The 143295-nt window shown below is 38.3% G+C and overlaps 8 protein-coding genes, 1 long non-coding RNA gene and 1 other non-coding gene across 16 annotated transcripts; 6 read left to right on the top strand and 4 right to left on the bottom strand.

The window, feature by feature from the left end:
• The first annotated feature begins 3922 nt into the window (after positions 1-3922).
• Positions 3923-21139, top strand: LOC122669438 (protein DEHYDRATION-INDUCED 19 homolog 3-like). 4 transcript variants are annotated; one of them, XM_043866199.1, is made up of 6 exons: positions 3923-4163; positions 4283-4425; positions 4975-5052; positions 9885-10147; positions 16913-16915; positions 20742-21139. In XM_043866199.1, exons 1-6 carry the CDS (start codon positions 4088-4090, stop codon positions 20848-20850), a joined length of 672 nt encoding a protein of 223 aa, XP_043722134.1. In that variant the 5' UTR covers positions 3923-4087; the 3' UTR covers positions 20851-21139. The 4 variants fall into 4 exon arrangements, with proteins under 4 accessions (XP_043722134.1, XP_043722135.1, XP_043722136.1 ...); XM_043866198.1 differs by lacking the exon at positions 16913-16915 and adding an exon at positions 16996-16998 and having other exon boundaries at positions 3925-4163; XM_043866200.1 differs by lacking the exon at positions 16913-16915 and having other exon boundaries at positions 20739-21139.
• Positions 21140-23185: 2046 nt separating this feature from the next.
• On the bottom strand, positions 23186-25188 carry LOC122668673 (L10-interacting MYB domain-containing protein-like). Its single transcript, XM_043865210.1, has 3 exons — positions 24853-25188; positions 24020-24772; positions 23186-23940 (listed from the first exon to the last, which is right to left on the bottom strand). The coding sequence occupies exons 1-3, from the start codon at positions 25186-25188 to the stop codon at positions 23359-23361; spliced, it is 1671 nt and encodes a 556-aa protein (XP_043721145.1). The 3' UTR covers positions 23186-23358.
• A 2978-nt stretch (positions 25189-28166) lies between these two features.
• Positions 28167-32065, bottom strand: LOC122667442. Of its 2 annotated transcripts, none has more exons than XM_043863711.1 (3): positions 30684-32065; positions 29516-30518; positions 28167-28613 (listed from the first exon to the last, which is right to left on the bottom strand). In XM_043863711.1, exons 1-3 carry the CDS (start codon positions 31974-31976, stop codon positions 28366-28368), a joined length of 2544 nt encoding a protein of 847 aa, XP_043719646.1. In that variant the 5' UTR covers positions 31977-32065; the 3' UTR covers positions 28167-28365. The 2 variants fall into 2 exon arrangements, with proteins under 2 accessions (XP_043719646.1, XP_043719647.1); XM_043863712.1 differs by having other exon boundaries at positions 28167-28617; positions 29520-30518.
• Positions 32066-43666: 11601 nt separating this feature from the next.
• On the bottom strand, positions 43667-63317 carry LOC122667444. Its single transcript, XR_006333798.1, has 4 exons — positions 63066-63317; positions 53684-53690; positions 44637-44648; positions 43667-43677 (listed from the first exon to the last, which is right to left on the bottom strand). It is a non-coding gene; the product is annotated as an uncharacterized LOC122667444 (long non-coding RNA).
• Positions 46005-71752, top strand: LOC122667443 (nicotinamide adenine dinucleotide transporter 1, chloroplastic-like). 2 transcript variants are annotated; one of them, XM_043863714.1, is made up of 9 exons: positions 46005-46430; positions 46561-46656; positions 47155-47261; positions 48249-48297; positions 48434-48540; positions 67289-67383; positions 67470-67558; positions 67639-67733; positions 71101-71752. In XM_043863714.1, exons 1-9 carry the CDS (start codon positions 46361-46363, stop codon positions 71335-71337), a joined length of 945 nt encoding a protein of 314 aa, XP_043719649.1. In that variant the 5' UTR covers positions 46005-46360; the 3' UTR covers positions 71338-71752. The 2 variants fall into 2 exon arrangements, with proteins under 2 accessions (XP_043719649.1, XP_043719648.1); XM_043863713.1 differs by having other exon boundaries at positions 48431-48540.
• Positions 71753-80956: 9204 nt separating this feature from the next.
• LOC122666753 (kinesin-like protein KIN-14I) lies at positions 80957-87820 on the top strand. Of its 2 annotated transcripts, XM_043862816.1 has the most exons (20): positions 80957-81012; positions 81317-81441; positions 81969-82135; positions 82229-82372; positions 82598-82846; positions 82946-83017; positions 83442-83510; positions 83797-83874; positions 84014-84151; positions 84303-84384; positions 84476-84571; positions 84670-84846; positions 84944-85050; positions 85205-85383; positions 85519-85680; positions 85763-86016; positions 86106-86269; positions 86425-86625; positions 87061-87584; positions 87703-87820. In XM_043862816.1, exons 2-20 carry the CDS (start codon positions 81324-81326, stop codon positions 87812-87814), a joined length of 3093 nt encoding a protein of 1030 aa, XP_043718751.1. In that variant the 5' UTR covers positions 80957-81012; positions 81317-81323; the 3' UTR covers positions 87815-87820. The 2 variants fall into 2 exon arrangements, with proteins under 2 accessions (XP_043718751.1, XP_043718750.1); XM_043862815.1 differs by lacking the exon at positions 80957-81012 and having other exon boundaries at positions 81169-81441.
• A 10599-nt stretch (positions 87821-98419) lies between these two features.
• On the top strand, positions 98420-104322 carry LOC122666754 (probable protein phosphatase 2C 5). Its single transcript, XM_043862818.1, has 8 exons — positions 98420-98737; positions 98844-99208; positions 99299-99470; positions 99561-99778; positions 99898-100005; positions 100126-100251; positions 100349-100581; positions 103771-104322. Exons 2-8 carry the CDS (start codon positions 98999-99001, stop codon positions 103985-103987), a joined length of 1284 nt encoding a protein of 427 aa, XP_043718753.1. The 5' UTR covers positions 98420-98737; positions 98844-98998; the 3' UTR covers positions 103988-104322.
• A 912-nt stretch (positions 104323-105234) lies between these two features.
• Positions 105235-112737, bottom strand: LOC122668672 (Werner Syndrome-like exonuclease). Its single transcript, XM_043865209.1, has 2 exons — positions 111846-112737; positions 105235-105263 (listed from the first exon to the last, which is right to left on the bottom strand). Exons 1-2 carry the CDS (start codon positions 112735-112737, stop codon positions 105235-105237), a joined length of 921 nt encoding a protein of 306 aa, XP_043721144.1.
• On the top strand, positions 111438-111510 carry TRNAV-UAC. The gene has a single exon. It is a non-coding gene; the product is annotated as a tRNA-Val (tRNA).
• Positions 112738-116782: 4045 nt separating the features above from the next.
• LOC122666755 (phosphoserine phosphatase, chloroplastic-like) lies at positions 116783-138105 on the top strand. Its single transcript, XM_043862819.1, has 8 exons — positions 116783-116811; positions 126596-126826; positions 127127-127367; positions 134016-134109; positions 136326-136475; positions 136556-136609; positions 137740-137868; positions 137924-138105. The coding sequence occupies exons 2-7, from the start codon at positions 126604-126606 to the stop codon at positions 137863-137865; spliced, it is 888 nt and encodes a 295-aa protein (XP_043718754.1). The 5' UTR covers positions 116783-116811; positions 126596-126603; the 3' UTR covers positions 137866-137868; positions 137924-138105.
• The last annotated feature ends 5190 nt before the right edge of the window (positions 138106-143295 follow it).

Genomic DNA, 143295 nt, shown 5'->3' with positions numbered 1-143295 from the left:
CTGCTCTCTAGGATGGCCTGGAGGTTATGGAGTGAGCCGGACTCGCTGTGGGGGAGGTTCTTGAAGGCAATTTATTACCCCCATGGTGATTTTCTGACGACAAAGTTGGGGTCCAGCCCGTCGTGGGCGTGGAGAAGTCTGCTCAAAGGCCGCAAAGTTCTCTTAGATGGGCTGCTCTGGAGAGTTGGGGATGGAGAGTCCATCCGAATTTGGGCTGATAGTTGGGTTCCAACCCTTCCAAATTTTTGCCTGCAATTTCCTCCCTCTGTTAATGATCCTCCTCAGATTGTTGCAGATCTAATTGACCAGGGCAATAGAAAGTGGAATGAGGAGATGCTTGTAAAGTATTTCCATCCGAGTGATAGGAGGCCATCAAAAGAATTCAGCTAAGTCTGTCCCTAGAGGTGATTGTCGGTGTGGGGGCGCGAAGAACGGTCGCTTCTCGGTCAAGAGTGCATACCATCTTCTTTCCAATCGGTGGGCAGCGAGTGAGGCTGCTTAAGCCTTCCACGACTAAGTCCCATTCTTGGTAACAGACTCCTTCTTCTGTTTGGAAAGCGATTTGGTTGAGCAACACACTTCCTAATATTAGAACCCTGATCTGGAGAGCTTGCGCAGGGGGCTTGGCATCGGCTGCAGCTTTATATCAACGCCAAATTCCTGTTGACATCCAATGCCGCAGGTGTGGGTTTCAGGAGGAATCCATTGATCATACTTTCTTCATTGTTCGTTTGCGCGGGCGGTCTGGTTTGGTTGTAGCTTGCACTCCTTGTTTCCAAATGGTCACAACCTTAAGCTTTATCAAGTCATTCAAAACTGGAGTAGCCTCTCAGTGTGTGGGAAGATTGTTTACAAGGAGGTTACGGCCTTGTTCTGTTTTGTGCTTTGGTACCTCTGGCCTTCTAGGAATGATTTTCTCTTTAATGGAAGGTCTTGGTCGGGTGAGGAGGTGGTCCAAGCAGCCCACAAAGCTTGCTCTGAGTTCTTAATTGCCTGTTCCAAATCTGAGTCACAACAAAGCTGTGTTAGGGTGGATCAGATCCCTGCCTGGTCTCCTCCGCCTGAGGGGGCTTACAAGCTTAACTGCGATGCATCTTTGGATTAGGACTTGAAGAGAAGTGGAGTGGGTTTTGTCATTCGTGCTCATCTTAGCAGGAGTTGCATTGCGGTTTCTAGCCCGGTGGTCTTTGAGGATATCCTTGTTGGGGAGGCTTTGGCGATCTGGGAGGGGCTATTGGAGGCTGTTTCTGAGGGGACTCTTTCCATTGTTGTTGAGAGTGATAATCAGACTGTTATCTCCTACCTTCTTGATCCTTCAAAATCGCCTGATCTTAGAATACTGCCTATTTTGGAGGATATTAGGCATATTTCTTCTTATTTGGATGATTGTATCTTTTCTTTTGTTCCAAGGTCTGCTAATTCAATAGCAGATAGCCTTGCCAGGAGGGCCCTATCCGTTTCGGGAAGGATGGTTTGGCCCAATTCCGATCCCTATTTTTCTGAGTGTGTCACCTCAGGTAGTAGGAGTGTTTCCTGGCTTGCTGAATAAATTCATTTCCAACAAAAAAAAAAAACATAATCTTCTAGCCTTACAAGAATTTATGGATAGCTTTGTTTGTCGAGAACTACAGACCCATGGCCAGTGCCTAGAATCGACTCGCAATAGTTCAACGGTAAGAATAGGGAAGAAGATGAAATGAGAGTTTTCTATTTAAATAACTAATAGGGTTAAAATGGGCATTTCAACTTTGAGTGCTAACTTTGCTTAACATCAGGGGGAAGGTTGATATTTTTACAAGGTTTGAAGTGTCCGTGATATATTGTATACTTAGAAGGGGTGTTCGTGAAAATTTTCCTTTGTTTTTTTTTTTTTTTGGTAATAGATACCAATGGCTATGATGAAGGGATTTCTCTTTCACCATAGGATGATTTGAAACCCAATCTATATAGTGATATAATAAAGAATAAATAAAAGAAACGAGAGATATCTACACGGGTGTCAAATTGGAACAGGAGCTGATAATTGAAACCAAAATCGAACAGAATAAGCTGAACTGAATTGAATAAAATCGATTTTAATTCGAATTTGAAATGCAGTATTTCAATTCATGTACACATTGCTACATCTCTACAAACAATCTCAGCAACTAATTCCCTCATCCCTTGTCTTGATTCATGGGAAACTTTCTTCACTACAACTTCAGTTTTGGAGGTTTGATTTTAGGGTTCATCTTCCCCAAATGGTTTAGGGTTTGTTTTTCAGTTTCAAGCCCTAAACCATTTGGGGAACATGAGGGCAATTTGGTCATTTTATTCTTTAATTTTGGTGAGTTTTTAACAAAAGAGTATTTTGGTCATTAGATTCTCTAAAACTAACGTCTAACATCCCATATTAACGGACTGGACCACAATGCTACATTATTTTGAAAGTAAGGGGAATTTACAATTAGAAAAGTTGTAGGGGGCATTTGTAAAATTTGTAAAAAACCCTAGATTTTATAATACTAATGTATTATACTATATATATAATATTTTGTAGTATCATTATATTATAATATATGAACCGAGTACAAGAAATGAATCAAAGCGAACTGTGTAGAAAGGAATAAGAACAAAAACCAAACCAATAGGTTTGATTTTAGTATGAATTGTATGAACCGATCGATTTGTGGTTTAGTTTCAATTCACACCAACATTCTCTGGAACCGAACCAATTTACATCCTTATCTACACCGGCTTATATTGACATCTTACGCACTAAATCAATGGTGACAATGAATGTGTGTGTGTGTGGAGAGGGTTGGGTATGTCGCCAGTTTTCGATAAGCTAGCGACATACACCAATCACAGGGTTGGACATAAGAGGGTGAAAGGTTCTTTTCCAAAAGAGGAGAGAGGATGACACATGTTGGGCATCCTAGAAGTGTGGCAGCTTTTTCCCATATATTTAATTAAAAGTTGGGCACACCTCATATATATCACAAGTTAACAACATTGCGTCTTTCTCTCCCTTCTAAAATGAACTCTACTCCTCGTATATGATGCCCCATTCTGCACCCCCATTTGTGCCACTCACATATCACAAGTTAACAACCATTGTGTCTCTCTCTCTTTTTTCCCTCTAAAATGAGCTCTGCTCTCCTATGAGTTGGGCTCACGTTCACGTACGAGAATGACTGAGCCGTTCAAATGGAATCCACCTTGTGGGGCCCACATGGGGTAGATTCCATTTGAACGGATCAGACCCGTTCTCATACATTCACGTATGTGAACGTAAACCTAGCTCCTCTCGTATATGATGCCCCCATCTTGCACCTCCATTGGTGTAACCCGCTAGCTCATTGGATGCCGACGGTGTGTTTATCTTTAATGTTTACTGTTTTTATAAGAAAAAGGTTACAAGAGGCTAAATCCCACAACGAAACAAAAGGGGCTAAAATCCCACAAACGCACGTGCTTACTATTCATCGAGCATGTGAGGTAGACCGAGAACCTACAAAACAAGTAACCAGGTGACTAGTAAAGTAGTTAGCTTTTAATTAATTACACCGAAAAGTTGGGGAAATTTCGGTAATTATTAAACACTTAACTTTTAATTGTAATTACACCAAAAAGTTGGGGAGATTTCGGTAATTGTAAAATCCAAGAAATAGCTGTCTGGTCGTTAGGGGCGTTTCCGATATTTCTTGGCAGTCCATGCCTCCATGGTCAATTTTAATTGGGAGCAGAATTCTCACAGAGACAGAGAGAGAGAGAGAGAGAGAGAGAGAGTGTCTGTGAGGGATAAGATAGGACAGGACAACGAAGGTCAGGTAGACTCAAACTGGGAACTCGTCTCTCAGTAATTTCTCCGCTCTTTCGCTTCCTTTCTTCCATTTTCCAAGAAGAAAAAGGACAAACCGGCTTTTCTTCGGACTTGTATCTCCTTTTTTATCTGTTTTCCCCTCTATATTTTTAGGGTTTCTGATCTCTCATTCACTCCCAAACGGCAGATTAGGGTGCGAAGGATTCTCTGCAACTCACAGTAATAAACTCAAAGACCAGGTTTCGAAGAAATATTCTGAATTCTTTTCAGCAGTCGAGAATCATGGAGGCTGATTCTTGGAGTGGTCGTCTTTCTGCCGCCTCAAAACGTTATCAAGCAGCTCTCCAATCGCGTTCCGGTTAGTAATTTTCTACCTCGTCATGAGGCCTTTAGCCTCCTTTCCCCCCCCCTCCCGCTTTGTGAAAGAAGGCTTGATTGTCCATTTTTTTTATGGGGAATTGGATTATATGAATGCAGATCTTTACATGGGGTTTGAAGAGATCGATGGAGATGAAGATTCACGAGCAGAGTTTCCCTGTCCGTTCTGTTCGGAGGACTTTGATATTGTTGGATTGTGCTGTCATATTGATGACGAGCATCCACTCGAGGCGAAGAATGGGGTATTGCTTCATTGCTTTGTGATAATTAGTCGGAACTGACGCACTTTATTTATTTTCCGTATGTCGTTCAAAAAATGCTATGAACTTTAGGATTGTTGCCTTCAGTTTCCCCCTTGCCCCTTCCTATTCAGTCAAAATTGAATTTTTACACACTATCAGGATTCCTTTTTAGGTGAACATGAGGGGAGGCATATTTTCAGATGAATGGATTTGTTTTACAAGAAACTAAATTAAAACCTAGATGAATTTAGTCCGTCCCCCCCCCCCCCCCCCCAAAAAAAAAAAAAAAAAAAAAAAAAATAAAAAAATAAAAGGATGAGTTGATTATCACCATGGACAAAGATAAAAGGAATTACTAAAGTAGTTGTTCTGACCTTTGGATGGGCTAAGATTGGATGATAGGTGAATGCTTTCTTGATTAGAGAAAGTGCATATTGGTGGCCAATGATTTTAACTGAATTTGTTATGGATTACAGGAGTTTATTAGGAAGTAGTTATGCATTTTTTATTGTGCTTCTTTTCACTGTTGGAAATTGTTTGTATTTGTAGGTATGCCCAGTTTGTGCAATGAGGGTAGGAATGGACATGGTTGGACACATAACTACGCAACATGGACACTTTTTTAAGATATCCTTTTTTACTTTTAGTTTGTAAAGCTGCAGTAAATTCTTTCTCCCCCCCAACCCCAAACTTTTTTTGGGGTTAACTGATATTCATCTTGGTTTTGACTTTTGAACTTATGTTTCACATTTCTTTATTCTGGTTTTCCCTGGAAGTTATATGAGGTGTCCATCCACATGTTATTTCTGCCTAAAAGTGATAGTTTAAAAAGCAATGCAACATTTGAGGTGTTGAATAGAGCTTATTATACCATGATAGGAAGATAAATGAAACTACCCTTTCTCTGTGGTTGGGCTGGACAGTTTAGGCTGTTTCTGATGGTTTTGCAAATATCAGCAGAATATTGCTTTGGCATTGAGCCCAAGTTAAGATATTCCATCTTAGTTTAGCTTCTTTTCTTCAGACAGGCTTTATTTAACTAACAAGATATGCTGTTACCAAAATTGTTAGAAATCAAACTCAGTTGTTAACTTGTGATTATCGACATATCATGGTGCCTTATGCAATCTCATTGTTACTCTTTTTATGTGTTAAATAGTTTTATATTATGCATAATGTACAATGGTAGCAAAATGAAGAGTGATTACCTTTTGTTAAGGTAGGGAGTGGGGAATGGAAGCAGTTTCAGTTGGTTTGTGGAGATCAACGAAACATGGAATGTGGTTCAACCTTAAGGATCTGGTTTATATGTCTCCCCTCAACCCCACCCAATCCCCCCCCCCCCAAAAAAAAAAAAAAAAAAAAAAAGGGGAAAATGTCATCCCCCTCCCCTCTAAGTTTGCCTAATATCAATCCAGTACCCAAGTTTTGAAAAATATCTTCCCCCTCCCCTGCTTTTCAAACTTGCTATCAACCGTACCCTATTGTTAGAAAACTCCATTATTTGATGATGTGGACACGTCCAAATTTTCAAAAACCCCATTTTACCCTTATTAAATTGTAATACCCAAACTATCCTCTTTCCTAGCAACAAAACCCTTCTCTTCGTTTCTTCTCTTCTTCTTCTTCTTCTTCTTCTGCCTCCAGCACCACCGCGACCTCCATTGCCCCTCCACGAGCAGATAATAAAAGAACTACAAATCTTAAAAATTATTGGACAAAAAGTAGAAACTGAAGGAGGATAGGAGGAGGCTGAGATTCGCCGGCCGAAGACTGTACCAACAGAGGATTCAATTTGGGACTGGGTTGTAGTGTATAGGAAATTAAAAAAAAAAAAAAAAAAAGGAGGATTGAAGGAGGACATATGAATTTCTACTGGGTTGAAGAAGATTGGAGATGAAGATGATATGAATTTTTACTGGGTTGAAGAAGATTGGAGATGAAGATAAGGGCTTAGAGGATTCAATTTGGGACTGGGTTGTAGTGTAAAGAAAAAAAAAAAAAAGAGGATCGAAGGAGGAGATATGAATTTCTACTGGGCTGAAGAAGATTGGAGATGAAGATGAGGGCTTCGGTTTTCGTTTCATATGGAGAAGGTGATGGTCTTACAAGATTGGGACTTTTTAAAAAAAAAATAAATTCTCTGTAACGGTTTGTAAATTGAATGAAAAGGGTTTATATTAATGTTGGTCAAAACCTCTGTTTTTTTGGTCACGCTTCAATGTGCTTGAACTATTTATCTTCTTCATCCTAGTTATGTTTCTTTCCAGATATGATACTAAATATTCCATTAATGATCTTTCTGAAATTTTAAGATTGATTTCAATTTTTTCAAATCTGAAAATACAGAACTATTTTCCCTGTTTCTGAGTTTTTCCTACAACCAACCCATCCCATTGCACCATTTTCAGCTCTATTAAAATATTATTTTCTGGCCTGAAAATCATCAAGAGAGCCAGGGGATTCTGTTGTTGAAATTTCAGCCTTGTTTGATAATGCTTTGAGAAGCTACAATGCTGATTTACCACCGTTCACCGCCCTATCTCTTCTTTTTATTTCTGAGATCTCTGAAATATTTGACCATACTTATATAGCCAGGGGAAGATGGGAACCCACTAAGATTTCCCCTTTATTTGCCATAAAAGATTTTGATAAGGGGAAAGAGTGGAACGAAAGTGAGAGGAACTCCATGAATGAATTCCCCATCTTATAGAAGAAAAGGGGAAAGCAGGAACGAGAAAGAAACAAAAAAAAAAAAAAAAAAAAAGAAATTTGAAAATCCGTTCGAACGGTGGTGGTGGTGCTGCCGGAAGAATAAGAACGCAGAGGGGTTTCGGCGGTGGTGGTGGTGCTGGCGGAAGAATAAGAACGCAGAGGGGTTGCGGTGCTGGAGGTGGAAGAGAATAGTAGGTGGCAATGGTGGCGGTGATGGTGGTGCTGGCGGAAGAAGAAGAAGAAGAAGAAGAAGAAAGGCAGGGGAAGAAGCGGAGAGGAAATAGGAGAAGAATCTTGGGATATAAGGGTATTTTGGGGTTTTATAAATTTTGTATATGCCACGTCATCACATAACTGTGTTTTTTAATGGTTAGGGTACGGTTGATAGCAAGTTTGAAAAGTGGGGGAGGGGGAAGATATTTTTCAAAACTTGGGTACTGGATTGATATTAGGCAAACTTAGAGGGGAGGGGGATGATATTTTCCCAAAAAAAAAAGGTCTGCTTTATGTAGATGATTGAAATCTGTCAACTTTTGAATTATTTATTAGAACACAAAGCTGATCTACTTCTGCATTTCTATCTCTCGCTTGTTTCATTGAAATCATTTTCTTCATATTTTACACACCTTTCGGCCTTTTATTCTCTCTCCCTCCTGATGCGGGTCAGAAAATACCCTATTGCATTCGCTTTGGCCCACCTAATCAGTTAATTGCTCAATTCAAGAATTGAGTGGCAGAACTGTAGTAATGGGGAACAATTTAGGGTCTTTTGGAAGTGGTAACAGACTTAGGACAGGATTGTAACTAATCTAAAAGAAAAAGACAATCTTGAAAAGTTATAAAGGTTGGGGTTAAGCTGGAATAATTTAATAAGGAAAGGGTATTAAAGACAAATCAGCACTAGGGGCATATTTGTAATAATACAGAACAGTGCCATCTTCAACCTCTCGATAAGAAATTCCAGCAGAGGTCTGAAGATTTGTGGTTGAGAGAACTCTCTCAGTTTGACCTCAATCAAACCAGGGTTTTGGGAGAAATCTGCCAACCCTCTGATGCAGATAAGTCACCTAGAGGGCTTATTTTATTGGAAATAATCTTTGGGTTGGGTTATGTAGGAGTTGGGCCTTTAATACAATGGGTCCACTTTAATGGGTCTAAAATATGGGTAGAAAGTAACTGGATTTACTTCATTTGTTTAGTTAGTGTCCAGTTTTGAGTGAATTTCTTTCATTCTTTTAGTTTTCTAGTCATTTTATGTCACCTTATTAGTTAAAGATCAGGTTAGGCCTTTCCTTTTAAGTGTTTGAGCCTGTTTTTGAGTTTTCTATATAAGGTTATATGGGGGCAAGCATTGTACACGAATTTGATTAATGAGATTAAGAGAAAAAACGTAGCTTTGTGCTTTGCTCTGTGAGAGAGTATGGTGAGATGCCATTGGTGAGAGGCCATGGGTGAGAGACCCAAGTCTCAGAGAGACTACCCTATCTTCTTCCTTTCTTCGATTTCTTGTTTTTTTATTTTATAGTTCTGAAATTTCCTGAAAATCTGAGAACCAATTGAACTATTTACTGCTGCTGGACCTGAAGTTTGCGATCCTTATGTGGACTGGTTATTACCTGTGACTTGTGTACATTTCCCTCAGCCCTATTGAATCCTCCCAAAAATAAGTTCAATAAACAAAAAACAAGCTGGGAAGAATTACTGCAACCAGAGCCTGGTTTAGAAGGAAAAACTAAGTCTGAAATTCGCTCTAGAACTCGCAAGCCTCGCTGGCTCTCGGATTCAGATTCAACTTTCTGAATCACCCAGTGATTTAAGACTTCCCTACTCAATTTTAGGTCAAGAAGGGAAGGGATGAAGGAGATGAGCCCACCCTTTGAAGTTGCAACTATTCCCAGGATAGAATAGAATAGAATAGAATAGGGATAGCGAAGTCAATATAGCAAGAAAAAAGAAGGGTGAAGAAGAGGAAAGGAAGGAGAAGGCGAAGAAAAAGGTTAGACAAGAAAGGGGTGTTTGCACCACAAAGTCACGCAGGCTTCAACCAAAACTCACAACTTCATTCTTTCAATCTTGCTATCTAATGATGGTTACATGGTAAAATAAAGGAAAATCAAAGACTCCTATTCTAACTCTAAAACTGAAACATAATGGAACTCTACCACTACCTAGCCTATTCAAAGTAAAACAAAAGACTGTTGATGTATAGATTGACGTTGCCATTCCCTAACCATTCGAGCTTTTAGGTGAAATGGTAGCGAACATGGTATCAAAGCAGGGAGGTCAAGTGTTCGACTCCCGAGAAGTGCATCGGAAGAGTTTTCCGGACATTTCTTCTCCTTCGGTGCTGCGTGAGCTCCACATGCCTGCACGTGTGGGGGAGTGTTGATGTATACATTGACGCTGTCCTTCCCTAACAGTTCGAGCTTTTAGGTGAAATGGTAGCGAACAGACTACAATATAAATTTAAATAAATATATTGACTACTAATATCCTACTAGACTCCAAAAATCAATTGGACCTGGTTCATCTCCATCTGGATTCCCAAATGGGTTCGGGTCGATACATGGAAGTGCTCCTGCATCACCTCTCTCTCTCTCTCCTTGTTGCAGTTGCCCACTACTTTATTTTATGCCCAATTTTCTGCTTGTATCACCTGTGTTGCTAGTATATATATATTCCTTCATCTTATTCAAATAGTCATCTTGTTCTTTAGTGCTCTGAATTCCTTAACTAGTGGCTACATGCAGCGTAAGAGGAGATATCGTAAAGGGGGATCTCATTCAACCCTTTCGTTGTTAAGAAAAGAGCTGCGAGAAGGGAATTTACAATCCCTTCTTGGGGGTTCTTCTTTTGCAGTTTCTTCCTCCAATACAGCACCCGACCCATTGCTCTCCTCGTTTATCTACAATATGCAAATTAGTGATGAATCGGAAAGTGTACAGCCTCATTCTTCAGCTAAAGCAAGCTCTGCCAAGAAAAGCTCAGAGGAGACATTGGTAGAAAGGTATTAAACACGCTGTTACTTTTAATGAAATTGGTTTTCCTATATTTTCTATTTTGATGTTTCTTATTAATTGAATGGTCTGATATGCAGTTATTGGGTGAAATGTGTTTCTGTCTTGATATATGTGTCACATATGTCAATCTATGCTGCTTTTAGTTCTATCTGATTCTCAGAATTCTATGATATGGTGGTGCTGCTTTAAAAGCACGAGATTTTATCTACTCATATGAGATGAATGAAAACTTCTCCATTACCAACTGAAGAGTAGCTTTTCAGGCAAGCAATTAAAGGGAAAAACTTCCCCATAATGCCAGAGTGCAGTTTCTCTCTCACATTCTCTGACAATGTGGGTCTCATGTGGATGATGCCTTTTTCAGGACAACCATTTGTGTGGCATTGAGATTCCTCTGGCAGTGTGGGGAACCCTCTCCTGCATTTAAAACATTGTGTGGCTTAAAAAGCCAAATATTAAGGTCAACTTCATTTTTCCTTTGTGAAAGATGGTCAATTTGTTTTTTTCTTGATTAACAATAGGATTTTAATAGTTGAAGAGGAAATTTAGAAGAGATGCTTTCCTGGATGGTGTGGAGCAATCAAAGCAACAGGTACAAGATAGAAATACATTAGTGGCTACTATCACCTCATATAAGGAGTCTGCAGTATAACCAAGGCTTTGTTACTCTTTTAGGGAATAGCAATAGTTGGTTGCCTTGGAGCAAATCTTTACAGTGATGTTCAAGAAACTCCCATCAATCTGAAGTTTAAGCTAACTGTCAAATTTAGATTCCCAGAGCTCTATAACATGCTCATTTTTACTAGTCACCTAGTGGCCTGACCCCTCTCTCTCTACCTGTTATAATTTGCAAATTGAAGATAGGAGATTTTCACTCTTTAACCTACTTGTAGACGTGTTATAAGGTTGTAGCTTTCCACCCAATGATTCAGTGAGGAGTCTACTCAATGTACACTACTCAAACTAACTTGTTTCTTTCTCTCTCCTCCCCTCCCTCCCCTGCCTCCCTCCCTCTTTTGAAATAGTCTTTAGGGGGAAAAATGAACCATGTCATACGCTTCTTTTAGTCACCTCCTCTACTTAAAAAAGTCCTTTACTCTCCTCTGATCGGTCAATAATGACACTCTAGTTCACTTTATGGTGCGTCCTCTAGATCCATCCTAGGAGTGCATATGGTTTCTATCATCATTTGAAGTCAATAGCTGATAAATAATGATGGCCCTTGTCTTTGATGCAAGTCCACTGTGAGAGAGTGTTACCAGATTGTTGAACCTCATACTTTACCTTTACCTTTAGGATGTGTGTTTGATTTAATCTTGTAAACATTAAATTCTTATAAAACGGATGGCTTTGTGTTGAGTTATGTAACCCGATAAGGGTATTTTGGGTTTTTTTCTTTGTTTATTCCTTGTTATATGCATAGTCGGCTATACATGGACAGTATTGTAATTCTGCCTTATAAGTGAATGTTATAAATGAAGGGGCTGAGTGTGAAGATGAACTCACTCAAGCCATTTCATATTTTCTCCTCTTATAACACTTTGTATTTTTAATTGGTCAAAAAAGTGATACTATTCTTCTTGGGTTAGGGGTAAATTTACTACTAAGGATGTCTCTTTCCTTAATTTCAGTTGACATATTAATCAAATAAATTTGTTCAATCTCCCTGCAATGGTGGAGAATTGTATGGAGACCTCATGGGAAAGCCTTGTCTTTGTTTTACATCCTGTATCTACTACCATACAAATTTCCTTGGTAACTAATCTGCTCGATTCTATGATAGCCAATCCCATCTAGGCCTTAAAACCTTTTGAAGGATCCTTGTTTCTTTTTTGTAGAGTTTTGCAGTGTCTTCCTCCATACAGGCTTTCCCCTTGAATTTTGAACTGTTTTAACAGTTCCTACCTTGACTTTTTTTATAATTTTCCATGTGTAGAATTTTGGGGCTAAAATTTTACTTGTGGACAAGGGTTGGTGGGTCTTAACTAAGGACGAAATTTGGGTGCCAATGTGATGCCACATGGCAGATTTGCACCTCCTGCTGTAATGGGCTTGGTGAAACACCTGTAGGACTACCACCTTACCTAGTTTTATTTGTTGGCCTTTTATTTTGTTGAAGTGTTTTTTTATCCCGATAGAAGTGTGGAAAACCCTAGGTAGCTGTGGGGTTTATTGGTGAACCAATCCGTTTAACAAGATTATGAGCATAGGGAAGATGCCAGATGAATGGAAGAGAAGCATCGTAGTCCCGATCTACAAAAATAAAGGTGATATCCAAAGCTGTAATAACTGTAGGAGCATAAAGCTAATGAGCCACACTCGGTAACTTTGGGAGAAGGTTATTGAAGCCCGTTTGAAAAGAGAGATCCTCATCTAGATGAACCAATTTAGCTTTATGTCAGGTAGATCCACGATCGAAGCTATCTACTTATTGAGGAGGCTTATGGAAAGATATAGAGATAGCAAGAAGGATCTCCATATGGTATTTATTGACCTAGAAAAAGCCTACGACCGAGTCCCTAGAGATCTAATCTGGCATATCCTACTAAGAAGAGGGGTGTCGAGTAAATATGTGGATGTCATTAAAGATATGTATGGGGGCGTGATGACTAGTGTGAGATCTATGGGAGGTTAGGGCAAGGAATTCCCAATTACGATTGGGTTACATTAGGGATCAACCTTAAGTCCTTGTCTATTTGTGTTCATCATGGACGACCTAACTAAGAGCATTCAGGACGAGGTCTCATGGTGTATGCTCTTTGCCAATGATATCGTTTTGGTGGATGAGACAAAAGGACGGATTAGCGCTAAACTTGAGCTTTGGAGATCAACCTTGGAAACAAAAAGCTTTAAGATTAGTAGAACGAAGATAACGAAGATAGAGTATGTGATGTTTAATTTTAGTCATGCTATGATGGATACTGACAAGGTGCGAATTGAGGAAGGAGAGATACCGCGCAAAGTGGCTATTTTAGGTGTTTGGGGTCAATAATAAATAAAGAAGGTGACATAGAGAATGATGTTTCTCAGAGAATTAAAGTGGGATGGTTGAAGTGGAGAGGTATGTTCAACGTATTCCTTAAAAGCTTAAAGGAAAGTTCTATAAGACTGTTGTAAGACCGGCTAGGATGTATGGGGCAGAATGTTGGGCAGTCAAGAAGTGTCATATTGAGAAGCTATGTGTTGCAGAGAAGAGGTTGTTAAGATGGATGTGCGGAAAGACTAAGAAGGATAAAGTAAGGAATGGCCGTATTAGAGCTGACTTGGGAGTTGCTCCAATCAATGACAAGCTCCGCGAGAGTCATTTGAGGTGGTATGGTGATGTTCAACGGAGGCCTAGGGATGCCCCAGTAAGGAGGAGTGATGATCCCGATTGAAGGAGCTAAAAGGGCTAGGGGCAGGCCTAAAAAATATTTTAGAGGACCAAGATCTTTGACCTCAAACTCATGGCCAAGGAGGAGCTTCAAATCCCTGATAGCATCACCATCATTACCAGTGACCACAATATCATCCACATAGACTATTAGAAGAGTTACCTTGTCACCAACTCGTCTGATAAACAAAGTGTGATCAACATTACTTTACTTATAACCTGCTGAAATCATAGCCTTGTGAAATCTGCCAAACCAGGCCCTAGGTGACTATTTCAGCCCATGAAGTGCACGCTTTAGTCTACAGACCCTGCCCTTAGTCCTATCATTAGAGAAGCCTGGTGGAATGTCCATATATACCTCCTCCTCAAGCTCCCCATGGAGGAAGGCATTCTTTACATCTAACTGTTGAAGATCCCACCCAAGATTTACATCACAAGATAATAGTACCCTGACAGTGTTAAGCTTTGCCACTGGTGCAAAGGTCTCCTGATAGTCAACTCCATAAGTTTGAGTGAACCCCTTTGCAACCAGACGTGCCTTATATCGATCCACAGAACCATCAGCCTTCTGTTTGACCACAAAGACCCATTTACATCCAACTAGTTTTTTCCCAGGAGGAAGAGTCGCAAGCTCCCATGTATTATTTTTATGTAGTGTTCTCATTTCTTCCAACATTGCTGCCTTCCACTTTCCATCTGTAGATGCTTCTTGCCAATTTCTAGGAATCGAAACAGAAGAAAGAGAGGATACAAAAGCATGAAAAGGAGAAAGAGAACTGTAAAAAATAACACGAGATATGGGATGTAAAGTACAAGTCCTGGTACCTTTGCGATGAGCAATAAATAGGTCGGAAAAAGAGGGATTACCAAGAGATGGAGGATCTGGATCTGGAGCCGGTAATTGGATGGGTATTGGTGCTAAAGTGGATTGCAGCTGTCTTCTGTTGGTTCTGCCCCTTGTGTAGGTGAGTATGTTGGAGTTGTCAATTCTCTTCTGAAATTCACCAATAGTTCTCTGGACTGGAGTCAGCTCCCCCAGAATAGGAACATTAACAACACTATTTTCTATGGGCTCCCCCTGTAAAGGATTCCCATTAGGTGAGGGAGGAACAGCCAGAGGAGGCTGGGCATTAATTAAAGTAGGATGGGCAGTGTCCAAAGGAGACTGGGCAGTAGTCAAATGAGGCTGGGCAGCAGCCGTGGGTGGTGGAGCAGCCGTGGGTGATGGTAAAGGAGGCTGGGCAGCAGCCAAAGGAACCTCCAGTGGAGGAATCTCGAAAGGCACATCTTCACTAGAACTCTCCCCCTGAAGAGGTGGTGAAGAATAATAAGAAAGGGTCTTATGGAAAACAACATCCATACTAACCATGGTACGGCGGGAAGGGGGATGGAGAATAACCCAAGAAAATACAACGGAGCCCCCGAGGCTCAAGTTTGCCGAGAGATCTGGTATCTCTAGCATAACACACACCCCCAAATACTTTGGGAGGTACAATAAAGGAGGAATGGCCCAGCAAAATATCAGAGGGGGTATGGGAATCAAGAACCCAAGAAGGTAGCCTATTGATGAGATAGGCGGCAGTTAGAACCGCATCCCCCCAATATTGAGATGGAACATTCCTCGGAAACATCAAAGCCCTGGCCATTTCCAACAAGTGACGATTTTTTCTTTCTGTCACACCATTCTGGGCAGGGGTAGCAACACAACTAGTTTGGTGAATAATGCCATGATCAGCCATATATTTTTGAAATTGGGATTCAGTATGCTCAGTTCCATTATCACTTCTCAATATGTGGAGAGTAGCCTGGAACTGAGTTTGTATCATCTTATGAAAATGCTGAAAACATGAGAAAACCTGATTTTTAGTGTGTAAAAGATATACCCAAGTATTCCTAGAATGACAATCAATGAAAGAGACAAACCAACGATGACCAGAAATAGATGGCTTACGACTAGAGCCCCAAACATCAGAATGTACCATATGAAAACAAGAAAAACTTCTTTTATTTGAAATAGGATAAGTTGAACGTGTCTGTTTGGCCAGAACACAAGCCTCACAAAAAAAGTCATCCTTAGTATGTAGGGTGACTAACTAGGAAATAAATGAGGTAAAATTCCTAAAGGGGGGTGACCTAACCGAGAGTGCCATTTGTAGAGTTCAGAAGAGACCAAGGAGTTCTGATGCAGCGGAGATGGTAGTGGTGGTGCAGAGAAGCGACCGTCATCAAGCAGGTACAGGCCACCATGCACTTTACCCAATCCAATCGTCTTCCCAGAGTCCAGATCCTGAAACACACAATGAGAAGGAAAAAAAGTGACTTTGTAGTTAAAATCCCGAGTAATATTACTAATTGAAAGAAGGTTAGTAGTAAAATTAGGGATGTGCAAAACAGAAGACAAGGGAAGAGAAGAAGTGCAGTTGATGATTCCTTTTCCTGATATGGAAGAAAAGGAACCATCCGCCACTTTGACCTTATCTTTCCCAGAAGTGGGAGAATATCTGTGAAACAGACTAGAGGAACCGGTCATATGATCTGTAGCTCTAGAATCTATGATCCAAGGATGGGAAGCCACAGAAGCACAATGACCTCCAAATGGAATACCTGACCGGGCAAAGTGTGAACCTGAAGGAGCCGAAGAATTGGCAGTAGCTGATGTAGTAGAGGCAGCAGCAGCGGAAGACCTGAGCATATGTAGGAGTGCCTGTAGATCATCCTGGGATAGACCAGTGTCAGTAGCAGGGGCTGGAGTAACAGTCTCAGTTTGATGGGCCTTGGTTTTTGTCTTTATCTTTGTCTTGGCAGCCCTTTTAACTTCAAAATCAGCCGGTTTCCCATGAAGTTTCCAATACTTCTCTTTAGTGTGATAAGGTTTGTGACAGTGCTCACAAACAACAGTCCCTGTAGTAGATTCACCAAGAGAAGCAGTGCCACTAGGTGTAGGAGGGGCCAGGGCAGCAACCTTGAGAGCTGATCTGTCAGTAATAGGAGGGTGCAACATGGCAGCCTTACGGTTCTCCTCAGAGGACACCAAGGCATAAGATTGTTCAAGTGTGGGAAAAGGAGTATGGCCCAACACTTGAACACGAATCTGATCATACTCTACATTCAAGCCAGCCAAGAAATCATAGACCCTGATCTTGTCCACATGCTTCTTATAGGAAGCAATGTTAGTAACTGTAGTAGGGTGAAAGTCAGAGAAGTGGTCCAACTGTTGCCACAGACTGCGTAGAGTAGCATAGTATTTCGAAACTAAAAGTTCTCCCTTAGTGGTGTGAAGGACTTTCTTCCGAAGTTCATATAATTGGGCATCATTGCCAAGCTGCCCGTAGGTTTCCTTGCAAGCAGCCCAAATCTGAGAGGCAGTGTCCAGAAGAAGAAAGTTATGCTGCAAATCTGAAGTCATAGAGCCTATCAGGTAGGACATGAGAACACCATTACTGGCAAGCCACCTTTCCTGAGTAGGTCCTCGTATACTGGGCATAACACTAGTGCCATTAATATGGCTGGTGAGACCACGGCCAGCAATGGCAAAGGAGGCAGATCTGGACCATAGAAGGTAATTGGAGCCATCAAGCTTAATAGGATTGGGTGGAAAGCTGTGGTAGTCTGTCTGGCTGTGACCATCATTAGGTGGCTGATCCGAAGTAGTTGAAGAATCAATAGAATCACCCATACTGGCAGCAACTAAGCCCAATAATATCCTCAAGTGAAGGGCTGTAATTAGTCTCCATAAAATCAGAAACAGCAGCCAAGTAGAAACCCTATATCGATATTGTCAGGGTTTTGAAAAAAAAACCCTGTAATGCTGAAATCGATGAAGGAAATAAGGTGTCAAAAATCTGTAGAGAAGTGGTTGCAACTGAGGTTGAGGGACCCTCTACGATGGAAGAAACACCTTGCAAAAAATCAGAACCAAACGGCAGCAACAAGCAGCCCCACACCCAAAGTCGACAATTATCAGGGTTTTGAAAAAAAAAACCTGAAGATGGAGATCGATTGGGAGTGGGGGTCTTCAATCAATGAGAAAAGGCTGGACAGATGCTGGAAAGGGTGCTGAAGAAGCTCCAATAAGTGAGAAACAGCCTGCAATAATGGTAGGGGCTGATCTCCAAAAAAACTTGAAGTATTCAATATGGCAAGTGATGTCCAGCAGCTATCGAGCAGGTATTAATTCATGAGAAAAAAGGAAAAAGAGGTAGGGAGGGGCAGCTACTAGATCATACGACCACCTCTTGTAGTGCTGCCCTTATGGAAGAGGGAGAACCAAGGAGAAAAAAAGAAAACAAAGAGAAAAAAACGATGGAAGAGAAAAAGAGGAAAAGAAATCGATGGGGGCTGGTCCCTAATTCGAAGTCAGCTCTGATACCATGTCGAGAGACTTAAATTAGGGTAAGGCTTGGATGTTTAATTCATCCTAAGCACTTCTATATTTATAATCATAATGAAGAAATAAATATTAGTACATAAGCAATGTGGGACTAAACCACATATAAGAATAAACAATAATAAAGGAAAAAAAGGTCCAGAATACCTCCACGGTATTCTAGCCATATATCTAACAAATGACCATTGGAGAAGTTGAGAGGAAGCACATACATAGTCCAAGGTACTAAAACTCGGGTCTCGGTACCAACTTGGCTCTTGGAAAAATCGAGACCAGTCGAGATCTTGTCGAGTTGGTGCAATATTTTTTTTCCAACTCGAAGCCTCGACTTTGGGTCAACCCGAGATCCGAGATCTCGCCTAGATATGTCGAGTTTTGTCGAGTTAGGTAAGGTATTTAAGTGGTAGGTGGGTTAAAAAAATGGGTCGAAACTGAGTTCCTAACTGAGATTTGAGATCTCACCGAGATATTGCACTTTTGAGACTCGCAGGCAGTCTTGTCTCGGCTTTTCCAAAAACCAAGAAACTCAGCGAGATCTCGAACTATGACATAGTCTAGGCCTTGTACCAAGTATGACCTCGGATAGAGCCTATTGAAGGGCAAGGATTTATGTCGTTGACCCCATTTAGCTGAGATCATCCTGACTTGCTAGGCTGTGCCTTTTTCCTCATACTTTATATTCCAACCTTCTTTTTTTCCTCTTATTTCCATCTTCCATTTACCAATTTTCCTTTTTTGCAATGAGCCACACTCTGAAACTTTGGGAGAAGGTTATTGAAGTCCATTTGAGAAGAGACCCTTATCTTGATGAACTCATTTGGCTTTATGTTTGGTAGATCCATGACAGAAGCTATCTACTTATTGAGGAGGCTTATGGAAAGATATAGAGGTAGCAAAAAAGATCTCCATATGGTATTTGTTACACATGGAAAAAGCCTATGACCCAGTCCCTAGAGATCTAATCCGGCATGTCCTAGTAAGGAGAGGCATGTCGAGTAAATATGTGGATGTAATTAAAGATATGTATGAGGGCGTAGTGACTAGTGTGAGATTTATGGGAGGTCAGGGCAACGAATTCCCAATATAGTTGTCAAGGTGTCGCCTTTCTCTCGTCTTGGTCGCCCATGTGACGCCTTGTCGCCTTGACAACTATAATTCCCAATTACGATTAGGTTACATCAGGGATCAGTCTTAAGTCCCTATCTATTTGCTCTTGTCATGGACGACCTAACTAAGAGCATTTAGGACAAGGTCTTGTGGTGTATGCTCTTCGCCAATGATATCGTTTTGGTGGATGAGACAAAAGCACGGATTAACAGATTAACGCTAAACTTGAGCTTTGGAGATCAACCTTGGAAATAAAAGGCTTTAAGATTAGTAGAAAGAAAACAGGGTATGTGATGTTTAATTTTAGTCATGCTATGATGGATATTGATAGGGTGCGAATTAAGGAAAGAGAGAGACCACGCAAAGTGATTATTTTAGGTATTTGGGGTCAATAATAAATAAAGAAGGTGACATAGAGGATGATGTTTCTCAGAGAATTAAAGTGGGATGATTGAAGTGGAGAGGTGCGTTCGGAGTGCTGTGTGACCGACGTATTCCTTAAAAGCTTAAAGGAAAGTTCTATAGGACTGTTATAAGACCGGCTATGATGTATGGGGCAGAATGTTGGGCAGTTAAGAAGTGTCATATTGAGAAGCTGTGTTGCAGAGAAGAGGTTGTTAAGATGGATGTGCGGAAAGACTAAGAAGGATAAAGTAAGGAATGGCCGTATTAGAGCTGACTTGGGAGTTGCCCCGATCAATGACAAGCTCCGAGAGAGTTGTTTGAGGTGGTATGGTCATGTTCAAAGGAGGCCTAGGGATGCCCAAGTAAGGAGGAATGGTATGATCCCGATTGAAGGAGCTAAAAGAGCTAGGGGCAGGCCTAAAATGACCATAGGAGAAGTTGTGAGGAAGGACATACATAGTTTAGCCCTTGTACCAAGTATGTCCTCGGATAGAGCCTATTGGAGGGCAAGGATCTATGTCGTTAACCCCATTTAGCTAAGATTATTCTGACTTGCTGGGCTGTGCCTTTTTCCTTTACTTATATTCCAGCCTTCTTTTTTTCCTTTTATTTTCCATCTTTCATTTACCAATTTTCCTTTTTTGCATTTCTAATCTCATTTATCATCCGTATCTTGTCTTGTTTGGATCCATGTAGCCGACCTAATTAAGTTGGGATAAGGCTGAGTTTTTTTTTGTTATTTTTTCTGCGTTAAATTCCTGAAAAAAAAAGTTATAGATTGACTCGAATGGTAAAGAACGACTACTACAATTTATTGATTCTACTGTTCTTTGGGGATCTCGAATTTGTGGTGGCCTTGCCATACAAGTCCGCTTAAGCAAATACCCCCTTGGTATGGTCTTGGATACCCTTGGTCTTGTCATCTCTCCCAAGCAGACCACCACCACCAACAAAAAATAACAAATTGCTCTTGTTCTTGAACTCTCAATAACTTGTAATTCCATGTTATTTTATGCTTGTAATTTTGTTGGAATCAGTTTGCATCAAGATATTAGCTGAATTCCGATCCTGAGGATCAAGAAATTACCCAGCTCTGATCTATTTATAATGGTAGGAAGCAAGTATTGGTCAAATATCAACAGCTTGCTGGTCAATTATTGTTGTTCTTTTTGTAACTATTGGTTGGGTTGAACCTTTTCTGAAGCATGTGTGTTTTCCCTTATTTTTCTTGTGAAATCGACCAAAACGAGTGGTATACCATTCTATCATCATATTTATTTGGATCTGATTGTAATTTCTGGCTGACAAGTGTCCAATCATCACCTCCCCTATCGGACAAAGAACAAGAGGAGAAGGCTCAGAGATGCAAGTTTGTACAGGGGCTGCTTCTGTCCACGATTCTTGATGATGATTTATGAATTACTCTATGGCAGCCAAGTCACTGAGTTTTAGGTCGGCACTCAATAGGTCCACCATTAATGGTGTGTATTTGGTCGATGTGCCTAATTTGTAGTACAGGGATAGATATAAGAGAGAGCATGGAATGTAATCTATTTATAAGTGGTAGTAAGCATAATGGACTCTCATTCCCCTGTTCAATCGAAAGTTAGTGTGCATAAAGGAAAGAAAAACCAACTCAATCTTGTGTATGTCATTTCTTTTCTGAACTTTGCAGGTAATAAAATTGCATATTAACTTGGTATTACGTCACTGGGGTATATAACGATGATTTACTTTTGATGGCACTACTCTGGACCAGAGAAACAGGATTGTGTACCCTAACCCAATTAATCAGCTCTGGATTAATCCTGAATCTACTCGAACCGGAATTTAGAAGGCTGACCCTGATCTGGGTTGACTGGAATCTGTCAATCTGATCCAAATATTAGTTCCCTGAGAGTGGGGGATCAAGAAAGTTTGGTGGATATGTCTTCCGCTTGCAATATTCCTAGGAATCACACTATTGTGTGCCTAACAAAGTCAAGGCAATGATGCTTTACGAGGATTTAGAACTGAATACATCTTAAGGACTAATGTTATTGAGTTGTTGAAAAGTCTGATATCCAATCCAAACCTCCCAAAATCTGATAAGGAACAACCTGATCTGTAGAAAATATAGACTCAATCCCTTCGACATAGTCTGATTTCTAGGTGGGAGCATGATTTTACTCTCAGTATTTCATTCACCCATGAACCTACACATACACAACCCATCACCACCACCCCTCCCCCAATACATTCCTAGTACTTGAATCTCCCTATTACAGATCGTCTTCCAATAATTATTTCAGATCGGAGGACTGGCTCACAATCTCTTTTTATTTTATTGATGGATTGATGGATTTTGTTTGTATTAGGAAGATGGATAGAGAGATTATTGTTGCAGCTCGTAGTTTAAATATTAATGCTAGATACAATTATAATTTTAGCTATTTCCTCTACTCATGTTAAGTTGAAATTGTACCATTGAGATGCTTGTATGGTCCTCTATCATAAGAACTAACCCATCTAAAGTCATGTGGTAAAGAGTTGAGCGTTATACTTTACTAGACATAGTGATGAGGAAGAAAATTTTTGTAATATATATTTTCTTTCACGGTAAAAATGATGCTTTGGGATCACTATGTTTTGAGTCTTTTGACCAAGCGAACAGTAAAATTAAAAAGAGACTAGAATTCAATAAATAATAATAAAATAATATAAAAGTTTTCCTTCACTATTGGAGTTGTGAAGAGAACCCTACCATTGGGATGTCATAATGACTATGTTCATGTACAAATGTCCGAACTAATCCATAAAATAGTGAACATCAGCGAACTAACAAAAAAATCGAATAGTTTTTGAGAAAAGCTTCAGTCGGATTGGCAAGGGAAGAGGTTTTAACTTTTAAATTTTTAATCTTTTGAGAGAGAAGAGACGGGAGCATCTTTTCTTCCTGTAGAGAAACATTTTGATGGGACATCTTTTCAAAATCATCCTTGGAAGTTGGAATTGCTTTTTTTTCTTTTTCTTAAAAGGCAAATAAATGCATGTTTTCACACTTTTTTGGGGATAAATTTCCAAAAAGATGCAATCAAATGCAGCACCCATGCCTGGTTTTAATAGAGCAATATTTATAAAACTTTGAATTTTCTGTTTCAAACTTTGATCCATTGCAGTGTAGCAATAGTAATTGGAAATCGTCCAAGTTTGTTGTACACGAGCAAGGTAATTTGACAAAACCCCTGTACCCACTCTGCCCTGTCTCAGCTTATGGGGTTATCCACCTCCTTTATCTTGTAACATTAATAAATCCCATTCACATACTTGTGGGGTTGGGTAATCTTCTATTTTATAATGTTTTGAAAAGGAGTCAGATATGATATTGATGATTCTCGCCACAGACCTACAGGAGAACCTTGATGAATTTGCATGCTAGCAATAAGAACAACTGCATCAGATCATCAACCCCTTCAAACCTCTCTCCAAGTGTTCATGATGGGGAGCATTCTACAGAAAACAAACAGATGACAGCACAATTTTTGATGAAATTATAACTAAAAGTAGCTGTGGATGATTCATGGCATTTGTCATTGCAAATACATCAGTAAGGATGACCCTGTCAGTTTATTTAAGTTTTGTAGGTTTTCCTAGGTAGATTATTAACAAAACAATAACTATAACATTAACATTCAAGTAGTTGCAACTTGAAAGAATTGGTAACTTATCAATATGAACTCCAGTCCCGGGGATCACAAAGATGAAAACAGAATAGGTACAGCAGCATAAACGGTTCAAGAGATTAGATAGTTCCTAAATAAATCAAATTGTTTATTTATAAGTGGATCAAACTAATAACCACAGAGTACCCATACAATGTTGACACCATGTTTATTAATCATCTAAAGAGGAGAAACTGACCAAAAGTTTGACACATCATAGGCGTACTATGGACGAAGTTTCCTTACCAGCCACCTCTTTCTTAGTTTGACATCTAGGGCCAAAAATGTCTTGGCCATTTTTTCATCCTCCAAAAAATCACAAGCATCCAATAAGAGTTCTTCATCCAATTCTGGTACAGCCTGAACTGCTTCAATGACATTCTCTATTGAGACAGAGTTGCAGTTATTGTTCTCTTTGTTCTTATCTGCTAACGACGTAACTGCAGATGCCATCTCACGAATAGCTTCCATCATACCCCCACAATTGCTTCTCCGAACTTTTTTAGAATGTTGTGACGTTGATGATGCCCTGAATCGACATTTGTTCTTTTGGTCAGATGCATCTATATCCCCACCCAAATGAGATGACGAGTCCTGCAAATAGTCAACTAGATCTTCTTGTGCAACAGATACAGCTGGAGACTGAAGATTTCTAGACTCTTTGCTAATCTCCACTTTAGAGATTCTCCCCATGTCATTACCAGAACAATTGTTTCCTCCATCGACAGTTAGATCTCTACATATCATGCACAAATCATTATAGTAGGGCACAGGTCGAGTCATGTATTGCCGCGCATAAGGGTGTGCCTGCATGTGTCATAGATAAGTTTTTTGTAAAAGCAATGTTCCATGGAGATTATAAGAATTGAATGAACAAGCACTGCACCTTGATATAATCCTGCCAAACATAGTCATCAGCTGTCACCATCTTTCGTGTGTCATCCCAGACAAAACCATTATGGTCAAGGATACTCCTTAAAACAGAGTATTGCCTCCTCAATGATTTGTAACGGTTTTTCAGTACCTCAATGTCATATTTAAAGCCAAACTTTGCGTTAAAGTTTGCAATCATAATCATCCATGCTTGTTTGCGGAACAGACCATCATTCTGGTTCCCTTGATGTACTTGGTCCAGCATAAGGTCAATGAAATAACGGTCCATTGGTGGTTGCCAGTAAGTCCTTGAACGATTAGTAACAGTGGGGTCTGATATATCTGGTACAGGCTGAAGTGCTTCAAAAACGTTTTCTGTTGAGACAGAGTTGATCTTCTGTTCCTTCTCATTCGCAACAGGTGCAGTTGCAGTAGTGATCTCAGGGAGATGATTAACAGTGTCCTTGCAAGCGCTTCTTCGCCAAGTACTTGATGAGTTCTGTTGATCAGTTATATCTGTATTCATACTGAATTGTGACAATTCCAGCATATTGTCAACCAGATCATCACATTCGATGGGAGAAGCCAGAGAATTTAGGGACTCCAATTCTTGCCTTGCTGAGCTATTATTGTCAAGGATTATATCATCATCCGAATGTTTATCAGTTCCTTCTGTTCCACCTGTGGTTGTTTTACTATACATCACACTCAAATCACTATAGTATGACACTGTTTTCATTCTGTATGATCGAGCCTCAGGGTGTTCCTGCATATACCCTATGTGAGCTACTGGCAATCAATAATGTCATACAGAACTAAGAAGATATGGATAAGTGAGCATTGCACCTTGATATAGTCATCCCAAACATGGTTTTCAGCGATCACCATTTCCCGTGTTTCATCCCAGCTGAACCCACTCTGCTCAAGAAGATTCCTTATAGCTCTGTACAGATTCCTCAATGTTTTGTGCCGATTCTTCAGTACATTCTTTTCATATTGAAATCTGAATTTTGCATTGAACAATGCTGTCATGTGCCCCCATGCTCTTTTGCTGAATAAATGATCATCAATCCTATTCCCCATCTGAACTTGCTCTAGCATAAGATCAATGAAGTAACGATCCATTTCTGGTGTCCAGTTAGTTCTCAGCCTTTCATTGCTGGGTTGGGCCCGGACGCCCATTCTTCAAAAACGGGAGAGGATAAGCGCTAATTGAAGTTATTGTTCATTCTCAAAGCAAATTAGAGTTCAGCAAAAGCTTTAATGAAATTAGCTCTAGTAACCAATGCATGCAAAACTTCCTCAGTCAGTGCACAGGATTCTGTTAGTGATACATCATGAAACCGTCCCCCAATAGAAAAATGACATGTGTATCCCTTCGGGGGCGAGGACAGAGAGAACGAGGAACGAGTAACCAACGAAGTCGGCCCCCTGAAGGACAAGGTCGGTCCTCCACCAATCTAGCCTTAGTAGCAACCCGATCTTAGTAGCGGCCTGACATGGCCACAATGACTAATCCAGATAAGGCAGTAGAGTCACCTCCCGGAAATGAAGCAAAATGGCCCTAACGGCCCTAAAATAACACACCAATCCAGCCTGACGAGGCGTAGTGGGTTGGGGAACTTATCCCTAATGCTAAAAGGACTCTTAATCACCTAAACTCACGCCGAGGGAACTTCCTTTCCTAATAAGTCACGCCATTGCCTGCAGGACTCTCCCAATCGCCTATAAATAACTGGGTAACCTCCTTCCATGATCATCTGAATTCAACAACTACCATTATCTGTTGTTAAAGAGTTTTGACTTAGGCATCGGAGTGACTGAACCGGCTCAGCCCGGTCCTCTATTGCTGTTTGCTTCTTTGCAGGAACGGCATGCTCCACCCCTAGTTCTTGACCCAACAGTTAGTAACTTAATTAATACTCAAAGCAGCCCTTGCAGTGTAAATCATTATCCCAAGTGTCTTACTTCAAGCTCATTTGGCAGCAAGGCTTATGCACTACTATCTGCAATGGCCTGCCTCATCTCATTTCTGTGATTTTAAATCCACATAACAAATCAATCATAAGTTGAATTGAGATTTCAGACACATTCACTCTTACCATTTCATTCATGTAATAAGTTTTACAAAGTCTCAATTTTTAATCGACCCAAAGAAAAGCACAAACTGCTCCTCAGGTGGCATTGTCTAGGCTTATCCAGTTGTTCAAATTTGAAGGTTGGCTAATCTGATATGAGATTATGAGGCTTTTATTAGATTCATAAAATGCTTTAAATTTGGATAATTACAATACATAGCTTCTTAGAGAGATGGTAAGCTTATCCAACGAGCCTAAAAAATCGAGTAAAAGCATTCCGACCCTCTTTCTGAAATCCCCATGACCAAAGAGTGGTGCAAGTGCCAAAAAAAAATTTGTTGCAGATTCACCAAAGAGAACCCTACACAAAAACCCCTCCACCTCTTTCTGGGTTAGTCACCATCAATCAAAATTTTGAACCTCCCATTCCACTTCCATCGTTTGTTTAATTCATGTACGTATTCTCCTGATATCTCAGTTCCGAAGCCACCAGAACATAAACAAAAGCATTTTTTTCTTAAAACCAAAACCTTCAATCTGTTCAAGAGAAGAAGAAACGGATGCTCGGATACGAGGAACTGAGATAGGGGATTTGTTTTGTTGGTGCGGGGATTGGGATTGATATGAAAGAACCAAAGGCAACCCAGAGAATAAACCAAACATTTGAATCCTTGGTTCTTAGAATGGAAAAAAAAATTGTAAAAGGAAAGAAGAAGAAGAAGGAAAAATAAAAAAAGAAACAGAACGCACCTTCGCGTTTGGGATGATAGGGGAGACGACCCGAAGAAGCGTAAGATAAAAGAGGAGATTGAGAGAAGAAGCTTCTGGTGTTGGAGCAGAGACTGAAGCGAGGAAAAGCTTTTCCCGAATAAGATTGTAAACTTCTCAGATAACCCTTTTAGATTTATCCGCCCTTTTCTTTTCTGGAATACTAAAAAACTATAACGCTAACCAATCAATCTCTCCACCAGCGCCAAACAAACCCCAATCCAAGCCAGGGTTTTAATAAACTAATCGCTTAAATCGGCCGATTCGAATCGAAATCCCCTTTGAATCGGCCTCTACTTTACTGATTTTCTACGGTTCTGCCCGATCTTAGTCGATTCTGATTAAATTTAGATTAACATCGGTTGGACCCGATTCAAAAGGCCGATTCCAGCTTTTAAAACATAACCCCTCCCCCTTCCCCCTCAATAAAATAAAATAAAATAAAAGGGGAAGGTTGACATTCAGTAAGAGGACATTTACCCTTTCACAAAACTTGGGGCCATTTCAGCTACTAGCACTCCCTATCTGTCTCAGTAGCAACAATTTGGTTGGACAAGTGGATTCTTTGCAATGTTGTAGCAAAAATTGTCTCTTACGGGTGTGACAACTTGGCCGGTTTCTTCTCCATGGCTAATCAACCTTTGCAAAGGTGATACCATGTGTAAACCCTGTTCCTCTGAATAAGTGTTCAGTTACCCCCAAAAAAAAAAAGTGGATTATTTGCAATCCGGTGTCTTATGAAGTGAAATTTCATCCAATGGTTGGGATGACTATAATACACATCCCAATACCTTCCAACACTTGGGGATACGTGTCTAAGTCTTCCTCGCCATTGGATGGATGGTCATAGAGGAGAGGAGTTGGAATTGGAGAAGATCTTTTCCCTAAAGCCGAGTGATCGTCAACATAGTATGTGGCTTTTGTGCGTGTTAATCATGTCCTGATGGTTATTGTTATTTGTTAATGCATGTTTGAGACTTGAGAGAACGTTAAGATGGCTGGGATGGGATGGTGTTAGGCTGACCTTGATCAAGAGTTGGATAAAGCACCGAATGGACAGTTGGAACTTGTCCGTGGCATTAAACCCATATGTATTCCTCCATGGAAGAAGGATTCCTAATGAACATCCCAGACTGAACCTATGTTTGGAAGCCAAGAAAAGAATTTGAGGGGAGCGAGATTAATCAATCATTGCTTAATTATGTTTTTTCTTTTATTTTCTTGGCTTGCAAACATAGCCTGATCAAATCTAGAAACAAGATAAGAAGGGCTTTGATTTATTAAAAAATAGTCAATCTTTCTGCTTCAATTTAAAAAAAAAAAATAAATTTGAGTTAGTTGAATACAATTTAAGCTGATCAAATCTCCCAACCAAATGCCTGTGTTCAGATTCCTTGGCTCATCTCTACCTTTATGCCCCAATATGGGAAAAAAATTAATAATGAACAATAAAAGAATGCAGTCCCGGGCAGAAAAACAGAACAAACCAGAGAGAAGTACTCTTTGCCACAGATCATCTGTTGAACGCTAAAGACTGCAGCCTTGAGTTCAAAACCCTCCTTACCACATCACCAACAAAGGAGTTGAAGCAAGACGAGCAACAATTCTCCATCTGATTGATTGGCTCACTTTGTCTCTCAACATGGGGGCATATCGATGGTGGCTGAACCAGGATAGCCATGCTCCTATCGTGATCAAGACCACAAGCAGCTAAAATGGTGTGGGTAGAATGCCTTGCAATGTCCTTGAAAGTTCCACGATCTACATTAAAAAGGAAAAGAGGAAAAAAACAGTTAGTTCTTTCCGCATATTCTCATACCAAACCCTGTTTGCCACAATAGACAGACCAACCCACCCCCCCCACCCCACCCCCGCCCCAAAAAAACAAAAGAAGAGCACAACTAATAATCAGAATCTTTACAGTATTAGAAATTACTGTCATCTTCCATCCTATATATGTTAACCGAACTTCATAGCCACTTGGTGCCTCAAGCACATCATCCTAAATATGAAATGCATAAGTGACGAAACACTATGACCGATGGAAGATGGATTTTATCCTTTTCTGAAACGAGAACAAAACAAAAATTTCAGCAGTGTACGAGATGAAAATCTCAAGAGTGAACCAAATGAAGATTTTAAAGAACTAAAATTTTCAGGCTTCCCAATTCTTGTCTGCAAATTGCTGCTTGTAGGCACAGGAAGAATAAAAAATTTCATCCTCCCATTTTGCATGCTAGCATAACTCAACAAACCCAATTAAAATCGACAGATTTCCATGGGTTCAATAATCTTTCAAGTCAAAAAGATGTCTTCTCAATATAATAAAGTGTTAACAAACATGTATGAATTCATTCCCACTAAAACAAGCGGCGTGTTAATTAAATTGGAATGCTCTCATCTGCTCAAGCAGCAGTTTGATAGCTAGTGGGCAACTCAACATATTAACAGCTCACAGGTTACAATTACTTGAAATCCATAATTTAGGTTTCTATTTAAGTGGCATGCTTACATCAGCAAGCTCCAGAACCATGGATTGTAACATCCCCAGTACTGAAACCTCTAATGCATATTCATAGTGTGGTTCACCATGCATGTAACTAATTCCAGATCACGATGAACATATGAAGTTGAAGACAGCAACACGACACTGATAAACATACCAATTTGTGTGTGTTGAGATAACCGTTTTAAATGGTGTCTCACAATCGGTTGTAATTGTTGTTTTGCCCCTTTTTGTTCCTCCGCAGCTTTTGCCATATGAAAATGAGCCTCATCACGATATGTGTTATGAGAAATACTAGCATCAGTGCACTGGTGAAGTTGCCAAAGACCTGATGCTGCACTGATTTCAGCATCCTCAGCACATAATGTTCCACCAGCAGAACCACTTAAAGTGGCAGTGTTAGGGCCTTCATTGATATGTCTACTCAAATGCCTAAAACTTGCATCAAAGGCATCCTCCTCTTGCACTGGACAACGATTACTGTCCTCTTCCATACACCCACCAACTGCAAAACGGGACCGTGCACTTTCTGATATTAGTGCATTTTGGTGTGTTGTTTGATCAGTTTCACCACCTAGCTCAAGTTCAGAGTTGCCAAATACACTTCGTAAAGCCCCATCATTTCTGCTGGCCATTTCAGCTCCTTCATTCATCCTATTGCTGGAAAGAAGGCTGTGTATCCGATGACGTATTCGTCGTCTTCCCCACAGAGTTGATGCCCCTGCTCCAGTCACTGGGGATGTAGCCTGAAAATCTCCTCCTAAAGCATGTCTAGGAGATGGGACAACCCCAATTCCTGGGGAAACAGAAGGACCTTGTACAGACACTGAATTTTGGCAAGTCTCATTAGAACTTTCTACATGGACTTCCCCAGTAGAGAGTCCAGCAGATAAGTTGCTAGTTACAGTCATCTGATTGAACACAGGATCTTGTACTAGTGAATTTGAAGATCCAGGATCAGCTGCCCTGCAACCTTCACAGTACCAATTACCTTCAGGTACTTCCCGTCCTAGACCAACACAATAAGTATGTGCAGGGGAATCACAGATATCACAAAGTAACATAAGATTATCATCTCCAGCTTGCTGACATTCCATGCAAACAACATTTTCATATGGATCAAAATAACCTCTTATTTCCTCTTCAGTTGGCCGATAGACCTGCAAATAACATCCCCACATCAAATTCGGTAAATACAAGAAGACTAGAACATGGACTTTAAACAGTATTTAACGAAATAAATTGTTGGGATTTAAACAGTAATTAACGAAATTAAGTTTTTGTCCACACAGTTAACAGAGTTTAAAGTGAAGAAAATAAGACACCTGATCCCGTTTCGCGACCCGTACGATCACACTCCTTAGATCAATTCCCAAGATGGAATTTGCAGGTTTACTAATGGTGGAAAATCTCTGTTTACACAGTGGGCAACGAGATTCCACCTTTGACCACTCTAATATGCAAGCGAAACAAAAGTAATGATTGCAACAGTTTAATGTTCCCCGGATTGTCCCCTTTCCTTCTTCAGACAAGCAGATCCCGCAGACTTGCTTCCCTACATCAATCCGTAATTCTTCTACCTTCACTTTCCCCTTTCGTCCAGGAATTATTTTCTTTTGCTGATGGTTTGAAGTTTCATCAACATGAAATTGCTCCGACAAAGACGAACTCCTCAAGCAAATTGTCAAATTCCCACAAAATATGCTGGCTTCTCTCAATACCTCCCTCTCTTCCTCAGAGATGGTGTACTCATAATCCGAAGATCCAGAAGATACAACGTCCGAATCTGAATACGAAACGGCCGATCTCTTCTTTCGTCTCCTTGATTTCTTCTTAGTCTTTTCCTTTACCGTCCTATTGTTAGCTATAAAGTCATCATCAGAGTTATTAACTTGCCTCCACGAAACTGACGACTTCCTCTTGGTTCTCCTCCCCTTCTTTCTCAATGGCTTATTTGCAGCCTTAGATTTCCTTTTCCTCTTCTGGCCTTTCAGAGACACCCTTTTCCGTACAACACGTTTTCTGGAGTTAATCTTTTCCCTGACCTGAAAATCCTCATCATCATCAACAATATCAATCCCGTCCAGAGTGAACTCCTCATCGTCGTCGTCATCGTTCTCGTCATCTTCGTTATCATCGTAATCGACGGATGCCCTGGTTCTCTTCCTCGAACGTTTAATACAATCCGAAGAACTCTTGTCTGGATTCAATCTAACAGCCCTCCTCCCCCTTCCATCTACAAGATCGATCCCATCAGGCAAGAATTCCTCGTCATCGTATCCGTAGTCAACTTCATCATCGTCAGAAATTCTTGTTCTTTTCTGTGAACGTTTAAAACTCGGTTTCCTCTGATCTCGAAGAACCGATCGGGATTTCAATCCAAGAACCATTTTCTCTTCCTCATCTTCTTGACTGCCGCCACTCACCGTCTCAAAATCAAAAGCTTCTTCCGAATCTTCTTCAGCAAAGGAGGAAACATAGTCGGAGCTCTCAGATGTATCTTTTCCTTCATCTTGTCCCAAGATGTAATCCTCATCAGAATCATCCGAACCCTCTTCTTTAGAACGAGACCTTCTCTTTCCACTGCGCCTTGGAATTAATTTTCCTCCCCTTCCCATCTCTGAATAAGGAAACACTGGGGATGATTAAATTGAATTATAGAAAACAAAAAAATTCAAGAAATTCTGTCATCTTCCACCTTCCCTCTTTTTCTGATAAGTAAAACAATAGACATGGATTTGTTCTTGGACTATCAATTGCGCGAAGAAAACACACAGAATTTTAACACATATCAAAATCTAAAGAAGAACGAACATGAATTAAATGATGAATCTTCTTCCCCTTCCACACCACATGTCTGTATGTCTGTTCTTAGTTCTTAGGATGGAAGAACAAAAAGAATGGAATTAAAATTATTCGAACCCAAGAACAAAAGAGGAGTTCTATGATACAGAGTTGAAGGGGAGACGTTTAATTTTCAGAAAAGAAGTTGAAAACTTGAAATTTAAATGTCAACATGCTTTCTTTTTTAAAAATAAAAAAAAAAAAAAAATTAGAACTGATTAATTATTATTATGATTATTGTTAAGTGGTATTGTGTTACATGAGATGCTTCTTCATACAATCGTGTGTAACAAACTAACGTACCTGAGAGAGACTCTGATGAGAAATCTCAGAACCTCTAAATACGGATGGAGGTGGGAAATGGAAATGAGAGAGATGTCCGCTTTTTATGTCGACCGCCGCCTCGCGGCTCGGTTCTGGTCTCTCTTTCTGTCTTATATATATGATTTTTATTTTTTCCCCTCTCTCTCTCTATCTGGTTTTGTGTGCTTCTTTTTATTATTCCCTCGTTGGTTCCTACCTACTATAGGTGCAAGTTTGGCCCCGCTCGATTCGAATTTCGGCCCGGAAAAATCAAGGCCTGCTAAGTTTTTAAACTGCGGGTTAAGATTTTCGTCCTGGAACTCAGGCTGGGCCAAACCTGGGCTGAGCATATTTTTATTAATCGCCAACACCGATCTGGATCGGTCCGTATCAGTTTAGATCGGACAGATTAATCTCTTTTTTCTTTGAATATTTGATTTTCTTTTACATTTTTATCCTTATCCATATCGATCCACCTAATCGATATCGGTCTCGGTTGATCTGACCAATCCGATACCAATGCCTCAAACTATGGGGCAGAGGCCTTGGAATGAGCTCATACTAATCAGGCCTGTATGTATAATTATATATGCTACACATACTCTCTCTGTCATTTAGGCCCCCCTATCTACCTTCTCGTGTGAATGATCTCTACTTTGACCTTAGACTCTGTTAAGGATGTTAATTGGTTCGGTTTTGATTCGATTCAAGATATAATATGCAAATCAAAATCAATTCAAACCTAAATGATTTTCATAACCTCCAGCCGATTCACTTTGGTTTCATTATGCTTGTATATGATCTTGGTAATTCGGTTGAGTTCTTCAGCTCATACGAGACTTTAAGAATGTTTTGTATTGACCTTGAATGAGCAAGACACGAAGGGAAAAAAGAAAAAAGTGAAGAACTATAAAAGAAAAATGAGAAAAATTGTTAGTCAAAGATGGAGGTAGAAGAGACGAAGTGAAGACTAACATCTTAGAACTCATGTTTTAGCTTTTAAGATTTAATAATTGGGTTTCAGTTCGGTTCAATTTGATTTATATAGAATTACATTTCATTCGATTCAATTCAATTCCACAATTCTTAATATAAAACCAAATCAAATGAGATTTCAAACTTGATTTTAAATGATTTTTTTTTTCTTTTTTGATTCAAACGCACACGTCAACTCAAAATGGTTAACCATTCTTTCAAGTCGCGAAATGCAAAAAAAGGTTAGTGTACAGAGTGAAGATTAGGTCCACATATGTGGACCATCCTTGGGACCAAAACTCCATCCATGTGGGATCCATTGCCCCATGTTTCTAGTGTACAGTATTGAATCGGGTATCAATCACTTGCAAAACTGATACGGATATGATATCAGAATAGATCAGTCGTATCAAACAAAATTACTCTTGAATCTCCTTAAAAAATAGATTTTCTGATAGTCCACATACGTGGATCCTGTGTGGGTGGAGTCCGGATCCCAAGGACAGTCCACATACGTGGACCTGATCCGGGCTCCAGAGTACCTCTGTTCACCTTGACGGCTGGATGTGCTCCACATGGGACGGTATTTGAATTTTGACGTGTGACAACCTTCCCAGACCGGCTCGGTTTGGTCCGAACTCAAATTTGTGCTATATTATCATAACCGGATTTTGGGCCTAGATGATCCGGGCCGGGCCTGAGCTGAACTTAACCACCTTATCATCGTCCAGCCTGTCATTAAGTATATTGAATTACTCCTCTCAGCAAAGATACTCATTTGGTAGGCACCGTTACAATGTCGGTGGAAAATATGAATATATAGAATTGTTTGGTAGATATAAAGAGCATAATCACCGGATATGATTCCCTTTAAGGAAAGCCAACTAGTCGATTTGGCTGTCGGGGATTAATTTTTTTGTGCAAGGCTCTTAGCTGGTAGCTGCTGGCTCCAATGGTCTTTACATTTTTTGTCGTTTTTTTGGTAAGACTCCAATGGTGTTTACCACCACCGTTATAATTAGGATTCTCTCTCTATATATATATATATATACTAGTAAAGGTGCTGTGGATTTCACTGTTCATCGTATGTTAAACCTGATAAATTTGAAAATGCATATTGCAACTTGTGAAGAAGTAAAATTCCGCACCCTATTGCTCAAAAGAAAAAAGATATTTACTGATTTTAAAATTGTTTGATCAACGTATATGTGAATGTGAGTACCCTAAAATAATAATAATTAGATTAACTACTTTAAATTAAAAATAGAAAAGCTAACACAAATGGGCACCAATTATTTGTTTTCTTATATAATATATTCTTATATTATAGCCATAGCCATCCTCTTGCTAGATCTTTATGCACCAACCCTTTTGATTTTTGACCTCATTGTGAAATAGTAATGACTACAGATCTAATGTCATCATATTGGATGTTTCACCTTATATGGATTCTTGCTACTTAAAGCAGATCATTGGTCTACACCCTTTCATACTTGTATTCACAAACTCTTTGAGCCAGCAATGTCCATCATTCCCAGTACCATCATTTCTTGATTTCCATCAATGTTATAGTTCTTCATGGCTGCAAATGTTCTTTCACTGACTATCAATTTCTGTGAAGTCCAAACCATTTTCTCAGATGCATTAAATGTTCAGATATTCATCTTTTTCATTAGAAATAGAAGGATATATGTGAGTTTTGCTTACTGTCAGAGCTATCAAACCAACCACAACACCGGCTATAATGCCTTTCCCTAAATGCCCTCCAGTAAATTAAATTTCATTTGCGGATGATTGATTTACTCCCTTTGTTATTTGTTTCAGGTTCATATATTAGTAGTTGTATTAGTTTGTCAGAAATGCGGCTGTTTTTTGTTTGAGAATTAACTAAAAAGAAGTATAACAAAAATGATTACTTAAAATTTCAATAACTTTGTTCTCTGCATGTGTAACATGCACAACCATAGTGGAAAGGACAACAGAGATAAATGGAGCAATAGAAGGCACCCATAGAAATCTCTTGTTCTTCCTTCCCTGTTTTTCCTCAAAGCATATAAATATTGAGAATTTTTAATCACAACCAAATACAAGGAAAACTAAGGTACAAGAATATAGCTCTTACGATGTACTGGGAAATAGAAGGAAATCGAAGATTGATTTACCAAGGACAATAGTTTTGCAGTTCCACTGTAAAAATTAGAATGGTTATGTGAATTGGATTTAAATCCTAGATCAGTCTGAACCACTAACTTTAGCTTTCCCTGTGTTCCCTTACTCAGCTTGAGTGAGCTCTCTCATTGCGAGTGTGCCTCTTCCCTGAGATTGAGTGAACGACAGGCTAGATTATGCGAGACTTGGCTCTTCCTTTCACTTCAGAAAGAAAAGAATTTTTGTTAATTTATTTTAATGGAGAAAGAGACTCCTGAAGAGTGCTTTACAGTTTGAGCTTGGCCACTAAAGAATTCGAGGAGTGAGATTCTTACCCCATGATATAATGAGCTCCATACTGAGTGCATAACAGGAATTATATCAGTTTTCTTTGCGAAATTCTGTATCCCAAGCAAACTTTTAAGCTGTTGAAGAGAAACAGTAACAGCAGACCCTGCCATAATCCCGACAACAGCATCATGGGACAGGAAATCAAAGTACCTTGTATTATATAAAATGAAAAGTACAGTACACATTTAATAGGAGCTAGTAACAACAAAAAAATGGGAACAAAAATAAAATAGTAACCAAGCTCATTACCTGAGAAACCTAAGAACAACATTAATTATTCCAACTAAAATTGTAGTGTGAATGCTAGGTGATGATAAATCAACGTCAGTCTTAATAGGATGAATATCATTTTGAAGCAGAGAGCCAAGCAAGAGAGATGAAAAATGAATTATACACTTCTTGATAATGTGATGATGACCTGCCAAAATATAAAAGACGTGAACGGCTATATATATAAAATGCGAACTTCAACTTTTTGAAAAAAGGCTGTTGAGTCACATTTGGGTGTCAATTTAGGATCAAAACTGGAAACTGGAACCGATCCGGACCGAGAGGAACCGGAACCGGACTACCCAATAGCTTATTGGGCCGGATTGGTCCTAGTGATATACTATTGGTCTGGGCCGGTTCTGGTCCGGATCTTCCAACGGTTCTAGAAACGATAACCCATTAAGGACCCGGTAGCACCGGAACCATTGGAACCGGATGATATGTAAACAAATTGAATGGAAAATTAGAATCTAAAACCCTAAAAGGCTTTAAACCCTAACCTATTAATAGTATTAAATTGCTTGGGACTTTTAACTGGCGCTCTTTTGTTGCTCTTTAAGTCATCAATATATGAGTTGAATTTAAAATGGAAATTATAAACTCTTAAAGCTGACTCTTTATTTATATATGCATCAATGCTTTTATTTTGGGCTTTACAAGACTATATTTATGTATGATGAAGCTCCCGTTTTCCTAGAAGAACTCTCGTCCTTGTTTTGGGCTCAATGATGTTTGGAACCGATTAGGAATTGGAACCGGACCACCCATTAGTTAACTGTCTTGGGTCTCAGATTTGGATCCGGTAAGCTTATTGGTACGGTTATGGTCTTGACACCTTAGAGCCGGAACCACTAAGGATGTGGACTGATAGTCCAGAACTGGACCAATTGACACCCCTAGAGTCACATTCTGGAACAACATAACTATAAAGAGAAGGAATCCACCGGTCATTCCAATTACTTAAATCTTTACCATCACCTATTTTCCAACATACCAATTTCCAAGCAATAGGCAAAACTTTTCAAATACTAGCTACCACTTTTAAGCTAGAGATAGGGTTAACCTAATAGTTACTTTTAAGCTAGAGCTTCATTCACAATTGCATTTAATAGGGTCCTTCTCCTTTCTCCCTGGAGGAATTAATCTTTGTTATCTGGTAATGGTAAGTTCTGAAGGATAATTTCAGGCCTTTTCTTTCAAAGAAGAATGATGGTTAGATGCCATCATTTCGTATCCATTAACATTGAAATTTGAATACTTCATTTATCCTTTTTTCCCTCTCAGCTTACATGTACAGTAGTGCATGAAGAGGAAAACTATGCCTTTCCCATGGCAATGCCATAGTAATTAATCCTAATCAACACTAATTTCTTCTGCACTTGGAAGCTCAACTAATAGGGTAAACAGTATGTGATTATCCACTACTTCCCTGTGTTCTTAGTGCCTACAGGTAACCTTGTCTTCCCACTTAAAAGAATCGATCAAATCCTCTATAAATTCCAATCTTTAAACCCAGATTTTAGTGTGGCTGCTTCATTGGATATTATTACTTTCTGAAGAGGAAGGAAAGACTGATATGAACTCAACCCATCTTCTAACCTATCTTTTTAATCGAATATGAACTGTGATTATTATTTGCAGATTGGTGATCATGAAGAACTTACTCTTACTCATAATCATTGGGCTTATCCTAACATCTCTAAAAGGCACAACAAGAACCCTAGTTCATCTGAAGCTCATGGAAGGACCCATATTATAACCTTCAGGTTCAGGGGGTGCCTACTGATGACATTATAACCACAGGGAGGGAAAGATGGAACTAATCTGAAATAACTGTGGAGTAAGATATTAAACTCTTTTCATCTACATATCAACTACATTCAATATGATTCTTCCTGCCCTATGATATTTTCATAGATTACCTTTATTAAGATGCTCTATAGCCACATATCAAGACCATTCATGGACATCCAAAAGAAGAAATTAATAAAAGAACATATAGAGTAGTACGAAACCAGAGAAAGCATGAAGAACAAAGAACTAAATTGATCAAAATCATGAATCGATTAAGCTACTGAAAATGATAAAGGCTAGCAACATGCTTTGAACATAACAGAAAATTGATGGGGATAGGATCACATACTTTACAGAAATGAAATAGGGAAGAAAGCTTACCTGTGGATGACCGAGCTCACAGAAACGATGCTAACAAATAAAGAAAACCACCAGGAGCTACCTCTGATAGAGATTCCTACGTTGAAGTCTCCGTGATAGCCAGGAGTTGAATCCATGACGTCCGATCATTGATAAGGGGACGAATCAAACCAACAACGTCAACCAGGTTACCCTTAGAAAACAGAGATAAGGAGAAATCAACCATGATTCTTACCCCAAAGCAATACCAATACCCAAGGCTCAGAGTCGTCTACTCAACACCACAAATAAAGTTGTTTAAAGCCATATATATAGACTACCCCTCCCAAAACGAGGGTAGACTTAAAATAGAACTCTTAATCTATTAAACTTCATAAATAAGAAATCCTGTCACAGATTAACACTCCATCAATAACTTCACCATAACTCTCCCGATACAAGTCTGAATCAGAAGATCGTGGTCTCATTGAATAGGTAATTCAATAGCCTTTCAAACAACACCAATATCATGTAAAATAGAGAAGTTTTGACCATTCAAAATAAGCTCCAAGAAAAAGTAACGGAACCCAATATGGTCAAACAATTACAAGGTAGCTTAAATAAGAAAGTTCTACAGACAACCAGGTCAAGCAAACAATGGAAACAAGTTTATTGTATAATCAGATTCATAGAAAAAAATTGGCATACCATCTAAAAGGTATTCTGGGGCCACATAACCCAAAGTGCCTGAGAGCTTGGTATTGTTCTTGTTTTGGTTCCCGGCAGCTACAGCAAGGCCGAAATCTGAAATTTGAATCAAGTAAAATTTATTGATAAGAGAACAAGATTACATATAACTTACTGAGGAAGATAAGATGCTCAGCAGTGCCTTAGAAATATAATATCTCATGGATTTCATAAAGAGATAGCAAAGGCCCCGTGAGTACAGGGAAATGAACCTTGGCATTGAAGTTGGAATCCAGAAGAATATTAGATGATTTTAAATCTCTGTGGATTACAGACGGGTTGCAGTGCTCATGAAGATGTTGTAGTCCTCTGATCCTCACAAGTGAAGGCAGATGCAAAAATGAGAGAATGGAATCCACTAAAAGAAAAGGAATTCTGAAAATTAATGTGGTTTAATAAATTCACCTAGCTGCATCCACGGCAAATTTTCATCTGCATATGCCATGTTAAAGGTGATCCATCAGAAGGTCCTACTACATGAATCCAAAGAAAGATGTGAAAATATGTTATACTCTCTTTTATTCTACTTCTTAGTTACTATTTTAATTACATAAAAGGATGAAAGTAATACCATGCAATTGAGTTTCCAATGAACCGTTCTGTATCAATTCATAAGCAATAAATCTTGTCTCACCACGAATGCAATAACCCAAAAGAGAAATTATGTTTGGATGGCGGATTCTATTCAGAAAATCAATCTCATTCTGCAGTTTCAATAGGCAGTTGAGAAAGAACATCATTTGGATAATACAACTAATTGCAGAACATGGAGTCAAGATGAATTTCAAGAGGAACAGTACCTCAAATTCTTTTTCAGCATCCTACTAAAAAAGAAGCTTTGAGATGTGAGAGGGACTGAAATTGGGAGATTGGGAGAGAGGAGATAGTGGTGAGGGAGAGATTAGATAGAATTTTTTTTTTTTTTTGGTAAAAAAAGGATTTGATAGATTTTCTTTTATCAAAAACGGTTTTAAGAATACAGAACTTTGAGACGTGAGAGGGATTGAAATTGGGAGATTAGGAGATTGGGAGAGAGGAGACCGTGGAGAGGGAGAGGGAAGGAGAAGGTGAAGGCCACACGATTAGATAGATTTTTATTTTATTTATTTATTTATGGTAAGAAAAGGATTCGATAGATTTACTTTTATCAAAAACAATTTTAAGAATTAAGAAAAAAAAAAAAAAAACTAAGGGTACCAATTTTCAGAAATAATAAGAAAGAATGACATAAAGATTAAGAATTGAAGAATGGAATTTTAGATAAGAATGAAGGGTAGAATAGGTAACTAAAAGATTTGCCACAGCGTGCTTTTATATGATAGTATGATTATAATGCTTCAGTTGGTGTCAAATGGTGTGGTTTCAGTTTGGAGGATATTTTGCAAGTTAGAAATTAAAACCGCATCGGATAAGAATCACCTTAAATCAGAATCATTTTAACGGTTTCTATTCGATTTTCTTTATTTGGTTTACATGCGGTTTGTAATACCGGTTTCACCTTTGTACCATTTAATTTTATTTTCTATTTCCTACTTATGTGTGAGAAATTACATCGTTTTTTACACATCTAATTCCGCAAAGTTCATTTAGACATGCTGGTTGCAATGATAATTTTAAGTGATTACTCAAAGCCACAAAGTACCGCAAGGGAAACCAACCTTCTGTCCCTTCATGAATTTGGCACTCAAATTGAAATTCAAAAAATTCTCAATAAGAAGTCCTAATATTTTAGAGTGCTTAACCCCATTCATAAACAAATAAGACTATTCATATTCTCGATTTTCTACCAGATTTCTACTTGGTTAATCGATGGTTTTTCAGTTTGAATCGAACCAAACAGATAATAGAACCTATGAAATCAGAATCACATCGTTTTTATACGATGCGATTCGATTCGATCGTAAATGGTCGGTTTGAGTTCCGACACTTGGTTTCGGTTCCATTTTGACACCCTTATTGCTTCTTAATGCTATATATAAGGTGTGATCTTGCAAGGAAGCGTGTTTGAGGGTTTGTAATTTCTTTATTATAATAATGGAAGCCCTAGTTTATCACTGTTGTGGACGAAGCCTATCTTGGGTGAACAATGTAAAATCGTTGTGCATTGTGTGTGTGTGACTTCTTTTTCATTTTTCTTTTGCTATCGTTATTTTACTGTGTTGTTTTTTTTTTGGTAAAGAGAACTTTATTTATTCATAGAACGTGACCAACACATAGAGTCTGTCTTACAAAGATCAGAGAGCCACGGAGTGGAACTGGGCCAAGTAGTCTCGCACGTAAGAGACAAAGCCCTCCTAGCAAGGGAGTCAGCCACGCTGTTAATCTCCCTTGGAATGTAAAAAAAAAAGCAAGAGACACATTATCTAGCAATAAATTGGATATCCTGGACAATGCTGAGCACTTCTAGAGGCATATGTTACTGTGTTGTTAAAACCTAGTAGAGGGAAGCTTCATAAATATCCATGACAGGGTATACCAATAAGGGTGTCAAGTAGTTCGATTCAGATACAATATGTACAAACAAAAACAAAATATATTTTAAAAAACTAAAACCAAAACCCAACCAGCTCATCTTCTGGTCAATTTAGTTTTCGTTTGTTTTCATGTATTCGATTGTTTTGATATTTTGGTTCATTCCATTCGATTTTATACAATTTTTTGATTGGGTTCGAATTATGCGTTCGTGCTTGGTTTAACTCGATCCATTTATTATTTTTTGTTCAATTTGGTGCAAATCAACATTTTTTAACTTTATAATCAATTGAACATAAAGAAAATTTATTTTCTAATACTAAAACCGAACCAATTTTTTGGTTCAATTTGATTCGATTTTAAATGGCTGGTTTTTTGTTTTATATGTAACCTTGTTCGGCCATCTTTTATATATATAATTGCTATATTTGCTTTCACCAAAAAAAAGTTTGTTATATTTGCCACATTACCTTTTTATGTAACAATAATAAGTTTAGAATTACCAAACAAGTTTGACCAATAAATTTCTTTTGCAAATAATCAGGAAAGAAAGGATCCTCGTCTTGGAACAGCAAAGCTTACATACTTCCAACCCTAAAAGCTATGGTTTTTAGATAGATTGGTAATGGATGTAACACTTTTTTTTGGATTGACCCATGGGTAAAATCCATCCCAGGACATTGGCTATCATCTTTCTTGCATGCAGTCATGCAAATAATATCCAAACATAGCTTTAAGTTTCAAGAAAGCTATGGAGCTTTGTTGATTGAGAAAAGAAGGGGAATGGGGTGGGAGAAGACCTAGTCTCTAAGTCGCATGACCTAGAGGATATCTCTAGATCAGTGCATAAGATACAATCTTGTGGCAGATTAAGATATGCAAAAATATTATGAATAGGAAGACGATAGACCCCAATGTTCTTTACTCACATGTTAAATTCGGCTAAGAGTGCGACTTAGGGCCAAAATTGTGGGGACTGGGATAGAATTCACCCTTAAAATCTAATCGTTAAGGAAAGTGTTAATCTTTACATTAGGCTACTCACATCTGATGTGAGATCGGTTGGTTTCCTATGAAACCCTAATAATAATTTGTTAGATCCTCCTCCTGAGAAAGATTTCAACAAGCAAACTTACCTCTCAATGTCTCCATTTCAACAAGGAGACTTGCTCTAGGACATCATCCAATAGGAGAAATTCCATCACTTTTTCCACCTCTCACGTCACCAGCTCACTTACCTTCTCAATGTAGTTCTTATCTCACCCTATTTATAAAATGGGAGAGAAGCTATGGCATGACTTACCTTTCTTTTCTCTCATATTGTGTCCATGTACATGATCAGCATATGTGAGAACTATATTTTCCCCTCTTGTGTTATTGTGGGTGCGAGTTCAGAGAAAAGAGAGAGGAAGTGTTCATGATACTCAAATTTGGATGTGACGTGACGACATTTTGAAGGTATGACAGCATTTTCTGTATTTATCACGATATATTTTGAGGTGAGAGTACAAAATTCTTGGGAATCCACCTTGTTTAGTGAAGTGTTCAGTGATCCAAGAATGATTATTATTCTTGATGTTTTGGTAATCTCTAGCATTGACCAGAGATGAGGTTTATAATCTCATTATTTATCATAGTGGAAGGTTTTAATTGGACGAAGTCCCGTGATTCTTTTCTTTCACATTGAGAAGGGTTTTCCACATTAAAAGTTAATATGTTCTTTTGTGTTGACTTGATTTGTTTTTTTGTGTTATTATTTTGAGCATACTTGGTTGTCATTGTGTATTTTCATTAATTTACACACATGATAAATGATTTGTTTCTCCCAACAAAAAGAACATGAGCCTACCTTAATATGTCTGTTTTTCCCCCTTTCCTTTGGGGCGTGAGTTGGTATTTCAGACCCATAGTTAGGCTAGGGGTTGAGAAATTCTAGCCCGGTTTGTCAGCTAGTTAGAGTTGAGGTCTGACACAAGTATGCAATTCTATTGTATTATGTTTAGATCAATAAGACTATTATCCTAATGACAATCCTCTCTTCATGTTGCCGACCCCATATAGCTGAGATTTCCTTGACTTCTTGGGCGAGGCCTATTTCCTCTTACTTTCATTTCTTTTTTCGCCTTTTTCATCTCTTTTGTCTTCATTTCTTCATTTCTCTTACTTTGATGTGCAAGGATCCATGTAATCAACCCCATTTAAATGGAATAATGCTTAGTTTGTTGTTGTTGTTGTATAATCCTCGTTTCTGCTCCATTTCCACTTATATATTTTGTGTTTTTGACTAGCATCCGGCCAAGCCCAATTTGGCTTAATCTTGAACAAGTTGGTCTAGGATTGAGATTTCCTATCTCAAGGTTGGTTCAAATCAAGCTTAAGCTAGACATAGGTGAGGTTGCCCTGGACTTAAATTTGTTTGAGCTGCACCCTTATCTTCACCCAAAACGGCCTAAAGTGGGAAAACAAAAAGTATTGAAATCTAGTTGAAAAGTGGAACTTATTGAAATGAAATGAGCCAATAGACAAGGTTTTAGTTCACCATGCCGATATTAGTCACTGCCAATATTGATACCGATTGGCTCGTATAGGTTGATTTCAGTACAAAAACCAATTTTTGACCTAAAAATCATCTTTAACCATACTAGCTGCTATGTATCGGTGCTGTATAATTTCCGATATCTATTGACCTGTACAGTTGATATAATATTTATACCTAAGTCCATGCATTATAAATGAGAGGGTGTTGAAAAAACGAATCCTGACATCTTGCAGAAAAGAATGGAAATCACAAACAACAATCACACAATAAACACAAAATTTACATGGTTTGACAAGAATGCCTATGTCCACGGTGAGATGAGATATGTTTCACTATCAATGGAGAATAAGATTATAGTTGCTCGTCCTCACACCTCTCAGATTTCATTCCAAAAAAAGAACTCTCGCTACATATTTGTTGCGAAACCTATATAGAAATACAAGACATCATACCCCAATAGAGGGCATATTGATTAAAAGGAAAAGTATCTCTGAACTATTCATGGAGACTACATTAAAGGCTCCACTCTCCAATTTGTTTTTTTGTTTAAATCCTCTCTCCATTTCTTTGCTCATGACTTCCCAAGTTTTTAATGGTCAAAATTATCATACAACTTGACGGCACAAAAAATAAGGGAAAAAGATCTCTGTACAGGAGTGTGGCCTACCTCAGTACTTCCTGAGTCTATCTCTTTCCTTCCCATGTGAAGAGACATCTCAGCACAAGGAGGAGAGAGATAGACACATGGGAGTGCTAGGCCACTTTCTCTATTTTTTTTTTGGTTTTTCTTTTAACACACAAACAAAAATATCATACAACTTTTTCTTGTGTTTTTTTTTTTTTTTTCTTTGGGGTGTAATAACTTTTCTGCATGGTTTAACTTTTTTTTTCTCGCATTTTGTAACCTATATTTTTTTGAGGGAGAAAAGTTTTATGTCTGGGAGTGTAGCCTACACCAACACTCCCATGAGTCTATCTCTCTCCTCCCCATGTGAAAAGACATCTTTACCCTCTTGTTTTAAGGAGGAGAGAGATAGACACATGGGAGTGCTGACGTAGGCCACACTCCCGTACAGAAAACTGTTTCCCTTTTTTGAGTTAAAGAGAGAGAAAGCTCTCTGTACTGGCAGTGGAGTAAGACGACGGCGTGGGGATATAAGCGAATCTTATAGGTCAATATAATCCTTAACTGGTAAATGCATGAATAATTATCACCTCCAATTCGGGGACAGCGAATTGGAGGGGACAAGGATTCGTAAATGCAGTGAATTTATCTCAGTTGGATTGGATGCCGATCCGACAGTTAAAATACTGACAAACATCTGATACGTTGTTTCTATAAATAACTGAAAACAAAAAAAGGAGAAAAATTCTCAGAAAGCGTAAACGTATGACATCACGATTCTATAATCCAATGTTCCTTTTTGGGATTTGGCTCCTTTGGATTTCGAGGGCACCTTCATAAGCTTATCAACGTGTTACGTGTGGGCTCTTCAGAAAAAAAACTTTATCTTTGTTTTTTTTTCTGGTTTTTTGGAACCACACGTTTCTACTGGCAAGAATCAACGGAACACTGATTGGATACTCTGGAATCTTATTGATCTTAGGGTCTAGGATGAAGTGATGGAGTAGAGTACACTTCATACATTTTCTTTCAGGGATTGTTGTGTGGTTTGTATGATTACATTTTGTTTCATATAAAAAAAAATTAATAAAAAATAAAAAAAAAGAAGAAGAAGTACAAGTGTTGGAATCTAAGTGAATGAATACTGGAATCAACGGCAGAGAACGAATAGATTTTGTACTTCGCGATGTACTAGATTATCCACAAACAATATTAGAATGGGAATTCAGGTCCCGAGAGTCCGAGACCAATTTTGGGCGACCCAACTCGTCAACTGAGAAGAAGAGAGACGGTCAGAAACGGCGACCTTTCTCCTCATCTTTCCCGTCTTCTCCTCTGCCTTATATAGATGATGAAATTCTAATGGCGATTTCTCTCTCCCCTTCGATCTTATCGAAACTCTAAATTTTCCTTTCTGTAAGTCTTGCAACGAATTTCTCTTAATAAGTTTTCTCGATTCCTTGTCTGAGGAATTCACTGGTAATACCTTCTGGCCATGCGACCCTGGTTTTCTGATATCTCCCTCTCGAGAGAGGAATCCCTATATTTGACTCAACAAATTACCTCCTTTCAACGTCTCAATTTTAGTTTCAGCAATGACCGGCGACTCTCATGTTCCTAATACTAAGGGCGTACTCTGCAATGCTGGCGCCGGTGCCGCTGCTGGTATGCGTTGAATTGTTTAGCATCTCGTTCATGATTTGAATTCTTCATTGCTTATAATATCTAATTTTGAAGAGACTGGCTTTGTGTATTCTTCACTTCGTCTTTATTTGGTGTTTGAATTACTTTGTAGGAGTAATTGCTGCCACATTTGTTTGCCCTTTGGATGTGATCAAGACAAGGTTTCAGGTTCATGGGCTGCCCAAGCTTGCAAATGGACACATGAAAGGTACATGCTATTACTTATCCTTTTCGCCGCCTTGGCTGACTGTTGCAACAATAGATAAAGGGGGAAAAGAAATTAATGCAAAAGAGAAGAAATAGTCTAACTCCATCTCACTATCAGTTCAGTGTCATGCTTTGTGGACTCCGTATTAACTTAATAGCGACATAACTTGGGGTTTATGAAAATTCCAGATATTTGTGATGTTGCCACTCATTAGAGATTGTTAGAAAAGAAGAAAGGAACTCGTTTATCCAATCCTGAATGCACACACAATATACTGGCGAATAGGTTATGATATGCGATTCATATTCCTCGATATATTGGAAGATAGGTGATGATATGCATCCTTACATATCAACTTGGATAGCACGCAAGTTTTGGTTTGGCATGTGATAATTTGTGTTGTGGACCTGTATTCATTGTTATTGATGTGGCAAGCGCATTCTTTGCCATTATTTTGTTATGCTAAGAATCTTAAAAGCTGGAATTGTGACCTACCAGGCAGCCTCATTGTTGGAAGTTTGGAGCAAATATTCCGAAAGGAGGGGTTACGTGGCATGTATCGTGGACTTTCTCCCAGTGTGTTGGCTTTACTCCCAAACTGGGCGGTGAGTATTTTCCCCTTACATATATTCATCAATTTGGTATAATTTATTAACTGTATATTGAAGGATATTAAGGAAAAAAAAAGTATAACTTGTTCATTTCGTGAAATATGTTGGTTCATTTAGAGTGTTTATCTACACTGAGGCTATATAACCCCACATTAAAGGAGCCTGGATTCCTCACTGATAGTATGTACATTGCATGTAACACTTTGTCTACATCATGTGTTGGTAACTTTCGTGACATTTCGATGAATCTTATTGCTTGTGTTGATATTTATGATTCTTGAGTTGGTTATGACCTTGTTGCTAATCTATGTGTGGTCTGTTGGGGATGCATCCATGCTGTGCAAGGTGAAGGTGAATTGCCAAAAGAAATAAGGCTATTTTTAGTTGAAATGGGGTCTGATGATGGGGGAACAGTCAATCATCAAATCCAAGATCACAAGAGTGTTTGTAACCTTAATTGATTACTCTGAGTGGACATTAAATAGTAGAAAGGAAGTTTATGTCACTATGAGAGAAATACGTATGCGTGAGAGCTACTGTAATTAACTAGTTATATCTAATCCCCAATTTAGAACTTGGCAATGGTACAGGTTGAAGAAGCTGGAGTTGGTCGGTTAATTATTTTGTCAACTTTTTGACAAACTTATCACATGATACATTTATGGACCATCTGCCACCACTTATTTACATCATCGATTCATCATCTGCAATAATAAATTCAAAATGAGAGCCGTAAAATTTCTTACAGTTTCTTCGCGGTAAAGATTGATGGAGACAGTAAAGCTAGCTTGGTGGAGGCTTAATGAAGGGAATATGGTAGAATGTAAAGATAAAATAGATATAAATGTATGGACAGCAGAGTTTTATTATTCTTATGATAATTGTGATAATATTTTCTAACATAATTATGATGAGAATTCTGACGTACTTATTAGTTAGAATTGTTTGGTACCTCATGACTCTAGGTTAAAAATTTTGCAGGTGTATTTCACCATGTACGAACAGCTCAAAAGCTTACTCTATACTGATGGTTAGTTTCTCAGCTTATTACTTTGACAATAAAGAATAGAATACTTTTAAATGTTTTTGCTCACTACCCTTTAATCTTCTATTTTACCTTTTGGCTGGCTAGTAATATCATTTAAGTTGTATGGTTTATATAGAAGGATGCCATCAACTCTCAATAGGTGCAAACATGGTAGCTGCTGCTGGTGCTGGAGCTGCAACAACCATTGCCACCAATCCTCTTTGGGTTGTGAAGACAAGATTTCAAGTATGTCAAGACATGATGTGAATTCATGTGCCACATCCCTTTTTTTTTTTTTTTTTTTATTAATCTAGATTCACAACTGCAATTGTTTGTGTTAATTAGGCATCACAATGTATTTGCAGGGTATTCTAAGAGGCTTCCTCTTCCCAGGCATATCTTTTTATGTAGAATGTTTACATTTGCTTTTTAACTGTACATAAAATTTTGGATTCTGTCAGTTGGTTTTCACATTGGGATATAGTATCTTCTTAGCTCTGAATGCCATCTACACCTGCTTAGTTGGTCCTTGTCAGCCCAGTGATGTGACGCCTGGATTCTTATTCCACTACCCTTAAGATTTTGCTGATGTCACTTCTTATTGTGATCAAGGAATTAAGTATCGGAGCGTATCGTATCGTCTCGGCCGATACGTCTCGGTATCGGTCATGGCCGAGACGTGACAGGTCGAGACGTATCTTTTTTTTTAAAAATGTAAATGTCTCGAATGTATCGGTATGTATCGACCGATACATATCGATACGATACGATACGATACGATACGGTCGATACGTATCGATACAGACGAGACATGATTTAAACCATTATTTTATTATTTTTGAAATAACGATACATATCGAGACGTCTCGATACGTTTCGATACGTATCGGCAACTTAAAAACCACATGGGCCCAAGTCTTCTCAAAACAGAAAACTCAAGCAGGAGCAGGCTGGCGGAAAAAAAACAGTTCCAGCTTTGAGAAACCATAAAAAAACATCTTTAAACTTGGTTTTTGCCAAAGATTTGTTGAGGGCTTTGATTCCTTTGCCAAAAACGATCCTAAAGGAGGTGAAATCTCATCATTTGCTGCATCTAACAGTCCACATTCGAAATCAAAAGGTGTTCTTGAAGGGCAAGGTAGGTTTTTTGAAAAAAACTTGATTCTTTTGTTTAAATCTTTGATTTTTGGTATTTTTTTTGCTATGATTCAAAGGGAATATGTTAAACTAACTTAGTATTGCATTCTTTGTATACATTTACAAAGATTTGAGTTCAAAATCCATGTTTCTTTGCATTTTTTACCCAAAACCGAAAATTGCTTCTTTAAAATGATTTTTTTTAAAATTTAAAACAAATGCTAATGTATATAATATATGTACTATATTATGTATAGATCTATCACATTCCAAGAAGATTATATATTTACCCTAAAATCTATCACAATAGTCACTCCTATTGTTGAAGACCCTTACAGACATGACTTTGATCCACCCCGACATTCTTCATGGCAATTGAGTGACTTTACATGTAAGAAATTTCATCTTTTAATCTTTTATAACAATTTCAATGTGCCTCACTTGTCTGGTTATTGATTATTCACAATTCTTAGCATATATGCATGATATATGACACAAATTGCTTGTTTATATTGTTTTTATTGTCCAAAAGTGTATTTCCATGTGTATTTTGATCATTTTCATGCGTTTCTGCACCGATCGATACGTATCTCCGATACGATACGATACGTCTCTTAAAATCGCCCGACCGATACGATACCCGATACCGATACTTAAATCCTTGATTGTGATGCATGCTAAACTGGGGCAAGAGTTCTCTTTGTTTTTTTTTCCCCCCTCTTGTGGGGTGGGGGTGGGTTGTGAAGTGAGTTTGTTGTTCTCACTTCTTTTAACAGTGCAATAAAGTTTACTGGTTCTCTTGTGAGGGGATGCAATTGCTATATTGTTGGTTTTATAAATCTATGGGGAGGTGAATTTGGTTCTATGTTAGAAAAAAAATAAAGGGCATACCCAGTGCACAAGGCTCCTGCCAGTGTGGGATCTAGGGAGGGTCATAATGTATGCAGCCTTACCTCTGCTTTCGCGAAGAGGCTGTTTCCAGACTCGAATCCGTGACCACTTGGTCACAATGGAGCAACCTTTACCGTTGCACCAAGGCCCACCCTCTTTGTGAGGGGATGCAATTGCTATATTGTTGGTTTTATAAATTTATGGGGAGGCGAATTTGGTTCTATGTTAGAAGATCCACTTAAATTAGATGATTTAGGAACTGTTTGGCTCTAGGGAAATGTGTTTCTTTTGAGATAGAGGAAGACAATTTAGGAAGGGTGTAGATTAGAAACTGTGCTTTATGCCTAAATCCACTTGGAGGAAGGTGCCCCTGATACTTGTATTTTGGATTCACAATCCAAGTACAAGGCTATTGATTCAATCCTGGGTTAAAAAAACCCTGTTTGGGTTCCCTATGGGCCCACCCAGGTGTACAATAGCAAAAAGTAGATAAGTAATGGCAATTCTGTAAATAACTCCAACTTTATAAGGGGGAGTTGCAGGATCATAAATAGGAAGAATTTTAAATCGAGATTGGTAATTAGATAGAGGGAGGGACAAGGGGGGAATTAGGAATAAATGAATAGGAGTAAACTAGGAATAGATGATAGAATAAGACAAAAGGAATTTCAGTTAAGGAGGGTATTATGGTGGTGTTTAAAATACTGTCATCAGTTGCTTGTCTTCAACCTAACGATAAAGGGGAACCAGACAACTTCTGGGTGAGTGAACTCCCTCACGTCACCACGGATCAGCATGAAACTGGAGGGAAAAAGTTGCAACTTTCAACTCTTTCAAGCTGGACGATAGCAGAACCCATAGATCGAATGACCAAAGGATTAATCAAGCTTTACAGTAATACAAAACCAGCTTTGATTTCTGGTTATATTTCTCAACGGGATTGGTTTGGGAGAACTAGCTTATAGGGTTTTTGGTCACCCAAGGGAGAGTAACTGAGACCCAAGATCTCAGGTTGAAAGGAAAAGGGAGAGAGGGATCGACACCAACCTTTGTGGACTTCTGTTAACACTAGGACAGAAAAGTGGTAGAAGAAAGAAGCCTAAGATCTCAGGTTGAAAGGAAGAGGGAGGGAGGGATTGACACTAGCCTTTGTGGAGTGCTGTTACACTAGTACAGAAAAGAGGTAGAAGAAAGAAGAAAATCACGCAGGGGAAGAGAAGAGAAGAAGAAGGAAGGAGAAGAAGGCCGCTGGACCGTGAGATTTCAACTCAACTTTCCATTCTATTCAATTATGTCCAATGCATTGGGTTACAAACATAATTATAAAAGATAAATTGAAAGTTTCTTAATTATAGTCTAAAACTGAAATAGAAGTACAATCTAACTCTATCTCCTAATTATTTAGCCCAATCTAAAAATTTGCCCATATAAAATTAAAGTGCAAATTACAATAATAAGCCTAGGAAATAGATAAATCCCTACATATCCTACTGGATCGAAACTAAATTTCTCCATCTGAGCTGCCCAACGGGTGTGCGCCGGTCCAAGGAAGTGCTCTTGTATCAGCTATCCCTAATTCAGGAGTTTGAGCCCTCATCCTCTTCCTCATACTGACTCCACCATTACTCCCACTGCTTCACCACCTAAGCAATTGCAGGTCTACAAGTGACGAAACAAAGCGACACCAACAGTTCCGGCTGATCCATCGATACTGCCCTCAACTGATCTTTTTAGTTGTTAATCTTGACTGGCTTTTGTTTCAAATGAACTTAAAAAATGCCTTTCTATACAGTGATCTCGAAGATGAGTTGTATATGGAGCAACCTATTGGGTATGTTGCTCAGGGGGAGAATGCATCCAAGGTTATGGGTTCATGCATTGCTTCTGTGATCATTCTGTTTTTGTTTGTCAACATGGGTCCAAGGTGTTTATCTTGGTTGTGTACATAGATGATATTATTATTTTTGGTGATGACTCCTCTAGAATTGAGGATGTCAAGGCATATCGGCATCGCCGTTTTCATATGAAATATTTGGGAATACTCATATATTTCTTGGGTATCGAAGTTTTTCGTAGTACAAAGGGAATCAGTTTATCTTAGAGGAAGTAGTTCTTGATTTTCTATCTGAGACCGGGATGTTAGGTTCCAAACCTATGGATACTCTCATGGACCCCCATCGGAAGCTTGGAGCGTGTGATGATAAGGAATTTGCAGGTAAACATCAGTGCAAGCATCTTGTTGGAAGCCTTATCTACCTGACTATTACTCGTCCTGATATTTCATTTGTTGTGGGTGTTATTAGTCAGTTTATGGAAAACCCCAAGCAGATCCATTGGGATGCCGCTTGTCGTATTTTAAGGTATCTTAAAGGTGCTTTCGGGGAAAGGTCTTATTTATTGACGTTATGGTCATACTAGAATTATGGGTTACTTTGATGTTGAGTGGGCTAGTGCCATAGTTCAAAATCTCACCTGAATTTTGGAAAGCCATGTCGAGAGGAGATGCTATGTTGAAATGAAAAAAAAAGTGCAATATTTTGGAAATTTTTGTGAAATTTCGGTCATCTCGTTTCAGAAATTTTGACGAAACTTCGGATAATTCGGAAATTTTGGTCTAAAAATGCAACGTTTCGTCAAAATTTCTGTTATTTCGGCATTTTACACCCCAAAATGGCCAAGCAAAACTCAGGAAAAAAATGCAATATTTCAGCGAAATTTTGGTCTGGCTGAAAATGGCCTTCCGAGATGAGATTTAATACTATAGCTAGTGCTGATGGTGATCTTAGATCTACTACTATTAGCAGAACCATGGGTTAGAAAGGGAGAATTAGAGGATAGAATAGCTTAGATTCATTGATAGGTAAGCCCCTCTATTTATAATAGAGAGGAAAGTTACAAAGGGACTGAAACAGACATAACTACCCCTAACTAGCTGACTCAATAAGAGCAGTAATCTAATCCCAATAACTTAACAACTAAGCAAGCCCAAAAGGACCAGAATACCCCCACGATATTGTGGATTACGTATTCCAACACTCCCCCTCAAGCTGGATTATACAAATAAGTAAAGAAAGAAGATCCAGCTTGTAATAATAAGAAAAAAAACTCCAACATTCTAACACTCCCCCCAAGTTGGCGCGTATAAAGTACTAATGCACAACTTGAACAAAATGGGAAGAAACAGAGTTGCAATAGAGTCCAGCTTGACAGATGAATGCAGCTCCCAAATAAACCTTTAAGAACTAGAAAAACAGATTTTCAAAACCTGGGCAGACTTGATCAACAAACCGGGACTGAAATGTCTTCCAAAAAAGGCAGCTTTCACCAATCTTCTATCGCTGTCCACTGATGAATCTTTGACTAATAATCTTGAAGATAAGCAGGAAACAAATGAATCAGGCAGCGGAAATGATCAAGCCAACTGTAGATCCTCATATAGGCACTGTAAATCGTCAAATAGGCAGGCAATAACCAAACATCTTCAATACTCTTCATCTCTCCCTTACGACAAACTCAACCCAATAATGAAGGATACCCAATGGTGGAGAAGATTGATCTTCTATGTTTTGCACCAAGTGTTCCTACTGTACATAATCTCCCCCTCATGTGTAGTAGTACACGTGGACATAACAGAGATGATGTATGAGATAGTGCAAAAGGATAACCTTCCAGAGTTCTCCAAAGGTGCTATGGGTAATGGAAAAGAGGAAGTAATGGCAAAGTAGATTATACCATAAACTTCCAAAGTGGTTATCGGTAAATGCCAAAGGTATGGTAATGTAGTCCTAGGTAGGGGTAATCCCACTAGGAGCCAGGGTAATGGGGTCACACACCAGGGCTGGCCGATTGGGTTAGGGTTCAGAAATCTAGGTCAAAAACTAGGGTTAGGGTTGGATAATGGCAATGGGGTTTTAATGTGCAGGTCTAGGGTACTTTAATGGCGTATAAATAATAGGGTTTGGGAAGGTTTTAAAATTCTGCAATCCTGGACAGGATAGAGTTGCAGGTTTTGGGTTTAGTGGAGTGGAGGAATGGAGCGGATAGAGTGGGAGTTATGGGCTGGGTTTAGGGTCGAGCATAGGGAGAGGTGTGGGGGTTGTGTACTGGAAGTATGGTTCGAAATTGATGGTCAGATCTGTAGTTATGAAGGAGTCCTAGTTAAAGTAGGAGTTGCAGATTTAATGGAGATTAGGTTTTGATGGATGGAGGGGGGGGGTGTGTGGATTAGGTCTAATGAAAGGGGAATGGCTGGACAGATGAAAAGAAGAAGGTTTAAAATCAAAGTACAGGTTCAAACTTACTGAATTGCAAGGACAATGGTAGCAGCTTGATAGCTTGAAGAGACCTCCCGATCTTCACGATGCAATGAGTCGCAGGAGTCCACCCACCCTATCCACCTCGAGATCCACTAGGATATACACTCACAAAGAGCAGCAGCAATGGCAACAAGCATAAAGCTAATTTTTATTAATCAAATTCGTATTCAATGCTGGCCTCCTTTACAAACTTATATAGAAGACTCGAAAATAGACTTAGACACTAAAAAGGAATGGCCTAACCCAATCCTTAACCTATTAGGTAACTTAAACTAACTAGGAAACTAAAATACTAAAAGAAATAGACTCAAAACATGGTTGGACTTATAGAGTCTTAATCTGGCCCAACTTATATCACATGACCACTTAAGTTGTCACATGATCAAAACATGGCTGGACTTATAGAGTCTTAATCTAGTCCAACTTACATCACATGACCACTTAAGTTGTCACATGACCACTTAACCAAGTCACATGATCACTTAAATTGAACCAATTGATTGCAACCAATTTGAACCGGTTCAATTAAAAAACATAAAAATAAACTAAGTATTGGGCTAATCCCATATGCAGCCTATAAACCCCTAGTTTAGGCTCATTAAAGTGGCCTATTACATAGAAAACCCTTGGGATCAAAGGCCCAACATATATATATCTCAACCCTAGACTTATTTCTAATAAAATAAGCCCATTTGGGTGATGAATCTGCATCAACTCTCCCCAGCTTGAAAAAGTTTGTCCTCGAATTTTGCAGTGATGAGGGGGAAACAACTTGTGAGTAGCAACTTTGACCACTCCCAAACAGAACTCTGGTGAGGCAAGAATATTAGGAATAAAGTCTTCGAGGCGTGGAGCTTTCTCTTCAGAGAACCATAGTTGCATAACAAACTCTATGTGCTCGACCTCTTCAAAACAGTATCTTGGATGTCGATGATTTCTTGTGGAGTGTTCTCAACCACCACTTCATCTTCCATGTCCTCAGCCTTGTCTACTTTGCTCTCTTCAGTGTAGACCTCTTCAGTAGTTTCTTCTACCATTATGTTTTGAACCTCCACATCAATTTGATGGCCTAGCTTCTCAATTATGATCTCAACTACTGGTGCAGCTTGTTCTACTTGAATTTCTTTAGCTATCAGTTCTTGAATCTCTTCAACACAAACTGCCTTAGTAGAATCTTCTGTTGGTACATCCGCCATTAGTGAAACTTCAAACACAGTCGATACCACTTGCGTTTGAGTTGACATGTTCGGCAGTCCCTGTGGCTGTACAGTCGATGTGGTCACCTTTGGTTATAACCCTTTTAGAGTAAACAAATGGTATCGACGGTGTCGATCAGGTAGGACACACAAGTTGTTTTCAGGTTCAATCCAACCTTGTCGCTCGTCCAACCAATCACAACCTACTGTAATAAAGCTCTTTGGAAATGGTACCGGCTGACACCAAGTACCGTCAGAGTATGAGGAACGCTCAAATTCAACAAAAACTTTACGTGTAGGCATGATACAAATCTCTCCTGATTGGGACAACATATCCACCACGGATTGTGAAATAATGTTGTTACCTCGCCTCTCATCAATAATTAATATGGTTGTGCTCCCATTGGGTAGACGATCTCGGGTCTTGAAAACAAAGGGAGGTGGGTCTTTCGAGGTTTGGTTGGAGCTTCCCTCCACCATAGCTTTGATGCTAAATAATGTAGTCCTAGGTAGGGGTAATCCCACTAGAAGCCAGGGTAATGGGGTCACACACCAGGGCTGGCTGATTGGGTTAGGGTTCAGAAATCTAGGTCAAAAACTAGGGTTAGGGTTGGATAATGGCAATGGGGTTTATGGGGTTTTAATGTTCAGGTCTAGGGTGCTTTAATGGCATACAAATAATAGGTTTTGGGAAGGTTTTAAAATTCTGCAATCCTGGACAGAATAGAGTTGCAGGTTTTGGGTTTAGTGGAGTGGAGGAATGGAGGGGATAGAGTGGGAGTTATGGGCTAGGGTTAGGGTCAAGTGTAGGGAGAGGTATGGGGGTTGTGTACTGGAAGTATGGTTCGAAATTGATGGTCAGATCTGTAGTTATGAAGGAGTCCTAGTTAAAGTAGGAGTTGCAGGTTTAATGGAGTGATGCAGGTTTATCATAGATATTGGTTTATTTCTTTAGAAATAGGCCTAGGGTTGGGTTATATACATGTTGGGCCTTTGTTCCCAAAGGTTTTCTATGTATTAGGCCACTTTAATGAGCCTAAACTAGGGGTACATAGGTTGCATACGGGATTAGCCCAATACTTAGTTTATTTTTATGTTTTCTAATTGAACCGGTTCAAATTGGTTGCATCCAATTGGTTCAATTTAAGTGATCATGTGACTTGGTTAAGTGGTCATGTGACAACTTAAGTGGTCATGTGATGTAAGTTAGGCTGGATTAGGACTCTATAAGTCCAGCCATGTTTTGAGTCTATTTCCTTTAGTATTTTAGTTTCTTAGTCAATTTAAATTACCTAATAGGGTAGGGATAGGATTAGGCCATTCCTTTTTAGTGTCTAAGTCTATTTTTGAGTCTTCTATATAAATTTGTAAGGGAGGCTAGCATTGTATACGAATTTGATTAATGAAAAAAGCTTTTGCTTGTTGGCTGCCATTGTTGCTGCTCCTGTGCTCCTTGTGAGTGTGCATCCTTGTGGTTCTATCAAGGTGGAAAGGGACTGGTGGAATCCGGTTGACTCCTTACGCCGTGACGGTTGGGAGGATCTTTTTCAAATTCGAAGGTGGCTTTATCACAACTGTCGAAGCTTGCTGTCAGTGGAATCTCCAGTAAGTTTGACGCCAAAATTCTTCTTCTAATCCTCTAATCCTTTCCCCCAATTGATCCCCTTTATTTTTTGTTTGAATCCCATAAACCCTAACTCCATTAAAGCCCAAAACCTGCAACTCAATTCTGTCTAGAATTGCAGAATTTCAAAATTCATCCAAACCCTAACCTTTTTATACCATATTGACCCCCTAGACCTGCCTATTAATACCCTATAAACCCCTTTCCCAATATCCAACCCAAACCCTAGGAATTGACCCAAATCCTAGTGTTGTCCATTCGAATCAGCAGCCCCTTTTGTTATTTGATCCGGTTGTTTGGCTCCTAGTAGGTCTCCTACCTGTCTAGGACTACATTCTGGAAATTAGGGTTTGATGGATGGAGGGGGTGTGTGTGGATTAGGTCTAATGAAAGTGGAATGGCTGGATAGATTAAAAGAAGAAGGTTTAAAATCAAAGTGCGGGTTCAAACTTAATAAATTGCAGAGACAATGGCAGCAACTTGATATCTTGAAGAGACCTCTCGATCTTCACGATGTAAGGAGTCGCAGGAGTCCACCCACCCTATCCATCTTGAGATCCACAAGGATATACACTCACAAAGAGTAGTAGCAATGGCAACAAGCATAAAGCTAATTTTTATTAATCAAATTCGTATTCGATGCTGGCCTCCCTTACAAACTTATATAGAAGACTCAAAAATAGACTTAAACACCAAAAAGGAATAGCCTAACCTAATCCTTAACCTATTAGGCAACTTAAACTAACTAGGAAACTAAAATACTAAAAGAAATAGACTCAAAACATGACTGGACTTATAGAGTCCTAATCCAGCCCAACTTTCAGGTTTCAGTTTTTGCTAATTTTTGGAGGATTGATTACTCCAACTACAAGGACCACTCGACCTCAGTATTAACCTCTTTCCAAGTGTTTGAAGACCCCTAACCCCAATCGATCCTCCTTTTCAGGGTTTTACAAAACCCTGACACATCGATTTTAGGGTTAGGGTTGCTTGCTGCTGCTGGAGCTCTTTGGAGGTGTTTCTACCATCAAGAGGGACATTCTACTTCAACTATTCATGGCTTGAAGAAGTTCTATTACACAAGATAGCTGCTGCCCTATTTTTTCTGCAATTTTTTGTGTTTCTCCCTCTTGAAGATCAAGTCTCAAACATAAATAGAGATTGGTTAATCGTATTGGAGATCCATTCAAGCTACAGAGGACAGCATCTATTCAAATACATCATCAAATTTTTTTTGAAGCCCCCTTCCCTACAATCGATCTCTACTTTCAGGGTTTTTTACAAAACCTCGACTTTAATCGATCTTAGGGGAAGGGATGTCCTATCTTGCCGATTTTTTTAGGGGACTTTTATCACCATCAGAGGAGTATTCGACCCAAGTTTTAGCATTAATCATGGATTTATTATTGAAAAAAATTCAGGTTCATCTTATGGCTCGTTTTTTTCAATTATCAACCTATTTTACTGATTCCTATGTGGCTGGCTACTTCAACTACTTATTGGATCTGCTGAGTTATTATCTTTTTTTTAGGTGATTATAAAATGTATTAAAGCCCTCAAAAGGGAAGAAAAAGTCCATTTAGGACTACACAAGCCCATACGGCTAACAAAAACAAAGTGACAAAAGCCCACATGGGTTTGACCAATGCAACACAAAAGTCCACATGGAGTAAAACAAGAGCAATGAAGCCCAAAGAAAGAAGAAGGGCAACAAAGACAATTCCAGGTAGGGGCCGAGTTATTATCTTATATTTGCTGGTTCTATTGATTGGCTTCTGTAAGCACGACTGGTTGACATGATATTGCTACCTTTATATGGACTACTGCTGCCCTATTATTGAGGCTAAGTATCCTTCTATTGGAGATCGAATTTCTTTCATTGTCGAAGACTCGAATCTACTACCCTGGAGATCAGCTTATTTGGGATTACAACAGTGTGTTCCAAGGGTATTGGTTGCAACTACGAACCTATGCAGTTGTGTGAAGCTCTTCTATTGGTTCATATCCAGCTTACTTTTGGAGCTTGATCCTAGTATTATTCACTAATTCAGATCTGATCCAAGTTTTTGTTGAAGCTTATTACCTCAATTCTGTCCAGATATCTTCGTCAGTTCTATTTAGCATGTGAGAGTTTATAAATTGGAGTTTTGCACACTTGTTCTTCCTTGTTTGAATATTGATTAAGCCTTGAAGATTGGAGCCTTTCCTTACTCCAAATCAGATCTATATACTTATTAGATTTGACTATTAGAGTTAGGTGTTTCTCCCCTGCAGGAATTTTCATCAAAAGTGTTTGTTTGATCGTTTGAAGATGGTAGACAATTTCTATGTTGCATTGTTTTTCTCCATAATTCATTATCCCACTGCTTCTTTTCACTTCACCACCTCTCATATCATACTTTTGGCATATACCCATAACCACCTTGGAAGTTTATGGTATTCTCTAAATTGCCATTTCTTCTCTTTCCATTATCCTTATCACCTTTTGGAAAATTCTGGAATATTATACTTTTGCACTGTTTCTTACAACATCTCCATTTTCTATCCACGTGTACTACTACACGTGAGGGGGGATTATGTACAGTATACCTGCAGCCATTGTAAAAAGTAGAACTTGCAGGAACACTTGGTGCAAAACATAGAAGATTAGTGTTTCCATCATTGCTATTGGGTATCCTTTAAGGGGCAGATTGGTATTAAAGTATTGAAGATGTTTAGTTATTGCCTGCTTATATGAGGTTCTACAGTTGGGTTGATTTTTTCCGCTGTTTGATCTTTTCTGCTGTTTGATTCATCTGCACGCTACCCTAGTTACTTATCTTCAAGATTATCATTCAGAGAATCATCACTGGACAACAATAGAAGATTGGTGAAAGCTGCCTTTTTTAGAAGACATTCCAGTCCCGGTTTGCTGATCAAGTCTACCCAAGTTTTGAAGATCTATTTTTTCAAGTTCTTGAAGGTTTATTTGAGAGCTGCATTCGTATGTCAAGCTGGATTCTGCTACAACTTCGTTTTTTCCCATTTTGTTCAAGTTGGGCATTAGTACCTTGTATGTGCCAACTTGAGGGGGAGTGTTAGCATTATTAGGAGTTCTTTTTTCTTTAGTTCAAGCTGGATCTTCTTTCTTTACTTATTTGTATAATCCAGTTTGAGGGGCAGTGTTGGAATATATAATCCAAAATACCGTGGGGGTATTCTTGTCCTTTTGGGGTAGTTTTATTCTTAAGTTATTAAGTTTAAAGTGGCTATATGGGTTTTAGTCCCACATCGCCTATTTCAGTACCTATCAATGAAAATAAGTCATTCCATTCTCTCATTCTCTCTTTCTAACCCACGATTCTGCCAACAACAATATATTGTGATAATCAAGCTGCGATTTGTATTGCCAGTAATCAGGTTTTCCATGAGAGGACTAAGCATATTGAGGTCGATTATCACTTTGTGAGGAATGTTGTTATGTAAAAATTGATCTCTACACTGTTTTTCAACTCTGGCAATCAACTTGGTGATCTGTTTACTAAGGCATTGTTTAGGCCTATGTTTCTTGGTGGTTGTTGCAAGTTGGGTATGTGGGATATGTATACTCCAGGTTGAGAGGGAGTGTAAGTGTAAACACGATAGGGGGAGCCCCCCTATTGTGGTGTTTGTGTTAAGTAGTTGAGTTAGGGAGTGTAAGTGTAAATACGATAGGGGGAGCCCCCCTATTGTGGTGTTTGTGTTAAGTAGTTGAGTTTATATTTATGTGTGTTTGTGTCTTTTAGTTATTTACTTTAAGTTGTAAGTTGTAAGCTGTAAGGTGTTGTCTGTCTTGGACTCTTAGTGGTTTCCTACTAAGAGTTTGATTCTGGTTTTATTATAAAGGTACTGCTAGTCCACAATAGGGATTATCTCATCCCATCGTGTTCAGACCTTTTGATGCAGTAGTGGTTGTTGATTGGACAAATATGACCAACTTTAGAAACCCAAACCCAGATGGAACTGGTCCAACCCGGGTTTTTGGTTTAACAAGGGTTGGAAGTAGGCTAGTTATTTTATTTTGAATTCTATTTAGTTTTAGGGTATATTTGCATGTACCCAACATTGGAAAACAAGATGGAATAGACAAGAATTGGTTTTTATTGCTTTGAGTGAGTGGGTAATAATGGGCTTCCTCCTTCCCCCCTCCCTGCAACTCTGAGGCCCTATCTCAGGTTTTTTTCCCTTCCATAATCGACCCTCCACCAATTTGCTATCAGAGCCGAAGTTCCCCATCAATCTCTCTGCTTCCTTCTCTGTTCTTCCTCCTTCCTTTCTTCCCTTTCCTTTCATTTTTTTTCTGCTACCGATTTGCCTGCACGACACTAACAGTACCAGTAACCCCTCCTCTCGGTTCCCAGAGGCTACCTTCGTGCAACAATCCTCTCCATCTCCCATCTCCCGTAGCAACCTAACCCTTTCCCTGTGACCCCGATTCCATCTTAATCCCCTCCCTTTGATTCCTGTAGGCAACCTTTTTAGGATTCTGCCATGTCAAAAAAAAAAAAGAAAAACCTTTTCTTCCCTAACCTACTGCCTCCATTGAAAACACAATCCCACCCCCTTCAACTCCTACAGAAAAACCCTTTCCTTTTGATTCCCACTCCATTCCTTCGATTCTTATCGACAATAACCCCACCGCCCCCACTCCCTTTTCCCCATGACCTTGATTGTACCCCTTTCTAGGGTTCCACCAGAACGAAACAGAAAAGGAAAAAAAAAAAGAACTCATACCTGGTTTCAAACTCAACCTTCATCCACCACAGTTGGTCGTCGAAGTACCCACCAATTCCGCTGCTGGTCATCAAAGATCCATGGATTCCCACCGCTCTCTCTTAGATTCCTACCGCTGCTTGCCTATTGCCAGAGGAAGACAACCCCAACAAATATTCTACCCCTCTCAATGATAAGTCTCCTTTCTTTTTACCTTAACTTTTTTCCACTATTACCCCCTCTAGTTTAGTTGCTTTTAAAACTTAAACCCCTCCCCTATGTCATCTACATTAGTATGTTTAAAAATTTTATTATCCTTTTATACCCCTCTAGTAGCCTTTTTCTCCTATATGTAATAATCTCTTGTGCGCTTAGTTGAACTTCCCATAATTAAGATACTGCCACCCTATTGTGACTTTCACTTTACTTACGATTTTGCCATTGTTATCATAAACTTTAATTCATTTACAGTTCTGCCCCTAACTCCTTTATTTGAGTAGCCTCCTATTTGTGTGGACCCATTGCGATTCTGAATAGAGTTTCCGAACCTCTGGATCGCCACCAATTTGGAAATTCTATCCATATTCTTTACCATGGTGGCCAATAATGAGATTCTCTAACAGGCTAACAGCTCAACTCTTATAAAGGAGAAACCGATGCAAAGATTGACACCGTTACTGGTGGCTTCTGATAAAGGAAGAGTCCTATGCAATCTAGGTGTTCTTCCAACCCCAGCTCACAGTGTCCGTCTCATGGTACACCGCCATCAACACCACCACCACTACATTATACACCACCACTACCACCTCCACTATATGGAATTGGTCGATATGATGATTATTGATCTAAAAGAAGAGCTAGTTTGGTGATGCCAACCCAGAGCAATACCTTGACTGGGCTCACAGTTTGGAAATCTTTTTCAGATGGTACGGATTGACCGAGGCTAGAAAGATTTTATTTGCTAAGGCTAAATTGAACAGCACGGCTCGAGTCTGGTGGATCAAGCACCAGCAACAGAATTGGACTCAAGGCATTGGGTTAGTCAATACTTGGGTTGAGATTCTTGCCTACCAACTACAAGCAACGCATGCACCTCAGATTTGCGCAATTGAGACAGGAAAGTATGACAGTTGAGGAGTATGTCGCCAGGTTTTACCATCAGTCGCTCGATCTAATTTTGAGTGGGATGAATTGGTATTGGTGGCACAATTCTGCAATGGTTTGCACTCGTAGATCAGTGTTGTAGTAGCATCCAACTAACTGCCTACAATGGAGGATGTTGTACACGTGGCATATCAGGTAGAAGCATAGTTGTCATGGCATCGCCATAGCGTCCTGGCGTTGGGGGAAAGGGCATATCAAGGTCCGCCATGGTATATGTATAAATATCGAGCGATATGGCGTCGCCGTGGACGCCATACCATGATATATGGGTATGTCAACCGATATTTGAACATTTAATGTATAAAAGTCAGGTTTATATATATATATATATATATATATATATATATATATTAAAAACGATTTAATAACTTAGATGCTTTTTCGTTAATGTGTATTGGAAAAGTTACACCTCCAATACACATTATCATAAAATTTAAAAATATTAAACATAATAACTTATACCCTAATGGGGGGAAATAGAAATCGTAAAAGGGAAAATCGAGAGGAGAGGGATCGTGACTCCGGCAACGGTAACTTCCTCGCTTCCTGCAATTCTCGAGTCTCGGCAGCCTTCGAACAAGTTCGAAGTTCGAACTTCTCCAGTTCTCCGGCAATCTCCAGGACTCCAACTCTCCAAGTAAGTAAATTTTATTTATTTTTTAATTTGGATCTTCTTCCTCCTCCCAGGCAGACCTCGTCTTCTTCTTCTTAACTTCTTCTCCTCCCAGCCTCTGGTAGTGATTACAGCCAGTAGGATCGTTTTTTTATTTTATTTTTTCTCTTGCCTTGCACAGCCACATTTACACACAGAGACAGGGAGAGAGTCGAGAGACAGAGGGGGGGGATTTATTTCAGTTAGTAGTCCGCGACTCCTCTCGGTTTTTTTTTTTCTTTTTTCTTTTTTCTTCTTTGCTTGTCACATCCACGAGAGATAGGGACATAGTCGAGACACGAGAGGGGGAGGGATTTATTCCACGATCTTGTAACCATAGTCCTCTCGGTTTTTTTTTTTTTCTTCTTCTTGCCTTGCAACTAGCTTGCTTACAGTTGCAGACCTTGGGACTTCTTGCCTTGCATTTTTTTTTTTCTTCTTCTTACCCTGCACAGTGCACACATACACACAGTGTCACACACAGAGACAGGGAGAGAGTCGAGAGACAAAAGGGGGGAGGGATTTATTACAGTTGAACTATCTCTGTTTTTTGTTTTTTTTTTTTCCTTTTTCTTGCCTTGCAGTTGCAGGGTTGCACAGTCACAGAGAAGGTGTTTGTTTTTTATTTTTTTCTTCTTCTTACCTTGCACACAGGCACACAGGCACAGGCCCACACATACATAGTTACACTTACACACACAGAGACAGGGAGAGAGTCGAGAGACAAGGGGGGGAGGGATTTAATAGTTATTACAGCCAGTAGTCCATCACTATTCACTATTCACTGATTTAATAGTTATTACACTTTCATGAATTAAACCATAGTATATTAGTAGTACACTTTCATGTTGATTTTTTGATGTTATAGGACATATATTATAGCATACTAAATGACGTTAAAAATAGAGAAAATAAAAAATAAAACATGGTCGACATGCTCGCCATGGCGGGCGACATGTCGATATATCGACGTGACACCCCTCCACCAACTTGGATCGCCGTGACGCCGTGACAACTATGGGTAGAAGAGAGTTTGAAACAGCCATACACTTGAAGGGCTTTTACATATACTTTCCCTAGGGTTAATAGTTCCAGTCAGCTGCAGTCCTCTCCTCAAGAAAAGTCATTCAGTAAACTACAGGCTAGTGGTTCATCTATGGCATCTTCACGATCTAACCGACCGTATTCTCCACCTCGACATGGTTCCGACAGACCTCTTGTGATGCCAAATGCTGCCATTCAGTGTTTTACCTACAAAGGGTACGGACATAATAGTGCTCAATGTCCCAACCATTTGGTGGCTTATATTGATAAGGATTCTTTTATACCCTTATGTTCCAAAAGAGCACCTCAGTTTCGAGACAGTTGATTTGGAGGCAAAACATGAGCCAGGTGAAGTCAACGGTAATGACAGTGATGTGGAGCGACACCCTTGTTATGTTTTTCGCCTTGTTTTGACCACTCATAAGGTCACTGAGGATGGAGATTTTTGCCGTAGCAGTATCTTCCAGATCCGCGTGAAGTGCAATGATCTGTTATGTAGTCTGGTGATTGATGGAGGTAGTTGTATTAATGTCGTCTCTGAAGACGCTATTTGGAAGTTGGGATTGCTGACAAAGCCACATCCAACTCCCTACAAATTCGCATGGGTAAACAACACTAATCTCAAGATTACTTATTGGTGTTTGCTCACCTACTCTATTGGTGGATTTGTGGATATAGTACAATGCGACGTCATCCCTATGGAGGTGTGTCATATTCTTCTTGATTGACTGTGGCTGTTTGATAAGAAGGTACAACATTGTGGGCATGTGAATACCTACCCCTTCAAGAACGGCAACAAAGCCATGAAGTTTCTTCCCGCTAAAGATCTCCCCAACAGTAACCTAAAAACGGTAGCAGGATCATTTCTCTTGCAGGGTGTTAACTCAAATAGCCTTCTTGGTCCTTGTATTAACTTGATGAAGTCGAGTTCTTTTCAGAGGAGGCGTATTGATGCTGTAGCACTTGATTGGTTGGACAAATATGACAGACTTTGGAAATCCAAACCTAGATGGAACCGGTCCAACCCGGGTTTTTGGTCCAACAAGGGTTGGAAGTAGGCTAGTTATTTTATTTTGAACTCTATTTAATTTTGGAGTTGGTTTACAAGTTAATTTCAGTCCTTGAGTCTAATTAAGAGTCTTGTTATTTTCCTTTATATATTTGCATATACCCAACGTTGGAAAACGGAATGGAATAGACAAGAATTGGGTTTTTCTGAGTAAGTGTGTAATCATGAGCTTCCTCCTTTCCCCCTGTAACTTTGAGACCCTATCTCAGGTTTTCTTCCCTTCCCTAATCGGCCCTCATTCACCATCTTCTCTCTATCTCCTTCCTATTCTCCTTCTCAAGCTCGGTGAGTGCTGATTGCAGGTTTCTATGCTGCTGCAGTTATAACACTGGTAATTCTTCTAGATTCAAAGCTGCCTCTAATTTTTGCGTGTTGGATGGTTTTCCTTGATAATCTCTTGTTTGGTAAGGAAGAACTTTAGTGCTCGGGATCGAATGGCATGGAATTTGTTTACTTCAGCAATAGTTGTACATGTGGCAGGGGAGGAATTGCCACATCGTTGAAATCAAAAGTCAACTTCTGTGGACTATCTAATAAATCCAGTAGGACCAGTCATACTTCTTTTAGGACCAATTGGGGCGGTATAGTTCATGATGCTTTCTAAGACTATTCTTGTGCTTATTGTCTTTAGCTGACTTCTTTTTTTTAATGAGTAGAACTGATTATTACCTCAATTTTGTACACCTGGGGAGTTGCTTACTCTCATACTATCATACTTACTGCTTTTTTAGACAATGATTGGGACTAAAAATGGCTGTCAATCACCATGGCACAAAGAGTATGTCTGCTGGTTCTAATGTCTTGGAAAAAGGGTATGCCTAGAAGAACCTTTTGATATCTCAACTCTCAATGAATAATCACATGATTGATCCTATTTGAAATTCAATTCACTAATTTGAATAAGATGATTGGGCATCTGGGCACAGATATGCCCTCTATTTTAGGAATTGGCCGTCTTAGAGAAGTAATAAAAGAACAAGGTATACTACTATACTCCCTGGTTAGAGACTTCTAAAATATCTTATAGACCGAGATCTTAAACCAACTATTTTGGAAATTATCCCCTGGTTCTTCTCTCTGATGTGTGATCAAATTCCTGTAGAAGTTCTTAGTTTATGCTCCACTTGTTGAAAACTTTTGTAATTTATCTTGTTCCTCTTCAATGCGCAGACGCAAGGAATGAGGGCGGGAGTGCTTCCATATAGGAGTACACTATCTGCTTTGCGAAGAATAGCTCATGAGGAGGGTATTCGTGGATTATACAGGTTGTGTATCACCTGTCCTTTTATTAGTTGATATGTGTCAGTGTGTCTTCTTCCAATGACGTCTCTGATTTTTATATGGTATACAGTGGTCTTGTGCCTGCATTGGCAGGAGTTAGCCACGTTGCAATCCAGTTCCCAACATATGAGAAGATTAAATTTTACTTGGCTAAGAGAGGTAATTTTCATCCTATTTTTATCCCTTTTGGCATACAAGAATGTTTAGTTATTGCTGCTGATCCTATGTCATTATATCAGACAATACCACCACGGATACACTCAGTGCACGTGATGTTGCGGTTGCCTCATCAGTATCCAAAATAATTGCATCGACCTTGACATATCCACATGAGGTATCATATCCTAAACACATTGAAAGTGTCTCAAATATCATATCCCTACTTTCCTTTTCCTTTCTTGATCGTTTTGCAGTTGGACTTTCTTTTCTTATAAAGTACCCCGAGGGTTCTTATGTTACTGGGGGAAGAGTTGAGAAGGTTATTGCTCCCCCAGTATATTTCCTTTGAATTCTTTATATTGTTTGCCAAGAATCTTAAATATTGACTAAAAATGCAAAATAAAAGGAAAAAAAAAAGGGGGGAGGGGAAGTGATTCTGTATTACCAACTTGATGTAGAGCTGAAGACCTTCTCATGTAGGAAGACCAAGGGAGGAGGCCAAACCGTGGCCTACCTTGTTGCTGATTTACTGTTTTCTATACTTAGTTTATTTTGATGTCTTTTGATTTTAGTTGTTCAATTGAACCTGGTCCAATATGGTTCGATTTAAGTTGTCTAATTTAATACTTTAGTTAGCTATTAATTAGTTGGGTCCACATCACTTTAAGTCGACAAAGGCTGGAGTTAGACTTTTAAAATGAATGTGCTTTGTAATAAAGAGCCGATTGGGGATTTCCCAATCCAACTCAAAACTCTTCTTTTTTTTTTTGGGGGGGGGGGGGGGTGGCGCTTTATAAAGACTAAGCATGGAAAGCTTCTCTCATCTACGATTTGAAAAAACAAGCCATTGCTTCTGCTGCAACTCTTCTTCTTTAAAGAAGAAACCTTGTGTGCGATCAAAGGAAGGGATTTGTGTTTGATCCTATTGACACCTTGCGGTGAGAATCCCTGGTGGATCATCTTTATGTTCATGTTCTCTGATACCACTTGATATAGTACTGGATTAAATATTCAAAACAGGAGCCAAACAACAAGATCTTTCACAAAGAACAAATTTCCTAGTTAAGGAGAAAACAAATAAAACAGTATCCAATGGTCTGATGGGCCTGAAATTGAGGTCGAGTTGTCTATTCAGTAGATGGAATGGTTGCTGAAAATTTCAGATTAATCCACGGGTTGGATTAGAAAGTATGCAACAATCCTAGTAGGAATAGGACTAGGGGTAAAATAGTAATTTAATTAATAAATTTAGGCTTCAGAAATTAAGAAAGGTTGATGGAATCAATCATGAGCAAAGACATATAATCAGTACTCAAACAAGTCAATGCAAATACATCATCAAAAGGGGCTTGTTTGCTTAGGAATAAGTCTAGAGTTGGGTTATATATATGTTGGGCCTTTGGTCCATGGGGTTTTCAATGTAATATCACCTTCTTCATCCATTAACAAGTAAAAATAAAGGGAGTACCCAGTGCACTAGACTCCTGCCACTGCGGGGTCTGGGGAGGGTCATAATGTACGCCTTACCTCTACTTTCGCTGAGAGGTTGTTTCCAGACTCAAACCCGTGACCACTTGGTCACAATGGAGCAACCTTTACCAGTGCACCAAGGCCCACCCTTATCCATTAACCAGTAAATATTCTTTTATTTTCCTGCAACTAGACCCTACTTTCTAGAAGATCACACGTAACACTTTTTTTAGATTAAGCAAACCAGCCGTTGGATTTGGCTGAAATTTGGATTTAATATTAAGAACCCTAAAGATCTCGGTTTAAATCTCACTCAATTCTGACCAGCCGATTGGCTGCTGGAGTGAAATCTCTGTTTTGCCCTTTGCCTTGTTAAACACCGTTTTACATCTGAATCTGATTTCATGAATCCATTTAGTTTCTGATTACAGGTTAATTTCATATATGAAATCAGCAACCTATCTTCACTTTCAAACCCTAATTCCATTAGTTATTTTATTTTCACCCCTAGTCCTATTGCTACTAGGACTTAGCCTACTTGCTGATCTGACCTTCCGATTAGGTTCAGATTTCCAGAAAATCTTCCCTATGTTGTTTGTTAAACTCGATCTCAGTTTGAGTCCTAACCTACCATATGATCTTGTGATATTGATAATCTTCCCACATCTGGAATTATTTCTCTTTGAAAAGATCTTGTTTTGGTACTGTTTTGATTACTCAATTACAGTTCTACAGTACAGGTTCAGCAAATCAGAATTGATTCAGGCATGAAATAAGGTTTTGATGGAGAAAGGGTAAAATCGAGATTTCACCATTATAGACAATCGGCTGGTCAGAAGACTCAGAACAGCCTGAATCTTGGATTGAGTTTCTCAATTAGGGTTACTGAGATTAATGATCTGATGGTTGCATTGGTAATTTCAAAAAACATGTAGCATGCAATTTTCTAAAAGCAAGGATTCTGGTTGCAGAAAATTCTTGATAACAACACTTTACTTGTTAATGGCTGTGAATAGAGAAGAAGAATAATAAACTCAATTAAACAATGGAAGCAGAGAACATGAACATAAAGATGATCCACCTGGGCTTCTCACTGCAAGGTGTCAATTGGATCGAACCCCAATCCCTTCCCTTGATCACAGACAAGTTTTTTTCCTTTGAGAAGATTTGTAGTAGCAGCAATGACTTATTTTTTTTAAATTGTTGATAAGAGAACAGCCAGGAGCCAACCAATAAAGTGGTAGCAATGATGTACTACTCGTCTCCTAAGTTCCAATGCTAGAGATGTTATGTATTTTTACTAGAGCTACACAATGGGCTCGCCATCGATTGATCTTATTATTCCTAAGCTTTATTCTCAGTTTGGACTAGAACATCAGTCATTACATTTAACCTACTAAACTTCAATTTCTGTTTTATTGTTTAACATCATTCAAGCCTGAGATTACAACCTGCGATATCCCCTGTTTCTAATTTTTCCCTGCCATATATCTGTTTTATCAACTGAAACAGATTTTGTCCTCTGTTAGGATTGAGACTTGATGGTATTAAAGGGGGTCCCATTATTGACCTTCGAGCAGGGTATTTCCCTGATCTGAGGCTTGGTTCTGCTGATTTTAGAAATCTACTGTTTTTCTGTTTCATGTTCTATTTTAGATCTGGATTTTCAAGTTACTTTTAATCTAGCCTTTAGATCAGATTTATACTTTGGGATTTGATTTAGATAGCCAAGAAGGGACTTCGATTTAAGTTTCAGACTTACCTGACTTCCAGATTTTGATTAATTAGAGATTTCCTATTTTCTGGATTTCAATTTCAGATTTGATGAAATCTTTAATTACTTTAAGTTCGACTGGTCAATCATTACCATCTTCTGAAGGACATCTCTACTGTTTATTTGTGATTGACTGATAAAGTTTGACCTTCATCTGAGAAGATTGACTTTTTGGGTTTGCTTGGGATCTTGGAAGGGAGGTGTGTAGCTTGAATGTAGTTCATCCTACCTACCTCCCACCAGTTCACCAAGTAATTACCTGTATTTTTAATTTTTTATTTTCCCTCTCCCTGTGCAGGTGGTGCGCTCAAGGCTTCAAGAACAGGGGCACCACTCAGAGAAGCGATATTCTGGTGTAATTGATTGCATTAAGAAAGTCTTTGAGAAAGAGGGTATTCCTGGATTCTACCGTGGTTGTGCCACCAACCTACTCAGGACCACCCCAGCTGCTGTTATCACATTCACCAGCTTTGAAATGATTCACCGGTTTCTTGTCAATCTGTACCCTCCTGAGCCTCAACCTCAGACATTGTGAATACAGATTTGACTCTTGTCTGATATCTTTGAAGCTCTATTGATTTTTTGGGGAACTGCAGATCCACTTGAAGGAAATTTAATTCAGCCAGCAAATATTCGTCCAATTGATGGTTAAAATCCAAGATTAGATTTGTATATTTAGTCATTACATGGTGCTCCATGGCAGTGCCAACAGCATTTTCAGCCTGGTTTAGCTTTTTAAGGTTGGGGAACAATTCTACTGAAAAAAGGTTGGTAACAGAGTGTATTATGTTCATAGGCCTCAATACCTCTAGTCGTAATATTGGCTTTTTGGGGGGTGGGGTGGTCCTTGTAGTGACATTCTGATGATGACGATTACAAAATTCGTTTGGTGTTGGTCGGACATTTAGTCATTAATTAATACATAGTTGTTATTTTTTTGGTACCTTTAATATGTTAGAAAGATTTAGCATCTGGTGTTGCTTGTGTTAAAATTAAGACATTTAACAACATATCGTTTCGTTTGTGTGTTTTTCCCTTGTGAATGTCAAAAGCAAAAAGTCTTGATGGGCCATGTTGTTTTGTTTAAGCATCTGTGTGGTTTACATTGGATCAGATTTCACAAATAAGGAGTTTTGGTTTCTTTTCTTTTTCAGTGAAAAGCATGGAGTTGGTGTATTGTCACTGCAATTTCCATGATCAATTCTAATTCAAACTTCCCCCTAAGTTTGTGGAAATTGAGTTTTATTAGAGCATGGGAATCTGGTTTAGGGTAGGAGCTTGAGTCCAGTGACTTCAGTCCAACAGCTCATGTGAAGCTTCCTTTAGATAGGAAGTAGTTATCTTAAACTGATGAGACTTTCAACCGGCAGACAGGTACATGTTGCCTTTTCTGAAGCCATGGGAAATAATAATCAGTTTAGCTGGAGAATTCTCAATTTTCCTTTCATTGAACAAAAATTGTCTCTTTTCTGATTTCTCATTTGGATAATGCTTATTTTGGACTTTGAATGATGAGAACCCCCGAGTGTTGGTGACTTACATTAGCTAATGTAAAATTACCTATGCATCATGGGAATTCAAGATAGATATCCAACTAAAGGTTATGGAGTTTGATTTCTATTGAGATATGGTTGTTAGTTTGTGTTGCTGATGAGATCATTTTAGTTTGTGCTTGTTGCTTGCCAGGTTGCTCTACTAGCATATACTTGGATGAGATGATTTGTATTATTATTAGTTTTATTACTATTACTATTATGTACTTATAGTGGGATATCACGAATCGAGATGCCTCTAATCCTTTTGTCACATTTAAATGGCCCGAATCAGGAAAGCTGGAAATCTCAGAAGTTCATGAGCTTTCAGGGTTTGAAAACAAAATATCTTGCACTCCACTCTGAGTGAATGAATCAAAAAGGCAAAAATATCCAGCTTTCAGACAAATTGTTGTAGGGTGAGAGAGGGCTTGCCAGTTTAAGGTTTGGTAATTATATGTTCATGTGCCCCACTTCAGACAATTCTCCCATGCCCATATTCTACAGCATATGCCCCCTCCCATGTCCTTGTATTCAAGAACAAACTCTTTTCCCTTGGTGGCATATGCTAGGGTGAAATGATATCCATGAACAGCTTTATTGAGGGTGGATCATCAAGGCAGTATAATAGTTTTAAAACAAGGAAAGAAATCAGTATCTGGATCAGGTCCAGTCAGCCGGCCGGAATACCAATTCCTCCTGAACCCTAGAAATGAAATGTGAATCGGCTACTCCAGCACAGCTGGAATCAGATCGGGCTTGGCAAATTCCAATTTGAATCGGGTGATGTGCAGTATGTTTTGAAGTACAACTTTGGGATGCGAACAGAGTCATTAAGGTACAACCCTGGTGTTAGTCAATTAAGCAAGTGCCACAATTCAACAAAAAAGAGGCTTTGGATTGCTAATTAGCTATAGTAGTAACAGTGATAATTTTAACCTTCTTGGCTACTACAGTCCAATTCCAGTCCCCAACAGAACAGGATCCTCTTTTGAAAATTCTCTATTCTAACTCGTACAAACTAATGCTTTTCACAAATGACAATCTTTTAAGTATTGTACCTCCCAACATCAATGCTCTCTAAGGACTAGGCCTCATGTTTTGGTTGTCTCTCTGTGGACTCTGAATTGGAGTTTGAGACTCTCACTTCCTGCTCCATGAGACATTGAGGCCATGGCCCATGACCACTTTATTGTGTTATCTCATAACATCACTGTTGGAAGGTCTATTCTTGCCTCACTTTTAAGTCTTTAACCTGTAATGTGTGTGTGTGTGGCAAAAAAAAGAGAGAAATTGCATGTGAATCACACAACCTCTGTCATAACTCCTAATATAGAATTAAGACTAATAACTGACTGAAACACTTTTACAACCATAGATAGGTGTAGAGTACAACTGTTTTCTCTGTCTGGACCTGGACATAATTGTGGGATTAATCTCTCTCATAAAATCAGAAAAAAAATATCTTTCACAGACAACAACTCATCATTTTCTCCTTTCTTCCTCACGTATGGCTTTTGAGTGAGTTGAGTTGTCCAGCCGAGTGACTTGGAGTGGATAACTAACAAATGTTAAATCACTAACACCACCAGTTTATAATATGATAGCCAGCTCTAAATGACTACGTCTTTCCTTTTGTTTCTTATTATTTTTTTCTCCAAAGGATATGGGGGAGGGGACAATGGAGGACTTATTCTCTTTCTAGCCCTTAAACATGAATAGGGCATGTGCCCCAAAGAGAAGAAGAACCCCACTGAAAAACTTTACTAATTAGGACTCAGCCCCTTCACTTGATTAAAATCTTTTTTATTTTTCCCTGCTTTCCCCTCTCAAATCTAAATGCTTATATTATACGTACCAATGAAGTGGATAGCATCTATAATTAAAAAGGGTCAGTCATCATGAACAATAAAAAGGTTCCTAGAGCTTTATAAAGACAACCCAGGGTCCCATTTTAACCCACACCATTAGGATTGAGGACCTTTTTAACATAGACTTCTCTCAGACTCTTATGTCTCCATGAAAACACTGAAGCTTAAGCCATTTGGTTTGATTAGAATTAGAATTTATCATGCTTGAGTACATGGCATGTCTCAGACACATGAGAATGAAATTTAAAAGTGGTTTCAAGTTAAGGGGACCCCCTGAGACACCTTCTTATAGGGCACATAGGATGTCTTTTCCTTTCCCTTAAATCTTCTTAATCTTGTTATACTTTAGACTGATAGTCATATCTCCTTATTTGTTTTTGGTGGAAAAAATAAAGGGCTGCACTGTAGTGTGGGGAGTGTTTAAAGGGGAAGAGAGGAATATCTTTTGCCACATTAATTGATACATACATATATTCATTCATAAAAGGTTAAGAGGGACCATTAGGAAACACATCCTTTCAATCTCTCACCTCAACCACTATATATTCTGGTCGGTACCAAAGGGTGAGGTGACCAAAAGAAATGGGAGTGGAAAGAGGTCTTCATGATTTCTTGGGAATGAACAAGTGGCCCACTCACAACAACATATGATGAAGCTCTTCTCTTTTCTTCTGTCATTCTTTCCCACCTCTCTCTCTTTCTCTCTCTCTTACTATGTATGATTTAAGATTGATAAAAAAAAACTTTTTTAGTCCAAGGACAAGCCACCTGGTTTGAGGGTGGCCTTTGTCCTTAAGATTAAGCCCATTGCAAAATCTTCTCTCTTGACTAAATAAATTTACTTGAAATGAAAGCTTCTAAAACTTCCATCTACCCAACTAAGGCCCTTTAATAAATATAGAATTGGAAGATACTAAAGTAAAGGGAATGAGGTGTGGTGGAGGTTGGAGCCTTGTAGGGATGGGGATTGAGGGAGAGAGAATTGCTATCAAAGCTATAATTTTCTTGATAGTTATTATTAGAGCTATTTTAATCTATTTTTTTCCCCCACATCCATATGTATCCAGCAAAGGGTTTTAGAGAAGATAATTGCTAGTGTAGTTGGTGGTATACCCCTACCAATAGCTAGCAAGGGTCCAAGGAGTTCATATCACTTTTGTGTCTATCTCTCTCTTCCTCAAATGAAATGACCTTGCTGTCCTCCTATGTATAATATCATTTTGTTGCACTTTATTGGTGTGCTCTCCTCTGCCCCTTGCTCAGAGAACGTTCACCCCTATAATACATATTTCTGATACAAAAAAAAAAAGAGATGTTATCAAGTTTTTTTACACTATCGATTTTGTCATATGGTTGTGTTTGTTTCTTTACCCCCAAAAAAGTATCGGGAAAATTATCAAGTAAAATTATTTATTTTTTAGTACTAATTTTTTACTTTGAGAGAGAATGCCAATCGATCGTGCCAAACATGATCAGGTCATTTTCAGGGTTCTAAGACGTGCGGTGGTCATTTCGCCCACCCCTGTGTTAAGGCACAAGGACAAAGTGCGATGCACGATCAGATGGCATTTTCTTTCCCTTTTCCTTTTTTATGTGTCTTTTACCAAGAAACAATTGTTTTTGCAAAGAATATGATACATTACAAAGACCACCTTTACTCTCACACACTCATTATATATGTTTTTTTTTTTTTTAAATAAAAAAAAAGGTGTGTCCCTTGCTTCATAAAACTTAACAATCAATTTCCCTTTTGTTGGTTAAGATTCCATTATCAATTGATATTTTTATAAATGTCTAAAGCTACCAAATTTCCCTATTATACTTATTAAAAAAACCTTATGTTTTGAAAAATAAAGCTATTTTTTGGGGCCTACCTTGCTCTAACTTGGTATTAAATGCTTTACTTGAGAGCAACCAAAGAGTTTGCCTGCATTCTGGCCAAGGCAACTTAGATTTAATTGATGTTTAATAGGGTAATGTTCAACATAATACTTCATCCAACTAGTCTAAGGTGGTAAAGACGGGATTTTTTTTCTTCTTTTCCTTTATTGCTAAATATATTCTTAATATTATTGCTTAATTAAAATGCTTCCATATGTAACCCAAGTGTTACCAAATTGTAAGAGCAAGTCTCTCTCATCCCCCATAATTAGCAGGTAATACAACATGATGCAAGACCATGCATCTCCCTTTCTTAATAGTCTTCCTCTTCTTTCTTCTTCTTCTCCTCTTCCTCAGCCCATGCATCTCCCTTCCCCCCCCCCTCCCATGGTTAGGGCCAATCAGGGTCAGCTCAGCCCGATCCTGAGGGCAGGGTGAGGGTTGGATTTTTTTGACCCTAACCCTGAGTCAAGGTCAGGCCGGGTCTAGACCAGTTAAGGGGACTCAGGGTTGGACTGGAGTTTTAAAGGTCTAGCCCAACCCGGCCCTATTGCAACCCTAATTGTGGGATTATTATCGTGCAAAAAAACTGTATTTTACACCATCAACCAATGAATTTTTCTCCATAAATAAAAATAAATAATAGATATTTTCCTTGGATGGATCCTTTTATCTTCATATCAAAATCGTCCTTAGTTCTTTCTTCTTTACGAGTATTTTTTTATTTTTTTTTGGGGGGAGGGGATTCCCATGATGCCAGAGTACAATCCCTCTCAAATGGGTTTTTTTTCCTCTCTTAAATTGAATATGTGCCCCTCATGTGGATGATTTCTTTTTTAGAGCCATTGATGCCGCGTGTAGATTTCTTCCTACATTGACGTTGTTATACAACCATCTCCTTCTTTTTATTTGGGAAAAAAGAGATGTCTCCTACCAAAAAACTGCCCTCCCCTCCCCCATGAAGACGGAAATCTCACCCCTATTGATACTTCCACGCACACTCCCAAAACAAGGGCCACACTCCCGAACACAAAACTCTCTCCCCTTTTTATTTTTAAGAAATATCCTTTTTCTTTCATTTTTTTTCTCACGAGATATTAATATGAGAGAGAGAGAGAGAGAGAGAGAGGTATCGGGCCTATGGGCACCCAAGGCAGGCCCATATTCCTGTATTGAGTCATGAGTCATGGTTCATGTTCATGGTATCCCACAAACACAGCCCACGGGCCAAAGTCACATTCCCACACACTGAAACCGACTTGAAGGGGCCCACCAACCTTTACAATATGCACGCCGGGTCCCACTCCAACTGGAATTACGAGCCACGTGGGTCCACTTTGGCCTTTAATCTGTAAGCTGTAGGAAAAGGCGGAAAAATACTTAAATCGATTCCACCCCCACCCTAACCTGTCAGGCTCAGTTCCGAAGCACCAATTTGAAACTTTCGAACGTTGTATACATACGAAGAGACGCATATACCCCTACACTGTTTCATTTATTTGTCGGTTTCAATCCGATCAGCACGATTTATTAAAGGTAACATGGTTACCCTGATTAAAAAAAAATGAAATAGATGAGAGCAGGTTATCTGAGCAAGTAGCATAGAGGAGTGCACCAATGAGGTGAGAGAAAATGGTATTTAACATGAGAGGGCAATTAAGTCATTTCAAGTTAAGAGGAGAGAGATAGACATAAAGATGCTAATGTAGTCTTCACAAGAGGGCTCAGATAACCCTTTCTATAAATAAATAAAGGGAAGAAGAACACTACTTTGTCGTGTGGCTTTTGCACCAGCATGGGGCCAATGAGGGGACGTACAAGGGCATCAACTAGGGGATTTTTCATTTTGTAGGTGAGGTGATCATTTTAGGGGGTTGTGGTTGGGTGCAGGCTGCACGTGACTAGGGGGCGTTCTTTTTTCCATAAAGGGAGAAAAACATTGTTCAGTCATGTGGCCCCTACACCAAAGCAGGGGAAATGAGGAGATGCGCATGGGCATCATCGAGGGGGGTTTTTCGTTTTGTTAAGGGGACATGGTGGTCATTTCAACAGGGTTGTGTCTACGTAGGCTATATGTGACCAGACAATGTTCTTTTTCCCATAAAGGAAAGAAGAATGCTACCCAGATCGAGAGCCCCGCACCGGTGCGGGGTCCAATAAGGGGAAGCACAAGGGCATCGACCAAGGGAGCTTTTAAAGTTTGACCAACGCTCGATACTCTAAGATTTGAGTCTTGAGATATATCTCTCGTGTAAGGGCCATGGGAGTTGGTTGTATTATTCTTGATCAACGAAAGCATATTAGATTGAATACTTCGGATCACCCGATTCTTATGCCGACTGTGGTTGGTGAGGCTATTGCTATTCGTTTAGCTCTCTCCTCGCCTCTTCAAATAGGCCTTACATAGGTCTCTCTATTCTCAGATTGCTTGGTCATTGTCCAATGTCTATCCAAAACTCCCTTCTTCCCCTTCCCTATAAATACATTGAAATTAATATCACATAAATTCAAGTACTTAAAGTTATGTGCCAACAACACTAGTATATATAGTTGTACCCTAACCAAATTTAAATTGGTAGGTAAGAGGTCTCTCTCTCTCTCTCAACCAGTAAAGCTTGACCAATGTTACCAATCGTGAATTTGAAGACTTGGGGAACTGTTAAAACTCAGTATTTCTTTATCTAAGTTCTCTCTATGATCGACCATTAATGCTACATGTTTAAGCTTAAAACTTAAGCAAGGGGGATGTTTCTCTACAATAAATATTATATCAAAAGTAATGGTCAAATTAATTCCTTTGAAATATAAACAGCAAAATAGGTTGCTGGTAATGCTTTTTTCTTGTTTTAGGGTGAAGAAAAAGCGTTCTAACACTTCTAACCTCAGTGATAGATAGGTAGGTAAGTTCTAACTACTTCTTGTGAAGGTTGTTAAATAGTTAGATATCTTTAAGACCTAGGGGACCCATTTAGTTTTGAATTTTTTTTAAATTTCAAAATTTTTGTGCAAATTAACTAAAGCATGTTTAAGCTATTGGGACCTCACTAACTAATGTTATAAGCAAGAAGTTAAGGGAAATTGACAAACCCATGCTTTCAAAACAACACATGAGATGATCTCATCCTTTAAATGTTTTTCCCCCCAAAAGGAAAGAGTTTGAGGAATCTTAAATGTAATTTATATGCACACCAAGGTATTGATAATGGAGACTACTTTGCAAATATAAAACCAAAAAATCAGCTTAGTATAGCCTATACTATGTTTCTTTTAAGATCAGGACTAACCAACTTAAGAAGAATATCAAATAGAGGAGGTCATAACCAAGGTTCAAGTAAGTAGAATTGGTCGGAATCTGACCCTTTTTGGATTAATCGATTCGGATTGATAGATATCAGGACCAAGCTCAGTCGATTTCAATTTGAATCGATCAATTCAATCGATCTGATTCCGATTTTTTAAATCCTGGTCACTACTCACAATTGAGCAATATAGAAACCTTTTCTATTTGAGAAGAGAGGGGGACTATACATAGAAACGAATTTAAGTAATTCAAATGTTATCTAATAATATTCACATATGTGGTTTGTTCATTCATTTACACAAAGGTTTCAACTAAAAAGATTGTTTCAAGTAGATTGAATTAACCTAGCTGGATAAGAATCACAGATTATGAATCGGTATTAGATTAGTTGTATCACTAATCGATTTGTAACGATATCGGCTGTGATCAATACCAATACTTGACTGATATGGATTATTCGCTATATGGTGCGAATGTGTTTTTTAATGAAAAAACAAAACAACCATGATCAAAATTGATGTACGGTGTACCCTAGGGGTGACAAAACCTACCCCGAACTGGTAAAATGATCAAATTGATCGAAAAAACATGACCGAATTGAACCAACCCTTATCGGACTGGCTGAAAATCAGACCGTGCCAAACCAACCGATATCCTAACCGAAAACTCAATTGAATGAAACCGATAAAAAAAAAACATTGAGTGTGAGTTTATGAATAGGTGAATTGATTTTATCCATTGATTTAAATATTAGTGAGAAGATTTCCAATTGTAAGGGGACCGGTTACAAATTAATAGAGTATGAGATTATGAATAGGGAAATTGATTTGTGACAATGTTTCCATTGATCTCCTTGTTCACTATACAAAACTAGTTGGTCAGTTACGTGAATGATTTGATATTATGGCTTATTTTATGATTTCAATATTAATTATTTTCTCATTGATTAGTTATCCATTGATTTCAATATTAGTTTTCTTCCCCATACAACAATAAAAAAATGATTTCACTATAAATTCTATTTATCCATTAATTTCAATATCAGTTTTCGTTGTTTCGATTACAACATGAACATAAACAAATCAATTTCTGTATTCTTGATTGTTTACTTGTTCGATTTGAGGGAAGATGATTTAAAGTATTTTTATCGAATCTTTCTTTACTATAGATTATGAATGTAAGATTTCATTGTGATTCAAGTCCGAAAATAAATCAATCTAAACCAATATTAGCACAATACTGAAAAATCAAAATAAAACGAATTCGTACCAGATGAAAACCGAATAGACAGAAATAGGGATCGGAGCTTGGCCGATTCGGCTATGAACCGATTCCGATAAAATTAGATTTTGATTTCACACAGCCATACATCAGTGAAATGGAAAACAAAAGATGGTTCGGTTTCCGAGTCTGGAGGTTCGGAGCGAGGTTTGATGTCGCTTTTGAGTGCAATATTAGAACGATCGAAAGGAGAGAGAGAGAGAGAGAGAGAAAAGCTTTTGAGGTTTGAGGAAGATTTGCAGAAGAGTGTAGACTATAGCTTGTAGAAGAAGAAGAAAAAGAGAAAGGAAGAAAGAACACAACAGAAAAAGACCATATCCACCCCCCTTCTCTGAACTTCCCTTGTTACCTCTTTTTCTCTTACTCTTCATCTGTCCATCTTGCTTTCCTTCTCGTCTCCAAAACCTTAGTTCTACAACTTTGTTTATCTCTCTTGAGACACCTGAAATATATTCTTTGTTCGGTTTGAATTGGGTTGTCAGAAAAGCTGTTAATTTGCGAAGATATTGTTGGATTGTGTTGATTATAGAGATCGTAGAAGTCTTGAGAGTAAAAGTTGGATTCTCTTTTTACTAGCAAAATCGCAGCATTAATGGCGAAATTTCTTATTTTGGCTTGATTTGATTTTGAGAGTTGTTGCTTCTCTAGTGTGAAAATGGCTACCGAAGGGATCTTGTCTTTTTCTATGGCTTCCGTTGTAGAGGATGTTCTTCAACAGCACGGGACTCGAGTGAGCGATGTTGATTTAGCATCGAGGAAGGCAGAAGAAGCAGGTTTATACCTTCTACTTTCTCATGACTTCACTGACGTTTTTCTTCTGAGGAATTGCTTTTTATGTCTGATTTAACTTGTACTTCAAAAACTGTTTTATCAAATAGAGAATTTTATGTAGTGGATTTTATTTCTGTTCTATACGTTCTTTAGAAGGTTTTCTCAAACGGAACTATGAAACTTATTGAAGCTCTACCATACCACCCATCCCCTGTTCAAGTTCTTGTTCTTTTGGTTTATTTATGCTGTAAATTTCCGTGGTTTCTGTGTTTTATTTCCTTTCCTTTTTCATTTCCCCATTTCTTAATTGTGTTAATCTATTTTGCGATAGTATTTTGAAATTCACTTCCCATTCCTTAAAATCTATGTCTCTCTGACAAAAGTTTTTGGTCTAATTGACTATTTTCAGCAAAACAGAGAAAAATGTTTGTCATTTGTTGGTCTTGGAATCTACATTTCCTTATTTAATGTTTGTCTCTGTAAATTCACCTTGTTGGTTTCCTAACTGGATTTGTGCATCGTTTATCAGTACTTAGAAGGTATGAGGCTGCCGGGTGGCTGCGAAAGATGGTCGGAGTGGTTGGAGCTAAAGATTTGCCGGCTCAGCCATCTGAGGACGAATTTAGGCTTGGGTTGCGAAGTGGGATAATCCTCTGCAATGTTGTCAATAAGGTTCAACCTGGTGCAGTGCCAAAGGTTGATGAATGAAAATGCATCTGGTTCTTACTGGTTTCAAATCCTTCTTTCCCGGTCTGTTGTTTATATATTTTTCTTCCTAATTCTTTTCAGGTTGTGGAAAGTCCATCTGTCACTGTTGTTGTCCCTGATGGAGCTGCATTATCAGCATATCAGTACTTTGAAAACGTGAGGAATTTTCTGGTAGTTGTGCAGGATATGGGGCTTCCTACCTTTGAAGCATCCGATCTGGAGCAGGTATTTTTTTTCTTTTTAATTTTTAAGTATGAACAATCCGATTATGAGCTGAGTAAGAACTTTCCTATTGTTTTTCCTTAACATATTTCTTCCTCATTGTTTTCTTATGGATTTCAAGTTCTACAGTGTATAGTGATGAGTGCATTGGATTATAAAAGTACAATCTTCTTATTTGAACCTTTTTCCTTTTTTTACTTTTTCCCTGTCCTTCTCTTAAACTTCCAGGGAGGGCAATCTTCAAGGATTGTGAACTGCGTTCTGGCACTTAAATCCTACAGTGACTCCCGACAGTGTGGTGGAAACCGAATGTGGAAATTTGGAGGAAATTTGAAATCCACTGGCTCAGGGAAGTATGTTGTAAGGAAAAATTCTGAACTTTTCACAAACTCACTATCAAGGAACCAGTCAATGAATGAGAAATCCGTGGATAGTTTATCCCCTGAACAAAGCTTAAATAGTGATCTTACTGAAATGGTTGGTAAGCTTTACTAGTTGGAGTCATATTGTGGACTTGCTTTGCCATGTGACATGAATACAATGATCATTGAATTACATTCAATATTTAATCTGCAGAGTACCTCTCAATCCGTGAATATGCTTGTACGTGCAGTTCTATCAGACAAGAAGACTGAGGAAGTTCCAGCGGTAAGAACTCTTGCTGTTAGTAATTCTAACTTAGATGGCAGAGGAAAACTGTATGTTGGCTCTCTTGAACATATTCAGAGGACTGAAGTCCAACATTCGTAACTCCCACCTTTATGACATCCTAGACCAATAATCCACTAAATGATCCCGACCATCTAATTGTTGTATAGTCGGAAAACTATAGTGAGTGGTCCAGAAAAATGGCTTTAGAATTTGGGCCTGGCAGATCACTGCAGCCATGACATGATGTGGTTCCGAATCTGTCTGCATGTGTTCCATGTGTATAGTTTAAGTAAGGTTGGCTTCTCCTAGCATTCTATATAATTTATCTGGACTTGAGCATTCCTGCTCCTCACAGATTATTCATGATCTATTTATAATTCTTGGTCCTGAGAGAAATATGTTACTGTTCTGCTGGTAACAGTTGGTGGAGTCAATGCTAAGTATGGTTATGGAGGCGTTTGAGCGTCGTCTTGCAAGTCAAAATGAGCTGGTAAGCTTGCTTTTATATGCACTGTACTATTATGCGAATAAGTCAGCCCCCTCACGCTGCTTTTTTGTTGGCGAGGGTGGGGGGGAGGAATATGGATGTGGGCAAAGACTTCTTTACTGTCATGTCTACAATTTGAGTATTTGTGGAGGATAATTTCTCTAGTGTCTGCTTCAAATATTTTCTTATTATGATTGAAAAGTGGAGCATAACCATTCACAAGTATGGGATTCATGAGTTCCCATTTCAATTACTTCTAATTTTCTTTTTGTATTTTATGATCCAACAGATGAAAACAGCTGTAAAAGATCTGGCTGCATCTAACGGCAACAAATCGCTTTCAAAGACTGCTTCTTGTGAAGTGAAGGTATGCTGCTTCATAAAAACGTTCTTTGAGGTTAAATGCAAGCTATGGGATTTCTGTACAAAAGTTGCATAATGCAAGATGGTGATGTTTAGAAATTATATGGATTTTAAATAAAATCATTTCCTCCATTGATATGAAGGTGGGGTTGGATAATGAGAATGCGGCAAAGATGAACAAAGAGAAATGCTTATTTGAAAAAACTATCCATGATGATGGGTCAAAAAAACAGATTATGAAGCAGCAGATGCTCCTTGACCTACAAGGAAGAGACATTCAGGTATTCATTGATGGTGACACAACTCAATTCAACACAGCCTTATCCCAACTAAATGGGGTTGGCTATTTATTGATGGAGGCACAATTTATGTAATTATGTATATAAATTATCAGTTGAGTAACATAATTCTAATAATTCCAAATGATTTTAGGAACTGAGACATACTCTATGTGAAACAAAAGCTGGGATGCAGTTTATGCAAATGAAGTGCCTTGAGGAGTTCAACACTCTTGGTGAGACTTGAAGGGATTTTCCTACAATTTGCTTGAGCTTCTTTACAACTAAAGATTTTCTTTGATCTTGAAGTATCTCATCCCTTAACAGGTATACATATGCGTGGTCTAGCTCATGCGGCCTCTGGATATCATAAAGTTCTTGAAGAAAACCGTAAACTATATAATCAAGTACAAGACCTTAAAGGTAATGTCATAATTTGAATAACCATCATAACCCATTATCACAATCTATTAATTGTCCTGAAAAGAGATTTAACATTTTTTTGTTACTATAATATGTAGGAAGTATCAGGGTCTACTGCCGAGTCAGACCCTTCTTGCCTGGGCAACCAAACCGATTGAGCACTGTGGGTCATATAGAAGAAGGAAATATTACAATCGTTACCCCTTCAAAATACGGAAAAGAAGGACATAGATCATTTACTTTCAACAAAGTTTTTGGTCCAACTGCAACTCAAGGTCACTAAGGTCCCCATCCTGTTTGTTTCCATTTTTCAAAATTTCCTTCCACTCATGACATTTCATAAACCACCACTCATTGTCTGTTTCATTACAGAGGAAGTCTTCTCAGATACTCAACCCCTAATCCGATCAGTTCTTGATGGTTATAATGTTTGCATATTTGCATACGGCCAGACAGGATCAGGAAAAACATACACTATGGTAAGACATCCTAATTATGGATTGATGTATGTATCTATCAATTTATTATTGTGCCACTCGATTACTTAATTCCATCATTTTATTTCATTCACTAGCTTTAGTGGTTTGATGATGTGTAATCAATTTTTCTGATTCCTTTGGTGTATGTATCCAGAGTGGGCCGAAAGAGCTTACAGAGAAAGGCCAAGGTGTAAATTACCGGGCATTGAATGATTTGTTTCTTCTCTCAGAACAAAGGAAAGATACCTTTCGTTACGAGGTTTCTGTTCAAATGATTGAGATTTATAATGAACAAGTAAGGGATCTGCTGGTGACTGATGGTTTTAACAAAAGATATCCTTTAAAACATTGGGTTAATTTCTTTCTACCCTTTTGCCAGTTGGATGCTTTACTCTCCCCTTACTCCCCCCCCCCCCCCCCCCCAAAAAAAAAGAAAAAGAAAAAGAGGAATTCCTTAACTTTGAACACATTAGAAATTCGTAACAATTCTCAGAAGGGACTTAGTGTACCAGATGCAAATCTCGTACCTGTTGCATCAACGTTGGATGTTTTTGAACTGATGAACCTTGGACAAAGAAATCGTGCAGTGAGTGCAACAGCCCTCAATGACCATAGTAGTCGCTCTCATAGGTATGAATACGAGTTGTTATATTTGCCTTTTGGATTGAAATGCCCTGTAGTGCTGATTTTTTTGTTTTGAATTTTTTTACAGCTGCCTGACAGTTCATGTTCAAGGTAAAGACCTCACATCTGGAGCTGTTTTCCGTGGGTGCATGCATTTGGTTGACCTGGCTGGGAGTGAAAGGGTTGATAAATCTGAAGTTACAGGAGATAGACTAAAGGAAGCACAGCATATTAACAAATCACTGTCTGCTCTGGGCGATGTGATCTCGTCCCTTGCCCAAAAGAATTCACATGTTCCTTACAGGAATAGTAAACTCACACAACTGCTTCAAGATTCTCTAGGTATTCAATTATGGTTCTCTACTCTCCTAAGTGCATTGGAACTACATTTTCTTTTAGCTAATTACATTTTGGATTTTAATTATGTTTAGGAGGACAAGCCAAGACACTAATGTTTGTTCACATTAGCCCTGATCCTGATGCTATTGGGGAGACAATTAGTACACTCAAGTTTGCTGAACGGGTTTCTACTGTTGAGCTTGGTGCTGCTCGAGTAAACAAAGATAGTGCAGATGTCAAAGAGCTCAAAGAGCAGGTTCTTGTACATTCTTCCTTCTGTCACTTCACATTTACAGAAGCTCCATCTTTTTTTTTTTGGATGAATAACTGTAATATTTAAGAAGCTCCATCTTACTTTGCCTCATTTTTTCACATGAAAGAATTTTGTCCTATTCTTGATTCTTATTTCAGATTGCTAGTCTTAAGGCAGCCTTGGCAAGGAAAGAGGGAGAAACTGAGCACCTCCAGCGTCCCATACACTACAGCCCTGAAAAACATGTACTGAAGGCTGGTGGATCATCACCTTTGCATTCTAACAGACTGATTGGAGGAGATATGTCAGGTGGTCACAGCAATCACCGACAACCAATGGAGGATGTAGGAAACATAGAGGTAATTTCACCTTTATATCTAGATTTGGTAAAGGTGTAACTAGATTCTACTCATAAGAATTTGCATGACATTAGTTTTGTTCTTCTAAATTCATATTTAGTTATGCACTTAAGATTTACTTGCCTTCAAGCATTTTGGCGCTTGATGAATGTTATTAATAGGAAACATAAGTAAATGGTGAATCTCATCGCGTTAATGTAGCTCAATTTGACTAATCCTTAGCCCCATTACATTGAAGTTTGAATAAATGTATTATTTAGCTGTGTTTAGAGGATGTCCATAACCTTATAGCTACTGTATTTCATTTTTTCTTTTCCTTTAAGCTTTCCAAATATAGTTCTAGTTGGAAAGCTATGGGTTGTTCTGTTATTAGTTGCTAATTAATTTATCATCTAATAATTATGAAGTTGGAAGTTTGATATTCTCATTTTGTAGGTAAGGAATAATTCTGTGATGAGGCCAAAGATGCCAAGCCTTGATCTACAAGAACTATTGATGAATTCACCTCCATGGCCACAGGCCAGTAGGCCTGAACAAAATTTCCATAAGGAGGATGAGAGGGAAACAGGGTCTGACAATTGGGTTGATAAGGTCATGGTGAACAGGCAAGAAGTTGTGTATGGAGATGAAAAATCATTGAGGCGTTGGGATGGTGAAAATGTCCAGTTGCCTGAGCATTTCTTTCAGAGATTTCTCCCGGACTCAAGGGTCTACCCGGAACAACTATACAACAGAACTGCAGGTAACAAAAAGGAGAGCCATGACTATGATCTTCAGAGAAGCCGGTTTGACATGGCTTCAGCTGGTGATTCTGATGAGCTCGAGGCTGCAACCAGTGATTCGTCTGAGCCAGACTTGCTTTGGCAATTCAATCATCCCAAAGTGACCAGTATACCGAATGGAATTGGATCAAAGATCAAGAAACCTCAACCCAAGGCATATAAAAGCTCAGAAATAAGGTAATTTAAATGGCAACAAAGTTGGAGCAACCCGAGTCACTAACATTGTTTGCTTGCCCAATACTGTCTACTGATTAACTTTACATATTTCTAACACTACTCTTATTGTTATATGTAGGAGTTCAATTCCTACATTAGGTCCTTCGCCATCACGGAAACCATCATTACATCGGAGTGGAAGGCAGCCGGTTTCTGTGGACATGAAGCGCAGAGCTGGAAATGGGAAGTAGGTTTTCAGGTTTCTTAGAGATAGAGAGATATATGTTTTCAAATATAGTGAGAGGCGGCAATAAATCAAGTTGCTGATATTATTTAGTGGGGTTGAGGGTTCCCCACGATGCCAGTGTGGGGAGAAATCTGCACGCTACACCAATGGTGGTGCATAGAATGGTATCATCTACATGGGGCCAACATGGTTCATAACAAGAGTGTGTGTCAGTGTGAAACCACATCTCATTATTTGAGAGGACTCACGCTGTAACCTGCACTCTGACGTTGTGTGCTTCTGTTTCCCTATTTAGTGGCATTCTCAATGGGTGTGGTAATCCTTTTCAGTTTCCATTTGTTTCTACGATCATTATTTGTAATTTTGGTTTTTTCTGGGTTATTCCTCACCAAAGAAAAGGAAAAGAAAATATCATTTGAACTTGCATTGGGGTTATAACTTTTCTTGGCTTCTGAAAAGGTTGGTCAATATGCCCCAAAAATGAAGCAATTGACTTTGAAGTAATCCCTTTGGGGACATTGACTGAAACTTTACCTAGCACATTCATTATCGTGGTGAGACCTCACGTCTCGTGAGAGGGCGCCTGCTAGAATCTGCACTCCGATGTCTTGCGCTTCCTTTTCACTACACAGTGGTGATCTCAAGGGTTGTCTGATCAAAACATTATTTTTCTTTCAACAAAAAATGGATGTCTGATCTGTATCGGCCGATCCAAATCAATCAGGAATCGGTGTCGATCATAGCTGATACAAATATGAATTAGCGCCTATACAGCTGATCTGATATTGATACCTTAAACCATGCAGCTGCTCAAACATGTTTAACCCAATCATAGGCGAGGAAAATGTGCCAATGGGTCTTGACACAAGTGCCACAGAAAGCACAAGTGGAATTTATCTGACTCCATTTTGAAATTGAATTGAAGGAGAGGTATGGCAAAAATTAGCCGCTTGTTTCGTACTAAATTTACCATCTTTGGCTAAGGTGCACCACCAAGTGTCAATAGAATTTGACAGGGTAATATTGACAATGTTGGGTAAGATAGTTCTACGAATGTTGTTCCAAGTCCAAGAGCCCCTACGCAAAAGAGTTTTGGAGTCGAAAAGAGAGGAATTAGGAAAGTATTTTGCAATCAATTGCCAATTGATCTGTTACATCTCCTATAGGAGTTCACAGATGCAGATCTTCGTTAAGACCCTCACAGGTATGACCATCATCTTGGAGGTCGAGAGTTAGATACGATCGACAATGTCAAAGCCAAGATTAAAGACAAGGAGGGCATCCCCCCCCCCCCCCCCAAACTAGCAGAGGTTTATCTTCGTTGGGAAGCAGCTTGAGGACAGTTGCACTTTGGCAGATTACAACATTCAGAAGGAGTCGACCCTTCACTTGGTGCTCCGTCTCAGGTATGGTTTAAAGTATCGACCAATACGATATGATACGATATGGATTGATACATATCGATATCGGTAGATACCGATATGATACATACCGATGTCTCTTTTTTTTAAAAATGAACTGTCTCGAATTGTATCGAAATGTATCGATCGATACATGCCGATACAATACAATACGACTGATACGTACCAATACTATCGATACGTCCAATAAAGGGTTCTGTGGATGGTTTAATGCGTATCAATATGTATCGGTCAATACGGCTTGATACATACCGATACGTTATCTTACGTACCAATACATACCAATACCATCGATACATTCCATAAAAAAGCCTTTTTCATTCACAAACTCGATACAGCTCCTAATCTAACGAAAAAATGAAAAAAAAACTCTCAATCAAGAATCTAAAATCTTGCATTTAATCTTGGTTTTTCAAAATTTTAAACGAAAAAACGAATCAAGGGGTGCTACAACATCATCATTTGCATCATCCAATACTCTTCATGGCTAGACGATTACAATATGTAAGAAACCTCATCTTTTATAACAATTTCAATTTAGTGCACTTGTTTGGTTATAGATTATTCATCATTTTAGTGTTTATGCATGACACTTGTTATATATTGCTTATTTATATTATTTTTTGTTCCAAAAGTGTATTCCCATGTGTATCTTGACCATTTCTATGTGCATCGGTATTGGTCGATACGTATCTTTGAAACAATACGATACGATACCCGATACCGATACTTTAAACCTTGGTCTCACGGGAGGAATGCAGATCTTCTTGAAGAGCCTCATTGGCAAGACTATTACACTGGAGGTGCAGAGCTCGGATACAATTGGTAACGTCAAGGCAAAGATATAGGACAAGGAGGGAATCCCTCTTGATCAGTAGAGATTAATCTTCGTTGGTGATTTCAAGGTTCAGAAGGTGGAAGATGAAGTTGTCGTAACCGCTCCATGCTCATCCCCAACTGTTTCTCCTGCATGGGTTGCTCTGCTGTCCACCTCTCCAATCGTCGTCGTGACTTTCGTATTACTAAATACCACCTCGAACACATCGTCCACACTCATAAGGGCGCTGATGACCACAGCTTTAGGTTTGCTTTGGAATTAATAAATCGAATCAAGAATCAAGATTAGTTGTGTTGTGTTATTATTATTGGATTTGGATGAAGAAGAAGCAAAAGAAGTAGAGGAAGCAGAAGAAACAGAAGTTACCTGTTGGATCAAGAGGTGCTATCGCTAGAGTAGTCAGGGTTAGTTTATTAATAGAGAATAGGAAGGGTAAAATTGTCTTTTCAAATTAATAGGAATATGGAAGTGCAAAGCTGTCTTTTCAAATTAAAACTAACAGAGTTAGCATTCAGGGGTATGGACGTAATTAGGAAATTTGTAGGGATGGTAGACATAATAGATTCAACTATAGGGGTGGTAAACGTAAATTTCCCTATTTTAATTGATCTAGAGAAGATCTCTAAAGAATTTTTGGATCGGTTGGACCTGTAGAAGTCCACCCGACCAGGTTGAAAGTACTAATTTTGGCAGCGCAACTTCCAAAAGCCGTAACTTTTGACTCAAATGGAATTACGGGAGCTATAGTATCTTTTCAGAAATACCAGCCAATGCTCTACAGGTTGTGTAAATAATTCATTCATTGGAGCCAAAGTTTTCGGGTATTAATTCCATCATATAAAGGGTATATTGGGCCTCTAAAGTTTTGCGCGCGGTTTAGGAATCTTCGTTTCTTGATTTATTTTTACTATATTAGTTCATTTCATGTTTTACTTAGGTTTCATTTTCTTTTGTAATCCAACCTTCTTATATAAGGGTCATTTTGGATGAAATAAAGCATCTTGAAGTTTATGAATGAAATTGTTATATTTGCTTTTCTTCCCCGTTGGAATTAGAGTTTTCTTTACCTTGAGGATTCGAGGGTCATGAACGCTGGAATGAGATCTAGCCTCCATATTTCCTATTGCATCATTAGTGTTAGTATAGGATACTTTTGTAGAGTTCCTCAAACCCACTTGCAAAGGATACAAGGTTTAAAAAACCCGGAATGGAGATCCAGATTGGATCAATATCGGCCTGAAGTCTGGATAGGTCTTGAAATCGATATATTCCAGGCATCTAGGGTTTTTTCGTATAAGATTGACCCGATCCAGATCAAAGAGAATCAGGATCGGATCCAATTCTTTAAAACCTTTGACATAATAGATGCACCTCCCTCCCTAGTGGGAATCATCAAGGACTCATAGGGTTAGATGATTCATATATCAGAGCAAAACTTAGCTTGATGATGTATAAGTAGGGATGTTTTTCCCTGTTTTTTTAAATATAAGCCTTAGTTTGTCACAGATTTGACTTCTATCTTCTTATCCTCAATCGCTTTCATTGCCCACTTGATTTGTTCTGGCGGCAAAATTTTATTTTTTAAATAGATAAACCCAATTAGAGTTGAACTCATGATCTCTTCCTTTACTACTGAGCTGTGTGGATTGGTGTGAGGATTGAAGAGACCAAACTTGTTTGAGGTTGATATTGTCAAAATCAAATTAAGAAACAAACAGATTATTATTTAAAATTGGATCGTGCAGGTCCACGACATGATTTAAAATCGTCATCAAATCAAAGTTTGTGTTTGCAGATGATGAAAATGAGCTTCTCTAATGGCGAATTGGGCTCGTCTCCAGGGAGCCTAGCACGTTCAGGGTGCTGTCAACCGTTAGACTGGTGTGCGCTGAGATGTGTACGTCATAGCTCAACCACTTAATGCTCCCTGACAGCACCCTAGGCGCTGAGCTCCCTGCAGAGGGTCCTGATCCCCTAATGGCCAAATCTATTGTATGAAAATTCGATTGTATCCAAGTATTGTTTCTTGCATGTTACAATTGCAAGACTTTAATAATGTGCTTAATTTTTGCTTATGATAATGTGATTTTGCAAATAAAATATGGGCAGGAATTTCCTACGATACCAAAGTGAGAAATCATATCAGTGAGAGAGAGCGAGATCATACCATGGATTTAGTTCATGTTATCAGTCACTGCCAATATATATTGATACCAATAGTATGAGGGGAGAGAGAATGTCAATGTGGGCACTGTGATGTGCTTTATGTGACAAAACTTGAGAAGAAATTTCCACTCCAATGTCGGGGGGACCTTTTCCCATAAAATAAAGCAAAACTAAATTAGAAATGACAAAAAAATATATAATAATTCCCATTTGACCTATTTTATACTGTCGTCATAATAATCATATTAATTAGTTCTTTACCCAAAAAAAACAAATCATATTAGTTGTACTAGTACAATGTTTCTGTTTATAATTAATGATGACAAATGATAGGTGTTTCACATGCCTAATCCATAATCATAGACTATTATTGGCAAAACCATGAATAACACTTCAAGGTTTGGTGGGAATTTTATATATGAACTCTCAAAGCTAGAAATATTTTCATGATCAATTTGCTTTTGCTTTTTTATGTAACAAATCCATGAGATTACTTAGTATATATTGATGATAATGATGATGATGATGTTGAAAGAAAAAAGATAATAGCTTCATTGCATAGCTGAGGGTCAAGTTGCTCAAGAGTGGTTGTGATGTTGTCGAGCATTATAATTTAGTCAAATGGATCATCAATCACAAATTTGATTCACTTAAGACATATTTGGATCCTGGATAGAAATTGGTAACAATCGATTAGAATCGAATCTGAATGAAATTCAGGGTTTTAAAATTCAGATCCAACCAGTGTTAACAAAAACGCGTTTAAAACGGAGTTTTAAACCCGTTTCCGTTTTACTGTTTTAATTACGTTTTTCTGTATGCTTTCTAACTATACGGTAAAGCATTTCTGTTTTAAACGCGTTTAAAACACATTTAAAATACGTTCTTGTTTTTTTGACGTTTTTTAAGACCTTGGACTTAACTGACCATATCTCTAGCTCTCTCCCGAACTCTGATTAACCTAATTCTTTCACTGACGTCAAGATGACTCGAAGGGCTACATTTTGTATGATATCACCTTCAACTCAATGTCAATGCACAGATACAAAAAAATAGAAGCATGTATTTCAAAAAAATTTCCTCAATTTATATGAGAAGAGTGCCATTTTTTTTGTTCCGTTTTTTTTTTTGAAATGTAAACGTTTAAAACCCGTACCCGTCCATTTTCCATTTTTTACCACTATCTATTTTTTGGCTGTTTTATTTGACTTTCCGTTTGTAATTTACCATTTAAAACCCATACCGTAAGACTCCGTTTCTTTACCGTTCCCGGTTTTACTAATTATGGATCCAACCCAACTCAATGGAAATCTTTTTTTTTTTTTTTTAAATAAATCGTAAAAGAAATTATCCATTAAAATTAGAAGAACGTTTAAGTTCAAGTACACCCCAAAGAACGAGAAGAGGGCATACCCATTCACTTAGAAAGATAGGAGAAATGAGAAGAAATAGCAAAAGAAGCTAAGAGATGGGAAGAGGAATTTGCATACCTCAAAACATACATAACAATTGAAGACTGAAAATCGAGAGTGACCTCCAAATGTCATGAACAAAAGGTAAATTTTTTCAAGAAGGATCAAATACCCATTTGATGTATTCCGCCAATTCTGCACAATCTGGTTTTTGAATACCTAATTTTAAAACTAGCTAAAGACCCATTCTCATGACTGTACATTCAGCAAAAAGGGTGGTTCCAAGATTATCTTGTAAAGAGCACCATCAGTCAAAAAATATCCACACTTCAATGAATTTTTATCTGCTGTTGTAACTGGAGCAGTGCTGTACGCATCGTGCAGTGCAACAGTAGTCATGTGTGTACAACGGACCCCACTTGATTAAACTTGTTCCTAACTCATAGATACGAACAGCCATGCGCCAACCAATAAGTGATAGCAATGATAAGCTACTCGTCTCCCAAGCTCCAATTCTAGAGATGTTATGTATTTTATTAGAGCTACACAATGGGCTCCACCAACCCATCGTCCACCTTGAAATTTGGCCTGTTTGTCCCAAGTTTTTGAGACCCAAAGTGAGGTTAGGTTTGAGTTAGGTTGGACTGTCCTTGACAAAACCCCAATCCGTTTTGGGGTTGCATCATATTCATATATAGGTTATTTTATTTTTACCAAACATATATAGGTTATTTTATTGGAAAAAAGTCCCTGCAAGTTTGCGTGGAATCCACGTTCAAGCATGAAATTATCACCTTGCCCCACCCCGGCCTTCGTGAAATAAAAATCTCTATTCATGTTGATGCCTCTGTGAACGTTCTCATTGGTCCTTGGACTGTTGCAGGGACAATGCAACCGTGCAACAATCTTCTGCCCTATTTTATTTAGTGAGAGGATTCTTTGAGCCAGCGTATAGGAGTGCACCAATGAGTTGCGACAAAATAATATCAAATATTTTTTTTTGATGAAAATATAGATTAATATTAATTAAAGAGATGGCAAATCAGTACATTGTTCAAAGAGACAAGGTACATTAGTGCGATTGGTATATTGAACAAAAGATCTGAACCAGGTTAGTAAAGTAGACTTTGTCAAGGACCAAAAAGAGACATCTTTGCCCTGATCTAGAATCTACAAAAAATATGTAATAACTTCAAAAGGCCAAGAAGAATGGGATGGCGTTGGAAGATGTCCAAGTAGCGTCTTGTTGGAGCACCAAACTTCTTTCAACTTCAAACTTCTCAATGCGGCATAGTCAAAATCGTTGATGATTCCAATCAACTCTGGTTCCAGCTCATGATTAGTTTTAATCGAACCGGCAGCCAACAAAATGAATTTGTCATCTAACAAAATGCTAAAAGCTCATCCAAAATATCCTATGACTTTGGAATCAAACCCTGCGCATAACAAAATAGGAAAGTCTAGAGTAGGTAAATCAAGCCTAGCTAACTGTGTCAGTTATAGACTTGGTAGTAGGCAAAAGTACATCCATAGTAGAAGGAGGGGCAATATTAACATTAGGCTTGACAGAATTAAAAACACAATTGTTTCTAGTATCCCAAATAAAATAACATGTAATAATAAAAATAGAAAAAAAAACCAAATGAGAGAAGGCTTATCAAGCTTGCAACTTAGGAGGATAGAAATGCATAAATGTCTCAAGGCAGGGAATGATATGAATTCTGTCCTCAGACGCAAGGACTAGCTGTCCAAATATGTTTAACCCAATCATAAGAAAAGAAGATATTCCAGAGGGTCTCAATACAAGTGCCATTGAGAGTACAAGTGGGATCGACCTAAGTCCATTTCGATACAATATCCTTAACTGGAATCCCTGCATTTAATACACGCCAGAAAAACATTTTAAACGTAGAATGATGATTTTGTTTCCATAAAAATTTCCACCAAGTGGTAAAGCAAAAATCATTAAAAGAGGTGCAAGAAAGAAAAATTGCAACTTTTTTATGCTAAAACGGCCATCCTTAGAAAGAGTGCACCACCAGCAGTCACAAGAGTCAGAACAAGGGATATTAAGGATGTTTGGCAAATAGGCATTAGTAGCATTCCTAATTAAATCCAAATTCCAATGACCATTTGAAAGAAAAAAACTGATTCAAGATAAACTCTGTGAGAGTCATCAGGTTTGAGGGAGAAATTTGGAATTGAAGAGATCCAGGGATCCATCCAGGAAAAGGTTTCACATCCATTGCCAATTCTTCTGAAACAAAAGGAACGAAGGGGAGCAATGATACGGGTGATACTATTCCATATCCAGGATCATTTTTTCAGTTTCGTCCTGGGGTCAAAGAGAGATGTATGAGGGAAGTATCTTGCTTTTAAGACCTTAGCCCCCAAAGATTTATCACTAGTCAGTAACCTCCACCCCCCACCCCGGATGAAGAAGACGGGCATTATTTTGGATACACGCAGATCGGAATCAAAGACCCCCAAAGAAACAGGAGTACACATTTTTTTTCCCAAGAGATGAGGGAATTTTTTCTTTTTCTTTTTTCATTACCACCACACAAAAAATTATAGCTAATGGAATCAATTTTTCTGCAAATAGAGTTAGGGAAATAAACACAACTCATGAGATAAGTAGGAATAGAACATAAAATAGATTTAATGAGAACACTGCGTCCTGCAAAAGAAAGAAAATTAGATTTTCAGGAAGAAAAACACACATTAATTCTATTTACTAAAGGAGTCAGTTGCTTAAATTTAGATTTTTTATAAAAGAGTTTAGTTCCTCAGTAAGATGTGTTCCTATCCAAATCGGAGATACCCAGTAAAGAACTAAGTCAAGCTTTCTCAACCTCAGGAACATTATTGCTGAAATGTAACCCACTTTTAGAAAAATTAATCTCTTGGCCCGACAAGTCAGAAAACAAATCCAAAATGGCTTTAATGGTTAACAAGTACTCAGAAGAAGCTCTACAAAAAATAAAAATATCATCAGCAAATAACAAATGAATAATTTCAGGAGCACCCCTAACCACCTTGATTCCATGGAAGAGATTCAAGTCCCTGTAAGCAGAAAGAGGACGAGATAATACCTTCATCCCAGTGATAAAAAGGTAAGGACTCAAAGGACAACCTTGTCTAGTACTTCTGGAACCCTTAAAAAAACTAAAATGGCTTCCCTCAAGGTTAATGGAAAAGGAGGTAGAAGAGATAATTTCACTAATAAAATCACACCAACGTTGCCCAAAACCAAGAAATTTAAAAATAGAAACAATGAGAGACCATTCAATTTTATCATAAGCCTTAGATATACTAATTTTTATTGTCATAAATCCATCATTTCCTTTTTTATGTTTAAGAAAAAAAAAATGAAAAATTTCTTGGGAGATAACAATATTGTCAGAGATTTGTCTCTTTCTTAGAAAAGTACCTTGAAATGGTGAAATGAACAAAGAAAGAAATGATTTAAGCCTAGTAGCCATGATTTTTGCTATAAATGATATCAAACATTGAAGGACAGCAAAGTCATTTCATGTGAGGAGGAGAGAGACAAACATGAAGGATGGTAACGTAAAAGAGTATTCAAGTTTTTTTTTTTTGGGTAAAAGAGTATTCAAGTTATTTGATTAAGCCATATGACATTGATGTCATCCTTATAAAATATGTAGTCCGTTGCTAGGCACATTTGAATCCAATTCTAGACAATTCTCAAAATTACAATTATGGTTCTAATTTTTAGAATTGGAAAATTGCATTTCAATATTTCACGTCACAATTTAGGCCTAGATGCCATGATTCAAGTTCAGTAGTATCAGATTTCTTTTTTTATTAGAATAAAAAAATAGGTTTGTTCCCAAATGGGTTATGAGCTGTATACTCAAGCCAACAACATAATCGAAATTGAAAATCATTTAATAAATGATTCGATTTGGGAATTAAATAGAACCGATTAATCGGAACTAAACCGATTGATAACCTTTAATAAATAATAATTTAGTTTAAACTAACGAACTAGGGGTGAAACAGGATAGGGTTGGGCCGGGTTTTTTAAAACCCTAATCCAATCCTGAGTCCTCTTAGCTCAACCCAAGCCCAACCCGACCCTAAGTCGGGCTGAGTTATCTCAGCCCAGGTCCAACCCTACAGGGCTCAGCCCAACGTAATCCAACCCTGATTGATCCTGATGGGCCGGCCTTGGCCCTGATTGACCTTAATTTTTGCTAGGGATTGGTTGGCCTTGACTTTCCTATTTTTTTTGCCATTTACATCATCTTATATGCATTAAAAAAATGAGACACATGTCATTGGGTATTAGTTTGTTTCATATTCAATTGACCATTAGACTTTTCTTTTGGTTAAAAAATTTAACCCTATTTTAAAGTTATAACTAAATATTTTTGTTCAATAGATAATTAGTTTTTTTTTGATAAACCAATAGATAATTGATACTAAATAAAATTGTAAAATTTAAACAATAATTTGTAAAGCATAACCTAACACTAGGCCAAGACAGGCTGGAGCCGCTGGGCTTAACCAAAAGCCTCAACCCTGACCCAGGATCTGAAAATTTAAACTCGGCGGGCTCGGGTTGACAGGCCCAAATTTACACTCCTATTTTAACGAACTCAGTGTGGTGGGGGTGTGGATTATGGAGCCGCTGTCTCTACTCACTACTGTCCCCGCGTTTCATATTTTGGTTCACCCTCTTCTTTTTTTTTTTTATGCGGTTCACCCTCTTTTAGTTAATTTATTTTGAAAAAAACGAGTGTGAGTCTCTCTTCTCCTTCGCTGTAAAACCGCTTCTACTGGTAATGTCAACTTTCTAGGGTTTCGTAATTCACTGGTTAAGTCAGGTTTTCTCCGCTGTATTTGTTGAGGACGACTTGTTCGATTCAACCGAGGAGCATTCAGTGGAAGGTCTCAGTTTTTATTTTGAGTTCAGAATCTAACTGATGAAGTTTTCAATGGCCGGAGAGACGAAGGATTTCTAAGTATCATGTCTTCCGTGCTTCTATGAACTCTTCGTTGATAGGAAATCCCGATCGATTCCGACGTGCGAGAGGAATGTGGTGTTTTTCCATTGCAAGGTTAGGGTTTCTATAATTTGCTTAACTTGACCTTTCGCGCGTTCCTTTGATAGCTGTTGTATTTCCGTTTACTGTTCGTAGTTAAATTTATTGCACTGTAATGTAGATTGTAGGTAGGGAAAATTTTGATCAGTTGGTTGACACATATGGTTTTGATCGGATTAAAATGGCGAAATCGTGTGAATGGCCCTTACGATATTCATTTTAATGAATTAGGGGGTTCGTGCAAAGGTCTTAGAGATGCCTGAAACATAAATTGATATGAACCAGAACGAAGTTTCAACGATGAAGCCTCCCTTGGTTCCACTCGCTACCTTGATTGGTCGCGAGCTCAGGAACGAGAAGGTTGAGAAACCTTCCATCAAGTATGGACAGGCTGGTCTAGCCAGGAAAGGGGAGGATTATTTTCTTATCAGATCAGATTGTCAGAGGATTCCGGGCAATCCAGCATCGTCCTTCTCAGTATTTGCGGTACTCTCTCTCCTCCTCCCTCCGTTTCCGCCTGCAGATATATTATTCTCAAATTTTCCATGTTGATAAAAAGTTCGACTTTGTTGGCAGATCTTTGATGGGCACAATGGCATTTCAGCTGCTATATATGCCAAGGAGAATCTACTAAATAATGTCATGAATGCGATTCCTCAGGGCATTGGTAGGGAAGAGTGGCTTCAATCCCTTCCTCGGGCATTAGTTGCGGGTTTTGTGAAGACTGACATAGAGTTTCAACGGAGAGGTGAGTATGTACTGTTCGTTTGATGTTTCTACGTTGCCCACTTTTGTTGTTGGTGTTTTTGTGATTGATATATTGGTATGTGGTCAACAGGAGAAACATCTGGTACAACAGCTACCTTCGTTGTGATTGATGGATGGACGGTGTCAGTTGCATCGGTAGGGGATTCAAGATGCATATTGGACACACATGGGGGTGTGGTTTCTCTTTTGACAGTAGATCACAGGCTAGAAGAGAATGCTGAAGAGAGGGAGCGTGTGACTGCAAGTGGTGGTGAAGTTGGAAGACTTAATGTTTACGGAGGTACACAGGTATAAACAGAAAAATTGAACATGTTCACTCATGCTTTTTGCTGGGAGATTTCCTCTTGTTGTACTCCCCCCTTTTCTACCATATAAGGTAGAAATTTAATCTGATTCATTTTTCAAAGGTGGGTCCCCTTCGTTGCTGGCCTGGCGGATTATGCCTTTCAAGGTCAATTGGTGATATGGATGTTGGGGAATACATTGTCCCTATACCACACGTGAAGCAAATTAAGGTGAGCGATTTGGTGGAAGACTCGGGAAATTCTTTTTTCTAGTTGTCAAGTTTGCGTTTAGTATGGTGATATTTAAACTTTAAGATGATGTTATTGTTACTGCTTTTATGGTTTTGTTAGCTTTCAAATGTCGGCGGAAGGTTAATAATTGCGTCTGATGGAATATGGGATGCTTTGTCATCTGAGATGGCTGCAAAATCTTGCCGGGGTTTGTCTGCTGAGCTTTCTGCGAAGCTGGTTGTGAAGGTGAGGTATAACGTCGGTTATGTTAATTTTAGCACAGTTCAGGTACCTTTTTATTATACTCTGTTTTGATTCCCTCTTATTTGCTTTACTGTTTTAGGAAGCTTTGAGGTCAAGAGGTCTGAAAGATGATACAACCTGCCTAGTTGTTGACATCATTCCACCTGAAAATTCTGTTCTACCACCAACTCCAAAGATGAAACAGAATATACTCAGTTCATTTATTTTTGGAAAAAGATCTCAGAATTCTACAAGTAAATTAACTAGCAAACGTTCTTCTGTTGGGGTTGTGGAGGAGCTATTTGAAGAGGGTTCTGCAATACTTGCTGAAAGGTATGTATTATCTCACCGTGGCTACTTTGCTTCTGAACATTACTATCAAGTTATGTGCAGTGTTCAATTAAAGCAGATCCTATTTTATGTGCCCATGGCACTTTTTAACGAGGTCTTACCATAGAGTCTTCAGGAGTTTATGTTTATTCTACTTTAATGGTCTTTTGATTTGCTTCCTCGTCTTTGCTATCAACAACTAGAGGGCTTACCACCAAGCCAAGGTTGACTACTTTTTAAGTTATAACAATATATATTGTTACCTTATCACTTGCAAGGTACAATATAATTGACTATTTATCAAGTTAGAACAAGAAAAATTGTTTTCATCAAAATATGAATTTCGACCTACTTCAAATGGATCAACTTTCATATGGATGATTTCATGATAAATGGATTATAGGTTACCTCCCCCATTCTTTGTTGTATTTTTTTAATGCAAACTAATCTGGAACCAGGAAAACCAGTGCAAGATTAGCTTGCGACAGGATTGCAGGAAAAGGACACGACCAGATTAGAGAAAACCAGATAACTCCATCGAAACAGATCTTTTAAGTCAAAATTTCTAGTTGATTAGTTTACTAGGCAGGAGGAACTAACCAGTAAAGTTAGATGGAAATCTAATGATTAGATTTAAAGGTATGGAGCAAACCTATTGTATAATTACGCACAACTTAATTGTAGCCCATTGGACTGCCACCTGCCCCTTGTGGGCTTTATAGACTTACTTCTTGGGCTTTAGTTTAAGGGTTAAATACGCGTACCCCCCTGTAATGCACCCAATATTCCTTGTACCCCCCCTAAGCTTCTGATAAGTCCACGTACCACCCCTGCTTTACCCCCCTAATGCCATTTAAGTCCACACCAGGTATTAAATGCTAAAAGATGACCCAACTACCCTTTCTTCTATCTTTTCTAAAATTTGAAAGACCTAATTGCCCTGACCTATTTGCTAAAATTTGAAAAGACCAAAATGCCCTCATCTTCCCCAAATCATCATCTTCTTTTACATACTCACCACCACCACCACAACCACCCACCATTAACAACCATCACCATCCCACCGTGATACCTCACTGTCTCTCCTCCTCCCCTCCTCTACTTCCTCCACCTCTCGCAGCCGCTCATCACTCCAAGTTGCAGCATCTCTGTCCTCTCCTCGCCTCCAGATTCTCGGCCCTCTTAGCTCTAAATTATCCAGTCCTCTTAGCTCCAAATTATGCAGCATCTCTGTATGCGTATTTAATCCATTAATTAATTAAGAATCCGACGGATAAGAAGAGAGTAAATGGAGAGGGATATAAGAAGAGTTTTTCCAAACCCTAGAATGCAACTTAAGCATCTCCTTGGCCTTCTCCTTGGTCTTGAGGCTACAATCCACCTGAAGCACCAAACACAACTTGGAAACAACACCAACTTGCAGCATCTCCTGAAGAACACTTGAAGTCCCTGAGAACCTGGACACCGAAGACAGTATCCTCACTCCTCTATCAGTAGCCACATGTGAAACCCTAACTATCTTCTTGGACACCACTGCAATTCCAGCCGGGTGCCATAACAACTCGGCTCTCCTTTCTGCACATCCACATAGCTGATCCAACACCACCAGCACCATCTCAGAATCTCTCCTCTGTCTATCTCTAGCAGTATCTATCTAGAACAGTGATTTGGAGGAAAAAGAGGGAAGGTTAACCTCTGTTTCCCAAGTCCAAGAGTCGAGCAGGAGAAGCAGAGGAAAAGATCACCGCTTGCTAAAATTTGTTTTGTTCAGATCGTCAACGTTTTGCGTGACCAGATCTCACAACAGGCATCTAAGGCTTCATTACAGATCTTGGTTGAGCTCTGTCAATGGAGTCGAAACAGGATCAAAGCCGTGAATGCTGGGCAGATCTGTAAAAGAAGATGATGATTTGGGGAAGATGAGGGCATTTTGGTCTTTTCAAAATTTAGCAGATAGGTCAGGGTAATTAGGTCTTTTCAAATTTTAGAAAAGATAGAAGAAAGGGTAGTTTGGTCATCTTGTAGCATTTAATACCTGGTGGGGACTTAAATGGCATTAGGGGGGTAAAGCAAGGGTGGTACGTGGAATATTGAGGGGTGGTACGTGGACTTATCAGAAGCTTAGGGGGGTATGAGGAATATTGTGTGCATTACAGGGGGGTACGCGTATTTAACCCTTAGTTTAATTGATCAGTCTATCTAGGGTTTTGAGAATGGATAATCACGCTGATCTGTTGGAAGTTGGAACCTTGACTCAACCGCATGTATGTCACATTAACTCTGGATCTAATTGTAGACTCAGATATTTTAATAAGTAGCAATGAGGTTATGGGTTCTTCCTAGAATAACAGAAGTATCTACTAAAGTTAAATCCTTTCCTCAATCTTCTTGTTCCATATAACTGTCTCTATGAGACATTTGATAGTCTTTCTTGAGCGTAAATTGAACCATCAATTTTGGAGGGATAGGGTAATAAATAAATGTACAGGAATTCAGGTGAGAGAGCAGAAGAAGAATGCATGCAGAAGCCACAAATATTTGTATTACACTATTGGGACTGTAAATATTGCTGTGGAAGAGGAGATTACGGTGTCAGTGCAAATAATAGAGGATAGAAAAGAGAATAGGCTTATATACCATTTGATGTCAGCAAACTTGGTGTACTCATCTTATGGATGCACATGTGATTATAAATCTCATGAAATGATAATGTGGCTCCAATAGTTGAAGCGTACTGGTTTGGGGACCCAATAGTTATCAGTCCTAGTAGGATATCTTGATCTCCCATTCTGTTTTCTCAGAGCCTTTGTTCTTGCATGAAAAATCTTCCTTCAATGAACAAAAGTGTAGGGGAGAACTCTTGGAGCAAGACAGATGAGCAGCCATTTTCTCTGCTTCTGCTCTGCCAGTTAAATGTTTCATGGATATGTTTAGTTCTACTGCACAGCTGTCTTTGTTGCTGTTATATTCACTAGATTACTCTCTCATGTTTTAGGCTAATACTTAATCCATATTTCACTGCAATGTACATCTACCATGTTATCTACCCTTTTTCTCATGAGCCACTTCATGTTGCTCAGTATTTCTTTCTTTCCTTTTGGGGGGAGGGGGTATTTTTTGGTGGGGGTTTTGGTGGTTTCTCACCATTCATTGGAATCAAGCATCTCTGATTGGTTGCTACGGTGTTGCTAGGTTGGGTAAGGATTTTCCCAGGACAATTTCTGGGCTATTCAGGTGTGCAGTCTGCCAAGTGGATCAACAACCAAGTGATGGTTTTTCTGTCAATTCCGGACCTATCTTCTTACCTCCATCAAAACCTGGGGATGGTCCATTCCTTTGCAGAAACTGCCAGATGAAGAAGGATGCAATGGAAGGAAAACGGCCAAGCCGAACAACAGTGACCACATAGTTGATTTTCTGGTAATTGTCATAGTTGATATATGTTTATATAGATATATAAATTTTTTCTCTTCAGCAGTGTAAGCTTGTTCGTTGGAAAAATACCTAAAAGATTAAGAGCTCATCACTGAAGAAGGGTTGCTTTGGGTGTTATTCTTGATAGTGATTTTTGTCTCCCTGTAAGAAGAAATATGTTGGTAGGTCCTGTCAGAAAGTCTGTGTTGTTTCAGGTTTTTGTCTGGTTGAAGGGGTAACCAGTCCACTGTATGATTGTGATAGTTTGCTAACAGCTTGAATTTGTATTTAACATTTGTGATGACTGGTGACAGCATATTTTCTAGTGCAGCAGTTCGTTTCTCATTGTTCATTTATTAGTTTGAGAGATTCAGCAACATTGTAGCCATCCTTTTTTTTTTTCTTCTTCCTGTCCTACTTTTGCCCCTTTTTCATGCTCTTACCAGCGTCGTCCCCCCCCCCCCCCCCCCCCCTTTTTTTTTTGGGGGGGGGGGGGGTTTGGGTAGGCGATGCTAACCGTTTTCTTCTTTTTATCTTCTTTATTTTGTCATTTATATCAGACGAATAATGTAGCCTCTGTTGTTTGTTATCCTGTTCCTCACCGAGTGTAACATGTTGCCCCTGAACAGCAATGATCTTTGGTACTCTGTATGAACTCAACCAATGCTATGTGTGCAATTTAAAGATCTTGGGGCAGAGCCAAACTTGACCACCCTTGAAGTCAGGATAGAAATCATGATGACAGAGGCTACACATTTGAAGAGCACATTAGTTGATGCCACTGTACCTTTTCCATTATATTCTTACTTTGATCACCTTTTAGATATTAGTCTCTACTCACTATGCTGAATTTTCCACATCAAGATTCCCCATTGTGAAGGTAATGCATCAGCTGATAATATGACTTGCTGTCATTCTACTTTGAGCTATGAGCTGTGTCTGATGGCCACTCAGTGAAGTCACAAGCGTATTTGAGGGATGGTGATTTGGTTCCTTGGTCAATCTACATGCTAGTCAAAATGGAGGATTTTCCTCAACACTGGAAAAGGGGAAGAAAAAACCTGGAGGAAAATGTCTATAGCCGTCAAAATTCTAAGGAGGAAACGATCAGTATTCTGTAGCCAGAATAATGAGAAAAAAAATAATACCAAAGTTTGATCCAAATATTTGGGAATATTTGAATCGATGGTAACTGATCTCGGATCAAAATCCCTTTCAGAACCTACTGTTGGGGGTTGAGGACTAGGGAACTGGACAATCCATGATCAAACCTAGATTCCTTTGGGATAATTGTTTAGGGTTGATGTCTTATATTTCTGTATTTAAGCTTTACATGAGGGTAATTTGGAAAATCATCTCTTTGTTTTTTTTTTTCTTTCTATAAATTGGTAGCGATGAAGTTATTAGGGTTTACTAAGAATTCTTTGTAAATAGAGAGGCATGAGGAAGAGAGTTTGTAACTCTTTCTCCATTGCTGGTGAAACTGTTCTCATCACTCTATGAATGTAGACATTTTATCGAAACATGTATATCTTTGCATTGTGATTGCGTGATTATTTTTTCTGTGTTTGTGTGATTATTTCTTCCTTTTCTGTTTTGTTTTTCGCAACGTGTCCAGTGCCCTAAACTTCCCGTGCAGAGCATGGGAGTCGGACGTAATGCATAGACACGGGAGTTCTTTGGAGATATTTAAAAAAAGAAAAACCCACTCTTCATGAAAGGATAATATTAGTTAAACTATTGGGGTCGAAACTAAAAAACCATCTCAATTCCGTCATTGGAAGATCTGTCAATGGGTTATTCATTGATTGAAGCCTTCGATCCCTATCCATAGGGGATTATGCACAATGGAGGGGTATGATCAACAATTCATAAATAAGGGACAGATTTTTGTGACAATTGATGGGGGTAGTGATCTTTCATTGCTTGGTGAAGGAAAATTTCTTCCAAAACAAAATGTACATGAAATATCAATTGGTCGTGGAATTAGAGATGTAAATGGATTGAATTTGGTCGGATAGTGGCATTATCATATTTGTATCCGTTTATATTCGGATGGATTCGGATAATATCCGATCGGTTTTTTGATGGATTCAGATAGTTTCCGGATAGTGATTTTTTTAATACAGATTCTCCTAAATGGATATGAACACAGATTGAATACGAATTTTCAACTATCTGTTCACATCTTTACCGTTTTATGATGAGGTTTAGGGTTGAGACTTGAGAGTTCAACAACTACCATTTCTTCTACTCTTCTTAATCTTTGATTTATCACATAGATATGTGATTCCATATATCACATTGCATAAACAATATATATAAATCAATAGAAAATATAAAAAAAGAATCACATTGTCTTTAACTTATAAAATTATAAAAATAAGATAACAAAATCCAATAAGGTAACATAAAATGATAGACAGAGATATATTTCGGATATTTTATTACCGTCGGATTGCTAAACGAATCAAATAATAATCGATCGGATAGGGGGATTATCATATTCGTATCCGATTAGTTTTGGATGGATTCGGATTCTCCTAATCGGATTTTCGAATATCCATTGACATTTCTAAGTGAAATACATTCACCATAAGTGGCTAAAACATAACTCTTTTAAGGATGGTTTTATCGGTAGCCAAAAGAAAAGGGTAAATAAGTAGCTCTTTAGGAACATAATTTTCTATCGCAAGGAAAAAGTGGGTGTCGAACTTTGCGAGCCCCAAAGTTGAATAGAAAGTCACTCTTTAGGGATAGTTTTCTGTCCCAAAAAAATGGACCAAAATGTTAACCTTTTAGGATTGGTGTGTGGTTTGTGTGATTACACTTTCATAAAAAAAAAATGTAAGTCTCGAAGGATGGATCACGAAAGTTTTCCTTATCAAAAAGTTGACCATAAAAATAAAAAAATAGAAAGAGAAAAAGGCTCTTTGAGCCATCGGGGCAAGGAACACTAGCACCTTTGTCTCTCTCTTTCTCTCTCTTCTTCACACCAAATAACATCATTGCCCTCTAATGTATGATACTATTTTGTCGTACCACATTGATGTGTTCTCCTATGCCGTTTGCTCAGAGAACCATCTCCCTCCCAAAAAAATGTTTATTAGCAACTTGATTCAACCCTTTGTTTGAAAATGAAAATACGAATAAGGATCAGGGGTAAGCTAAAACCTACCCACTTAGTAATCTAAAAAATAACAAGCTAGCCACAATAACAAGAATAAATACCTTAACTGACTTGAATTTGGTTGTAGTTCATCATTTGTATCTTAGAACAAAAGGCACAAGTGCCCACATTTAATTTCAACAACATCTCAGACTTATTCCAATTAAATGGGTCAGTTATTGTATCCTTGTTCTGCATTTAGCTCTGTTAGAAGTCATACTTGATACAAGGCCTAAGCTATGCATGTCGTTCGTCACCCTCCTATGGTCATTTTTTGCCCCTCGCTCTTTTAGCTTTTTTAATCTAAATCAAATCACTCCTTTGTACTGGAGCATCCAAAGGACTCAATTGAACATGGTCCTACCGCCAGAAAAGACTTTCTCATTGTTTATCATGTACGAGAGCTACATTCAATTAATTACCACAATATTACAGCTGAATTTTCCTTTTAATTGATAGAGAAAAAGTGTGAAGAAGAGGAGTTATGTTTCCATTATCAAACATTATGGCTCCTTTAAAATACACTGAAGTACATTAAAAACAGAGCCTATAAATTAGTAACTATTTCATTAAGATTCAAGTCAAGGAGGGTGCTTCTCATTAGCATTGCAGTTTGCAACATTAACTAGTATTAAAGATTTCATGGAGAGTAACTGGTAAAAGAGCTTCAATAAGTGCAAGAAAAAATATTTTTCCTTAGATTAATTGAAAAAATCAGGTTCGTTTCAACTTTCAAGTTTAGAAACCTGATATGGAGTCAATGCTAACAAGCCATAATTAGACACTATACCAACCTACAATGAAAGAAAGGAATCCAAAGCCCATCAATGTGTTGCATGTCACAATGTAATGGGGGTATGGTTAAAAACAAGACCCTTGTGTTCAAACGACTGACTAGTTTAGGCCGATAAGCCTTTGTAATGTTGTTATGAAGATTGCTACTAAGGTTATTGCAGATTGACTTCAAGGCGCTCTTGACAGTATTATATCTCCAACTCAGTCAGCTTTCATTCCCAATAGGCTAACCGCATACAACATTTTGATTGTGCATGAAGCTTTTCATTATTTCAAGAAAAGGAAGAAAGGCTGGACCAATCTTCTTGCTCTCAAGCTGGATATGCGTAAGGCACATGATCGACCGGAGTGGAGATTCCTGGAAGCAATTTTATCTAAATTGGGTTTCCATCCCCATTGGATGCAGCTTATCATGGAATTCATAAGCTCGGTCTCCTACAACCTATTGATTAATGGTTCTGAGTGTGGATCTATCACCCCTACCTGTGGCATCAGGCAACGGGACCCACTATCACTAGCTTTATTCGTCCTTTGTTCCCAAACACTTTCATCTATCATCACTACGGCTGAGGAATGACATTATTCATGGTATTAGAGTAAGAAATTGAGGATCCAAATATTTTCACCTACTCTTTGTTGATGATTGCCTTCTTTTTTACCAAACTAATCTCTAGGAAATTATTGCTCTCAAGGATTGTCTTGAATTACATTGCAAGGCTACTAGTCAACAAATCAACCTGCAAAAATCATCACTGACCTTTAGTCCAAATACACACAGCAAATTTAAGAGATGGTTTTCAAGGATTCTTAAAGTGCCTATGGTGATGGTCTAACAAAGTACTTAGGTTTTCCAATTGAGTTTGGGGCATCTAAGTCTACTTTGTTCAATGAATTGAAGGATAGAACGTTGAAACGATTACAAGGTTGGTAGCAGAATATTCTCTCTCATGCGGGTAAGGAGGTGCTCCTTAAGTCAATAGCATTTTCCATGTGTAATTTTGCAAGTTCCCACTTCAAGTTATTGGCCTCTTTTCACAATCAAATCCGAAAAGTGGCAACTAACTTCTATTGGGGTGATTCATCAGAGAGGAATAAGATCTATTGGATCTCATGATCCCGCATGTGTAGGTCAAAGCAAAAAGGGGGTCTTGGTTTTAGAGATCCAAAATTACAAAACCAGGCTTTACTTTCCAAACTGGCTTGGCGAATGTGGTCTGTTCAGAACTCCAATTGGGTGCATATTATTAAATCCATATATTTTTCACATTCGAACTTCTTGAATGTAAGGACTGGCAATCAATCTTCATGGGCATGGAGGAGCTTACTTGAAGGCCAAAAAGTGTTGTTGGTAGGGTTGCTTTGGTGTTTTGGCAAGGATGATGCTATAAAATTTTGGGAGGACAATTGGTTGTCCTCTTTCTTAATTTTTCGTGTTCGAGAGGGCAGGCCTAAAGATTGCCCTCTTGTATTCGTTTATGATATTATTAATCATGTTAAAGGAAGTGGCGCATGGATTTAATTGATGAGTCTATTTCCCACGACAGATGTCAAAGGTTGGGGCAGATCTCCTAATGGGGTATTCTTGGTCAAATCGGCATACCATTTGCTTGCAAATCAACGGCAAGCAGCAAAGCTGACTTCGGCTTCTACCTCTAGTTCAACAGTGTCTCATTAAGTACCAGATTATATTTGAAAAGACTATGGGCGGTGCATGCTCTTCCAAAAATCAAGACTTTTCTATGGCAATGTTGTGCTCAAGGTGTGGCATCAGGTGATGGGCTGCATCATCGTCAGGTCCCGATTTATCCTTCTTTCTAGTGATGTGGGTATCATAAGGAAACTATTTATCACATACTTTTAGATTGCCTGTTTGCCTGTGCAATTTGGTTTGAGAGTTCATTTTCATACTCGCCTCCAGCAAATCAAAACCCTACATTTAGTCAATGGCTACAAGGATGAGATAATATATTCCAGAGGGATAAGAAACTTGTGCATGATTCACTATAATTGGCGATATTTATTTTTTAGCATATTTGGAAAGCCCGCAATGATTTGATTTTTAACTGCAAGGTGTGGTCTCCAATCGAAGTTATTGATGTGGCAAAGAGGTAGTATAACGAGTTCCTCTCGATAACCCCTCCACTGGTTCTAACCCAATCATCCTCTCACACACCAACGATTCCAATGAAACAAACATGGCGCCGTCTCCACCAGGTCTAGTTAAACTTAATATTGATGTCTCTCTTCCATAAGACGCGACCAGGGATGAGATTGTTTTTTTAATTTATTATTATTATTAAGAGATGAGAGTAGTATTCCATTATTGTCTGCATCCAATAGTGTTTCCTTTGCTTCTCCTTTCCTTGGAGAAGCTATCGGCATCCGTACAGGATTAACTCATTCTCTAACTACGGGCTATAGAAGGATTTAGGTCGAATCAGATTATGTAGAGTTAGTTGAGTGCCTACAGGAAACTACTCGTCTGCCTCATCCTTTGTTGGTGGTGCCAATCATTGAAGATATCAAGACTCTTTGTCTCTCTTTTGATGAATGCTCTTTTTTATGTATTCCAAGGCATATCAACTCCATAGTTGATACCTTAGCTAGGAACACTCTCTCAGTTGCATGTCTGATTGTTTGGCCTGTCTCCACTCTGGCTCTTTCTCCTATGTGAGAGAGAAGCACTAGGTGGCTCATGCTCCTTTCATCAATAAATTTTATTTTTACCAAAAAAAAAAAAAAAAATTAGTTAAAAACACAAAAGAACGAGTGGAACAACCTCCAAAAGATTATACATATTTAAGGGAGAGGGGGGTTTTTTGACCAAGTGGCATAGAAGAGCACACCAGTGAAATGTGATGGAACGGCTTCATTGATGAGAGGGTAACGAGATCATTTCACTAAGACAGTTCTGAGGAGGCTCATAGAAACTTTTCCCATATTTATTATTGAACCCCAATGGGACGCATTATGGCTGCTTGAGGAGATCCGTGGCTTGCGCGACAGCTTTCGCAGTTGTACTTTTATACATCATGTTTCATGTCAGGGAGATCAATGGTTGTGCGGACTATTTGGCTGATTTTGTGCATCTATCTCATGAAATTGATTTTAAACTGGATTGTCTTCCAGAAGCTCTTTCCACTATAATAAGGAATGATGCTAATGGAATGACATATTACCGATTGTAAGCTATTTATTTCCTACTAACATAAGCTCTTTTTAACAAAAAAAAAACTCTAATCTCTAAATCCATAAATTGCAAGAGGTTCATAGAACCTTTTCCCATATTTATTATTGAAAACATTTATACAAAAACTATAACCTAAATCCTAATATATAAACTAAAAACCCTAATCTCTAAATCCATAAATTGCAAATCCTGAACCTTAACCTCTAGACCCAAATACACAACCTCTACAATCTTAAACCATAAATGCTAATGGTTATGATATTTATACTTTTAATAAACCAAAAAGCATTAGTTGCTGTGGTGTAGTGGTTATCACGTTAGTCTTACACACTAAAGGTCCCCAGTTCGATCCTGGGCAGCAACAAATGTTTTTGGTTTTTCAGACTAAACCATAATATCCTCAATAACTTCATTCCTCAAAAAACAAACAGTGCTCACATTCCCAAATTCAGAAACAATTAAAAAAAATTTTCGTTTTTATTTCTCTTCACACAAGAACTCCATGGAAGTAAAAAAAAAAAAAAAAATTGGAAGCAGGAGAAACAAACAATAGGTATGGTCGATTCAATCCAAAATTCAGATTCCAGAGTCTCAGATGGGTTCATCAAAGAAAGAGCAAAAACCCACATATCATATGCCGTTCAATAATCAATTAATTTATGTCTCATTCTCCAGTTCTTCGTCTCTTCTGCAAAAGACTCTTTCCAATCTTAAAAGAAAGAAAAGCGTCGAGGCAAACGTATTGAACTTGATCGTAGGTGAGCCACTCTGCATCCCATCTACTCATCGTTACCTTCTTGGGCTTCCCTATTTCTTTTCCAAGTACCTCTCTTGTTAGCTCTTTCAACCCAAAACTCTTAAGCTCCGGCATGCTCAACCTCTTTGCAGCCAAGGAACGAAGATTCAGATTGTTCAAGACATTTAATTCGTGATCCTCCAATAGCTTCTCGACATCCCCTTCGATTCCTACTCCAACAAACCTCAAATTCGGGTTTTTCAGGAAATCGATTAGAGAATTAGGTATGTGATCCGCGTAAAGGAGTTGAAATACCAGACAAGTGCGTTCCACGCAAAGCTGTAAAATGGCAACCTTGTACTCAACGCTGCGGCTGAAACTTGGACGCCATTCGATATCAAGACCCACGACGAGCTGCTTCTGATCGATTCTCTGATGGTGGATGCGTTGAATATCCGCGATCCAGTCATCGACGACGGAGGCAGTATAGGCCAATGTGGTTCGGATTTGTTCACCGAAGAACGTGACGCAGTAAATTTGGCGGTCGTTAGAGGGGCAATCTTCTTCGATATCTTCGATGTGGATGGCTGTGCTTGCTGTCTCCGTTTGCTCGATTCGATTTGGGTCTGGTAAACATGGGCTCCAGCTCGAGGTTGGCTGAGGCTCGTGATGAATCTGAGATTCCCAATCTGAGCTCTGTTCGCCATTGATTTCCCAGTTTCGATCTTCTTCGTTGCTCCGCCCGGCTCCACCATCCTCAACCCAAGGCTTGTTCTCCATACTCGGAATCGGACCACTAGCAGTCACAACCTTAGTTAGTAAACGTATAATCGCGTATACGACAATTTTGAGCATAATACTCCCGTCCCGCACTTTCCCGTATTTTTATAAAAAATGCGTTTTTAATCGATCGCGTATTATACTCGTATAATTCGGGTATTATACGTTTTATACTTTTTAAATTTTACTCTAATGTTTAAAAAAAAAAAAAAAAAAAAAAAAAACCCCAAAGATTAGAATTTTTCACGATTTCACTTTCTCTTCTTTTGTGATTTGCGTTTTCACTCCAAAGTCCAACCCTAGAAGGCAACAGCGCGGCAGCCCCTCCATCTCCGTTCAACACCGCTATCGTCAAAGCTTGACGGCAACAACATCGACGCGGCACGGCGTGGCAAGGCGCAGCAGAGGCAGGCAGCAGCGGCGCGGCAGCGGCGCGGCGCGAAGCAGCGGCAGCGCGAGCAGAGGAGGCGCGCGCTCGCAGCGGCGACGTTTCTCCTTGTTTATTTCTTCTTCCACTTGTTGTTCTTCGGAAGAACTTCTTCCACTGTGGTTAGTATCCCTTTCTCTATTTCGTATTGTTTGCTAATCAAACGAAAAATCACAAGTTCCAATCTGCATCTCCATGGAAAATAGAAACGGGAAACCTTTTTTATTTTCGTTTCTCACCACAATCCACGTTCACCTATCCTCTGTTTCACTCTTATCTACAAGGATTAATTAATTTGGTAAACAGCAAGTTTCCTATTTTTTTCCCTATTCTCATTTGTAGTTAATCACATAATTTTTCCTTTTTTTTTTAGCTTCAGTTGTTGTGTTCTCGTTTTAAGATGCCTTGCAGGTCTCCTTATTTCTGTTTTATTCTTATTCTCATTGTCTGAAATTGGAATTTTGTGGAAATCTAACCTCAACTTCACTTTTGGTTGAAAATTCTCACATTTTCCACTATGGTTCAACCAAAAAAAAAAAAAAACCTTCTCCACTATGGGGTGTGGGTCTCTCTCGTTTAGAGACTACTTTATTGATATTTTGATATTTTAAGTGCTAATCTTAGAGATGTAATATAAGATATTATATTATTGTGTTTATTTTAGTTTATAAAATCATGATATTATTTTGTTTATTAGGTGGTGAATGCATGTTATATAATGAATATATGCCCGTTTTTTTAAAAGTATTATTGCCGTCTATGCCGTATTATACACGTATTAAACGCGTATCGTATTATTACCGTATGCGTTTTATGAAGCCGAATTTTTAAAAAGTATTATTACCGTCTAGTCCGTTTAATTGCCGTACGTATCCGTTCCCGTTCAATTGCCGTTCCCGAACTTACTAACTAAGGTCACAATAGGGCAGCAAACTTGGATTTGAAGAAAGGTATAGAATTAATAACAAATGTTAAAGATGACTGCTTTAAACAGATTCCAGAGTGGAGTATATAGACTAAAAACCAACCCCAATCACAATCACTAGTGTGCAGAGCAAAAGCTAGGGTTTTGATGCTTTTCAGATTCCTTTTCTTTTCCAGCAAAAATTAACTAATAAACAAACAAACCCTTTTGGTACGATTGGTGTCTCTAGCTGGTGCTGGCTCATGGCAAGTAGCAATGCAGATTGCATGGTGCATTGGTGTAGAGATGAATAACCAAGATTTAAAACCCAGAAGTTTGTTACCCAAAAAACAAAAAAAAAAAACCCAGAATCTGATATAGGATTCATCTTCATCGATTTTGAATTTGATTCACGTAAGATTGATTAGACTGGAATAGATCCAAACCTTAGAAATTGAAAGAAGTAAAGATTTTCAAAGAGTTCATTTTTATTTTGGGGCACTGTTCTCAGTGCCGCAGCGCAGGCTGCGCCCAAGCATATGGGGGTGGGCAATCACCCTGCCCCCTGAGTGGCAGGCCTGCGTTGTGGCACAGAGAATGTTTTCCCTTTTATTTTTTAAGTTTTGGAAAAAGATCTCTACTTGGTGGTGTTTCCTACGCCCTCTCACTATCTCACATGGCACCGTGAGATGACACCTCTACTCTTTGGGTAGTAGATACCCAGGTGTGCTCACCCATTGCCCCAGACGCTTGTGTAGAGACCTTTAATTTTTTATTCAAAAAAATTAAAGGAGGACGTCGGCGGGGGTGGTGTGAAGTTCAGGGGGTAGGGGTGGGTTGTAGCAAGAAGTGTGGTTGCAAGAAGGAGAAGGAGAAGGAGAAAGAGAAGGGGTAAGTTGGTCATTTAACTTCATAATTTTTAGTTGAATAACTCTAAAGGGTAATTTAGGCATTTACAAAAATTTTAATTTGATGACATCATCACTAAACGATGACTAACTAACGGATAGGACCTACTTGAAAGAAATCGTAAAATGCAGTGGGTGTTCAAGTAAGTTTTTGAAAAAAAGGAGTATTAAACAAACGTGCAATAGTATACCGGGGTACAAGTAATTTTCCCCAAAAGTTAATTAGATATTAGAACCCCACCCCCCACCCCCCACCCCCCCAATTAGTATGAAGGGGTGTTACTTGTTAGGCAGGTGAAGGTCATTTTCATATAAAAGATGTAAAAGATACTAGTTGGCCTTCTTAAGTCTTTTGAATTTTTATGAAGGGCCAAAAATGGCATATGAAAGAGTAGTGTTTAAAAGTTCATAGTTGGCAAACCGGGTTTTGACTAGAGCGAATCATTTGAGTCGAGTCAAAATTTTGGAAAATCTGATCAAGAGTCATGTAGACTAGGTTATGGTGAAAAAATGGCAAGAGGGTCATAAATCGTCCGAGTCAAATAAGGCTCAGTACTTTTACCTGAGTTATGACAAACTCGACGAGTATAATTGTTTTTTTAAAAACCATAAAGTCGATTCACTTAGAAACTAAGTTGAGTAACCATAGTAAATCCATATTCTAAAACAATTAAAAACCATCAACTCATTGAGTTCCTTCTCTTGTTCAATGGTATGAACTCAAATTGTAATTATTTGTGATTTCTTGATTTTTTTTCCTGGGTTTCCCATATTTTTCTGAGTATTTACTAATTTATATCATAGTTGGAAAATCAAGTTTTCTGACTCGACTCGCCTTTTAGAAAACTTGGTGACTCGGCCTGGTTAAACTTGGTCAATCCGAGTCATGTGTTTTTTATTATTATTAAAAAATAATAAAAAAATGCAACATTGATATTGATTGGATGATAAATATTGCAATGTGGAGAGAGGGAGAGAGAGAGAGATGACTTCTTTTCATTTATATACAGAACTATAACTGCTACATGGCAATTTCCAAGAAGAGAGAGAGATATGGCTTCTTTTCATTTATATATTGAATTATAAATGCTACATGACAATTTCCAAAAAGAGAGAGAGAGATCCAAAACGTTAGTTTTGCTAAGCATTTTTGGATTTTATTGTTTTACACATTTAGTTTTACATTTATAGTTTTTTTTTATTATATTTATTGATATATTCAGTCATAATCAAGTAGTATTTATATATTAAAAAATTGACAAGACTTGCTTAGTTAAAATTAACTCGGGTTAAAAAATTGAGTGTTACTTGACTCGGGTGAGTCAATACCGAGTCATGTCATTTTTCACCTTGGCCGAGTCTACATGACTCATGACCAGATTTTCCAAAAATGTGACTCGACTCGGGAGACTTGGCCGAGTCAAAACTTGATTTTCAACTCTATTTTATATATATTTATTGCATTAAAAATTAATTCTAATGTTTTAGTATAAAGGTAAAATAGTCCTTTCACACCAATAACTAACATCAGACTAACACCGTTATTGTAAAAAAGGTGATTTGAGTTTTTTCAAAAATTAGGGGGTGATATGAGCTTCGTTTGAAAACCAAGGAGTGACGTGTATTTTACCCTTTTTAAAATACGTGACTCGTTTTTACCGGTTTGACAAGGTCGAATTACTAGGTTTTTCTTCAGGGCGAGTCGACTCGGAAAACCTGGTTTGCCAACTATGTTTAAAACAACAGATTCAGTCAACGGTTGCTCGAACTCGAACAGTGGTCGTTTCGCGATCACTCTCCGATCTAATTTTGTGCCTTCGTTTTTACCCTTAAATCGCAGTACTTAATCGTCTTTGGTTTGATTGGGATAAGAGATAACCAACAGAACCTGCAGAGTTAGATTGGTACTTGTAAGTATAATCTCGTCTCCTCTTCTGCTATTTTACTCTCATTTTTTAATCTAACTTAGGCATTCAGTCTATAATTTTTTTGTCTTTTTTTTTTTATTTAAATTTCTGCCCATTATCTCGTCTGCAAATTAAAATTCTGAATTTTTTTGGGGTGGAATGGTTTCTTGGTGAATATAAAGTATCTCTCCGAGAAGCTGTTGCTGAGGCGTTAGCCATTTGAGAGGTTGGTGAATTGTTGAATTTTTTGGGTTTTGGTAATTCTGAAGATAAGGTCTGACGGAGATGGAATAGGTTTCCATATCAGTTTTCTGGGATGGTTTTTGGAAGCAATGGAGGAAAATGATTGATGGGATAGTTGGGGAGGTTTTCCGCGCTCTGATTTTGGAAGTTATGTTCATTCGTTGTTTAGAGAGAGAGAAATAGGTGGTTTTTATCAGTTTTAACTCCTTAAGAGTAGCCAATATTATTGTCTTCCAGTGATTGAATTTTGGGTTTTAGGGGGAGTTTTTACTGGTTATGGTGTTGCATAGATTTGGGGTGTTTTTTTTTGGTTGTGTTTTGGCCGTTCTCTTCTTTGTTCTTCTTCTTAAGCCCAATAAAATTCTTGTAAAATAAAAAATCACCTTCCAATGCTGTATATTCTGTTCTCTTTTGTCTGCATTCTATTGCTTTGCCAAATTTTATTTCCTTCCTCCTTTTAAGCAATGGGTTTTGGTTGTTCATTTTGGAAAAAAAGTTCTAGTTGCTTTGATTTCTTCTTCTCTTTCCGTTTTTCTTTTCTGTCTTGTGGTAAATTGTTATTCTAGGGCAATGGTCATGTTCTTATTGTTAGTTGAGACTCAATGTCATTCTTTCTTTGGATTGGGGTATGGAGATCTAAAGTAATTGGTTAATTAGGGGACCTAACGATGAGTGTTTTTTGAGTTTTGTGTGAAGAAGAAGATTGAGAAGGATTCACAATCAGAAATAGTTCTATTAGGAACTCTAGATTTGGGTTCTCTTGAAGTGGATGGGAAAATTATGTTCTTGTTGTCCAGAACTTCAAATCCTCATGGTTTCTTTATATTAAAATTGTTTGATTGGCTTCCTTTTTCCCCACATTTTGCTGAAAAATCATAGCTGATTCTGGAAAGTGAATGCAGACCAAGGTTTTAGGTCTCGGTTTCACACTTGGTTTCACCAGGCCACAAAACCGAGTTCTGGAGATCTTGGCAAGTTGGTGTATTTTTTCCTGTCTTGACTCGGTGGTGGGTTTCGGTGGCAATATGGCCAAGATAGGTCCTGAAACTTGACATCCACCATATTTTAGGCCTTCTAAATACAATGGAAACATTAGTTTTTACAAATTCAAACCCAAAATGGTACTTTGACTTCGGACCCCAGGTTCGTAGTCTACGGCGTAGGTGAGCACTACCCTTGGCTATTCCACACAATATTTAGAACACATATAATTAAAGTAGGGATGTAAAAGAACTTAATTAAGCATTAGAAATTAAAAAACGTCAAACCATAAACCATTTAAGCATCAGACATCATATTCATAATCAAGGATTTAAGTATCGGTATCGGGTATCGTATCGGTCAGGCGATTTAAGAGACGTATCGTATCATATCGTATCGTATCGGAGATTCGTATTGATCGGTGTAGAAACGTATGAAAATGATCAAAATACACAGGGAAATACACTTTTGGACAATAAAAACAATATAAACAAGCAATTTGTGTCATATATCATGCATATATACTAAGAATTGTGAATAATCAATAACCAGACAAGTGCGGCACTTTGAAATTGTTATAAAAGATTAAAAGATGAAATTTCTTACATATAGAGTCACTCTATTGCCATGAAGAATGTCGGGGTGGATCAAAGTCATGTCTGTAAGGGTCTTCAACAATAGGAGCTACTAAGATGATGTTGTGTACTGACCGAACATAAGTACAATACTGAGCCCAGTCAAAATACTGATGGTAGTGACTCTCCCACTCATAGTAGAATTGTGTGTACTACTCTTGAGTGGCTAATGTCAGGAAAGCACTAGGTTGTGCTTGTGCTTGTGTCTCTCCGTATCCATAACTTCCATACCCTACAGAAGCCCCATGTCCATAGCCTGAAGAAGAACCTAATGCATAATGCCCCTGGCCTGATGAAGCACCGGCATAATCAGAACTAATGCTAAGTGACTCCATGCCACTCATAAGCACATCACTATCATATGGATTGTGGGAGCGCTTGGCAGACTTGCCCTTATGCGGCTTCCGCGAATAAATCTTATGGCCAGCAGGCCCAGGACCATGATCCATATCTTGGGTAGTATGTGTGTATCTTGCCTCACATGTGAACTGAACCCCAGTATGATGTTGTGAAGCCTCATGGCCACCACCACTACCTCCAGCACCATGGCCACCACCACCACCACTACCATCATCATCATCATCATCAGCAGTAGCAGTAACAGAACCACCACCACCACCATCACCATCACCATCATCATCACCATCGTCGTCTTCATCCTCATCATCAACATGTTGTTGAGTTCCTCCATACGGATGACCTGACCTCGTCCTCTTAACTAAACCTTCTTCAGAGCTACTGTCATTTTCTTCAACATTAGGACAAGGATCTTGTGATGGTGGTTGTGTTGCATCCTCATCCATTTGTTGAATGATGCTCTCTATCACTGGATCAGGTTTGGTTGTCTGGCGATCCTCACTTAATTGATCCATCACCAATACCTTATCGGTATCCTCTATCCATGCTCTAACTGGATCTTCATCGTCAAGTAGGTGGTTGATGTCGATTGGGTTGACATCTACATCATCTCCTTCTCTTTCCAGCTCTAAATATTTAAGCTTCAGTTTTATGTTGTAATGGACATACACTAGCTTCTCCAACTTTGAATAACTGAGATGATTCCGGGGTTTGGTGTGTATCAACCCGAATGTACTCCAGTTACGTTCGCAGCCACTAGAGGATGCCGTCAAGGATAACACTCGAATTGCAATTCGGGTTAAGTGTGGAGCACTAGTACCCCCATAATTGAGCCACCAATCAGCTGCACAATAATAAATGAAATATTAAAAGACAAAACCTTAAAACAAATTTGAAATGACAAAATAAATTAGGTAAACCTAACTTACCTGGGCGTTGTGTGCTCCTAGCATGGATAGCCATTCTATCAGCAAAACCACGAGTGGCCTCTCGAAAATACTTAGCCTAGAGAGGTATTAAAAAAATTAAAATATTAGTTCCACCAATCTCTATTCTTGGTCTCAATCATTCATACAACTAATTTAGCTCTAACCTCATCCATGGCAAGTGTGGCCTTCGCCACATCTGGCTCCATTCTGTTCACAACATTCCTTAGGGCACGCAATAGATCCGGTCTACACCCTATATCATTGGAGTATTGGATATCCAGATTCAAATAATATGCTGCACATGGTTTGTAATGGATGGTTAGAAACCTAGAAATTCTAATAATAAATAAATAAATAGTAACTTACTAAGTATTTAAAATGAAACTAAAGTCATCTACTTATAAGATTACCTGCCCAATGAACATCTTGAACCAACATCTTTTCCCATCGATCGGATATAATCTTCAAATACTTCTTGTTTGATGTTGGGTTATTTTCATGTATTTTTTTCTTCACACATTCCATGGCCTCTACCATCTTACCCATGGTCTGCTCTTTATCCCCATCAACCTCTCGAAGTAGACAAAAGAGTGGCATCATAACATTATAAAGTCGGCCCATCGCAGCCCAAAACTTTGAGGAGGTGACAAGATCTTGAACAAATCTCCCAATTTCAGACCTTGCATAATTGCTACTCAACCACTCAGTAGAGGTGAACATCTGTAGCAGCCCATGCTTTCGGGAAATGAGGCTATCAATTGCAATGTAATTTGTTGCAAATCTTGTTGTTGCAGGCCTCACTAAATCCCCTTGTGTGTAACTCCTCATCAATGCCAAAACCCTACTATGGTTATAAATAAAGTTGGTGATTTTCCTTGCTTCTCCAACCAACTTTTGGACCTTGGACAATTCTCCTATGTCTTTGAACATCAAATCTATGCAATGAGCCGCATATGGTGTCCAAAATAGATGTTGCCTCTTTAACATAAGGAACTGATCAGCCTTCTTGAAATTTGCTGCATTGTCAGTTACTACTTGGACAACATTTTCTTCTCCTATGTCCTCCACAACTTCATTCATTAACTTATACAAGTAATTGGCATCTTTGATTTCACTAGATGCATTGACCGACTTGTGGAAGATCGTCCTTCCATCACAGTAGATAAGAAAATTGATGATGGATAATCTTGTTGGTCTACTCCATCCATCACACATGATGGTCACTCCATATAGTGGCCACTTCTCCTTGAACCTCTCCACATACTCATGCACCTCTTGGACAATATCATCCAAGTAAGGCCCAGCAATTTCATAAGGTGTGGGTGGCTTAACATTTTTCCCACACCGCTGAATCTCCTTTACCATGGCCTTGAAGTGGGGATCTTTGGCCTTATGTGGTGGAATCATGGAACTGTGGAACCATCTGGAGATTGCTCTGCCTATCCTTTTACTAAGTGTTTTGGGTTGAAAGCTTTCTTCAATCCTTTGTTGGCCAGCATCCCTTGGTCTGTAGACATTAGGATCCATGTCTCTGATATCTGGGCTCTTCTTTCTCTTACCCTTACCACTCTTTGTAAACCGGTCAAACATCCCCTTCACACTGGTTGCTCTACTAAGGCCAACAGGCTCCTTACCCTTACTTAGAGATGGACGACAAGAGGAGCCAACACCAATATCTACAGGGCCCTGGCTGGGTCGAGCTGATTGACTTCTAATCAATTGGTCAGCTCTCCATTGTTGCTCTCTTGCTTCATGTTTCATCGTCCATGCCAACTCTGGGTCCTCCTCTGCTTCCATATCCGATCCTTCATAAGCATAAAAATCTTCCATCAAATTTTCCACCAATGCATCCTCATCATCTTGTGCTTGCATGGATTTGTTTTTGGAATCTCTAAGGTGTCTTTGCATTGCCCTGCTTAACTCTACAGGGCACTTTGTACACTTGGCAACATTTCCATATCCTCCTGCCATGTGCTCTTTTTGCCGAGTTACCCCACCTCCAAGATGTTGAGTGTCACAGAAGTTGCACTGTGTATGCAATCTATTATTGTTTATCTTGGTACCATAAGACCACCCAATGTCTTGTTGTCGCGGCATCGTCCTAAATACCAAACAAAAGTAGATAACTATATAAGATATATATTAAACAATATTCAAATCCACACATCAATAATTTATACAAGTATAGACATGTCTATATGATGCATGTCATGCATTGCATCATTTTCATGTATTTACTACCTAACAAAGTTACCCTAAACAATATTTAAATATTTTTATATTTTCTACAATTAATTACACATTATTTAATTTTTCAAATAATGAAAAAAAAATGACATAATAATATAATATACTACATTAGCATACAAATAATATGAATCTAACTCTTCTCTTCTATTTCAGCCAATTATACATTTTATCAAACTATAATGAAAGAGTATAGATGGAAAAATCATGATTTTTGACATTTTTTTAAGTATTTTATAAATTCAAAAAATACCCAAAAAATAAAAAAAAAATACAGATTTTAGGGTAAATGTATAATCTTCTTGGGATGTCATAGATCTATACATAATGTACTACATGTATTATATACATTAGCATTTGTTTTAAATTTAAGAAGAAAATAAAAAAAAAATCATTTTAAAGAAGGAATTTTCGGTTTTGGGTAAAAAATGCCAAAGAAACATGGATTTGAACTCAAATCTTTGTAAATGTATACAAAGAATGCAATTTCTATGTTAGTTTAACATATTCCCTTTGATTCATACCAAAAAACATACAAAAAATCAAAGATTTAAGCAAAAGAATCAAGTTTTTTCAAAAAACTTGCCTTTCCCTTCAAGAACAGCTTTTGATTTCGAATGTGGGCTTGTTAGATGCACCAAATGATGAGATTTCAGCTCCTTTAGGGTCGTTTTTGGCAAAGGATTGAAAGCCCTCAACAAATCTTACCCAAAAACCAAGTTTAGATGTGTTTTTTGATGGATTTCTCAAAGCTGGAAACAGGTTTTTTCCGCCAGCCTGCTAGGAGTTCGACTTTCTGGTTTTGAGAATGAAATGGGCATGTGGGTTTTAAGTTAACGATACGTATTGAGACTTATCGAGTCGTCTCGATATGTATTGCTATGTGTCGGTCGATACATATCGAGACGACTTGATATGTCTCGATATGTATCACTTTTTTAAATAGAATAAAATAATATTTTTAAAAACTCTCGTCTGTATCGATATGTATCGATCGTATCGTATCGTATCAGTACGTCTTGGTCGATACGTCTCGATACAGTCGAGACATTTGCATTTTTTTAAAAAAAAGATACGTCTTGACCTGTATCGTATCGACCACGACCGATACCGAGACGATACGATACGGTCCGAGACTTAAATCCTTGTTCATAATCATACATGGTGATGGTTTGATGGTTTGTTAATAATTGTTAGAAACTTGTAAAGAGACATAGATTAAACAAATACAAGTGTAAGTGTGTAACAAGTCCTACCATCTGAGAGTAGCTAGTATTGAAACGAGCGTCGGGCCGGATCATCAGAAATTTTCAAAATTTCAGAAATTAAAATAAATAATTTACTAATTGAAAAAAAACGGACACCGTGAGGCTGTAGATTGGCCAACGTTGTCCAATGTATATTAAATTGAGTTCCAAATGAGTATAAACCATATTTTTTTTTGCAATAAAATCATTTTATTTTACAGAAAAATAAATAAATAATTTAAAAACATAAAAATAATTTGGCCTCCGTCAATCCATAGATCGGTGGACATTGTATCACATCTAAAAACTGCATAGTCAACGAACAAGTATTTATCATGTTTCTATGAAAAAATAGTTTTTGAGAAGTACTTTTTTACCTAAAACTGTTCTTGAGATGCAATGCAGCTCCCTTTCTTGATGTTGAAGCTTCAATCTTGAATCTCCAAGCTTTAATCTTCGGTTGAGGTGAGATTTGCCATAAAAAAAGCACCAAATCCCTCACCTCCAAGTGTTTTTCCTTCACAGCGGAGCGAGAGGCGAGATTTCAAGTTAAGTTGAAATCTCGCCGAAAGGGTGCCTTTTTATAACTTGGTTTGGTCTGGTTTGAGTCGAACCGAGATTGAGATATACCACACGATCTCGATTGAGATCTTGCACAAATCTTGTATCGCCTACCGTCTCGCCTCGAGACTTCACGAAACCAAGATATTTTCGAGATCTCGCCGAGATCTTGTACTATGATGCAAACAGAAAATAAACACAGATTGATAGAAGGATAGACCATGATGATATAAAATGTTTTTCTTCTCGTTGGGGAGAATGTAATATAGACAACAATTCCAACAAAATCGAGTGCCAACTAAATTTCATGCATGTTGTCCAATTACTTTCTACTCTTGCATCGAGTTTCAGTTGGATCACACCATGTGTCAAATAAAGGCTTGGAAAGTTATTAAAAAGTTACATGTTTTGAAAAAAAATTTAATAGACTGAAATACAGAGGAGAGAATCAAATACTTGTTTAATTGTATGCTTAGAATATTCCACTTTTACATGTGGATGATCTAGAGGATATCCTATCAGCTGACAACTAAATGACCAAATCAGCCTTCCATACAGCAAAAGATTGATCTGTCCCGTGCTTAGTAGAATGAAAATAGAGTATATGGAAAAGAACTTTAGTAAAAATAGGAGTGCGATGATGAAAATTGATAATAGGAAGATACCTCCAAAGTGATAATTTTAGGTACCTAGGTTCAATTATAAATAAAGAAGGATAAATCAAGGATGATGTTGTACAAATAATTAGTGTAGGGTTGATGAAATGGAGAGGTGCTTTTAGAGTGTTGTACAATCGACATATTCCATTAAAACTTGAGAAAATTTTGGATTATAAGACCATCAATGATATATGGAGCTAAATGTTAGCGGTGAAAAAACAACATATTAACAAACTTAGTGTAGCTGAAATGAGGACATTGAGATGGATGAGTGGTAAAACTAAAAAAATGAGAATAGGAAGGAAGAAATTAGAGCTAATTTAGGAGTAGCTATGAAACATGATAAGTTGAGAGAAATTCGTTTGAGGTAGCATGGACATGTGCAACGGAGACCTTTGAATGTACTGGTAAGGACTGGTATTAATGTAGATGGGGTTCAACTAAGAACCACTCTACAGTAGGTTCGATGATAGGTTGCAGCAGAGCATCAAAACAGGAACAAATCAGAATTAGAAAGTTTAGGAATTCAAACCAAACGAGCCTGCAGAATTCTACCAAACTCAGGTCGAGTGGAGATAGTGATGAAGAGATCATATGCTCCAAAATTCCACTAATTCTGATGGCTAAAGGCTGAGATATGAAGTGGACTCGAATATAGAAGGTTAGGGTGTATCTTGCAAACCAGCAACAATCTGGAGTCCAAACAGGGATCAAGTGTAGCCCTCCTTGACAGGGTTCAACCATCCATAGTTTGTTGCTCTTAATAGGAAACAGCACAGGTAGCACTCACTGGGAGGAAGAGGGTGAAGATAGAAGATAGGAGATAGAGAAGAGGGGGATAGGGTTTTGGCTTTCTCAGCCCTTCATCCTCTCACCAAGATAAGAATTCCCTGCACAAAGCAATATCAGTTCAACTTCGTTACATCGTTTGATTGGCTTCTAAAAGCCTTGCTTATAAATAGGCAGCAATATAGAAATAGAAACTAGGATTCATAAAATTCGAAAGTGTCTAGAATAGAAATTCTAACTCAACTAGGATTGTAAAATAGAAACTATAAAATTAGAAACTAGGTCTTCTAGAAAATAGAAACTAATTGGAGTCCCAAATCTTTTAGAAGTCTTTAAAGATGCTGCAGCCGATTCCTTGTGGACCCCACTTCTTAAGTGACTTAAGTGTTGCTGCCAGCTCTCTTTACTTGTGGTCCCCACATTTTAAAATAGCTCCATCGTTCCAGCATGTAGGCTTTAAAAGACTTAAGACAAAAGACAATTATGCCCCCACAGCCCCACTTACCCAAGACTTGAAATAATAGACAATTATGCCCCCTTGCATAGACAAAATTAACTCCTCTAATAGAGCCTTCATGTAAGCTGGTCTTGGGCCCCACAGGATCTCCTAGTAATATTCCCACCACGGCAAATATGGGCTGTGACACTGTTCACGTGAACAGTATTTTGGTCTTTTCTTCTTCATGTTTTGACCTACATCAGGTATGATTCAAATTGGAGGAGCTAAAAGAGCAAGGGGCAGGCGTTAATTGACTCTAGGAGAAATGGTGAGGAAAGTCATCCATGTCTTAGGACTTATAACAAATATGGCTTTCAATAGAGAGGATCCATGTAGCCAACCCCATTTAGTTGGGAGAAGGCCTGAGTTGAGTTGAATTGAGTATGGGCTTGGCCTTTTTGTTTGGCTTTTGGGAGCTGGGCTTGTGGTTTATGTCAGTTTATGTTTTTGGTTGTGATGGGCTTTCTTTCCACATTTCTCTTTGGGCCTTCTTTCTATATTTCTCTTTAAGATTTTATACTTCCTCTTTGTAATCGGAATTGGAAATGAATGTTCTATGTTTGTTAAAGCGTTCGATTTTGCTTCATTCATATGTGAGGAGTTAGTGTTGAAAATGACATTTTTGATCTGTTGCAAGCAGATAATTTGATGGAAGGGTTGGCGAGTACAGGCACCATCACAGTTCAACCCTATCATACTCGCCGAAAATACATTTTTCTCCCACCATACCCTCTTCATTTAACGAAGGGTTTGTTTACAAATCGTCTTTGGATGAGCACAAAACCCAGGTTGGCCACCTCCATAACTGCTTCAGTTCAGCCTTTAGAATCAGCAGTTCCTGCGCAATTCAACAACACTCAGCCTTCGAGAGGTTGTACCATGAAATTCTGAAAGATTTTTAATTCATCTGATGATCTGTATGAATGTTTAAAAGCCCGAAGTTCGTTCAGAAATGGGCCCATAGGTGATGGGTTTCCGAATTATCTCTGAAAAAACTTAGGGAATCTATTATAATGTAAGCTGATCTTTTAGAATAACTGGAATTTGCAGTTGGTACTGAGATAGTTGACCAAGTTTTGGCCCTATATTCAATAGGTTCTTAAATGATAATCCACATAACAATCCTTGAGTCTTATTGTCATTGACTCTCTCTTAAATGAGATACTTGCAGAAGTTCTCGAGATATGGCAAAGTGCTGATGCAGTCTGCTTTGATGTGGATAGTACTGCCTGCCTAGATGAGGGCATCGATGAACTGGCAGAGTTCTGTGGAGCTGGAAAGGCTGTTGCAGAATGGACTGCTAGGGCAATGAGTGGTTCTGTTCCTCTTGAGGATGCTTTGGCAGCCAGACTTTCTCTGTTTAACCCTTCTCTGTCCCAACTCCAGGATTTCCTTGAGAAGAAACCTCCTAGGTGTGTTGCTTTATCCTCTATATATTTTTTTTGAAACTCAATTATTGAATTCTTGTACTGGTGAGTTAGCAATATTTTGCCATCCTTCCTATTTGATTTTGTTTCTGTTAGATTTTTTTTAGGCCTTCTTATTATAACTTAGTCCTTTTTTCTACAATACAGGGCTGCCAAATCGGTTTTTGCCCTATGCACTGTCTGCAATTAGGCAATTTCATATCATAGCTCAATAAAAGATATGCTAGTTGTGGTTTCTACAGCACAAAATAAAATGTTTTTCCTTTAATTTGGTTGCCTCTGGTGCAGCCAATAGTCTTCATCCTCCACTGCTTTTCATCCTTTCAGCACGAAATAATTTGGAGCCATTAGGTTCACTAAAAACATTTTAAAAATGGTCGTGCACTATTGCACAAAGTGCTACATCAAAAAAAGCTAGAATACAGCCCTCTTTTGCCACATGTATGACATGCAAGTGATGTGCAATGCTTTATCCTCTCTTCCTTTATTTTCAAGAGTTCATAATTGTTAAGAAAAATATATTGCAGGTGTTTTTGTAATTAAAGTTTATTTATGGGGGTCAAGTGCAAATAGTCATTAGTCAGGGGCTGCTACTTGTAATGATAGAGTTTTTATAACTAATAAATATAAGGTGTTTAAGATCGCATAGGGTATTCAGAACCCTATCAATCTGGTTCTTCTTTCCTCATCTTTTCTTCTTCTTCCTTCTCTTCTCCTGCAGATCCCCCGCGCTTGCATCTGTTTTCTATTTTTTGTTTCTGTTAATTATTTAATGAAGTCTCTGATTCAGTAACATGGTAACAGAGCTATATTGATCAGTGATTCTTTTCCCTTCATTTCTTCTTCTTCCTTCTCTTCTCCTGTAGATCCCCTTCTCTTGGATATGTTTCTGTTTCAGTTTACTATTTAATGAAGTCTCTAATTTAGTAACATGGTATCAGATCTATATTGATCGGTAATTCCCTTCCTTTCTTCATTCAGAACTTGATAATCAAGGAGTGTATGAATTGATTTTTTCTTCTGAAGGTTCTACATAAAATCTGGTGTGTATAGTGCAGCAATGATTGTTGCTGCTACTGTTGTTCCTGTGTGCTGAAGACTCCCTTGTTAGTCATGCAATCAACGGTACTAATGTGCTTTGGTTAAAATCTGAAATTGATGTGCTGAACTCCCTGGAATTAATGTGTCAGGTATTTTCTGTGCGATATAAATTTCTTCAGTAACTTTTGTTACTTCAAAAAAAAAAAAATTGTAAATATAGTTGATAGTCCAATGCATAGGGGACACTAATTCCTGTTGCAATGTTTTGTTAGCCATCATGTTGGGTGCTTTAGGAAGGTAGGGCATAAAGGAATTTGTGGACAAGGTCCTTGGTATGCTTTGGGTTTGGGGTTTAACTAAAACATATTGGGAATTGGGTTTTGTTTCAATGCGTATCAAGTGCCTTAGAGGTGATGATATTAAGTGAGGTTGTATTAAATTTCTTAGTCGTTTCCTATCAATCATGATTGTGGCAAATTGTTTCCCTTATTGCCAACACACATGGCTCAATTTAATGTTTCTTTTTTTGCTAATCCGTACACTTGCTCATACTGCCTTTAGAAGTTCTGATGGTCGTCATTAATTCTTTTTGTGTTCATTTTAGAAATGTGAATCCAATATGGCGAAGGTTCATATCTTTTTCTTTTGGATTTAGAATTTCGAAAATTCTCTCTCTTAACCCCCAGTAATTGAGTTAGGCTGGCATACTTAGAAAGGGAGCTAATCAAGGGGATCATGGGTTTGACATAATCTTTAAACATATTGTCTTCAATATGCCCATGTCCGTTAATGGATCAAGTGATTTTCTTGCTACATGTGGACGTGTCTTTGCTTAGTTTCTCGATTCTGCTGTAGTTTCTCTTTCAATTCCCCTGGGATGGTGTTTCTGCACCTGCTTTTGAAGTATTTTATCCCTAATCTGTACTTTCTCCGTTTATTCTTTACTTAATAAATTCTTAATTATGTACAGAGAAGAGGAAAATGAGATATTCCTGACTTGTTAGAAAGGAACATCCAATTTTTGTTTGGTCTGAGATGGCAAGGCCCTTGGGATGGGTATCCTGTTTAGGGCCTAATCCTGTTGGTTCTCAGTCTGCCTGCCTTATTCAAATTCTTGATAGTTACTCTCAGTTCTTATGCTAGCTACATTGCATTGGACCAATGGAATTATCCTTTTACATGTTGTTAAGTTTAAGGGTATTTTGTCTGTCTATTATTTTCGGCTCTGCTATCCAGCCTTACTATAGAGTCGTGAGGTATAGGGGTATACTTGTCCTTTGTGCTCATTTTATCTCATGGTTCATCATTATAAATATAAGGGAGCAGTCCTGCGGCTAGGTATTCTATTCTGGCCGCAGGCTGTCCTCTCCTCTTTGGACAGATCTGTTTCTTCTTCTTCTTCTTCTTCTTCTCTCTCTCTAATCTGGTTACAAGGTTCTGATATTGCAACATGGTATTAGAGAACTCTTGTAATCAGATTTGAGAATTTTCCAATCATTCTCTGCTGGTTTCTCTTTTCTGATTGTCACCCTGTGGTGTGCAGCCACCTAATGCTGCATCTCTTGTGAATTAATGACTCCTTCATTCATATATGGAGTGTATTGTACTTGGTTTTACTCGAAGATACTGCTTCTGACTGCAACCTACATAAAACTCTGCTCCAACCTTGATGGATCGATCTCTAGCAAAACCTTGATAAAGTCGATTTCTCTTTTGGCTGCTAGTTTTGGTATTTTTTTTATGAAGGTTATGGATTCATGGCTCCTTGTTGCTGATTGTTGTTTACTCTACTTCGATCTTCTTGCCTCCGCAATTTTATGTCATCGTTTTTTGCTTCTCCAAAACCCTGACAAGTTGATTTCTTCCTGGTTGGTTTTCTGGCATTCCTTTATAATTGTGAAGCCTTTCCTATTGCTGGTTGTTTCCATCCTACTTTTTGGTGTGTGTTTGGACTGCTCCTATTGCCCCTAATCCAAATCGATTTTTGGATTTGTCATCACACGATTTTTGGGAAAGTTGCTATTTTTTTTTGTGACATGGCTGAGAACAAGAATACTACGGACAATGTTAATGTCCATATTACTTCTATCAAGCTCAAAGGGAGCTCTAATTACTTGCTTGGGGCTGAAGCTGTTCGAGTTTACATTATGGCCAAGGATAAGCTCCATTATATCACTTCAAGTCCTCCTGCATCTGATTCTAAAGATTATAATGAATGGGTCGAGGACAATGCACTTATTCTCATTTGGTTATGGAATAATAGTATGGAGCCCGATATTGCTGCCAATGTCATGTTTCACACTACTAAAGGGAGTGTGGGATGATTTGAAGGAGACATTCACACGAGAAGAGTATGATTCTAATCTATGACCCGTATGAGAAGCTGTTTCAATTTCAACAATCTGACAAGTCTCTACAGGAATACTACAGTACTTTCAAAGGTCTGGTTGAAGAGCTTAATGTGTTTCAGCCACGTACTACAGACATTGAGAAGCTTAAAGCCCAATGGAATGAATTTTTTGTGTTGAAATTTCTTGTGGTCTGAATTCTAATCTGAACGCCGTAAAGGGTCACTGGTTTGCTGGTGAATCAGTTCCTACTCTCAATGACACCTATTCCAAACTTCAGCGCATTGCTTCCCTTTCCAAGTTTGATTCCAACACTATAGAAAATTCTACATTCACTGCTGGTCGAGGCAGTGGTAGAGGCCGTGGTTCTGGTGGCCACAGTTCTAGTGGGCAGCAAACTGATCGTGCTAATGGACAGTGCTCGTATTGTGGGAAACTCAATCATACTGTTGAAACTTGCTGGGCCAAGCATGGAAAGCCAAAATGGGCCCAACACTTGGCCAATCATGTAGCTCTTGATGATGGTTCTGATGTTGTAACCTCCGGTGACACTAAATCTGGTCCCTCTTCAGGAGATTCTTCCTCCGTCCTTCATGATGAAGTTCATCAATTGATGCGCCGAATATAGAGTCTTAAGACATCTAGTTCTACATTCTCTGGGGCTTCTACTTCCGTTGCTACTTTAGCTCATGCAGGTACACCAGCTTTCCTTACCACTACTTCTACACCCAAGATTATTGATTCAGGGGCTTTCGCCTACATGACTGGTAAGTCACCATTAAATAATTCATTTTCTTCTAGTTCACATTCACCACCTATAATTCTTGCGAATGACACTTCGACACTAGTTACTAGTCATGGTACAGTTTCTCTTAGTCATGACATCTCTCTCTCCTCTGTGTTGCATGTTCCTAAACTTCCATTAAGTCTTCTTTCTGTTAGTTAGTTAACTAAAGTTCTTAATTGCTCATTTATGTTTTATTTTCTTCTCATAGTGTTTTTTAGGATCTTCACATGAGGAAGACGATTGGAGGGTTTGAGAAAGATGGACTGTACTACCTCAACTATGCTGCCCCTTATGTTGGTGGAGTTTCTCCTTTCCAGTGGCATTGTCGATTATGACATTTGTCCTTGTCTAGGCTCAATTATGTTTCCCAATTTAAGTCTTTAGATAGGTTAGAATGTGAGGGCTGCGAGTTGGGAAAGCATCACAGTGCTTTTTTTTCCCTCTTGACCCGTGGCCCGTAGTCGGTCTTTATTTTCATTAGTTCATTCAGATATTTAGGGTCCTTGTCGGGCAAGTAATAGACAATGTTTTTGGTACTTTGTTACTTTTGTGGATGGTCACTCATGTCTTACTTGGTTGTACCTCTTGAAGGATCGTTCAGAGTTTTTATCTGTATTTCAAAATTTTTATAATGAAATAAAGACTCAATTTGGTGTGCTTATCAAAATTTTTCGTTCTAATAATGCTTTGGAATTTGTTCAAAATGAGATCTCTTCGTTTTTTGCTACTCATGGGCTGATTCATCAAACTAGCTATTTCTATACTCCACAACAAAATGAGTAGCGGAACGGAAAAAAAGACATTTACTTGAGGTAGTTCGTGCAATTATGTTCTATATGCAAGTTCCTAAGCATTTTTGGTGTGATGTTGTCCTCACTGCTTGTTTCTTGATTACTCGTATGCCCTTCTCAGTGTTTGCCGATAAGTCTCCTTTTTCGGTATGCTTCCTGCTTGACTCCTTTCCATTTACCTCCTTAGGTTTTTTGTTGCGTTTGTTTAGTTCACAATCTTCATCCCCCCAGGTAGTAAGTTGGAACATCGGTCAATGTGTTTTTCTGGGTTATCTCATACTTAGAAAGGGTACCGGTGTTATGATCCAGTTACCAAGAAACAGTTTGTTAGTGCTAATGTGACCTTCTTTGATGGCACCTCCTATGTTTCTACTCAGCCCACCTTGTTTGGGGACACGTAGGCTGATCCTTAACCTCCGCTCATTCCTTCCATTGTTCCTATCCCTACACCACCACTGTAGGTTTATTCTTCGTAAGCAGACATTGGGGCCGCCTAGTACAGATGCTACTACTGCTCCATCTCCATCACTACTTGTACCATCATCCACCTCTGGTACGGATCTTAATCATCTTGTACTTGCTGACTTACCTGTTGTTATTGATGACTTACCAGTGGCTTTTTGTAAAGGTACACACTCTTGTACTAAAAAATCATTAGTTGTGTATCCTATTGACAAATTTGTCTCTTTGTCCCATCTTTCATCTTTGTATCATCGTTTTGCTCTATCCTTGTCCTCTTATACTATTCCTCGGATTCAGATTGAGGCTCGTACTATTCCCGAATGGAAATATGCCATGGATGTGGAAATGGATGCTCTTTTGGCTCGTAATACTTGGAGTTTGGTGCAAGAAACAGAACACTGGTGCCAGGTCCAGTGCTGAGGCAGAGTACAGAGCCATGGCTCATACTATTGTTGAGTTGATGTGGATTCGGTTTGGAGTGCAGTATTGAAGAAACGGGTTGATCTCCCTTTGTTCCTTCATCAGATCAGCTTGCTGATGTGTTCACTAAGTCCTTGTTTACTTCTAGTTTTCGTCATTGTAGTAACAAGCTGAGCATGGGTGATATATATGCTCCAGCTTGAGGGGGAGTGTTACGTTTAAGGGTATTTTTGTTTTTCTAGTATTTTCGGCTCTGCTTTCCAACCTTACTGTAGAGTTGTGAGATACAAGGGTATACTTGTCCTTTGTACTTATTGTATCTCATGGTTCATTATTATAAATATAAGGGAGCAGTCCTGCGGCTAGGTATTCTATTCTGGCCGCAGGCTTTCCTCTCCTCTTTGAACAGATCTGTTTCTTCTTCTTCTCTTCTTCTCTCTTTCTCTTCCGCTCTCTCTCTCTCTAATCTGGTTACAAGGTTTTGATATTGTAAGTTGTAACACATGTGATATTCTCATTTGGAATTTGATTTAAGATGGCTTAGAATATTATGGAAAACACTACATACTGTATTGGTATTACATCTGACATCTGGTACCCTGTACTTCTTGGAGTTTTGCAGTAGGAACAATATTACCATTAAGACTATTACTCTGAATGCATCATGAGTTCCTTTGTATTATTCCAGTGTTTGTCTTGTGTAATGCCTACCTAAGTGAATTCATAATTTAGGCACACTTTAGATTTGAACATAGTTTAATATTTCTACTTTTTAAATTTGCAGACTTTCTCCTGGCATAGATGAATTGATCAAGAAATTGAAGGTTAAACAAACTGATGTTTATCTGGTTTCTGGAGGCTTTCGTCAGATGATCCAAGTATGCTTCCCAACTTTAGAATAAGTGAATCACTTTCCATAGCAACTTTGTTTGACATACTAGGCTTACTTTCCTATGGGGCTGTAAGATACTGAAACCCTTCCTCCATTTGATGAGGCTTGATGGACAATTATGCCAAGTAAAGAAAATGCATAAAATTTCTTTCTTGGTGGTGTTTCAATGTCAAACTGCAACCCTTAGTTATAAATTTCATTTTGGTGACTATTTCAGTCCCCAGTGTGTGGATATATCAGTAATTTCGTTAGCTCTTGGTACTTATATATTTTAGATATATTTATATATGCACGTATGCATATGTATATATACATATATGTATATATACGTACAACTAAAGCCCTAGCTTACCTTATATTAGTATCAATTTTTTGGCCTGGCCAAGAGAAAACCTAAATATAGGGACTAGGATTGCAACTCAGGCCCAAAAACCCATGGCCATTAGGTAAGTCTTGGTCAATTTCCATTTCAGTAGAAATTTAAATTTTAGAAAGAAAAAAACATTGAAATATTCCTAAATTTCATCTTTGGAAATGAATTGAGAACCCCCATTAACATTTCGTTTAGGTGAATGGAACAAAATTTTCAGCCGAAATTTCAAAAAATTAAATGAAATTGATAACTAAGGCATGACATGCAATATGAGGGAGAATATCCTGTGCATGAGCCATATATTCTCCAAAATGCATGGATCAATAGAACGTAGCTAGAGATTGCTGTGAGACTACATAGTTCATGAACAATTTTCATATTTCAGCTCTAACATTGTCCTTTTAGCTGTTTGTTGGCCAGCAAATAGGAGTTAGTATTAAACAATTAATGTCTGAAATATATAAAATAAAAATTAAAACATGACCAACTCAATAAGTAACTTTTATCCATGAATTTCAAATTCTACAACATGCTTGTTTGAATCCAGGGGATAAATTGGATGTTGTTTCAAATGATGTGGTGTGATTTGTATGCCACAAAACAACATATTTGACAGCATGGGTCAACTTAGCAGAAATAGAAATTTGATAGAATCAACTGATACTCTAGAATGATCAAAGGAAGGTTCCTGAAACAGTAGGATCAAGCAATTGGAGAATTTTTAATCCCATCCCACCCCCCCCCCTCCCCCCCCCCCCCCCCCAAAACCATATATTGGTATCAAGTATCAAACACAGGCCATATGAACACATACAAGGATTTTCTGAAATCAACTCAGCGTAAATTTGTAATTCACATTAATGATCTATCTTCTGCTCTTATTTATAAAAGATACAATGTCTTAGCAGCCAAGAAGAAGCAGAACCCTAACGTAAAATATACTTGATGGGAGAATATTTAGAACTACCTCATATCCTATGAATTGAAATGATCTTGGTTTTCTTAAAAACTCTTCCTAATTGTTTTAGCTGGGAACTGAGAGCCTTTAAATTCTCTCTCATTTAGATGAACCATCTTTTTTAACGTGAGGCTTGATCCAATGAAATGTACTGCATGAAAACAATGTGAAGCTTGAGGAATGTTTTGTAATACATAGGTGTAATGAAATTCCTCTCTTTATCATTGCCAACAATGGACACTGCGATAGCAAGACGGTACTAGTGGTCTCAAATGATTTTTTTTTCCTATCTTTTTTCTTACTTTTTTTTTAATGTCAGGATTTTAAGATGTATTCCTTCACTTTGGGCTTGTCCAACACTTCAACCCTACAGATAACCCAGCTCTTCCAGTTAGGATCACCTTATTGGATTGACTTTAAGCTTAAGGATGTTCAAAGTGTGATAAATGGCCTGCTTCTTTATCTATAAGGTTGAGGCTCTTGTTTTATACTTGCAAAGCTAAGGTTTTATCCTGTATTGGGAGTAATTACTACAGCAGCTACCGTGTTATTACTCATATTTTTATAGAGGGCACTTCTTTTTCTCAGAAAGTCACTAATCATAGATGCTTTGGGTCCTAAAATAGCTTTCAATGTATTTGGTCATCCCGCTTTGCTGCACAATCTATAATTTCTCGTTAGAGTGAATGCCTTTTTGTTCACTGAAATCTATGGTGGGGTAAATTGTTGGTATTTAATTTAAAGAAAATTTGTACCAGTAAAAAAATTTTAAAAAATATATTATATTTTAATTTGCAGATTTTGGGAAAATATAATATTCACTTTAGTGTTACTAACGAGTGCCTCTCTCTTTTCTTTTTATTGTTTGAAGCCTGTTTCGTTACTTCTTGGAATTCCCCCTGAAAACATCTTTGCAAATCAACTGCTCTTTGGAAGTTCTGGGGAGTTCCTTGGGTTTGACAGGAGTGAACCTACTTCTAGAAGTGGGGGGAAAGCCACTGCAGTTCAACAAATAAGGGAGGTCTGTTAAACCTATGAGTGGATTTTTGGCTGATTAAATTTATAATTTTGGAGGATCTGCTGATAGTATGGATTTTACAGGCTCATGGCTACAAGGCACTAGTCATGTTAGGGGATGGTGCAACTGATCTTGAGGTAAGAAAACTCTTCTGCATGCACAGAGTGTGTGTGTCTTGTGGGCATTTAACACCAACACCGGGCACAAATCATTCATGGTGCATGCTTTACATTCTCACTATCCCCTGCCATTGTTGTAATTCATGTCTAAATTGATTTGGTAGAAATAGATACATGGCATAATCCAACTCAATTATACTCAAATTAAGTCATAACCAAATTACTTTGGCTCAGCTTTGTGATTCTTGTTCTGTAATTTCACTCTACCTAGGGTCATGTCTTCCATTAATTAATAAGACACTCCTGTCTTTTCTCATTATTTCAACCAATTCATTTTTGGAGTTCCCTTTGTCCTTATAATGTATTTAACTTGCATCATATTTCCCTTTTCAATGGTATGAATTCAGAAAAACCTTTGCAGGAACTTTCTATAGGATAATCAGGATTTGACATGCTTGAGAATTTTTGTTTTTTGTTGACTAATGGGAGGCAATTGAGGGTATATTTGTAACAATGTCACCATATTGATTTATATACCCCTTCCAAGGTTATGCGCTGGATCCAGTGTGGTCATATAGGAACTTTTTATCTTCTAAATTGCAATATTTTATGGGACAATTTGATGACCAAAGGGGGTTCTTTTTTTTGTGGCTCTGGTCTCTTGGGACCCCACAACCACCTGTTAGGGTTCCAACCAACTGCACTAGCAGTGTCTTTGTCTGAGAGGTGGTTTTGGTTCATAGGCATTTTTTCTTGTTCTATTTGCATCTATGCATGGGGTTTTATGTTTTTTTGTTTGTCCATCATATTATCTAGTTCTTGCATATACACCTCATATTTTACAAAATGTTGCTATCACACTATATATGAAGTGTGCGTAATATTCATAAAATTTTGGGGAGGAATAATTAATGGCCATTTTAGTGAATTAATCTAGTTATATTAAGTGAATTTTTGGCATTACGCTTATGGATGCAACAAAACAAATCTTGTAAGTATATATTGTAACATGGAATAAATGCAAAACAGCAAAACAAAAAGGGGGGGGGGGGATTGAAACAAGAATGTGACATTCATGGCAATGTGCTCAATTTATTTTGAATTAGTGTTTACATTGAACATGACATTAACTTCATTGTATTGCCCAGGCTCGTAAGCCGGGTGCTGCTGACTTATTTATTTGCTATGCTGGAGTTCACCTTCGTGAAGCTGTTGCAGCAAATGCCGATTGGGTGGTTTTCAACTTCCAAGATTTGATAAATTCCTTAGAATAACTTTTTTTTTGGGTGAATAAAAAAATGTTAATTAAAAAAGGGGTGCAACATGAGGACAGTTACTATACATCTTCTGTTTTTTCTTTTCATTTTTATCGCTGAGGCTGGTGCTGGTGCTTCAACATCTATTATTGAATACTTGCCATCAATCCTAGGGTGGAAAATTTTATAGTATGCTATAATTGTAATTCCTTCTAGGTTTGTTATTATCTATGTTGTGAAAGCTGTAAATTTAAGTTGTAAGTAAAAGATGTTACAGTTGGGGGGGGGGGGGGGTTAGTTTTCTATCACAAATTTAAATTTTATTAAAAAAATTCTCATTTTTCATTTAAATCAATTTCACTTCCCTTGTCTCTTTTTCTTGCAACTAGACAGAGCACGGTGGTTGTAAGTTCTAATTTGCATTCTTCTTTTGATTTTCTCTTATGTTAATTCAAAAGCTTTTTTTTTAGGTCAAGTTTAAAGAGGATTTTCAAAATTATTTGAAAATGGCTAAACATTATGTCATTTTTAACAACAGTCATGTCTCACTGGTTTTTGGAATAAATAATATGTGAAATTATATGATTTTATCCTTATTTTAGAAAAAGTGTATTATACGAAGACCAAAAAAAAAAGGAATAAATTTACAAATTATTTGATGCTTTAGGGGGAATTTGCAGGGAACGTTATCATTCACATGTGCCTCAAATGATTAGAGTAGGAGAGAAAAAATAATAAAAAAATCTTATGAGAAGGAAATGGTACCTTGGCATCGTTGTGATTCTTTCTCCATCCATTTATTAAAGGCATGTTTGATGTTTTTTTTTTTTTAAATATTTTTTCGTTCGTCTCATAAGTCATGAAAATTTTAAATTGTATGCATTTTGCTTTGTTCTGTATTTTCTAGTTTTAACAATGAGACTATTATTTATGGACCGAATTTCTCCACCTACTAAAAGAGATTCCCTAGTCTTAGTATCATTGGAATGTACTCTGGTGTCGTGGTGATCCTTTTCCCTTCCATTTATTAAAGAAATGTTTTTTTATGTTTTATTTATTTATTTTATTTTTTTTGAGAATAAGACGCTAACCGGTCGCATGGTTCTTGCGTCTAGACACAAACTAATGCCTTTGTGAGTGAAAAGATCATTCAGTCCCCAATAAAATCGAAAATTGCATTTAAACCAATGCTTCTGTGTACATTTTTATTGGCTACTGCGTTGGTGCAGGGGCTACACAACTGGTTAGCATTCTCTTATCCATTTTAAAAAAAAAAAAATATTGTCTCACTTGTCTCTTAAGTCATGTTTTTCTACTTTTGTACGGGTGTAGCTTTGTTTTGTGTTGTCTTATTTTAACAATGAAACTATTATAATGATCGAGTTTCTTTATACCTACGATGAAGAGATTCCCTAGTTTCACTATTGTTTGGTGGAACTCCTAGGGTTAGCAATGACTTTGTACAATAAGGGGATCGTTATTACCTTAGATTTCATTTTACGTAGGGCAAGGAAAACTTCTCCATTATTTATTCACTAAGTGTGAAACAGAAGTTGAAGTCTAATAAAACAAGCAAACTTTTATTTTTGTTGAAAACAAAGCAAACTTCATATTAGCTTTAAGGGCAATAGCTGGTCATGTAGCGCCTACACCAACGCTAGGGCCAATGAAAGTGAATGCACGAGCTTCAACATAGATGCGATTTTTTATTTTATGGGGGGCAAGCGATACTTTCATGTGCTCCTGTGTCTGGGCGTAGGAGCCACACGAGAAGGTAGCATTCTTTTTTCCTAACTTTAAATTTGTAAAATTGTTCTCTCTACTCTCCCGTCCCCTCCTCCTAGGGGAAAAATTCTTAGGTTACCGTTATGTTGAAGAACTTTAGAAATGGGCATACTGGAGCTTAATTGTGAATAGATTTTCTTTTTAACTCATCTAAAAACCAATGAGATTCAGCCTAAACAAAAGATTCAAATCCACAAGAGCCTAAACAACTGAAACACACTGAAATAATTGGAACAGAATTAGACAAACAGATTAAAATAACTAAAATGGTAAAAATGAAGAATTTGAGAGCTTTGAGTGTTTTATTTTGGCAATTGAAACAAAATATTTTGGAATTTCATCAAAACTCAACAAAATTTACAACTTAAGGAGAAATATTATGGCACACTTGAGTTCACTCCTTTTACCAAAAAAAAGTTCACTCCTTGCGATGCTACAACTATCAATAACATCTGTTTACCATAAAATAAAAACTATCAATAACATCATGAATCTGGTGCTATCAAATTGGCAAGGAACCAATCCATTATCTAACAATAATTTCAAATAAATTTTTAGGGATTGAGTTTCCTGTCTGGTTATGTAGCATATGTTAGCACCTCCTTGTGTCTATCTCTCTTCTCCCAGAATAGAGGGTAAATATGTCATTTCATAGGGGCCTAGGAGGAGAGAGATAGACATAGGAAAACGCTAGTGTACACTACATAACTTGACAGCGTTTTTTCTCCTGGAATTTATTCTTACCTTCTATTTAACTGTCACGATCATGGTTTAAGTTCACGGTATAGGATCATGGATCAATCACCCTGAAAATCGATTCAGGGTCGGATATGGATTGGAGTATCAGTATGGTATTGTATTTTTTAAAAACTTTTTACCCTTGGTCCGTACCATTACACCGATACCAGATCAGCCAAGATATTGATATTGATCAACCAACACAATTGATTCCAATCCGATAACCAAAACCATAATCACATTGCCTAAGGACACAAATGCACTGTAGTCGCAATACTGTTCCTTCAAAATTCTCGTGATTGAAAACCCAAATAGAGTGACACAGGCAGTGGTTGGGTGCACTTGCACTGAAACTTCACCAGTGGGATCAATGTGGCATTACATTTTCGTGAAGTCTTCTCGACTTCCCAATCCATGGACTTGTTATGTGTCGGTTCTTGCTTAGGTATGGTTATTTGTGATTGTGGATAGTTATTATTAGTTATACATAAGTACGGGATTGTGGTCAGTTGTTATATGCAGTTATTAAAAGTGAGATGAATTGTAAGGAAAAATTGTAGAAGTGGGGAAGTGGGTAGTTAGGATTATTCGTGTATTTATTGATGAATGAAGAAGTAGAAAGGGAACTGGAAAATTATTAAGTTCATTCTTGAGTTTATTTTGAGAGGATTGGCGGCCTCCCAATTGCGCTAGGACGCCCGGCTTTGTCTGTAAAGTCAAATCTCTACTTTCTCTCCTATCTTTTCTCTTGTTTTTCTATTTGTTTTCTATTTTCTCTCCACCAAGATCCGCGTATATAGCAAATGGCATCAAAGCCAGGCACGACAGAGGAAATCGACCTTCCCAGGTCTATACGGGTATATCATCCTCTGTTCAACGGCTTAAAACAAGAGTGGTTGGAAGGGATTTGTTCAGAGATTGACCGTCTCAGATCTATATGGGATTTTCGTCAAGTTCTTCAAGCATCGTTGGACCGACGAGTACGTGGGAGTAACATTGGCAATCAACAGAAGCAATTTGGGAATTACCCCAACAAGATTTGATATCCGGGTGGAATTATGTTTAATTTTTATTTGTAATGTAGTGGTCTTAAGGACAAGACCAAACTTTAGGAGGATAGAATGTTATGTGTCGGTTCTTGCTTAGGTATGGTTATTTGTGATTGTGGTTAGTGAGATGAATTGTAGGGAGAAATTGTACAAGTGTAGAAATTGATAGTTAGGATTATCCGTGTATTTATTGATTAATGAAAAAGTAGAAAGGGTACTGAAAAATTATTAATTTAATTCTTGAATTTATCTTGAGAGAGGATTGGCGACCTCTCAATTGCGCTAGGACGCCTGGCTTCGTCAGTAAAACCAAATATCTACTTTCTCTTCTATCGTTTCTCTTATGTTTCTATTTGTTTTTTATTTTTTCTCCACCAAGATCTGCTCATGAATAGGACCCCTCTTTCATTGAGTGTTATTCTGAGTCAAATATATCACCAGTATCCAATTCTCTACTCTCAGGTTGTCGTACACCTAAAGAAGTAAAGGCTGCAACTTTCAACATAGGAGCCTATAAAGCTCCTGGAATGGATCTCAGCCATTATATACCATCAGTGTTGGGATATCATTGGGAAGGACATCTCAAATTTTGTCACTCAATTCTTTTCTTCCACCACCTCATTACCCTTTGGAATCAACCTCTTCATTCCAAAAAAAGAGTCCTCTTGTCATGTGATTTCAGATCTATTAGCCTCTGTAATGTCTCTTTTAAGATCCTTACAAAAATCTTGGTTAATAGGCTCAAACCCCTCTTACCTGACATTATATGTCTTATTCAGTCAGTTTTTGTCAAAGGTCGTCAAATGTTTGATAATATCATTATAGCCCAATAGATTTTTCATTATTTCAAGAAAAAAAATAAAACGGAAAAATATGTTACTTGGCTCTAAAATTGGATATGTCCAAAGCCTATGATCGACTTGAATGGAATTTCTTACATGTCATTTTCAGATTTTTATTCTTTAACAACACCTGATTTTTATTCTTTGATTTCATGGAACCAACTCGTGGTATTCATCAAGGCTACCCTCAAGTCCCTATTTGTTCATAATGGCTATGGAATGAACAGAGGCCTTAACCTTTTCAAAGGTATCAAATTTGCTAGGAATGCTCTTGAAATCGCCCATCTTTTATTCGCAGATGATTCTTCTTTTTTGCCGAACCAATATAAAAGATGTTCAAACCATTAAAGCATTTCTAAGTTTATTTGACGCCCTGTCCGGACAGCAAATCAATCTTTCCAAATGTGGCATATTCTTCAGCGCCAATACTCCAATGGTTCTTCAAAATTCACTTTGCCACACTCTTGGAATCTCTCACATGGACAATGAATCCAAATACCTTGGTACCTTCCTATTCCCACAGAGGTCAAAGAAAATTACATTGAACAACCTCATTCATCGTGTGAAGAATAGATCAGGGGACTGGAAAAGCAGTCTCCTCTCACAAGCAGGGAGAACATTGCTTATTAAATCAGTTTTAAATTCCATATCGTCCTATTAAATGTCTTGTTTTTTGTTCCTCAAAACTATATGCTCTGAACTTGATTCAATCTGTGCTAATTTATGGAGAGGGCAAGAAAAATATGTCACCTCCAATTCGCTGTCCATTCCAATTCCTTCAATTCTTCTAATAGGGGGAGTGGACCCCACCTTAGGCAGTGTGTTCGGGCAGGGGATAGGATAATCATTTCTGCCCCCTATGTAAGGAATTGAAGGAATTGGAGCGGACAGTGAATTGGAGGGGATAATGATTCGAGGGCAAGTGTAAAATAAAAGCAGATTTTGTCTCATTTCATGGTTCAAAAAGTTTGTCAACCCAAATGGGCAGGGGGTTTGGGAATTTGACCCAACTTAATCCACAACAAATCTCTCCT

Source organism: Telopea speciosissima, chromosome 7 (genome assembly GCF_018873765.1).
Source record: "Telopea speciosissima isolate NSW1024214 ecotype Mountain lineage chromosome 7, Tspe_v1, whole genome shotgun sequence".
Classification (NCBI taxonomy): domain Eukaryota; kingdom Viridiplantae; phylum Streptophyta; class Magnoliopsida; order Proteales; family Proteaceae; genus Telopea; species Telopea speciosissima.
Note: the sequence above shows the minus strand (reverse complement) of the source record. Positions and strands in the feature narration are given on the sequence as shown.

Coding starts and splice junctions, on each gene's coding strand:
- LOC122669438 (XM_043866200.1), top strand. CDS start 4,088: ATGGAGGCTGATTCTTGGAGTGGTCGTCTTTCTGCCGCCTCAAAACGT. Junction 4,164..4,282: donor AGCTCTCCAATCGCGTTCCG/GTTAGTAATTTT, acceptor ATATGAATGCAG/ATCTTTACATGGGGTTTGAA. Junction 4,426..4,974: donor CACTCGAGGCGAAGAATGGG/GTATTGCTTCAT, acceptor TTGTATTTGTAG/GTATGCCCAGTTTGTGCAAT.
- LOC122668673 (XM_043865210.1), bottom strand. CDS start 25,188: ATGGGCGTCCGGGCCCAACCCAGCAATGAAAGGCTGAGAACTAACTGG. Junction 24,773..24,852: donor TTTGGGATGACTATATCAAG/GTGCAATGCTCA, acceptor GGGTATATGCAG/GAACACCCTGAGGCTCGATC. Junction 23,941..24,019: donor TTTGGCAGGATTATATCAAG/GTGCAGTGCTTG, acceptor TGACACATGCAG/GCACACCCTTATGCGCGGCA.
- LOC122667442 (XM_043863711.1), bottom strand. CDS start 31,976: ATGGGAAGGGGAGGAAAATTAATTCCAAGGCGCAGTGGAAAGAGAAGG. Junction 30,519..30,683: donor GGGTCGCGAAACGGGATCAG/GTGTCTTATTTT, acceptor TGTTATTTGCAG/GTCTATCGGCCAACTGAAGA. Junction 28,614..29,515: donor ATCTCAACACACACAAATTG/GTATGTTTATCA, acceptor TTTTTAATGTAG/ATCGTGGAACTTTCAAGGAC.
- LOC122667443 (XM_043863713.1), top strand. CDS start 46,361: ATGACCGGCGACTCTCATGTTCCTAATACTAAGGGCGTACTCTGCAAT. Junction 46,657..47,154: donor TGCAAATGGACACATGAAAG/GTACATGCTATT, acceptor GTGACCTACCAG/GCAGCCTCATTGTTGGAAGT. Junction 48,298..48,430: donor AAGCTTACTCTATACTGATG/GTTAGTTTCTCA, acceptor TGGTTTATATAG/AAGGATGCCATCAACTCTCA.
- LOC122666753 (XM_043862816.1), top strand. CDS start 81,324: ATGGCTACCGAAGGGATCTTGTCTTTTTCTATGGCTTCCGTTGTAGAG. Junction 83,511..83,796: donor TTGCAAGTCAAAATGAGCTG/GTAAGCTTGCTT, acceptor ATGATCCAACAG/ATGAAAACAGCTGTAAAAGA. Junction 84,385..84,475: donor TGAGGAGTTCAACACTCTTG/GTGAGACTTGAA, acceptor ATCCCTTAACAG/GTATACATATGCGTGGTCTA.
- LOC122666754 (XM_043862818.1), top strand. CDS start 98,999: ATGAACCAGAACGAAGTTTCAACGATGAAGCCTCCCTTGGTTCCACTC. Junction 100,006..100,125: donor CACACGTGAAGCAAATTAAG/GTGAGCGATTTG, acceptor TGGTTTTGTTAG/CTTTCAAATGTCGGCGGAAG. Junction 100,582..103,770: donor TCTGCAATACTTGCTGAAAG/GTATGTATTATC, acceptor CGGTGTTGCTAG/GTTGGGTAAGGATTTTCCCA.
- LOC122668672 (XM_043865209.1), bottom strand. CDS start 112,737: ATGCTCAAAATTGTCGTATACGCGATTATACGTTTACTAACTAAGGTT. Junction 105,264..111,845: donor TTCTTTTAAGATTGGAAAGA/GTCTTTTGCAGA, acceptor AAAGGAATCTAG/GTTTGATCATGGATTGTCCA.
- LOC122666755 (XM_043862819.1), top strand. CDS start 126,604: ATGGAAGGGTTGGCGAGTACAGGCACCATCACAGTTCAACCCTATCAT. Junction 127,368..134,015: donor CTTGAGAAGAAACCTCCTAG/GTGTGTTGCTTT, acceptor TTAAATTTGCAG/ACTTTCTCCTGGCATAGATG. Junction 136,610..137,739: donor ATGGTGCAACTGATCTTGAG/GTAAGAAAACTC, acceptor TGTATTGCCCAG/GCTCGTAAGCCGGGTGCTGC.